The following is a 144,179-nucleotide window of genomic DNA, read 5'->3' on the forward strand; positions in this document are numbered from 1 at the left end:
AGGAAGAGACTACTGAAGAGAATTTGCTACTTTGTGCTTGAACATTCTCCAAGGGCTTGATCTGAGCTTGCCCCCTGAACTGAACCCCAGGAACAGTGGGTTCTCTGTGCTTCTTGCTCGTCCTCCAATTCGAGCCGTGTGTGCATCCCGCTGGAAAAGAGACTGCGCCCCTCATCGCCCCTCCTAGGGCCGTGACACTCAGGAGCTCGCCTGCCGCAACCCCGTGAGAGCCCCGCTCCGTCCGGAGCCGCTCTCTGTCCCCGGGCTAGGCCGCCTGCACCCCTGTCACCGCCTGTCATTGGAGCGCGCTGAACGTGCTATCACCCCTCCCGCCGGAAGCCGTCCGACGACTGTGATCTACGCCGGGTCATCCAGCTGCACTGACTGTGCCCTGTGACCCCGCTTCGCTATCCCCGGACATCTCAGGCCGCGCCGCCCCCGCTGTGGAGACCCCCCTGCACCGCCGTGCTAAAGGGTCGCTGGCCGCGCCTGCCTACTTGCCCACACCTGCTGATTGAGGACCCAAGAACACTTCCCAAGCTGAGAGTCGCACCGACCTGTGCCGACTCTCCACATCACGGAAGAAGTTCCAGTATCGGGCTCGGGGCCCGCAACGCCTTATTTCCCCGTTCGCAGGAGCCGATCTCTGTGAGTACTGGAACCACAAGTAACATTTGCAAGAGACTACAAAGTATCCATTTGGAACTACGAACCAAGAACATTTGCCTGCTGTATAACCTGGTGGCCTAGCGAAAACGTTATTGGTCTTGTGATAAGTCTGCTGAGATATATATACCTATTTTTACATAAAGAATCGTATTTTTATATATATCCAGGTCTGGTGTCCGTTTCTGGGGGGATTGATGTATTTACTGTGTGTACGATTGTAAGTGCTTAACCAACAACGCCTGAGGAATCGCCTTGGCTGCTCACGCCACGCACCTAGAGGGTGAGCACGGGTCATTCGCAAGGGGTTATCCTGCGCCCTGACGTGGAGGAGAGGGTTCCTGCTTGACACAAGGGCAACCTTGCGCCAACCAGAGATCCCCGACTCTAACAAAGGGTGTTAATGCTATTATCGATAACAGCTAGGACTTTTTCCAAATTGGCTTGATCAATGGCTCTCAACCTGGAAGCAGGCTCAATTTGTGATAATTTCTAGGCTTCGTTATAAATAGCATATACCAACCTTTTGGACCTGCCACCCACAGGAACCTTAACAAAATCATTCAAATCTATTTTGTCATGTAATTTTGATAAATGAAGTTTAACAGATGACAAGGTGGAATGTTGCAGCTAGGTCTGGCATAACTTCCCTACAGAGTAGGTAGTAACCGAATGGGAAGATTCAATGCGGGGTTCCACTCAAACCTGGGTATATCCAGGGTGTAGACCCAGATACCGATGTTGACAGGAATCTGAGCTCTTCTGCCATATCAACCATCCTTCACGATTTAAATCGGAAATGTTGAAGGAAGTATTAGTAATGTACGACTGCAACTCTTCAAGGGGCAGATCTGTATGATTACCCCAATTAGGATAAGCACCCAGATCAGGAATAGAGGGGGAATTCATATTTTTAGTAGTAGCTAATCCAAAACAGGTGGTTTGAAAAATAGTAGAATTCAAAAATAACATGTGGTTTGGGCTAAGACAAGCACGATGCAGAGCCTCAGTCCCTTGCACCTGCCAATTCTTAGAACCCCAAACAGATTTAAGATCAACAGTATCTTTCCACAGCTCATAACCCCCGATAGCCAATTCATCCATAAAGGATTTGGAATACAATAATTTAGTGTGGGTCAGCCTAACCTTCGAAGCTGACTCTGCCGCCACTTTAAAATAAAAGGCCTCAGGCTTAGAAACACTAAAATATGTAAAATATGTAAATTTGTTCACTAATGTACTGGAGCTGCCTTCCCTTGGTGCCGGACAGTGTTCCCATTGCGTATAATTTACAAAATTTCTAAAGGTATTGGCATTATGTAGGAAATGATTGCCATAATGTTGGCAGCAAAATAGTCCCCCATAATTAGCAGTGTCTAAATACAAATCCTCAGCATCAAAGGCAGCATAATATTTTAAATCAGAAAACAGTGCCTCTATGGCCTGAACATCCCAATCATCAGAGGGGATGTTTTGTTTCACAACATCACCCATAGAAGCACGAAGTACATTGGGGACATTAATAACCTCTGTGGGTGCATGAATTTGAAATTTTACAGCATGCCACACAATCCCATCCAACACTGGCCGGGCAGTAATATTCACAAAAGTTTGGTCCCTTTTCATGATGTGTGATGAGGAGTGGGGGGCCAAAGTTCCATCAATTAGTCTAATTGTAGATCTTTCTTTGAGATAGTGTCAATTTACAAGATGGAAAAATACCACCACAAATCCAATGGACATAAACAAAAAAATACTTATGAGCATCAGCCAAATATAAGTCCAGGGGGGAATTAAAAAATGTATTTTAAACCAAACAGCAAAAATAGAAATTTTCAATGGGGCATTCGAAGTCATAGAGTTAGTGTCAAAGGAAAAACGTGAGGTCAACTGCAGTTGATTGTAAACCAGGCAACGACACATCTGTGGGATAAGTATACTCAGTATCTTCAGGTGGACCACCAGCCGGTGGCGGCAACAAAGGATTAGTAACTGTATGCATCTCGATGGCAATATCAGGCCTGGTGGTAGAAGCTGGAGCCAAAACAGAGTTTCTCAGCATCGCAGGACAAAAAACCGCTGGAGTCATACTAAGAAGAATCGGCCACTCGCTGTAGTTTGACATTGTCAATGGAGATGATACCGGTTATCCTTGCGACCAGGAAGTGGAGGTAAAATGACTGTTCTCGTATCCTGCACGCCAAGCACTGGTACCGGTGCACGATAAGAAGGGCCGAACTCCTTCTTGTTCTCCACCTTCTCACGGACCAGGTCACCAACTCGTGGTAGCCAGCCGACTACCAGAATCTGAAGCGCAGCATCAGTTGTGGAGGGCAAGTGTTTCTTTGCAAGACTGTCTCTGGTCTCTTGTAGATTTTGTAATACAGCACAGTGATCATCTACGTCAAAGGGTGCGGCTGACGCCACCATGTCTAGACCATCAAGGTCCGGGACAGACATTTTTATGCCAAAGAGCATCTCGTATGGGGTCCGCCCTCCCAGAGACCTTCTAGGGAGATTATTAAGTGCACGTTGTACGTTATACAGATGAGCTAACCAACTCCAGCCAGTGCCTAAAACTCTAGCTTGTTTGTTGTAACGCTTTTCGCCCTAAGTGGGATGGGTATTCCCAGACGTGGGACCCGTGCTCACTACGCCACTGGAGTCAAGCTATCCTGGCTGATGACGGCTGATAGCCAGAAACCGGTCCTAGGATGCTTGATTCCGGTCCAGGGAAGACATGGCTTGGCAGTTCGGGCTGGACTGTTCCCATGAGGCACAGGGTCAAGACTGATTTGCATATGGCCATGTCTAAACTGAGGTTGTGTAGTGGGCAAAAGAACGATGGATTTAACCCAGATCTCTTGACTGGGGGAGAATGTATGCATTGTCAGCATCCGTCCATCATTTGTTTGTTGTAAGGCTTTTCGCCCTAAGTGGGATGGGTATTCCCAGACGTGGGACCCGTGCTCACTACGCCACTGGAGTCAAGCTATCCTGGCTGATGACGGCTGATAGCCAGAAACCGGTCCTAGGATGCTTGATTCCGGTCCAGGGAAGACATGGCTTGGCAGTTCGGGCTGGACTGTTCCCATGAGGCACAGGGTCAAGACTGATTTGCATATGGCCATGTCTAAACTGGGGTGGTGTAGTGGGCAAAAGAACGATGGATTTAACCCAGATCTCTTGACTGGGGGAGAATGTATGCATTGTCAGCATTTCGTCCATCATTTGTTTGTTGTAACGCTTTTCGCCCTAAGTGGGATGGGTATTCCCAGACGTGGGACCCGTGCTCACTACGCCACTGGAGTCAAGCTATACTGGCTGATGACGGCTGATAGCAAGAAACCGGTCCTAGGATGCTTGATTCTGGTCCAGGGAAGACATGGCTTGGCAGTTCGGGCTGGACTGTTCCCATGAGGCACAGGGTCAAGACTGATTTGCATATAGCCATGTCTAAACTGGGGTGGTGTAGTGGGCAAAAGAACGATGGATTTAACCCAGATCTCTTGACTGGGGGAGAATGTATGCATTGTCAGCATTCCGTCCATCATTTGTTTGTTGTAACGCTTTTCGCCCTAAGTGGGATGGGTATTCCCAGGCGTGGGACCCGTGCTCACTACGCCGCTGGAGTCAAGCTATCCTGGCTGATGACGGCTGATAGCCAGAAACCAGTCCTAGGATGCTTGATTCCGGTCCAGGGAAGACATGGCTTGGCAGTTCGGGCTGGACTGTTCCCATGAGGCACAGGGTCAAGACTGATTTGCATATGGCCATGTCTAAACTGGGGTGGTGTAGTGGGCAAAAGAACGATGGATTTAACCCAGATCTCTTGACTGGGGGAGAATGTATGCATTGTCAGCATTCCGTCCATCATTTGTTTGTTGTAACGCTTTTCGCCCTAAGTGGGATGGGTATTCCCAGACGTGGGACCCGTGCTCACTACGCCACTGGAGTCAAGCTATCCTGGCAGATGATGGCTGATAGCCAGAAACCGGTCCTAGGATGCTTGATTCCGGTCCAGGGAAGACATGGCTTGGCAGTTCGGGCTGGACTGTTCCCATGAGGCACAGGGTCAAGACTGATTTGCATATGGCCATGTCTAAACTGGGGTGGTGTAGTGGGCAAAAGAACGATGGATTTAACCCAGATCTCTTGACTGGGGGAGAATGTATGCATTGTCAGCATTCCGTCCATCATTTGTTTTTTGTAACGCTTTTCGCCCTAAGTGGGATGGGTATTCTCAGACGTGGGACCCGTGCTCACTACGCCACTGGAGTCAAGCTATCCTGGCTGATAGCCAGAAACCGGTCCTAGGATGCTTGATTCCGGTCCAGGGAAGACATGGCTTGGCAGTTCGGGCTGGACTGTTCCCATGAGGCACAGGGTCAAGACTGATTTGCATATGGCCATGTCTAAACTGGGGTGGTGTAGTGGGCAAAAGAACGATGGATTTAACTCAGATCTCTTGACTGGGGGAGAATGTATGCATTGTCAGCATTCCGTCCATCATTTGTTTGTTGTAAAACTCTAGCTGTCAGGGATTGCTTTAAGACACGGTTCATTCGTTCCACAACACTATTGCCCTCAGGCTGGTATGGAGACGAAAATTTGACTTGGACCCCCAAAGATCTCATGGCTTCTTTGTACGCCTTAGAGACGAACGCAGGACCTTGGTCAGAATGAAGGGTACCACATGCGAAAATTCCCACAAAGACACGCAAATCCCTGATGACAGTTCGAGCATCAGCACTCCTTTGTGGCCACACCCAAAGAAAACATGTGCATGAATCCACTGCAACTAAGATGTACTTGTACGCAGTATCAGAGGAGAAAGGACCGCAGTGATCTAGATAAACACACCCAAGTGGTTTATTAGATATGTACAACTGAGTTTGTGGCGGACGCGCAGCAGTCGAAGCTTTAATCTGCTGGCAAATGTCACAATCAAGAACATAAGCACGAGTCTTTTTATACAACCCGTGCTACCAGTAACGTTGTTGTAAGAGAGTAACAGTCGCTGAAACGCCGGCATGGGCAGAGGCCATACCTTCGTGAGCCGCTGTTATCAAGGAAGGTCCGCAGTCCGCTTTGGGAATCAATCTGTCACCAACGTCGTTAATTCTCACATAGGGAACTTTATCAGGACTTAAATGATAAGAGTACCGAGAAGGGAAACCTCTAGGGTAATTAGCACCCTTCTCTGTCGCAGCAATAGCTGCCAAGATGTCATCATCAATCTTACTTTTGGATCTTGTAACCGCTGCCACTAGATATGTTGCCACTGCCGTTTTCGCTGCTTCGTCAGCTAAGCTGTTCCCGATAGCGTGGACACCAACTCGCTGGTGCCCAAGAGTGTGAATTACATTCATGAGAGGCAGATTCTGTTTAAGTTCTGCCACCCAAACCCAAAGCATTTTATGCTTGATTGTGCTACCTTTGAAATCGCGATATTCATTCTGAGACCAAAAGAATAAATTATCGTTAAAAGACACAGTAAAACGAGTCACTCACTATAAGATTAGTAACACGTGGATCAGCAAACTCCAGTGCAAGCACTAGAGCACGTAGCTCTGCCAACTGTGCGGTACAATCACCCAATGACTGCGTATGCTCGACATCAGACTTGAATTCACCATTCACGAAAGTACCCGCTACAATTGCGCATGCCGCTGAATAAGCGTGCTTCAATCCAATCGCCGGTTGCGCCGAACCGTCTGTATAAATGACATAATGGTAATCTTCAAGCGGGCGCAAAGAAAGAGGAGTTGGATGAACAAATTCATACTGCAAGTACTCCTGAGTCTGTAATGAGGCATCAAAGATATAGGTGACATCTGGTGATGTCAAGGAAGTGGCCCATTGTATCCAACGTGGATGCAAAGCTTTAGAATTAGGTACACTGGCTTTCGTCACTGCTTCTAGAGCAGGATACGGTGTAACAACCAACATGCGTTTCCCTTGCGTCAGCGCTCGCTCTTTAAGAATTGCCATCTGCACTGCAGTCAAAACTGTTTCGACCGTGGAAAAGCGCATTTCAGCCGAAGTGTACAGGTGTGACTTGTAGGCAATGGGGACTGTGTCGCCCTCATTGAACGTCAAGTACGTGAAACCCACTGCGCCAGGCACAATTCTTATCACCAAGTTAGTGTGGTTATCACGTGTCAGTAAGTATTTCGAAGCAAGAAGATCAGCCTGCAAAGATTGCAAGACAGCTGAATGCTCTGGCAGCCAGCTCGATTTGGAAAAAGTAGGTTGTACCAAGGCATATAGCGGCTTGATACGCTGGGCATAATCGGGAACGTAAGTACACCCGAAATTCAGAAAACCCAGCAAAGACTGTAATTTTTTCAGCGTTGTCGGAGCACGCAAACACGCGCACTTCTACAAGAAGTGAGGGGCTAATCCTCGACCTTCATTGTTGAGCTCGTAGCCCAAAAACAACAATGTATAATCTGCAATGTGCGACTTTGCAAAGTTGAATTTGTAACCGAAATCTGCAAACATAACAATGATGCGATCAACGCGACACAGATGCGGCCATAATTCGTCGTCTGTGAGATAGATATCGTCAACATACGAGTACGCATCAGGGTCAATGCCCTCTAACAGAGGGACTACTCTTGTGGCAAAGAAGCCAGGGCTGTTCTTATAACCCATGGCTAATCTCTTAAACAGTTTTTGTTAACCGCCAGAAGTAAACGCTGTCCACTGACTACTAGTAGAGGACAGATTATGGCTGAAAAATCCATTTGATATGTCAAGCGTGGTCTTAAACCTTTTTCTCACGAGACTATCAATGAGGGCAGAACTGTGGGTATTCTGTACAGCACAAGTCCGACAATAGGAGTTCAAATGCCAGTAATCTAAAACTATGCGGTACGACCCATCAGGTTTAGTTACAGTGAATAGAGGATTATTCATTGGTGACACACAAGTTTCAATAACACCTTGATATTCCAATTGCTCAAGGATTTCTGCGACGTGTGATCTAGCCTCGCGGCGCATGGGATATTGGGGCTGCGGCTGGGGCATAGACCGTAAAGGAATCTCATGGCTTGGCGACAATTTATCACACCCAACCTGAGCACGGAACAAAGCCGGAGCAAGCACCTGGGCCCACTCTTCTGCAAATCTTTGTGCGTGATCCTTTGGCACTGTGTACACGAAGGACGGGAGGATTACTTCCTCCCCTCTAGGAGCAGCCAAAATGAAAGCTGGGGGCCAGTCCGCCTCTGCTAATAGAATATCATATGTAGAGGTCAGTTTATCCCAAAAAATCCCTTGTATTGTACGTTGTATGTCACCTTCTATTAAAAGGACTATGTCATATAGTCTGTCAGGGGGTGCCACTCTAGTATCTGCAGTCTCTACAGTAATGAACGTGTCAGTTGCCCCCAGATATGGACGCAGTGCTTGCCGCACTACTGTAACCTCCACTGCGCTGTAGAGCAGCATAGTGCCCATGTCAGGTTTCGAAGCTGCATTCTCACTATCTGTGGCATACCTCGCTGTCAGCGCAGCAACCTACTTTTTCTGAAACGGGTGACGTTGTTGTGCAAACTTGTCCTGCTTGCTCTTACCGTCAGGCTGACGCGGTTGTTACGTCCTTGTTGGGCACCCCGACCTTTGCCACGTTCTCCACCACCGGACTGTGAGGCCGATGTTTCCTGTGAAGAACGAGGAGAACGTTGATCAGTAACCTGAAATCTGTCAGGTGACCTAATGCTAGTGCGATCGCGCAAATCATATGTGCGTTCACTAGTCGCCTGTACCGGTGACGCAGGACGAGACCCCTGTTTCTGTTGCTGCTTTCCTTGTTTCTTAGTTCTCCAATTCTGTTTAGGAAAAGCTGGACGATCGTCTTTGAAAGACGTACTTGCCTTAGTTTGCTGTTGTACATCTGGAATGACAATAGTAGGCTTAATCCCCAAACAACTGCGGCCAATAGTTCTATAAGCCTCCGCAATAATTTTAGGCAACTCTCGGGGCTTATCGAGTTAGTAAACGAGGGCTAAACCATTCGCAACTTGAAAGTGAACCGCATCTCCCTTGAGGTTACCAAGGATGAGAGTGGCAACTACGTCGAACACTCCGACAAGCCTCATTCCCAACTCGACTGCCGCCTCCTGACCGTGTTGATCTTGAACATGTTTGATGATGGAGGGAAGCACCGCCATAGATGGGGTGCCGAAGCACTTCGAGTAGACCGCTGCAAAAACTTTACCCCAGTTGTCACAATCGGCCACCTCTGGGACTAAGTCTTTCTGCAAACTAATGGTGAGTATCCTGTGTTTCTCCACAGGAGTAGAGTGCGGAAATACTGCTTCCAGCTGGTCAAATTTCTCAGCAAGCCAATAAGGTAAATTGTCCTTATTCTGGGGGCGCTTGCCCATTACCGAATTAACCATGACGGGACTAATGACAATCCCGGCCGGGCCAGCTGGCTGCCCCGCAACAACAGGTGCCCCCACTTGCACGTTACGTGAAACGTATTGCACTAAAGCCCGATGTACTGTAATCAGGGCTGTATGGAGAACACGTAACTCATCCACCGTAGCATTCAAATAACGAGGATGAGGTGTAAATCCGGCCAATACCGGCCAAGTGGCCCCTGGAATTGACAAAGGGCCCAAACGAACCGGTGTAACCCTATGGCGAAGGGCGCCATTAAACCAAATGCGATGCTGCCAAGCCGAAATAGGAATCTCCTGCGTCCTATATGGCGTAAAATTTGCTGGGACTCGCGTGGGAGTATAGGAGTGAAACGTACTTTCGTCCGCATTCACCGCCGGCATAGTAACCCAAGAGTAAAACAATTCGTAGGGATACGATGCATCGGCGCTCACCACAAAAATAAGAGCCATCCCATCGTCCGGTACCCCGCAGAGGTGACGCCGCAGAGGTGCGCGGCTATGCGCCGCAATATCGACCGCAGCCATAAGGACACAGAGAAGAAAAACAATCTATAATATAGTAGCACAAGGGTTCAAAAATATAAAAACCTTTTTAATTGACAAGCTTGATTGAACTAATAGGTAGGTTAAAACCGTCACTCCCGCTATCCGGAAACAAGAGTGAGGGCGTCGTGGACTAATATAAGCACTACTAAGGCGTCTCAAATCATAAGACCAAACGTTAGGTGCGCCATGTTGCAGGGATTCTGCTCATGCACAGAACTATTCGCAGGAAACCAGGACCTCAGTAAATTGCGGTGTACCAAAAACTCACCTCAGTACCCAGAACCCCTTATCCGACTAGCATCAGTGTCTCATTCGCTCTTCGTATCCTCTCGAAGCTACCAATGATTAGACAACCCAGAACATGAGACTTAGAGTACTCTCAGGAATGGTGGGAATCAGAAATACCTGTTCGTCATTATTCTCATATCAGTCCACAACAAGAGTAATCAGAGACACAGTAAAGTTTAAAACGTTTATTTTATAAACTACGTGTCTTAAGATGCCGTACCTTGGCTAACATAAGCAGACAAATGATTAAAAATAAAACCATCAGAATTGTTACAATACCATAGAAAATGAAGGGAGAAATCATATTACAAATGATAGTGGAATACAACCACCCTCCCGTCGCTAGTAAGCTAGTATCATTAAACTAATAAGGGTCTCTAGGTTTGAAGGGGGAGCCCCATACCGTAAATATCAGCTTAGGTGAATCACATCACAGGATCAGCTTTGCTCTGTGCCTTTGAAAAGTTCTTCTCCAGAATGTGTGTCTAATGCATGCAAACTGCAATATTAAAGGCACTCGAGTTTCAGATATTTGCAGCTGTGTGCGTGTTATGGCTAGAGCGATCAACCTGAATTCAAAGGCATACATTGTTTGTTGGCCCAGACTGTTTCTGCACACAGTGTTCAGACCAAGGTCGCGGTGCACGTCTAGGGATGTGAACAACAGACCGTTCTCATGCGAAGAAAAGGCAGGCAAGCATTTTTCAAATAATAACATCTATCTGCAGTGTCGTGTGCAAAAAGTGGCAAGATGGCTTTTCTAACTTCTAAGACACTTATGCTAACATAGCAATGTGTGCATCTAAAACTCCGTCTCCACTACATTTCCAGTCATGAAACCCGATAATACTTATTGTCAAGTTTTAGATCACAGACATTTAAACACATGCAGCCCACATCACAAAGATGCAAAATTATTTTTACGTGTACAATTATTTTTACATGGAAAATTATTTTTACATGTAGAGTAAGTTGGGTGGGCTGGAGACCAAAAGATGTCCTAGGGGATTGCATCGTGATAAATTTTAGAGATCCTTGGACCGTGCAAACCCTTCTAGAGTGTGGCTACCTGAGGGAGAATGGAGGTATAGTTTCCCTCCCTCTGGGATACTTTTTTCCCCCAGGGTCAAATCCTCATAACTTGAGAAGGATGGGCATTGATATGGAGATGAGGAAACAGAATAGGCCCCACCCTCAGACAGAATCTGGATCCCACTCGACCACCATTTTATAATATCCCCGTTGCTAATAGATATAACCCTTAGACTCAATTGATTGACTAACTCATACTGGGCCTTTACACCTAAGTCCCAGTTGTCAAATAGAGAATAGAGTGAAATCACCGCTCCAGGACGTCTTCTTATACCAGGGTGATCCTAGGAAGCACAAAGGAGACCTTGGACGTCTTCTTACACCAGGGTGATCCTAGGAAGCACAAAGGAGACCTAGAGATGGGATGTGGGGGGATCACAACCGATGTCACAAGTACAAATTTGGAACTGTCATCTATGGGCCACTTATCGCCCAATCAATCCCAACACAAGTTACAGCCAAATCATTCTATCTCATCCCCCATCGCAAAGCATTTTTCAGCTGTAGCTAGTATTTGCAACCTGGGTAATGACCAAAGGGCGTTAGCTAGGATGGGGACTAATAACCCGCAATGGGCCCACTCAAGGGCCAGTTCTCTACTCCCCACCCATGCAGCCAATGAAACAGACCTAGCAGGTCTGCGATTATTATCCTGGAACATAGCAGTTCTCATCCCCAAACTGGACATTCCACATTGGAAAATCTTCATAGACCAACATGAGTTATGCATGTTTCAGGAAACGTGGGCCAGGGCGGCTATACACAGAGTGGGCTATGCGTCATATACCGTTCCAGCTGATCAGGGGGATAGGGGCAGGCCTTTTGGGGGTTTAGGTATTTGGGTTGGCGTCCACCTCGGCTGCAAGGTCAATCAGATAGAGACACAATCTTGTGATATCCTCTGCATTTTTTTAAGCTTCACCTTAAAAGTCGGAATTGCCCTGATTAATGTCTACTCACACCCGGTCTGCCATGGTCAAACCTCTAATACTCTTGAATTACTGTCCAACTTTCTTTTAACAATACCAGAAAATTATTGGGTAATTCTAGGAGGGGATTTCAACTGTCAGTTTGAACCCCTGAATGGTCTTCTCACAAGTATTTCAAATGAGGACTCAGTCTGGGCTATTCCAGAGCCTAGTATTCCGCCCATATGGGCCTGGACTCCGCTGGCCCTACAGATGCGCGCACTCACACTAAGTTCTTTATTAAGGGCATGTAATGGCCGTTCAGCTTCAGATAGCCCTGGGAAGCATACTTTCAATAGGCCAGGGGAGTCATCAATTATAGACTACATTGTAGTGGACATCAAATCGTGGCATAAGGTTCTAGACTTTAAGATCACTCCCGCCATGAGAGTGACCACAATGCCCTTGTACTAGATGTAACTCCACCATATGATACTGGCGCTCTCGGCGATCCCTCACAATCTGCTCCCAGTCTTATTCAGGCCAATGGAGGTAGGAGAGTACGCTGGGGGGAATTTTTCCAATCACAGGTTAAGCTTGCTTCCTTATACCAGCAAATCATTCCCTTATTACTGTAGCATACCAACACTCTGCGATCACTGGTACCTTAACCTCCCAGACCGCACTCTCCAATAACCACCAAGATATGTTAACCATTCTGGCTTCCTTCTTTTTTACCAACAGAAAGACTAAGTTGAATAGAAAACCACAACATCTTTGGTATAATGAACACTGTAGAGCGCTCCTAGCTGCCATTAAATTAAACAACAGACCGTAAATCAAGGAAACCAGGGCAATCTATAAACCAACCATAGCCAAGGCTAAAAACAGTTGGGAGTGTGAAAAATGGATGAACCTTAGAATTGCGCTGGAAAATCATGATATGCGGGCATTCTGGAACCTGATTAATACAGGAACGATCAAAGGTAATTCGGCGGTTTCAGCAAACATAGGGGAGGAAGTTTGGAGAGCCCACTTTAAATCCCTATATGAAATGACTGAGAAGGATGCTGGGCTGGCGGCAACGACTTCCACTTATTTGAAGCCACCCCAACGAGATACGCCCCTGTTCTCCCTAAAGGAGATTATGGAAGCATTGGGTAAGATTCTTCCAGCAAAGGCGCCAGGACTGGATACGATTCCTGGCAACCTTTTTTGCTCAGAACCCTCTGTTTGGGCTCCTTATTTATGGTCCCTGTTCAATGCTATCCTTCAGGGCATGGCGATCCCTACTACCTGGGCCGAGGCGGAAATCATTCCAATTTTTAAAAAGGGCTCTCCACTTAGTCCTGCTAATTATCGCCCTATTAGCCTATTAGATGTAAGCCAGAAAATGTATGCACATGCACTCCTGGGCCGATTACAGTCCTGGATAGAAGAGTGTAATGTACTCACTCCCCTACAAGCTGGGTTTAGGGCCAAGATTTCTACCATCGACCAAATCTTTAGATTACTGCTCCTATACTGGAAAACTGTGACTATAGAGGGTGGCAGCCTCTATCTTATATTTGTGGACCTTAAATCCACTTTTGATTTAGTTCCGAGGGATAAACTGTGGGGAACATTATTGGAACTAGGGTCTCCAGACTACCTTTGCCATGAAATGAAACATCTCCACCAAGGCAATTTTGCTCAAATAAGGTATGGCAAAAATGGAGAGCTCTCAGCCCCCTTCCCAGTAGAGAAAGGTGTATGGCAAAACTGCGTCTTGGCTCGGACTCTTTTTTCCCTCTTTATAAATGGCCTAATAGAGTTCCTAATGGCAGGAAAAGACATTGATGCCCCTAGTTTAGCGAACCGCAAGATACCCGCCCTGATGTTCACAGACGACACTCTCTTGCTTTCAAAGTCTCCCATGGGCATGCAAAGGGTCCTTGATGTATTCACTGCCTTTTGCAAAAACAGGGGTTTGGAGATTAACCTTCAGAAAACTAAATATATGGTGTTTAACGCAAAAAACAGCATTTGCCCAATCCCCTGTTTAGATGGAAGGGCCCTAGAGAGGGTGTCGATCTTTAAGAACCTGGGGATCACATTTAACAAGAAAATTAACTAGGGGGCCCAAATAAAGAGAGCTAGCCTAAAACTGGTTCAGTCCTTGGGGGGCATTCTAAAGGCTTATAATAAGTGCACCCATAAAGTAATAGGCCCTGCGGTCGAACTTTATAAGGTACAGGCTAGTGGTGCCACTTTGTACGGTACAGAACTAAGGGGCTACTTTTCCACCACCCCCTATCGCTTACAGAGAACACCTTTGTCAGGCAACTCCTGTGTCTCCCTGCTAGTTCCCATCTAATTCCGCTTATAATGGACCGTGGGATTAGCCTCATTGCGGATGAAACAGCATTAATATCTCTCCTATTCTGGCGACGATTGTGGAGTACCCCCGAGCTTGCCCCTTTACAGGGACGAGCTGAGAGAAGTTATGAGCTTGCAAGGTGCAGGAAAACTGCTCCGGCTGGTGCACATAAGGAACACATGTCAGGCTTTGGGGAGGGTAAACCTGTGGATTTCAGCTGAAGGATCAAGTATCGTGACCCCATGAAAGATACTTATTGAGAATTACAGAGAACTAAAACTGATTCAGTTATGGAGGAATTCCCCAGGGCGCCTAACACAGGGGTTTATGGAAGTAAATACAGCAATACAGGCTAGAACCGGCGCTAGATGACATCCAGCTGCTCCTTGCAAAGAAGCTATTCCTCCAGTTCAGACACGGGGTACTCCTGCTCGGTTCGTTCACCATCAACTGGTCGGGAGACTGCAGTCGAGACTGCCCCGTGTGTCAGAACGCGGAGGAAAGTGAAATGCATGTACTTTTTCTCTGCCCTGCTTACTGGAGGCCAAGGACCCGCTGGCTGGAACAACTGTGCAGGAATCTGGGCCTCAGACATTGCTCTGAAGCCCTTAGGATACTCAAGTATGACCCCAAAATGCCCATTGTGTTTTCAATCTCACGCTTTTTGCACTCCATGTGGCATACCCGTAGAGCTATTTTTAAAAAAGAGTTAAAGAGTTTATAGGCCAATTAGTGCTCAGCATCACTTTTTAATACCTCCCAGAATATGCATCTCTCCTCCTTACTTTTGTATTTGATAGTTGATGTTTCGACCATCACTATTTTGTATATAACTAGTTTTATAGGACTATTTTAATAATTTTTAAAGGAGGTACTGTCGTTGCTTTTTTTTAGCACATGGTCATTTCTTGCTACTTGGTCTTTTTTTTTTTTTAAGATACTCTGTTTAAATGAAATAACTCTGTGGCTAACACTGACTACTTGATAATGCACACGTACTTTATTGTCCTGCACCCCATGGGAAAAAAAAGTGGCGGTTCTTTGGAATAAGTATATTGTCTACCCTTTGCCTGGGGATGCCCAGACGAGAAGTTTCCTGCAAATTATGATTTTCGAGAGACTATCATACTTATTTTAAACTGTGTTACTTATTTATAGATACAATATATACAATTTATGACGGCGTACGTTAGGGTATAATGTTATGTGCTTTTATGGCCCTATCGGCCGAAATAAAGTTTGTTTGACTGACTGACAATAACATTGAGAGGAAAAATACCAAAACTACACTTGATATCTCAAATGGAATTTTCTGCCAAAATATAGCGCCTGAAAGCAGGTATCTGACTGCATTCTCAGCGTTGGGATCCCAGCGGCAATTTTGTCATCTCTCCCAGGGGTATAAGAACAGCCTGGGGTTGTTTTCCATCTGACATGTCACGTTTGTCATCTGCTGTTGTGTGCATGTCATGTGTCAGAGAGATGTTGTGTACATGGTGATGGAGAGTGGTGCTGTGAGGTGTGGATCTGATGAGTGCATGTGATGAGTGCAGCACCCATGTGAGTTTGTATATCTTGTGTATATCTTGTGTATATCTTGTGTTGTGATGGTATGTGTACTGGGCTTGAGCTCATGAGGCTGACATGCTTCTCTGTCTAGATGCACCAGAGGGGGATTATGGCATGCTTGTGTGTTTGTAAGTGATGAGAGATGGGAATGTGGTGTGACATAGGTGTTGGAGGGAACATTCCTGCATGCTTTGAGTTGATGCAGAACTTGTGGTGAAGGTGACATGTGCATATGTGTAGATCATGTGTATCTGAGTGTTACAACAAACAAATGATGGACGGAATGCTGACAATGCAGACATTCTCCCCCAGTCAAGAGATCTGGGTTAAATCCATCGTTCTTTTGCCCACTACACCACCCCAGTTTAGACATGGCCATATGCAAATCAGTCTTGACCCTGTGCCTCATGGGAACAGTCCAGCCCGAACTGCCAAGCCATGTCTTCCCTGGACCAGAATCAAGCATCCTAGGACCGGTTTCTGGCTATCAGCCGTCATCAGCCAGGATAGCTTGACTCCAGTGGCGTAGTGAGCACGGGTCCCACGTCTGGGAATACCCATCCCACTTAGGGCGAAAAGCGTTACAACAAACAAATGATGGACGGAATGCTGACAATGCAGACATTCTCCCCCAGTCAAGAGATCTGGGTTAAATCCATCGTTTTTTTGCCCACTACACCACCCCAGTTTAGACATGGCCATATGCAAATCAGTCTTGACCCTGTGCCTCATGGAAACAGTCCAGCCCGAACTACCAACTGTATCTGAGTGGGCAGTGAGAGTTGCCTTAGTGAATCTGTGGGTGTGTTATGTGTTTGCTGAAGCTTCCTGTCTGCCAATGTATGTACATGTATGCTTTTTGGATTGGTCACCATCAGGACACTGGTGTGTGCAGTACCTATTGGCGGAGGAGGAGTCACTTCAACCTTGCCTTGACTTGTGTGAGTGGTGTGTGGGCATGAGTGAAAAGTTGCCCTTTGTACTCAGTAGTGGACACTGATTGGTCATCAATGCCCTGGGATGGTGCCCTTAGATGGAGGTGGTGCTTGCTTCTGATGTTAAGTCATGATGCAGGAACATTGGCTGGCAGACCATTGCTTTGGGGATATTGTCCCCTCAAGTGTATGGGCAGGTAAGTGTGTTGATATGCCACCTGTGTTCCAACTAGTCCAGAGACGCATCGCTGCGCTTCCGAGTATCAGTATCAAAACCACTTTATTCGATAATTTAAAATCATAAAAGTGTACAATACATGATTAAACAGATTCAAAACAATCCAACATTTTCATAGTTAAAAAAATCAATTACTCGGTGAATCAGATTTGTAAAAACTAATTAATTTCCTCCAATGCAGCCAGTCTAATCCTCCTTGACCTGATGGAAGCAACGAGGAAGCTGACTACACAAAACATAGTTGTAGGGGATTCCATTAATTGTAAAAACAATAATGCGGGTTTAACTTGTACGAAAGCTTCCTCTCTCAGAATATGGAAAATAAACCTTTTCCTAGCTTCACGGTACAAAGGGCAAAAAAACATAAAATGCATTGTATCTTGAGCAGAAAAATCGTCACATTTACAAGGGACCCCATCATCCGGCCTAAACCAACCCTGTGGAACACTTAGTACTAAGTGGATCTGATTAAAACGGAATTTAGTCAAAAGCCATCTGTGATAAAAATTCGTGACTGTTGACAGATATGGATGCATGGCCATAGATAAATTAAGCAAGAGGTGAGCCCTTACTGTAGATTTACAGAGCTCATGGGATTCACGCTCAACCTCGCAGTGCTTAATATAATATGTTTTAACCCACGTTAGATCAGCTTTACATAAACCTTCAGGATTGGTAAAAAGCTCGGGGCGTCCTATTTCCTTAGAGATCAAATTAATATAGGACAGCCACTGGATTTCCTTCCAGTTGTCTAATTTAGTGCAATCTTTCAAGATACTGTGATTCAGCGTAAGGTCCGGGTTCAGCCAGGTTCTGATCCATAACAGAATTGGAGCAATTTTTATAATGTCAGAAATATATCCTAACCCCAGTTCAAGGTGGACCGAGTGTGTCGCTGTGGATTGGGGAAGACCAAGAAGAGCCCGTAAAAATTTGTTCTCTTCTGTTTGAATGGGTTCAGGGTTAGTGTACCCCCACATTGCAGCTCCATACCTAGCTATTGAGACAGATTTTGCTTGATATATTTTTATGATGGCCTCACAGGGTTTCCCTCCCAGCCTTTTCGCAAAGCCCAAAATTGCAGCTGAGGAGCTACGTACCGCATTCACCTTAGTAGCTAGTTGAGATGCCCAGGTACCCTTATCGTCGAAAACGACTCCTAGGTAGGTGAATACTTTCACTCTAGAAATAACATCTCCATTACAATAAAACGTTTTATGATTGTTTTTTCCCTTGCCCAGTGCCATAGTATGGGATTTACCATTGTTGACCACAAGGTCCAAGGATTTCATAAAATCCCCAAAGGAATTCAATAATCTTTGCAGACCAAGCGGGGTCCTGGCCAATAAAACTGTGTCATCCGCATAGAGAAGTACGGGTATGGGAGTACTATCTATCCGTGGTATATCAGGGGATGCAGCTAGCAAACTATCTTCAAGGGAATTTATGTACAATGTAAATAACATAGGGGCAAGGATACAGCCCTGACGTACCCCTCTACCAGATTTAAAACTGGCAGTACATTTCCGCTCCTGAGACATCCTTATTGAGGCTTTCAAGTCTTTATGTAATTCTGCCAAAAAATACACAAGGGGCCTATCCAGACCCAATTCCAGGAGTTTTGACCACAGCTTAGACCTGTTGACCAGGTCAAAAGCAGTGGACAGGTCCATAAAGCCTAAAAAAAGCGAGCCCCCTGCAGCTTTTGTGTACTTTGCAATGATTAAGTGTAAATTAAGACATTGATCCTCTGTACCCCTCCCCGGTCTAAAACCATACTGCGCGTTGGAGATTACACCTTTCGCTGTGGCCCAATTTGTTATCCTAGCCAGAATAACCTTTCCTAAGATTTTAAACGAGGAATCCAGCAGGGATATGGGCCTATAACATCTAGGGTCACCCCTTTGGCCCTTCTTAAACACTGGGATTATGATCGAATGGGACCACGACTTCGGGGGGACTGTTACGGTCGCTGAGTTAAAAACATTTAACAAAATTTTGGCCCAGTACCTAGGGCTAGCCTTATACATATCCGAAGGCACCCCGTCTGGGCCAGGCGCCTTACGCCCGGCCGTACCCTCGATGGCTTTCTCCACCTCTTCTAAGGTAAAATTAATAGGGGGGAGGGGAGAACTGGAAATTGGTGTCGCAAAAGCTTCCATCACGAGTTTACTCCCATATATTATTTCAAAGTGACCTAACCAGTCCTCCTCAGAGATATTCAATTCTAGCACAGAATTCTGGGAACCGGATAGCAGAGGGGAATTAATAATTTCCCAGAATTTGGAGCTATCTTTCAGAATGGCATTATCCATTAGAGCTACCCATGCATCTTGTTTGATTTCCCTTTTCCGTGCCTGTGTTACTTGCGAATACTCTTTCCTTAGCTGTGTGACTAGCCCTTTGTTTCTAGGTTTATCATTAAGGGCTTTTTTAAGTTGATTTAGGGCTAAGGTGCAACTATGATTGAACCAACCACAGGCAGATTTACTTTTAACAGCTCTGCCTTTCGTGGTGAGTTTGTTAGCCACTTGTAAGCAAATAGCTTCAAAAGCCAATATTACATCCCTGCCATAAGAGGATGGATCGGCGCAAGTGCTTAAATGTGGGCCAACCTTTAAGGTGATTAAATTAAAAAGGTCTTCAGGGATTACCCTACCCTTGGTCTTTAACTTTCACGGTAACCGACGCAGTTGTCAAGGCTGATTTGTCCATAAGGGGGAAGACATTAGCTAAAAACAGTACCACCGGATTATGGTCACTAAAACAAGAACGTAGGGCGTTATAAAAAAAGACATACCTTAAAAGCCCTGCAGATAAAAATATGAAATCAATTATAGATTCACTATCCCTAGCAGCATAAGTGGGGACACGGGTATTCTTGTCCGGGAACCCTACTTCATACAAATCGTTGTTAGACAGAAGGGACTCCAAGGCTACCCCCTTCGAGCTATGTTCAAAATGTTGAGGGTTTGTGAATTGTGGGCCATCCTTGTCTCTGTAATGGCAATTTAATTTACATAGATGTACATTAAAATCACCCATCAGGATGTAGTAGCAAAAAGTGGTTTGATTGTCCTTATAGGATTCTAAAAATTTTGACAGCCAGTGAATGTGCTCATTAGGGGACTCTTCTTGCTGTGAATTATAACAATTAATTAGAATAAGCTTGGTATTATTTGACAGGCTTACTTCCAGTATAAGGCAATTATGGGAGGTACATACAACCTTCTTGACACTTCCCATAATATTTACTGAGATCAGAAACATGAGACCACCCCTGTCTCTTCCTGCTATAGAGCTCTGGGCAGGCACGAAATAGGAGGTGAAACCATCCATCCAAAAATCACAGTCCTTATCCCAAGTCTCTTGCGCTTCTGAGTAAACCGCACACACGTGGGTAATCATGGCATTCTGACTTTTACTGGCCAAGATGTGAGGGCAACAGGGAGTAGACTCATTGTGATGACATCCCTGGTTGTGCTGAGAACAGCAGCCTGCACTGTGAGCCAACTCACATGCGACACAGAAACAATTCACCCCATTCCATTGTTGTTTGCATTGTCAGCAGTTTTGTAATCTGTCATCTGGTTTGTAAAGGGTGGGCCTTGTAGGTGTCCATGAGTGCTCCCAATCAGTGCATCGTACCCTGCCCTGGAGCCTGAGGTCAATATGTCTTGGTTGTAGGTCTCCTTGACAGATTTCAGGATTTAGAGACAGTGTTCAGGGGCCAAATGTGGCCAATGTAGATTCCATTCAGCACATGTCCTCCATCTTCACAGGATGTACACATTTCCCATGGCTTGCAGCTAGCTTTGTGGATTGTGTTTGTGAGCCACAGATTGAGCTCCCGGTGTTCTCACCAGCGCAGGCAGATTCTTCTACAATTTTAGCTATGCATTGGAGCCTCCAGACCCTGTTGTTGTAGCCTCTGTCCGGTTACTAATGTGTCATCCAACTCTTCTGCAGTACACAATCTGCCTAGGCATAATGGCATTAGACATACTGCAGCTTTTGTAGCTAGATGCAGAGTTGCTGTGAAGGACATGAAAGCAAGTTGACAGTGTACATGTATTGATCTAGAGTTGTCTGCAACGCTACCAGGCGACACATGGGTGACTGTCTCCTACATTGTTGTTGGTCCATGCTTTTCTCCATTGCAAGTGGGAATCTGGTCTAAAAATGTAGCTCAGACAACTGTGACATAACCACTTCCGTTTTGTTGTATTGAGATGCTCATGATTCTATTTTGTGTGTCTGTGTTCTTGTGTGGTTTTGGGGCCAGTCTCCTCTGTGCTTCAGTGTACACATACTCATCACATTGTCATCCTTCTGTGAGTAGGTGTACTCCTGTTGCCCTGCAGGTATTGAGTATGTGTTGTGGTGGATGGATGCTGTGACTTTGTGTCACACACATATGTGTGTCTGGCACCCCCTGTTCCACCATCAAATGTGTGTTTGGCCTAGCATGTGGTGTGCTGGTTATCCCTACCTGATGCTGAAATTCCCCCATTGGTCATACACAACATTACATGGACCCATGGTTGTATTGGGATACAATGATGGCTGGGCAATCATGGAGTCATACATCGTGATCCTCGCTGTCATGGTGGCCTCTGTGATGTCACCTGTCGAGGCAGGTTTTGATGAGGGACGATGCTGCTGATTAAGGGGGTTGAGGTTTGGACTGGCCAAATGCGACTTGGCTCCCGGAAATCCCCAACCTCCAATGCAGCCTGGGAGTCATGGTTGGGTATGTGAGATGACAGTGAGTCTGCTTCAAAGTCTGGCCGCAATCTTCAATTGCAGCACAGCAGCTCAGCAGACAGTATACTGGCAACACAGTGCTTATTCCTGGTGGTTACAGTGGAAGTGAGTCAGTCTCTTGGTGTAGTTTTAGGTGATCCCCCTGCTTGGTCCGCATGTGACTCTGGTGCCCCCGCTCATCACCCAATGCCTGATTGCCCACATTGCCAATAGAAGCCCTATATGGAATACTTCCCAATTGGACTCAACATGCATGTGGTTCTCTAGAGTTCATCTCCTCGTCGTGTGGTCGGCCCAGGCTGAGCCAGCGTCCACCCTCACACACAATTTGTGTTTTTTTCTGCAGTGGGTGGCTGGTTGGTTGCCTTTGTGCATCTTCCCCTGTGTATTTCACTCGTCTTTGATGGGCATTGAGTGGATGCCGTGCTTTGTTACTTTCTCTACTGGCCCTGGGCCTACTACAACTCCACTCTACCAATTCCTTTGGTTTGCCAGTTAACGTTGCTGCCACAGTGTGGGACAGGATCTCATTCAGGATGGTCTTTGTGATTTAATATTTAGTATTTGCCGCGGTCCATACCCCAGATGTGTGTGGTCACATGTCACATTGTACGATTACACATTCCTGGGAGTGTCAGCCCCCCAAAGCCCAGATTGGCTACACATGGCTGAGGGTATGTTACCTCCCTCAAACAGTGGTTGCCTCAACAGTGCTGTGGCTGTTTCCTCCCCAACCCCCAAACTAATGTACAATGCTGTGTGCTAAGACCCCCCTACCCCCTAATAGCTGTACCATGCTAGGGGGGGTGTTGACCCCCAAACTGCAATTTGTCACTACAGTGCTGGGGGGATTAGAACCCCAAACCCCTAATTGCTGTACCATGCTGGGGGGTTGACCCCCAAACCCTAATTGATGTACCATGCTGGGGGATTTGACCCCCAAACTCCTATTTGCTGTACCATGCTGGGGGGATAGACCCCAAAACGCCAATTTGTCACTACAGTGCAGAGGGGTTACCACACCAAACCAAAATTAGTTCAAAATGCTGGGCTTTGCACCACACACACCTATTTGGACTAACAATGCTGGGAGTGATAGGCATCCACCTCCCATAGGGTGAACATTGCTGAGAGTGATAGGCATCCACCTCCCTATGGGGTGGACATTGCTGGGAGTGATAGGCAGATAGGCATCCCCCCCACCCCCCCAATGAGGTGGACATTGCTGGGAGTGATAGCCCTCCACCTCCTTTTGGGGTGGACATTTCTGAGAGTGATATGCATCCACCTCCCTAAGGGGGGTGGACATTGCTGGGAGTGATAGGCCTCCACCTCCCTATGGGGTGGACATTGCTGGGAGTGATAGGCCTTCACCTCCCTATGGGGGTGGACATTGCTGGGAGTGATAGGCCTTCACCTCCCTATGGGGTGGACATTGCTGGGAGTGATAGGCATCCACCTCCCTATGGGGGGTGGACAATGCTGGGAGTGATAGGCATCCACCTCCCATAGGGTGAACATTGCTGAGTGTGATAGGCATCCACCTCCCTATGGGGTAGACATTGCTGGGAGTGATAGGCATCCACCTCCCATAGGGTGAACATTGCTGAGAGTGATAGGCATCCACCCCCTATGGGGTAGACATTGCTGGGAGTGATAGGCATCCACCTCCCATAGGGTGAACATTGCTGATTGTGATAGGCATCCACCACCTATGGGGTAGACATTGCTGGGAGTGATAGGCATCCACCTCCCATAGGGTGAACATTGCTGAGAGTGATAGGCATCCACCTCCCTATGGGGTAGACATTGCTGGGAGTGATGGGCAACCACCCCCCTATAGGGTAGACATTGCCGGGAATGATTGGCAGACCCCTCCCTATGGGGTGCACAATGCTGTGAGGATTCCCCCACCTCAAATGTGACGGTGGTTTCTCACGAGCTGTATATTATGTTGCATTCCGCAGGGTAGTGGAGTTTTTGAGCGAGGGTAGGTGCCGGACTTACCATCTGCGAAGACCGCGTCAGTTGGGGTTGTAGTGTCAGCCCTAGATGTAAAGTATAGGGATGACATGCGCGATAGGATACATGGCTGCACCGTCTCGTTCGCAGGAATCATGTGGTGGTGCGAATCGGACCTGAAATACTCCCCTTCCTGATGCTCTGACGTGCTGTTAGTGGCAACCGATTCGGCGCATGGGAAGTACACATCGTACTTGGTCGGCCGGAATCGGACTGATAATCTACCTACGGATGACTCCATTCAGCATGTAGAGAGGCTTCTCGTTGGGAAACTGGAGATGGAATCGAAGTGACTGAGTCGGTCGTAAAATGTGGACATTTGCACATCGTACTTCGTCGTTTGGATGGCCCGACTCCCAGTCCGAGTCGGTCGGAAGGTAAGTCTCCGAATGGCTCTGGGAAGGCCTTCCTGGCGAGATCGTAATTGGGCCATTAGTGTGAAAGGGGCGTGTAATGGCTGCTGCAGTGGGCATTGCTTTTTGACGCTGCCCCCTATTTACAAGGCTGATGTAAATATGGGGCAGTCAAAAAAATTAGACCAGGGAAAACCTGGTCTTAAACTGGCGCAATGAGGAGAAATTATTAATTTCTCCTCATTTTGTTGTTTCTATGTGTGCTGCATTCTGCATTCACATAGAAAGAGCAAATCACCATCATTGATTGCTCATGTGCAGGAAGGTGTCCCTTCCTGCACATGAACAATCATTCCCTGCAACACAGGCCCCCTTGCACTATGGTGCTACATTTAGCGCCAGCGCTAGAGGAAATGCAGGGGTGCATCCTATTATTGTAAATACGGCACATCCTTGAGTTTTCAGAATGTCGGAGCACAGAGTTACCAATTGTGGCGTAACACCCCGCTCCACCCATTCTGTTGTAATTATGCCTCTTGGTGTTTTGTCACTGTCTCCCAGCAGAAGTGATGGTGTAAGCAGAATGTGCCTTAATGCTGTTCACCAGACATGTGTTTGTGCAGAGGGTATTGTGGTAATGAATCCTTTTTTGAGGTGGTCTGCATGGATAGGGGGGCACAGTCTTCACGTTGATCATTTAGTTGTTGTGCCAGAGAGCGATTTCACAAGCAACGCAAAGCCACCTTGCTTGGCCCAAGTTGCTGCCTTGTGTTACTCGGCCCTGGGAAGGTGTTCCATGGGTGAAGTGTGTGTGTTACCACGCATTCAAGTATTAATTTTGTCGCATTCCCAGATTCACCAACACTGGCAAACCTGGGAAAGCATCAAAATGATACACCTTCCAGGGGGAGTGCAACGAGGATAAATATCATAATATCTACTCCCTTTTCCTCTTTCTAACTGTGCTGCATTCTGCATTCTGCAGCACACTTAAAAGAGGAAAAAGCCTCAGAGGTGTACCTTCCTGAGCACAGACCATCATGCCTGCAACCACGCACCTTGGTGCAAGGTTGCCTGTGTTGGTGCTAGGCAGCAGATTGTGCACCTGGGCAGGCAGAGAATAGAAATGCACCATATATTGGTAAATATGGAGCGTTCCAGCCCTCTCCCTTTCACACACCACAGTAAGTTGTCTTGCTGCGTTGCAGTGAATGAAAAAGTGATAAATCTAGCCACTAAGTTCTTATGAACAATGTATTAAGTAAACCTAAATACAAGTACACTGTTTGGTGGCTTGCCCATGCATCACTGCAACCTCCGTGGAAACTAATGTTCAGAATAATCCTCAAAATACATGAACTTTCACTGGCGCACATTTCCCATTTAAGCGAAGTACCTAGTACTGATCTGGCTTTAGATATTTGCGTTGTACAAGGTCGCATCTTAGTGCAGTAAAATGGTTAAAAACACATTAAAAAACTGTTAGTGATTTTTGCACGGACTTATTGAGCATTGTCATTAAGCCCCTGTGTGTTTATTGTCAGCAGTGTCGCTTTATGGTGGTGCCTTGTGTCTGTTGCTTATCTGCCGGCTTTAGGAAACAGAAGAGCTTTTTTGTCAACCTGTGTCATTGTCATATGACTAAGTAACCTTAAGGTGTCTTTCTGTCGTAGTTGTTAAACCTGTCAGCCTTAGGGTGGTCTTTCCCAGACTTGTTGCCTTCCTCCTCTTGTTTTTACTGACCTAATAATTTTTGCTGCCTTAGTACTCTGCACTCTTTCCCACTGCTCACCAGGGCTAAAGTGCATGTGCTCACTCCTTAAAACATGGCAACACTGACATCCCCATTTGGCACTTTTAATGTACTTGTAAGTCCCTTGTAAAGTGGCATACCATAAACCCAGGGCCTGTAAATTAAATGCTACTAGTGGGCCTGGAGCACTGATTGTACCACCACCTTGAGTAGCCCTTTAAAAATGTCTCAGGTCTCCCATTGCAGCCTGTGTGTGCAGTTTTAAACTGGCATTTCAACATGGCAAAATAAACCTTTTGCCAGGTCCAAACCCTGCTTCCTTTTTTAGTACATATAAGACATCCATAGGGTAGGCCCTGGACAGCCTGGAGGATGGGATGCAGCGTACTCAAAAGGTAAGACATATACAATTTAAGTTTTACGTGTCCTGGTAGAAAAGAGCTCTAAAATGTGTTTATCCTACTGTAAGGCCTAGCTCTCTCATATGCCAACCTTGGAGTTACCTTGCTACATTTAATAAATGATAGTTTCCATATGGGAGCAGGTAGCTAATTCCTGTTTGGTGTCTTTGGAATGTAATGAAAAATCCTCTCTCATGGTAAAGCCGGATTTAAAATTGCAATTTGGAAAGTTGCCATTTTCCTTCCTTAGCCATTTAGTGCCTGTAACCTGTCTCTGGGACACATGACTGGGTATAGCCTACAGTTGATCTTTGTGCATTCCTCTTAGACAGGCACTCACAATAGAGAGCGTTGGTGTGCTTGGGCAAGTTGGATGGCCTCCTGCCTAAAGCCACAGGGACAGAAGGCTTCAAGAACCTTGAACCCAGCACCTGGACTCTGTCTTCTGTGAGTCCTACCCTGCCAAGTGGTCCCACCCCATTCCTGGACCCTTGGAAGTGGGTCTGAAGGTGCACTGCCAGCTCATCTGTGGACCCAGCAGAATCAATGTATCTACTCTGCTGCGCTGCACAATCCCAAGCAGAACCGACCCATTGCCTTGACTATGCAACGCATCTTCCATGACAGACTTTGCATCGCAAACTATCATCAACGGGATCCTTGACGACAACGACGGACCTCACAATGCAGCTCTGCAGCACCTTGGAACCGACACATCCCCTTAGCTGTATGACACACTGCAACGCTCCAGAAACAGAACATAAGTCACATGCTTCAGCGGGCATAGCTGGGTCCCTGTAGCCCGCCTGCACTCTTTTGCAGTCGGCATGAACTTGTGGCTTTGGCCCGGTCCAGCGCGACCAGATGTCCACAGTCCGCACTTTGTGCTGTTAGGCACTATTTTTATTGAACTATTAAAACATGCATATCTCCGGTTCTAATGACTGGATTTATTTTTGTTTTGGTCTTGTTTTATTTATTAAAAATAACTCTATTTTCCTAAATTGGTGTGAGATCCTTTTGTGGTGCGTTTTTACTTTGTTACTGCTTGAAGTTTTGCACAAATACTTTATACACTACCTCTAAGTTAAGCCTGACTGCTCTGTGCCAAGCTACCATGAGGTTGAGTACAGGTTGATTTAGGGTTGTCTTGTGCCTCACCCTGATTGTGGTTGCCGCTTGACCATGGCCCACACCCCAGTCAACCAACAACCCAATTTCCTACAGTAATTAATGTAATGAAACAAAATTACACAGGTGGGCCCACCGCAGTGAACCGACGAGGTCTGAAGGCCTGCAAAAGTAGTGAGCAGTGGTTAAGGTGAGAAACAAAAGAAAGCAGTAAAAGAGGTGAAAGGAATGTCAACAGTAGAAAAGAAAATTGAAAGAGAGCGGGGAGAAGGGAGAGAGGAGGACAAACTAAATACAACGGGAGAGAAAAGGCAGATCAGGCGTGAAGGAAAGAGAGATGGGACAATAGAGGAACAAAAGCAGGAATGGAGAGGAGGGAAACAAAACAGGTGAGAAAGGGTAGATAGAAAAAAAGAACAGAGTCGGTCTATACTATAGAGAGGGCACGGATAGGTTTCAGGAGTGGATAGGATGAAGATGAGGTACAAAGCAAATTATAATTGTTGGAACAGGGGTGACAACCCAGATAGGCACAAAGTACATAGGAGTGAGGCGCGACAGTGGAAATAAGGTAAACGTAGAGACTCATAGGCGGCAGCTGTGGCCACTAGACCCCAACGCCTCTGTGAATTAACAAACAATGGTCTGAACAGCAGGCAATGCCCTGGTGGCCTTTGGAGACGTAGAGATGTGGTCACTTTGCCAAACTTAGCATGCTTCGAGGATCTCAGTGGAAAAGGGTTAGGATGAAAGGTACATCAAGAGCGCCAAACATGGGCACTGCCAGCAGGAAGAGGTATCTATCACTGGGATGTGAGCTTAGTATGAGGGACCCATGCTTGTCTTCTGCTGGCCTCCGCCTCTCTTGAGTAGCCAAAAGGCTGAAACAGATAATAAAACTATTGAAAGTAACTGTAGCCAGAAAGTATCGCGCATAAATGTAAGTTTCTACTGAGATCTTAATTGTTCTTAAGGCAGTGCATGCTTTGTGAGTGGTTATGTCTAAGGGAAAATACAGCACAATATGCTGTTGCTCGGTGTGTTGCGCTGCTCTGTGCATTGCGCTGAAACGCAAAGTGTGCCTGATTGACACTAGGCTGTAAAATGCACCATTTTAATCATTGTTTTCCAAAATATTCTGTTGTGTGGAGTACTCCCTGCATCCCCCTTTTCAGATTGGGCTCGTTTGCTCGCACATGTTCACAGATCTACAATGTCCTCCGTACCACGTTTAAAATTCACCAGCTGCCACTTCACTGTTGAGTAAAGGCACACCCAAGTTAAGTGTAGTGTCCTGCAGGACACATTCTAGAGGTCAGAGTGTGATGTAATACACTGTACACCCAGCCTGCACAGGTGACACTGGTCAGGTGACCCTGTTAATAAAAGAGGCCATGCACACATGCCCTGGGCCAGGTTCTAGTACCATGTACAAGTGTCCGTGTCATCTTTACTGCTGTATGTAGTCCTAGGGCCCACACCATTACACCTGGAATGAGCGGGTCTGACCCTGTGTATATGCCAGCTGACGCTGCCTCGTGGGGGTAGTCTAGACCTAGGCACCCCCACACCTACTGCTTGCATGGCAGCATCAGTGGCAGAACAGGGCTAGACTACGGCCACCCTATAAGTGAGGATGAAGGGGATTGCCTGTTGACGCCCATGCAGCAGCCCGCCTGCAGTGAGCTGCGCCAGTACTCTTGTACTTGAGAACCAGCCTCCTGTCCGACTGTCACCACTCCAGAAAGGCAGTGGCGGACCAGGAAAAGTGCCCGCTTACCCGCTGGGCATGAGGTGAGCCCTGCACGTGGCAGCATTAAAATATGAGTGGACAATTTTGTGAGCTGGGGGTGAAGTGTTGCTACCAGCGCGTGTTGGATGTGCTTGCAGGCTGTGGACCAGCGCTGTGACAGAAGGCCCCCACTGAGGACTAGTCTACTGGCAGGGCATGCCCCCCACACTGAACTCCTGAGCCTACCTCCTTCGTGCTTGCATTGGTGACAAGCCTGAAGTCAGCCGAAAGCTACCTGCGCAGAGGGCCAAGACCTCACCTGATGCCGTAAGCCGGGGGGACAAAGAGACTGTCTCCCGTGATAGGCAAGCAGCACTAACCAAGGAGGAAGCCCCGTTTTGGAATTCCAAGCCCTGTGCAGCAGGTAATTACAGGCTGAAATGAGTAGTGGCTGCAGTGCCCCCTGCGGTCACTCTGCCGCACCGCACCAGACCCAGGTGACTACAGCCTCAATACGTGGACGGAGACTGAAAATGAAGCCCTGCAGCACATAGTCCACACTGTCTGCATTTAGGCTCCTGCGTGGCCCGCTGTCATAGAACAACTACCAAGGCCTGTGAAGGAAAGCGCGGCAGCCCAGTAAATCACAAACTACCTGTGCAGTAGAGCTTCTCCTGCACAGGTATCTGCGACGCCTGGAGCATCCAGCTAGCTGCCGCGGCCTGAACAAACAAGAGACAATGCTACAGAGACAGACTGGTTGCCTGCATGGTGTGCAAAGCTAAGCGCCACCATCATTCCCTGGAGAAAAGGAACGAGTGAAGGCCTAGCGTGGCCTGAACGCAGGAAGAGTCACTATATCTCAACTGCACAAGCACCGCCCCACATTGGGTCAAAGATGGCACAGAGTGTCCTCCCCAACACGGCCTCAAGATGGAGTCACCAGTGAGAAACGACGGGCAAGAGGAGAGTTGCACACTCCAAGTGGCAAGCTGCCACTACAGCATGTACACCGAAGACATGCGGCCTGTGGCTGGACGCCACACCACACTACAAGTAGAGAAGAGCATGGCAAGACATCACATCATGAAGAAGAAGAGAGTGGCACGATGTCACAGGGTGAACAACCACCACAGGTGCACAAGAGACAAGAATGAGGACTCATACCACTACAAGACAAGAATGTAATCCCGCGGAGATAAGACCGCCACCAAGGTGGAGCAACATCCCTGGAGATAGATCAATGGGAGAACCACATGTAAGCTGCCAGCAAACGCAAACTGTGTCTCTCCCCCTACACTTCCCAGAGTGATAGTTCCAGAGTGTCAGCAGTTTGAGCCAAATGGCATTTCCTGCTCATGAACGCAGATGTCACAGGTGAAGAACGGCACCAGCAAAGATATGTGGCCATGAAGTACCTCTAGTCTTCCTCACTCCAAGATATCGCCACCTGTAACCCAAGTATAAGAAGGTAACCGTCATCATTACCCAGGTGCACCACCCGGAACCCCTAAGGAGAATTGCACCACCATAGTGGATTCAAATGCCTGCAATGTCCAGAGACCAACCAGACGTTCCTGGTGCCGTTCGGAGGCTGGCCTCCCAGAAACCTTCTGTGTGCCCTCGTGAACCTGAAGCCTGCCAAAAGGAGCATACTCGATCATTGGACCATTCACCCTGTTGGGCATTGTGCAGCAACCCCTTGGCACAGCCTAAGACAGGTCACGCACAGCCCACACCATCACGTTGCAATCCAGGGGCAAGGGCCTCAAAGGAAGTACAGTGAGAGGAGATTCCCGAAAAGAGAGATGCATCTGCAGCAGCTCCACCACAGGCGCCGGGAAGCATGGAGGTCGCAGACGGAGACTGGCCATGCAAAGACTGTCTGATGATGGCATGTGAACCTGAGTCCTGACGCCTGAGTACACAGACCCTGAGACACCACCCTTTACACCTGCAAGAGTGACTTGGTTGTGGTCCTGTTGGCAGTTCCTTAGCGATGCCTTTGCGTGGCCCTCAAAAGCCCGCACAGTCCACACAGTCCCGTGACAGCCCGGAAGAAAGGGCCTCAAGGAGAGTCCTGTGAGAGGGGAGTCCTAGCACGAGAGGGAAGCCTGAAGGTGCTCCACCAGTGGACACCTGTAGACATCATCACCTTCAAAGACCAACGTTTCATCAATGTCGTCCTCAGTCTTTGTAGGTTGGCCATCCATTGGGGCCTGAGAGCCTTCAAGATGATCTCCGAAGTAGATTTCACCACTGTAAGAAAGCGCCCCTTTTTTGCATGGTTACCACCCACCTTTTGCCTGAAGTTGATACTCATCGACTGAAGTGTGCCCTGAGTTCCTGCTAACCAGGTACCCATGGCCTGTGTTTCTTTCCCTGTAAAACTGTGGCACACCTCTGGCCTATATATACGTCCCCTTTAAAATGTACCATGAGTACCAGGGGCCTTGTAGCCAGGGAGAGTCCCTGAGGGCTGCATCATGTGTTATACCACCCTCAGAGACTCCTCCCCTGACCCATATACACTGCCAGTGCAGTCTGTGTGCCAGGGGGAGACCCTAAAACTACAAGTCAACATGGCACCAAAACATTGCCTGTGGCATAGGTCAGTCACCCCTCTAGCAGGCCTTATAGCCCAAAGGCAGGGTGCACTATACCACAGGTGATGGTCCAATGGCATGAGCCCTGGGCCTCTATAGCACCTGTGCCATTCACAGGCATTGTAAGTACAGTGAAGCCATTTTGAAACCATGGGCTGGGAGTGTGTGACACAAACTCCCCAGCTCCATGATGGCTTTACTGACGACCCAGAAGTTTGGCATCAAACTTCTCAGCCCAATAAACCCATGCTGATGCCAGTAATGGATTTAATGCCTCAGAGGGCATCTTAGAGATGCCCCCTGAAAAACGACCTAAACTCCAGTGCCCTGGGTGAGTGGCTGCTCGCCACCTGCCACCCCCAGACATGCTTCTGAACCCCTGGGTAGAGAGCCTCCCACTCTTGGGGTCCTGCAACAAAGCACATCCTGGGTAGAGGTGTCATTCCTCCTCCCCCAGGATGGGCAGGGTCGACGAAGGGGAAGCTTCAAAGGCTTGCCGCCTTTGTAAGCTAACCCTGCCTTTCGCTGCTCCCAGCAAATGGCACCCACTGGTTCTGACCCCCACTTTGGGAGAGAAAATTGGCGGGAAAACCAAAATAGGAGAAGAGGTGTGTCCACCCCTCAGGTGAAGGAGGTGAGGTGAAGCACACATCTCAGTCCCCACCATCTTGAAGATGGGGGACCCAGTTAACCAAAGAGAAGGTTCTGCCCCCCTCCCACTGGAGGGTGGCGCAATAGGCGGTGTACCCACCCCAGTGCTAGTCTTTTCACGATATCCCCCAGGCCTACATAAGGCGAGGAAGGGAGCGGACGCGCGGTGGACTCTCTGCCGAGCCCTGGCATTAGGGTGCGCTCATTAGATATCTTTATGCCACATTTGCCTTATATCTAATAATTAATCGCTCTGGACAGTTTTTAAAACTTTAAAAATTAACTTTTATGTAAAATTGTATTGTTACTTTTATTATTTCTGCTCGTGTCGTATTGTGTACAACACTCTCTATACTTACTCCTACCTGCTGCCAGCTGCCCTCGGTCCGCCACGACTTGTGCCATTTGTGCGGAAGGGCAAACTTCCTCTGGCTGAATTTTCCTGTGCATGACCGAAATTGAGGTCAGCATGCTAGTCTTTTCACGATATCCCCCCAGGCCTACATAAGGCGAGGAAGGGAGCGGACGCGCCAGACCACGGCCAGCGCCAGGACCCCTGCCCGTTTTTCGGTCTGGCTCTGCTTTTACGGGGTGAAACGGTGAGTGGCAAGCCATGGAAACATTGTACTACTCTAGTGAAGAGCTCAAAACCCTAAACAATAATCAGGGGGAAAAACCAACTATACCGGGTGATATATAGGAATCGCCAGTACATCAGGGAATCTTAGTTTAAAAAACTCTGCTTCTTCATGTGATTTTATAGCAAATTCTGACTTGGAAAAAACCAACAATTCCAAACTGTTAAATAGTATCTATTTAAACGCCCGCTCTATTCCAAAGCATGCCATTGAAACATGGAGCCTTCTGCGCATGGAAAGGCCCGACATCTGTTTGATAACGGAATTTTGGCTCCACGAATATGCTTCCTCTGATGTGGTTAACGCCTTCCCTCCCAAATATAACATAACCAGAGTAGATAGGAATGCTAGAAGAAGGGGAGGTCTTCTCATAGCCACAGTTTCAGGCCTAGAAATCACCCCCTTGAAATCTATGAGCTCAGAGGAACTGGAACTCTGTACTTTTAGAATAGATGGGCTACGCAAGGGCACCTGGAGAGGACTGCTAGTATACAGAGCTCCTGGGCCGAGAAAGGATTTTACACATATTCTGCTCGAGATAATCGCCCCTCATGTCCTTGGCGCAAAGAATTTCCTTTTAATAGGAGATTTGAATCACCATGCAGAAATTCTATCAGACCCAGACACCAATAAATTGATCACTAGTATGGCTACTCTGGGGTTAGTCCAAATGGTGACTGGCTCCACACACTCTGCGGGACATACTTTGGACCTTTTGTTTTCCAACTTCAAAGACATCTTGGTTGAACGTCCGCTTCCACTCTTGTGGACAGATCACGGTCTATTGAAATTTACCATCCCAGTGCACATTATTAAAAATGAGATTGGTAAGGAGACTTTATGGAGAAGGTCTTGGCGGAAAGTCACTCCCTCTTCCTTCTCGGCACACTTGAAGTTTCCTCTGGGGGAGCCTCCTCTCACAGGCCACATGGTCAGTATAGAGCAGGCAGCCACCTCCTTCGAGGATGCAATAACTACAACATTAAACAAGGTTGCGCCCTCACTAAGGTTATACTCAAACTTAGATCTGCACCTTGGTTTAATGAACAACTAAAAACAGAAAAACTGTTATGTAGGATTGCAGAACGGAAATGGGGGAAAAAGTAAAAAGCCGATGGATCATGAAAAATATAAATGTATCCATCGTAGCTATATGGCAAATATCAGCCAAACCAAAAAACTGTTTCTCCTACATCAGATTGAAAAGGCAGCCAATTCCAATAAGAAACTTTATAAAATCCTAAAATAATTTTTTGACTCTCCCTGTCCAGACTGGTGCTCCTGTCTCACAGGACTGGATGGACTCCCTTTCTGAATTTTTTGAGGACTAGATCTCTGTAATCCATTGCTCTTTTCCGTCTTTCGAATCTTTAAACACTCTGGGAGAGGACGTTATAGATTCTACTAGCCCTCTTCCTCTACTGGTACATTTTTCCCAGTTTAATTCGGAGGATGTGGCAATGGCCATGTCGAAAATGAAATCTGGCTCACCAGTGGATCAGATGCCGCCCCACTTCCTCTCCACTATTGCCCCTTTGCTTCTTGATAACCTTACGGACCTATTTAATAGGTCACTGATACAATCAACAGTTCCTGTGATATGGAAGGCTGCTAGAGTCAGGCCAATCCAAAAAAAACCTTCTGCAGACCCTGATATTCTGACCAACTATCGGCCGATTTCACTTCTTCCCTATTTTGGGAAGGTGCTTGAGTCTTTAATCAACAGACAACTTGTAATCGATCTTGAAAGTAATGGATGATTGGATCCATCACAGTCGGGGTTTAGGGCTGCGCACAGCACTGAAACAGCGCTGGTGGAAGCCGTGGGCAATATCAGACTGGCACTGGATAAGGGACAATCATCTATCCTTGTACTGCTAGATCTGTTGGCTGCCTTCGACACCATATCCCACAGCATTCTGGAACAACGGCTCTGGGAGATCGGTGTCAGTGGGAGGGCCTTGAAGTGGCTCAAGAGTTATTTAACCGATCGAGCCACCGCAGTCCAGATCGGTAACGTGGTTTCATGCAGTCGACCAGTAAGGACGGGAGTACCTCAGGGCTCTATTTTGAGCCCAACGCTCTTCAATCTCTATGTACCGCCACTGGCCAGGGTGATCAGATCAGATGGTTTTGATGTAGTGTCATACGCCGATGACACTAAGATTCTGATCACACTTGGTCCTGATCCCATGGACACAAAAACACGCTTTATTAGCTGCATGTTTCACGTTGACAGATGGATGAGCACTAACCATCTGCAAATTAACGGTAATAAGATGAGATGATACTCTTTGGGAAGGCAAATGAGCACTGGTCAAAAGACTGGTGGCCTCCCAAACTGGGCCCCTGTCCAATTCCTAGCCCGGCAGTGCGTAATCTTGGTATTGTAATTGATGACTAACTATCAATGAAGAACCAGGTCAACCAAACGATAGGCACCTGCTTTGGCATCATGCGCAGCTTGCGCAAAAGCTTTAAATGGATCCCAATAGACGCTAGGAAACCTCTAGTACAGGGACTGATCATCAGCCGGATGGATTACGGGAATGCCTCGCTGACACCAATAAATGAAGGTCTGCTGTCCCGGGCTACACGTCCTGCAAAATACCGCGGCCAGGCTGGTGTTGGATCTCCAGTCTAGATCACCCTCAGCACCAAGCTTAAAACTCCTTCACTGGCTTCCTGTAAGGAAGAGAACCAGGTTTAAAACTCTCTGCCTGGCTCACAAGATTATGTACGGTAGGTGCCCCAGCTACTTGGCAGAGACTCAGCTGGTACCAGCCTCGCAGGCCATTAAGGTCCAGTAATACATTTCTCCTCACCCCTCTCAGAGTCCGTACTGCCAAAAATGGTGGAAAATCATTTTCCTTCTTGGTGCCCACACTCTGGAACAAATTGCCCCCCCACCTATGCATTGTCACCGATCACAACTGCTTCCGTAGGGAGTTAAAAACACGGCTGTTCGATCATTAAACCAGCAAGATCTTCTCTCTAGCCGGAAAGTCAGAGTTGTCCATCAGCGCCATGAGACATTTGGGTGACATGTGCGCCCAATAAATATCCCTGATTTGATTTGATTTGAGGGAAAGGACCCATTGGTCCCAACCTGTACCTACCTGAAACGCCCCTAAATTTAGTATTTAGGGGTGACCCCGAACCTTGCTTCCTCAGACAAGCAAAAAAGAAGGACAGAAGAGCCATGCTGAAGGAAGAAGAGGAAAGAGGAGTACACCAACTGCTTTGGCCCCAGTCCGACCGGCCTGCCCCGATATCGACCTGCTCCAGGGGAAACCCTCGCGTGTCCAGCAGCCCCCCAGAACCCAGAAGACCTGCCCTGCCTTCCCTGCAAGGACTTTGTCTCCCGTAAGCACCGGACTTGCTCAAAGAAACAGACTCTGGCTCTGGCCGAATCTGTGGGTCTGCACCCCTCTGCACCGGATGCCCACGGCCCGAGTTCGAGTGGCCCAACACCATGAGGAGGTCCCCCCAGAAAACATGATCAGGGACCTGGTGAATGCGGAACTACCTCGAGCCTCCCGACTACGCCTGCAGCCTCTATCTGGACCCGACTGCGACTGGAGTTGGTAAGAAGATTCCCAATGCCTAAAGACACCCCTGCACCCGACGCCCCACGGCCTTGGGTGGCCAAACCAATAGTGTCCATGTATCTCCCTACACTCTAACTTACATCTCCAGCCAGTGGTAACCTCCAGAAAGCCTCCCAGCCCGAGCCTGCAGTCTTCGTTCTGACCGGAGACTTCCCATTGAAAGCAAGAGAGCACCCAATGCCAAATCAGAAGTCTGCGTCCGGCCGCCCCTGTGCCGCAGTGGGTGCACCTTGTGTGCTAACTCCGATAACCATTTGCCCTGAGTTTAACCCTTGGAGCTTTGCTCCCACAAACCAGTGGCCTGCTCGTGAGCAGCCACCAACAGATGACCCCCCCAGCCCCATAGGCTAACATTGGGCCTCAGCACTCAGCACCCGGCCGCTCTAGTGCTGCTGAGGGAGCTCTTTGAGTGCATCCTTGACCCTGGGGGAACCCTTGTTCTAACCCCAGAAACTCAAACCCTAAAACCATTTACTTAACTGCAAACCGATAATCTCAATTTTCTCCATAGGACTGCATTGACGGTTTTCCTCGGAAAAAGTTATTTCGAGTTGTGTTTTGTATGGAAACCAAAGTAAGTGGGTTTTATATTGAAAGTGGTTTAGATACCTTTGTCTAGGAAAGGTCCCAGTCAGTGTGATATCTAGGCATATCACAGAGTAGAACAAGTAATCCAAAAGTAATCTCAAAGTAATCATAAACTAATTACCCAGTAATTTCAACAGGTTTTAAACATTGTACAAACCTGTGACTAAGCTAGTTTCATTCAGCTTGCATATTCTGGTTGACTTGCTCTTGAAAGTATTATTTAACTTACCAGTACCAATGCCTGCTTGGTTCTAGAAATAAAGTACAACTAAAGTAATACTTTTTATACAAACAATCGGTCTGAGTTCAGTCTTTAAGTGCTTGTAATCATTTCTTGCCTGAGTGTGTACAATAAATGCCTAACACTACCCTCTGACAAAGCCTTACTGCTCGCTCACACTACCACCAAAATAGAGTAGAGTGACATCTACTTTTACCTCTGCCTACCTTTGGGGATCCACTGGATTCTGCGCACACTATACCTTACTGTGGTATAGTATATACAGAGCCAGCTTCCTACAACCACCACTCCCGATGCACCCCACTGAACTGTATAAATAGTCTCCAACATCGTGAGACCAGGCCAGACTGAACCACCTCACCAAGGAGGACTAAAACCTTGTGGCCAGGCTGTCCAGAGATCCAGCACTGCCCGGCAGATGGCCAGAAGAGAGTCAGTGATGCTGTGGTTTGTTGTTTGTTTTTCCCCATAGGTCGGACTTTTGTTTGTTTCTTTTCCAATAAAGTTGGGCAGGAATGTAGTGTCCTGCAGGACACGTTCTAGTGCTAAAGAGTGTGATGTAACACACTGTACACCCGTCCAGCACAGGCGTCACAGGTCAGGTGACTCTGATAATAAAAGGGGCCGGGCACATGAGCAATGGGCGAGTGTCTAGTACCGTATACAAGTGCCCGTGCCCTCCTTACTGCAGTGTGAGGGCCTGGTGCCCTCAACGCTATATTAAGGAAGGAGAAAGGGAACGCTTTTCACTTCGAGACCAGAAGAACCAATTTAGGGGTAGATTTAGAGGTAGTGTTTGCAAACATTGATTAAAGATGCGTGTTTCAGAAGGGGACATAGCCAGTGGGACTCCACGAGGCACATCTAGACCCCTTATTATGCAGTCTATGCTTCAGTGTAAAAAACATGTACAGCCCGACCCGGCTTCTCCTCGCAGAAGGGGCCTGAGTCTGAAGGCTTCTTTTGCGTCACTCGTCGCTCGTTCTCTCGCTCCCTCGTTGTAGGTAAGACCAGGTGTGACGCGCCAGGGTTCTCACTGCTGATTGGCTCAGGCTGAAGGCTTCTTTTCTTTTCTTTTGCGTCACTCGTCGCTGTTCTCTCGCTCCCTCACTGTAGGTAAGACCAGGTGTGACGCGCCAGGGTTCTCACTGCTGATTGGCTCAGGCTGAAGGCTTCTTTTCTTTTCTTTTGCGTCACTCGTCGCTCGTTCTCTCGCTCCCTCGCTGTAGGTAAGACCAGGTGTGACGCGCCAGGGTTCTCACTGCTGATTGGCTCAGGCTGAAGGCTTCTTTTCTTTTGCTTCACTCGTCGCTGTTCTCTCGCTCCCTCGTTGTAGGTAAGACCAGGTGTGACGCGCCAGGGTTCTCACTGCTGATTGGCTCAGGCTGAAGGCTTCTTTTCTTTTCTTTTGCGTCACTCGTCGCTGTTCTCTCGCTCCCTCGCTGTAGGTAAGACCAGGTGTGACGCGCCAGGGTTCTCACTGCTGATTGGCTCAGGCTGAAGGCTTCTTTTCTTTTGCTTCACTCGTCGCTGTTCTCTCGCTCCCTCGTTGTAGGTAAGACCAGGTGTGACGCGCCAGGGTTCTCACTGCTGATTGGCTCAGGCTGAAGGCTTCTTTTCTTTTCTTTTGCGTCACTCGTCGCTGTTCTCTCGCTCCCTCGCTGTAGGTAAGACCAGGTGTGACGCGCCAGGGTTCTCACTGCTGATTGGCTCAGGCTGAAGGCTTCTTTTCTTTTCTTTTGCGTCACTCGTCGCTGTTCTCTCGCTTCCTCGTTGTAGGTAAGACCAGGTGTGACGCGCCAGGGTTCTCACTGCTGATTGGCTCAGCCTAAAGGCTTGTTTTTAGCTTCCAACGTGCCACATTCCTGAAATTGCTCAAGGGTCACTCTGCTGTTATAGATTAAAAAAAAATGTTTTTCTTTCGGATACGATAGGTTCAAGGGTAGCTTAATCCTATCATAGATGACAAAACTGTGGTTTTGGAAGTATTTGAATCCGTTTTAAGCTAAAACACACAGGTGAATAACAGCTCGTAGGGTTGCCAGCTGGATGGCTCTAGGCCAGCATGAGAATTATGTTTAATATCCCTGCGGGTAAAACAATTAGGAGAACCACCTAAAGCCCAGATTTTATTCCTCTATCGCTTACATACTTAAAACGGAAAATATAAGAGGAAAACACTTTAAAAATGTGTGGTACAGCTGCCATAATGATCCTGATTGATAATTAAAGTAAACAAAGACAGGAGGGCCAAGTTAAGAATGACAACAAACAATTTCATGCCAAATTCTGTTTAACAATAAATACTGTGCAGGCCTTTGCGAAATCTTAAAATGGCACAGTTGGCGGTATCTTTCAATGGGAAAAGTAGTAATCCGGTCAGCCTGCTGGGGCTCAGACGAGGGTGACGACAGGTGTGTGAGAGGCCGATCCCATCAGAAAGTGAGAGGCAGGTTTGCAAACATGGTGAGATTCTCGAATTCTGGAAGGCACGCTGCTTTTAAGCGGGTGAATATCATTAAAAGAGGGTGGCACCTGCCTTCTGAGAGTACCTTGACCATCATGTGGGTCCGTGGTAATCATGGGGCCATCCTCGTATGAATGTTGCTTTGTTTGTAATTACCACTCAACATGATGATATACAGAAAGGGTTTTCTTTTGTCATTCTGCAACAGGTAGCCCTGATCTTAAAATGGGATAAATAGGCTCTGTCTGTCCGAAAGTGCAAAGCAGAACCTGGGCAGGGCCAGCTTCTCCTGCATGGACCTGTGAACCTCGGGACTTAAGCAAATGTAATCCAGAGAACCCTTCGAAGGAATTCTGGCCAGGAAGCTGGTTGCAAGATATCATGGCTAAACCGCGTGCAAGAAACGTTTGATACAACTTAAAAGACAAGGGTTTGTGACCATCACTTTCCTTCTCCATCTTGTCAAGGAGGGTAGGGTTTCCATAGTTTCCTGACACAAATACTGGTCCTTTGTTTATGTTTTGAGATTTCCGAAGGGTCACAAGCAGGTACTTGAATGAAATCTTGTTTACAATCCACTGTATTATTGTTAAACATGGCAACTTTGCTTCAACTCGCTTCAGTAATCGTGGACGACTAGTTTAGACATCAGTAAAATATTTCTGATGTTATTTCTTCAAGTATTCGCTATTTTAGGTTTTATGTTTGAGGGGGAATGCATACTTTTGCTGAATTTCTGAATATTTTAACAAGCTGTGACATAAAATTACTATTTTCTGATTCCCAAAAAATAAGTCTCTCTTTTTGCCCACACGTTAACATTTCCTTGTAAGAAGGGCTTCCTACCTTATGAACGACAGTTCTATAAACAGGGTCTCTAACAGCCTTGTGAGTTTACCATCAGATCCATGAGTCAGTCACAGAATGTGAGTTTACAACAAAAATCAGAGCAGACGGGACTTTACACCTTCCTCTGGGGCTCTGGGTAGAATCTGAGGAATCACCACCGGCTCATCCCTTAAAGTGTTTCCAAACGCTCTACCTCCTGCTGTAAATGAAGAATAGCTGTCACTTCGAAGGTCGTGCAAGTCTTGGACCTTGGGAGTAAGGACTCCCTTTGCTTCTGCGTTTGAGATCCTAGGCCATAAATTCCTGCTCCAAGCCTTGCACCTCGGAAGGCCTGTATGCTAGATCACCACAGCCTCCCTTTGCTTCTACATTTGAGATCCTAGGCCATAAATTTCTGCTCCAAGCCTTGCACCTCGAAGGCCTCCCTTTGCTTCTACATTTGAGATCCTAGGCCATAAATTCCTGCTCCAAACCTTGGACCTCGGAAGGCCTCCCTTTGCTTCTGCGTTTGAGATCCTAGGCCATACATTCCTGCTCCAAGCCTTGCATCTCGAAGGCCTCCCTTTGCTTCTGCATTTGAGATCCTAGGCATAAATTCCTGCTCCAAGCCTTGCACCTCGAAGGCCTCCCTTTGCTTCTGCGTTTGAGATCCTAGGCATAAATTCCTGCTCCAAGCCTTGCACCTCGAAGGCCTCCCTTTGCTTCTGCGTTTGAGATCCTAGGCCATAAATTCCTGCTCCAAATCTTGCACCTCGAAAGGCCTCCCTTTGCTTCTACATTTGAGATCCTAGGCCATAAATTCCTGCTCCAAGCCTTGCACCTCGAAGGCCTCCCTTTGCTTCTGCATTTGAGATCCTAAGCCATACATTCCTGCTCCAAACTGAGAGAGCGTCACTGATGTTAAAAATTGTAGGGGTGCACCATATTCACTGTTAGTCAGCACCCGTATATAATCCAATAGTGTTTAGAAATATATCGAAACATATTCGTTGATATATCGAAGTAGAAATGTAAACAGGCCTCGAGAGGAGAAAAGGCCATCAGCTATCAAGAAATGTAATTGTGTATGTCAATGCTTAGCTTCGCAAAGATGTGATGTATTTAGTAACTGTAGGTTGTTCATTTATACGTATAAAATGATTAACCCCTTCGCTGCCAGGCCTTTTCCCCTCCTGTGCCACGCCCTTTTTTGGCTATTTGGGGTAGTGCGCACTTAGACCCCTGTAACTTTTTGACCACATAAGGTATCCACGCCAAATTTGCGTCCTTTTCTTCCAACATCATGGGGATTTTAAAGGTACTCAGGGTTTGTGGATTCTCCCAGAGGGGTCACAGAAATGAGCCAAAATACAGCAAAATGTTGGTTTTTTTCGGAAAAATTGGAAAAACGGGCTGCAAATGAAAGCATCTTGGTTCTTCCCTGCAAATGTTATCAAAAAAGGGTTTGTGGGGTTGGAATCACCATTTTCCCAGCTTTTCAGGGATACCAGACTTTTGTCAGAAACCCAACATTTTTTACACAGTTTTGGCATTTTTCTGGGACATAGCCTAATTTTGCTATTTTTTGTGCTTTTGACCTCCTTCCAGTTAATGGCAGAAATGGGTACAAAAGCAATAATGGATCCTGGAAAGCTATACATTTTCGAGAAGAAGACAAAATTCTGAATTCAGCAAGGGGTCATTTGTGTAGATCCATCAAGGCTTTTTTATAGAAACTAACAGTTAAATATAGGATAAATTAAAAATTAGTTGAAAAAAAAGCCTTTTGTGTCAACGTTTTCACCTGTAACTTCTTCTAATTATGAAAGTTCTGTAAAAGCAATATACCATTACATCCGCTAGACATTACTGGTTGTGGGGATATATAGGACTTGTAGGTTCACCAAGAACCCGACGAACCCAGAGCCAAAAACTGAGCAGCAACTTGCAATGGTTTTTTATTATGTACCGGGTATATAGTAATTATTCTGTAAAAATGTGTACATGGAAAAATCGGTATGAAAGACACCTATGTATTTCTGAAATGGGAACAAAATATAGAGTTTAGAAACAGTAGATATTTGCACATTTCTGAAATTGGGGATACTCATACTAGCATGAGAACTATCAGTCATTTTTTAGAATGACTTCTTTTTTACACAATATCTTTCATGTGGAAGGCAGAAATGCATCGAAAGTCAATAGATAATAACAGTTCCTTTACAAAACTGAATTACCCTAAGTCTCCCGATAAAAATGGTACCTCACTTGTGTGGGTAGGCATAGTGCCCGCGACAGGAAACGGCGCAAAACGCAACGTGGTCACAACTCAATATCACAGTGAAAATTTACCCTTTTTTGGCAAAGTGCCTAGCTCTAGTTTTTGAACCCTAGCTCTGCGGGCACCATGGGAAACCTAGCAAACCTATACATTTTTGAAAACTAGACACCCAGGGGAATCCAGGATGGGGTGACTTGACTGCCTCCCACCAGGGTCTGTTACCCAGAATCCCTTGCAAACCTAAAAAATTGTCAAAAAACCCACATTTTCCACACATTTCTGTGGTGGAAAGTTTCGGAATCTGCATGGATCCACAAATTTCCACGCACGCCGCGTTCCCCAAAGTCTTACGAGAAAAACGGTACCTCACTTGTGTGGGTCGGCTTAGTGCCCGCGACAGGAAACAGCGCAAAATGCAACGTGGTCACACCTCAATTTCGCACTGAAAAATGACCCTTTTTTGGCAAAGTGCCTAGCTCTAGTTTTTGAACCCTAGCTCTACGGGCACCTTGGGAAACCTAGCAAACCTATACATTTTTGAAAACTAGACACCCAGGGGAATCCAGGATGGGTTGACTTGACTGCCTCCCACCAGGGTCTGTTACCCAGAATCCCTTGCAAACCTAAACAATTGACAAAAAAAACACATTTTCCACACATTTCTGTGGTGGAAAGTTCCGGAATCTGCGTGGATCCACAAATTTCCACCCACCCCGCGTTCCCCAAAGTCTTACGAAAAAAACGGTATCTCACTTGTGTGGGTCGGCCTAGTGCCCGCAACAGGAAACGGTGCAAAACGCAACGTGGTCACACCTCAATTTCGCCGTGAAAATTGACCTTTTTTTGGCAAAATGTCTAGCTGTAGTTTTTGAACCCTAGCTCTGCGGGCACCTTGGGAAACCTAGCAACGCTATATATTTTTGAAAACTAGACACCCGTGTGCTTCCAGGGAGGCATGGCTTGCGTGGATCCCCCAACGTTTCCTTACCCAGAATCCCCTGCAAACCTCAAATTTAGCTGAAAAAATCACATATTTCACACATTTTTGTGTGGGAAAGTTGAGGCATCACCGGGCTGACACAAATTTCCTACCACCCAGCGTTCCCCCGGGTCTCCCGATAAAAACGGTGCCTCACTCTTGTGGGAGGCCCATGTACCCGCGACAGGCAAGGGCCCACAACGTATTGAGGCGACATGAAAATTGCATACCTCAAAACGACCTGGTTTTGCAAGGGGGTCAACTGGGTTTTTGGCCCGTTGCTCAGCGGCCACCTAGGGGAACCTACCAAACCCACACATTTCTGAAAACTAGACATCCGGGGGATTCCAGGGAGGTATGGTTTGCGTGGATCCCCCAACGTTTCCTTACCCAGAATGCCCTGCAAACCTCAAATTTAGCTGAAAAAATCACCTTTTTCACACATTTTTGTGTGGGAAAGTTGTGGCATCACCGGGCTGACACAAATTTCCTACCACCCAGTGTTCCCCCGGGTCTCCCGATAAAAACGGTTCCTCACTCGTGTGGGAGGCCCAAGTACCCGCGACAGGCAAGGCCCCAAAACGTATTGAGGCGACATGAAAATTGCCTACTTCAAAACGACCTGGTTTTGCAAGGGGGGTCACCTGGGTTTTTGGCCCCGTGCTCGGCGGCCACCTAGGGGAACCTACCAAACCCACACATTTCTGAAAACTAGACACCCGGGGGATTCCAGGGAGGTATGGTTTGCGTGGATCCCCCAACGTTTCCTTACCCAGAATGCCCTGCAAACCTCAAATTTGGCTAAATAAAACACCTTTTGCACACATTTTTGTGTGGGAAAGTTGTGGCATCACCGGGCTGACAAGAATTTCTTACTACCCAGCGTTCCCCCGGGTCTCCCGATAAAAAATGTGCCTCACTCGTGTGGGAGGCCCAAGTACCCGCGACAGGCAAGGTCCCAAAACATATTGAGGCGACATGAAAATTGCCTAACTCAAAACAAACTGGTTTTGCAAGGGGGGTCACCTGGGTTTTTGGCCCAGTGCTCGGTGGCCACCTAGGGGAACCTACCAAACCCACACATTTCTGAAAACTAGACACCCGGGGGATTCCAGGGAGGTATGGCTTGCGTGGATCCCCCAACGTTTCCTTACCCAGAATGCCCTGCAAACCTCAAATTTAGCTGAAAAAATCACCTTTTTCACACATTTTTGTGTGGGAAAGTTGTGGCATCACCGGGCTGACACAAATGTCCTACCACCCAGCGTTCCCCCGGGTCTCCCGATAAAAACGGTGCCTCACTCGTGTGGGAGGCCCAAGTACCCGCGACAGGCAAGGGCCCACAACGTATTGAGGCGACATGAAAATTGCATACCTCAAAACTACCTGGTTTTGCAAGGGGGGTCATCTGGGTTTTTGGCCCGGTGCTCAGCGGCCACCTAGGGGAACCTACCAAACCCACACATTTCTAAAAACTAGACATCCGGGGGATTCCAGGGAGGTATGGTTTGCGTGGATCCCCCAACGTTTCCTTACCCAGAATGCCCTGCAAACCTCAAATTTAGCTGAAAAAATCACCTTTTTCACACATTTTTGTGTGGGAAAGTTGTGGCATCACCGGGCTGACACAAATTTCCTACCACCCAGTGTTCCCCGGGTCTCTTGATAAAAACGGTGCCTCACTCGTGTGGGAGGCCCAAGTACCCGCGACAGGCAAGGCCCCAAAACGTATTGAGGCGACATGAAAATTGCATACCTCAAAACGACCTGGTTTTGCAAGGTTGGTCACCTGGGTTTTTGGCCCCGTGCTCGGCGGCCACCTAGGGAAACCTACCAAACCCACACATTTCTGAAAACTAGACACCCGGGGGATTCCAGGGAGGTATGGTTTGCGTGGATACCCCAACGTTTCCTTACCCAGAATGCCCTGCAAACCTCAAATTTGGCTAAAAAAATCACCTTTTTCACACATTTTTGTGTGGGAAAGTTGTGGCATCACCGGGCTGACACAAATTTCCTACCACCCAGCGTTCCCCCCGGTCTCCCGATAAAAATGGTGCCTCACTCGTGTGGGAGGCCCAAGTACCCGCGACAGGCAAGGGCCCACAACGTATTGAGGCGACATGAAAATTGCCTACCTCAAAACTACCTGGTTTTGCAAGGGGGGTCACCTGGGTTTTTGGCCCAGTGCTCGGCGGCCACCTAGGCGAACCTACCAAACCCACACATTTCTGAAAACTAGACACCCGGGGGATTCCAGGGAGGTATGGCTTGCGTGGATCCCCCAACGTTTCCTTACCCAGAATGCTCTGCAAACCTCAAATTTAGCTGAAAAAATCACCTTTTTCACACATTTTTGTGTGGGAAAGTTGAGGCATCACCGGGCTGACACAAATTTCCTTCCACCCAGCGTTCCCCCGGGTCTCCCGAAAAAAACGGTGCCTCACTCGTGTGGGAGGCCCAAGTACCCGCGACAGGCAAGGGCCCACAACGTATTGAGGCAACATGAAAATTGCCTACCTCAAAACTACCTGGTTTTGCAAGGGGGGTCACCTGGGTTTTTGGCCCGGTGCTCGGCGGCCACCTAGGCGAACCTACCAAACCCACACATTTCTGAAAACTAGACATCCGGGGGATTCCAGGGAGGTATGGTTTGCGTGGATCCCCCAACGTTTCCTTACCCAGAATGCTCTGCAAACCTCAAATTTAGCTGAAAAAATCACCTTTTTCACACATTTTTGTGTGGGAAAGTTGTGGCATCACCGGGCTGACACAAATTTCCTACCACCCAGTGTTCCCCGGGTCTCTTGATAAAAACGGTGCCTCACTCGTGTGGGAGGCCCAAGTACCCGCGACAGGCAAGGCCCCAAAACGTATTGAGGCGACATGAAAATTGCCTACCTCAAAACGACCTGGTTTTGCAAGGTTGGTCACCTGGGTTTTTGGCCCCGTGCTCGGTGGCCACCTAGGGGAACCTACCAAACCCACACATTTCTGAAAACTAGACACCCGGGGGATTCCAGGGAGGTATGGTTTGCGTGGATACCTCAACGTTTCCTTACCCAGAATGCCCTGCAAACCTCAAATTTGGCTAAAAAAATCACCTTTTTCACACATTTTTGTGTGGGAAAGTTATGGCATCACCGGGCTGACACAAATTTCCTACCACCCAGCGTTCCCCCGGGTCTCCCTATAAAAATGGTGCCTCACTCGTGTGGGAGGCCCAAGTACCCGCGACAGGCAAGGGCCCACAACGTATTGAGGCGACATGAAAATTGCCTACCTCAAAACTACCTGGTTTTGCAAGGGGGGTCACCTGGGTTTTTGGCCCGGTGCTCGGCGGCCACCTAGGCGAACCTACCAAACCCACACATTTCTGAAAACTAGACACCCGGGGGATTCCAGGGAGGTATGGCTTGCGTGGATCCCCCAACGTTTCCTTACCCAGAATGCTCTGCAAACCTCAAATGTAGCTGAAAAAATCACCTTTTTCACACATTTTTGTGTGGGAAAGTTGAGGCATCACCTGGCTGACACAAATTTTCTTCCACCCAGCGTTCCCCCGGGTCTCCCAAAAAAAACGGTGCCTCACTCGTGTGGGAGGCCCAAGTACCCGCGACAGGCAAGGGCCCACAACGTATTGAGGCGACATGAAAATTGCATACCTCAAAACGGCCTGGTTTTGCAAGGGGGATCACATGGGTTTTTGGCCCGGTGCTCAGCGGCCACCTAGGGGAACCTACCAAACCCACACATTTCTGAAAACTAGACATCCGGGGGATTCCAGGGAGGTATGGTTTGCGTGGATCCCCCAACGTTTCCTTACCCAGAATGCCCTGCAAACCTCAAATTTATCTGAAAAAACAACCTTTTTCACACATTTTTGTGTGGGAAAGTTGTGGCATCACCGGGCTGACACAAATTTCCTACCACCCAGTGTTCCCCCGGGTCTCCCGATAAAAACGGTGCCTCACTCGTGTGGGAGGCCCAAGTACCCGCGACAGGCAAGGCCCCAAAACGTACTGAGGCGACATGAAAATTGCCTACTTCAAAATGACCTGGTTTTGCAAGGGGGGTCACCTGGGTTTTTGGCCCCGTGCTCGGCGGCCACCTAGGGGAACCTACCAAACCCACACATTTCTGAAAACTAGACACCCGGGGGATTCCAGGGAGGTATGGTTTGCGTGGATCCCCCAACGTTTCCTTACCCAGAATGCCCTGCAAACCTCAAATTTGGCTAAAAAAACCCACCTTTTTCACACATTTTTGTGTGGGAAAGTCGTGGCATCACCGGGCTGACAAGAATTTCCTACCACTCAGCGTTCCCCCGGGTCTCCCGATAAAAACGGTGCCTCACTCGTGTGGGAGGCCCAAGTACCCGCGACAGGCAAGGTCCCAAAACGTATTGAGGCGACATGAAAATTGCCTACCTCAAAACGACCTGGTTTTGCAAGGGGGGTCACCTGTGTTTTTGGCCCGGTGCTCGGCGGCCACCTAGGGGAACCTATCAAACCCACACATTTCTGAAAACTAGACACCCGGGGGATTCCAGGGAGGTATGGCTTGCGTGGATCCCTCAACGTTTCCTTACCCAGAATGCCCTGCAAACCTCAAATTTAGCTGAAAAAATCACCTTTTTCACACATTTTTGTGTGGGAAAGTTGTGGCATCACCGGGCTGACACAAATTTCCTACCACCCAGCGTTCCCCCGGGTCTCCCGATAAAAACGGTGCCTCACTCGTGTGGGAGGCCCAAGTACCCGCGACAGGCAAGGGCCCACAACGTATTGAGGCGACATGAAAATTGCATACCTCAAAACTACCTGGTTTTGCAAGGGGGGGTCACCTGGGTTTTTGGCCCGGTGCTCAGCGGCCACCTAGGGGAACCTACCAAACCCACACATTTCTGAAAACTAGACATCCGGGGGATTCCAGGGAGGTATGGTTTGCGTGGATCCCCCAACGTTTCCTTACCCAGAATGCCCTGCAAACCTCAAATTTAGCTGAAAAAATCACCTTTTTCACACATTTTTGTGTGGGAAAGTTGTGGCATCACCGGGCTGACACAAATTTCCTACCACCCAGTGTTCCCCCGGGTCTCTTGATAAAAATGGTGCCTCACTCGTGTGGGAGGCCCAAGTACCCGTGACAGGCAAGGCCCCAAAACGTATTGAGGCGACATGAAAATTGCCTACCTCAAAACGACCTGGTTTTGCAAGATTGGTCACCTGGGTTTTTGGCCCCGTGCTTGGCGGCCACCTAGGGGAACCTACCAAACCCACACATTTCTGAAAACTAGACACCCGGGGGATTCCAGGGAGGTATGGTTTGCGTGGATCCCCCAACGTTTCCTTACCCAGAATGCCCTGCAAACCTCAAATTTGGCTAAAAAAACCCACCTTTTTCACACATTTTTGTGTGGGAAAGTTGTGGCATCACCGGGCTGACAAGAATTTCCTACCACCCAGCGTTCCCCCGGGTCTCCCGATAAAAACGGTGCCTCACTCGTGTGGGAGGCCCAAGTACCCGCGACAGGCAAGGTCCCAAAACGTATTGAGGCGACATGAAAATTGCCTACCTCAAAACGACCTGGTTTTGCAAGGGGGGTCACCTGGGTTTTTGGCCCGGTGCTCAGCGGCCACCTAGGGGAACCTACCAAACCCACACATTTCTAAAAACTAGACATCCGGGGGATTCCAGGGAGGTATGGTTTGCGTGGATCCCCCAACGTTTCCTTATCCAGAATGCCCTGCAAACCTCAAATTTCGCTGAAAAAATCACCTTTTTCACACATTTTTGTGTGGGAAAGTTGTGGCATCACCGGGCTGACACAAATTTCCTACCACCCAGTGTTCTCCGGGACTCTTGATAAAAACGGTGCCTCACTCGTGTGGGAGGCCCAAGTACCCGTGACAGGCAAGGCCCCAAAACGTATTGAGGCGACATAAAAATTGCCTACCTCAAAACGACCTGGTTTTGCAAGGTTGGTCACCTGGGTTTTTGGCCCCGTGCTCGGCGGCCACCTAGGGGAACCTACCAAAACCACACATTTCTGAAAACTAGACACCCGGGGGATTCCAGGGAGGTACGGTTTGCGTGGATCCCCCAACGTTTCCTTACCCAGAATGCCCTGCAAACCTCAAATTTGGCTAAAAAAACCCACCTTTTTCACACATTTTTGTGTGGGAAAGTTGTGGCATCACCGGGCTGACAAGAATTTCCTACCACCCAGCGTTCCCCCGGGTCTCCCGATAAAAACGGTGCCTCACTCGTGTGGGAGGCCCAAGTACCCGCGACAGGCAAGGTCCCAAAACGTATTGAGGCGACATGAAAATTGCCTACCTCAAAACGACCTGGTTTTGCAAGGGGGGTCACCTGGGTTTTTGGCCCGGTGCTCAGCGGCCACCTAGGGGAACCTACCAAACCCACACATTTCTGAAAACTAGACACCCGGGGGATTCCAGGGAGGTATGTACCAAGCGTGGATACCCCAACGTTTCCTTACCCAGAATGCCCTGCAAACCTCAAATTTGGCTAAAAAAATCACCTTTTTCACACATTTTTGTGTGTGGGAAAGTTGAGGCATCACCGGGCTGACACAAATTTCCTTCCACCCAGCGTTCCCCCGGGTCTCCCGAAAAAAACGGTGCCTCACTCGTGTGGGAGGCCCAAGTACCCGCGACAGGCAAGGGCCCACAACGTATTGAGGCGACATGAAAATTGCCTACCTCAAAACTACCTGGTTTTGCAAGGGGGGTCACCTGGGTTTTTGGCCCGGTGCTCGGCGGCCACCTAGGCGAACCTACCAAACCCACACATTTCTGAAAACTAGACACCCGGGGGATTCCAGGGAGGTATGGTTTGCGTGGATACCTCAATGTTTCCTTACCCAGAATGCCCTGCAAACCTCAAATTTGGCTAAAAAAATCACCTTTTTCACACATTTTTGTGTGGGAAAGTTATGGCATCACCGGGCTGACACAAATTTCCTACCACCCAGCGTTCCCCCGGGTCTCCCTATAAAAATGGTGCCTCACTCGTGTGGGAGGCCCAAGTACCCGCGACAGGCAAGGGCCCACAACGTATTGAGGCGACATGAAAATTGCCTACCTCAAAACTACCTGGTTTTGCAAGGGGGGTCACCTGGGTTTTTGGCCCGGTGCTCGGCGGCCACCTAGGCGAACCTACCAAACCCACACATTTCTGAAAACTAGACACCCGGGGCATTCCAGGGAGGTATGGCTTGGGTGGATCCCCCAACGTTTCCTTACCCAGAATGCTCTGCAAACCTCAAATTTAGCTGAAAAAATCACCTTTTTCACACATTTTTGTGTGGGAAAGTTGAGGCATCACCGGGCTGACACAAATTTCCTTCCACCCAGCGTTCCCCCGGGTCTCCCGAAAAAAACGGTGCCTTACTCGTGTGGGAGGCCCAAGTACCCGCGACAGGCAAGGGCCCACAACGTATTGAGGCGACATGAAAATTGCCTACCTCAAAACTACCTGGTTTTGCAAGGGGGGTCACCTGGGTTTTTGGCCCGGTGCTCGGCGGCCACCTAGGCGAACCTACCAAACCCACACATTTCTGAAAACTAGACATCCGGGGGATTCCAGGGAGGTATGGTTTGCGTGGATCCCCCAACGTTTCCTTACCCAGAATGCCCTGCAAACCTCAAATTTAGCTGAAAAAATCACCTTTTTCACACATTTTTGTGTGGGAAAGTTGTGGCATCACCGGGCTGACACAAATTTCCTACCACCCAGCGTTCCCCCGGGTCTCCCGATAAAAACGGTGCCTCACTCGAGTGGGAGGCCCAAGTACCCGCGACAGGCAAGGGCCCACAACGTATTGAGGCGACATGAAAATTGCATACCTCAAAACTACCTGGTTTTGCAAGGGGGGGGTCACCTGGGTTTTTGGCCCGGTGCTCAGCGGCCACCTAGGGGAACCTACCAAACCCACACATTTCTGAAAACTAGACATCCGGGGGATCCCAGGGAGGTATGGTTTGCGTGCATCCCCCAACGTTTCCTTACCCAGAATGCCCTGCAAACCTCAAATTTAGCTGAAAAAATCACCTTTTTCACACATTTTTGTGTGGGAAAGTTGTGGCATCACCGGGCTGACACAAATTTCCTACCACCCAGTGTTCCCCCGGGTCTCTTGATAAAAATGGTGCCTCACTCGTGTGGGAGGCCCAAGTACCCGCGACAGGCAAGGGCCCACAACGTATTGAGGCGACATGAAAATTGCCTACCTCAAAACTACCTGGTTTTGCAAGGGGGGTCACCTGGGTTTTTGGCCCAGTGCTCGGCGGCCACCTAGGCGAACCTACCAAACCCACACATTTCTGAAAACTAGACACCCGGGGGATTCCAGGGAGGTATGGCTTGCGTGGATCCCCCAACGTTTCCTTACCCAGAATGCTCTGCAAACCTCAAATTTAGCTGAAAAAATCACCTTTTTCACACATTTTTGTGTGGGAAAGTTGAGGCATCACCGGGCTGACACAAATTTCCTTCCACCCAGCGTTCCCCCGGGTCTCCCGAAAAAAACGGTGCCTCACTCGTGTGGGAGGCCCAAGTACCCGCGACAGGCAAGGGCCCACAACGTATTGAGGCGACATGAAAATTGCCTACCTCAAAACTACCTGGTTTTGCAAGGGGGGTCACCAGGGTTTTTGGCCCGGTGCTCGGCGGCCACCTAGGCGAACCTACCAAACCCACACATTTCTGAAAACTAGACATCCGGGGGATTCCAGGGAGGTATGGTTTGCGTGGATCCCCCAACGTTTCCTTACCCAGAATGCTCTGCAAACCTCAAATTTAGCTGAAAAAATCACCTTTTTCACACATTTTTGTGTGGGAAAGTTGTGGCATCACCGGGCTGACACAAATTTCCTACCACCCAGTGTTCCCCGGGTCTCTTGATAAAAACGGTGCCCCACTCGTGTGGGAGGCCCAAGTACCCGCGACAGGCAAGGCCCCAAAACGTATTGAGGCGACATGAAAATTGCCTACCTCAAAACGACCTGGTTTCGCAAGGTTGGTCACCTGGGTTTTTGGCCCCGTGCTCGGTGGCCACCTAGGGGAACCTACCAAACCCACACATTTCTGAAAACTAGACACCCGGGGGATTCCAGGGAGGTATGGTTTGCGTGGATACCTCAACGTTTCCTTACCCAGAATGCCCTGCAAACCTCAAATTTGGCTAAAAAAATCACCTTTTTCACACATTTTTGTGTGGGAAAGTTATGGCATCACCGGGCTGACACAAATTTCCTACCACCCAGCGTTCCCCCGGGTCTCCCTATAAAAATGGTGCCTCACTCGTGTGGGAGGCCCAAGTACCCGCGACAGGCAAGGGCCCACAACGTATTGAGGCGACATGAAAATTGCCTACCTCAAAACTACCTGGTTTTGCAAGGGGGGTCACCTGGGTTTTTGGCCCGGTGCTCGGCGGCCACCTAGGCGAACCTACCAAACCCACACATTTCTGAAAACTAGACACCCGGGGGACTCCAGGGAGGTATGGCTTGCGTGGATCCCCCAACGTTTCCTTACCCAGAATGCTCTGCAAACCTCAAATGTAGCTGAAAAAATCACCTTTTTCTCACATTTTTGTGTGGGAAAGTTGAGGCATCACCGGGCTGACACAAATTTTCTTCCACCCAGCGTTCCCCCGGGTCTCCCAAAAAAAACGGTGCCTCACTCGTGTGGGAGGCCCAAGTACCCGCGACAGGCAAGGGCCCACAACGTATTGAGGCGACATGAAAATTGCATACCTCAAAACGGCCTGGTTTTGCAAGGGGGATCACCTGGGTTTTTGGCCCGGTGCTCAGCGGCCACCTAGGGGAACCTACCAAACCCACACATTTCTGAAAACTAGACATCCGGGGGATTCCAGGGAGGTATGGTTTGCGTGGATCCCCCAACGTTTCCTTACCCAGAATGCCCTGCAAACCTCAAATTTATCTGAAAAAACAACCTTTTTCACACATTTTTGTGTGGGAAAGTTGTGGCATCACCGGGCTGACACAAATTTCCTACCACCCAGTGTTCCCCCGGGTCTCCCGATAAAAACGGTGCCTCACTCGTGTGGGAGGCCCAAGTACCCGCGACAGGCAAGGCCCCAAAACGTACTGAGGCGACATGAAAATTGCCTACTTCAAAACGACCTGGTTTTGCAAGGGGGGTCACCTGGGTTTTTGGCCCCGTGCTCGGCGGCCACCTAGGGGAACCTACCAAACCCACACATTTCTGAAAACTAGACACCCGGGGGATTCCAGGGAGGTATGGTTTGCGTGGATCCCCCAACGTTTCCTTACCCAGAATGCCCTGCAAACCTCAAATTTGGCTAAAAAAAACCACCTTTTTCACACATTTTTGTGTGGGAAAGTTGTGGCATCACCGGGCTGACAAGAATTTCCTACCACTCAGCGTTCCCCCGGGTCTCCCGATAAAAACGGTGCCTCACTCGTGTGGGAGGCCCAAGTACCCGCGACAGGCAAGGTCCCAAAACGTATTGAGGCGACATGAAAATTGCCTACCTCAAAACGACCTGGTTTTGCAAGGGGGGTCACCTGTCTTTTTGGCCCGGTGCTCGGCGGCCACCTAGGGGAACCTATCAAACCCACACATTTCTGAAAACTAGACACCCGGGGGATTCCAGGGAGGTATAGCTTGCGTGGATCCCTCAACGTTTCCTTACCCAGAATGCCCTGCAAACCTCAAATTTAGCTGAAAAAATCACCTTTTTCACACATTTTTGTGTGGGAAAGTTGTGGCATCACCGGGCTGACACAAATTTCCTACCACCCAGCGTTCCCCCGGGTCTCCCGATAAAAACGGTGCCTCACTCGTGTGGGAGGCCCAAGTACCCGCGACAGGCAAGGGCCCACAACGTATTGAGGCGACATGAAAATTGCATACCTCAAAACTACCTGGTTTTGCAAGGGGGGGTCACCTGGGTTTTTGGCCCGGTGCTCAGCGGCCACCTAGGGGAACCTACCAAACCCACACATTTCTGAAAACTAGACATCCGGGGGATTCCAGGGAGGTATGGTTTGCGTGTATCCCCCAACGTTTCCTTACCCAGAATGCCCTGCAAACCTCAAATTTAGCTGAAAAAATCACCTTTTTCACACATTTTTGTGTGGGAAAGTTGTCGCATCACCGGGCTGACACAAATTTCCTACCACCCAGTGTTCCCCCGGGTCTCTTGATAAAAATGGTGCCTCACTCGTGTGGGAGGCCCAAGTACCCGTGACAGGCAAGGCCCCAAAACGTATTGAGGCGACATGAAAATTGCCTACCTCAAAACGACCTGGTTTTGCAAGATTGGTCACCTGGGTTTTTGGCCCCGTGCTTGGCGGCCACCTAGGGGAACCTACCAAACCCACACATTTCTGAAAACTAGACACCCGGGGGATTCCAGGGAGGTATGGTTTGCGTGGATCCCCCAACGTTTCCTTACCCAGAATGCCCTGCAAACCTCAAATTTGGCTAAAAAAAACCACCTTTTTCACACATTTTTGTGTGGGAAAGTTGTGGCATCACCGGGCTGACAAGAATTTCCTACCACCCAGCGTTCCCCCGGGTCTCCCGATAAAAACGGTGCCTCACTCGTGTGGGAGGCCCAAGTACCCGCGACAGGCAAGGTCCCAAAACGTATTGAGGCGACATGAAAATTGCCTACCTCAAAACGACCTGGTTTTGCAAGGGGGGTCACCTGGGTTTTTGGCCCGGTGCTCAGCGGCCACCTAGGGGAACCTACCAAACCCACACATTTCTAAAAACTAGACATCCGGGGGATTCCAGGGAGGTATGGTTTGCGTGGATCCCCCAACGTTTCCTTATCCAGAATGCCCTGCAAACCTCAAATTTCGCTGAAAAAATCACCCTTTTCACACATTTTTGTGTGGGAAAGTTGTGGCATCACCGGGCTGACACAAATTTCCTACCACCCAGTGTTCTCCGGGACTCTTGATAAAAACGGTGCCTCACTCGTGTGGGAGGCCCAAGTACCCGTGACAGGCAAGGCCCCAAAACGTATTGAGGCGACATAAAAATTGCCTACCTCAAAACGACCTGGTTTTGCAAGGTTGGTCACCTGGGTTTTTGGCCCCGTGCTCGGCGGCCACCTAGGGGAACCTACCAAAACCACACATTTCTGAAAACTAGACACCCGGGGGATTCCAGAGAGGTACGGTTTGCGTGGATCCCCCAACGTTTCCTTACCCAGAATGCCCTGCAAACCTCAAATTTGGCTAAAAAAAACCACCTTTTTCACACATTTTTGTGTGGGAAAGTTGTGGCATCACCGGGCTGACAAGAATTTCCTACCACCCAGCGTTCCCCCGGGTCTCCCGATAAAAACGGTGCCTCACTCGTGTGGGAGGCCCAAGTACCCGCGACAGGCAAGGTCCCAAAACGTATTGAGGCGACATGAAAATTGCCTACCTCAAAACGACCTGGTTTTGCAAGGGGGTCACCTGGGTTTTTGGCCCGGTGCTCAGCGGCCACCTAGGGGAACCTACCAAACCCACACATTTCTGAAAACTAGACACCCGGGGGATTCCAGGGAGGTACGGTTTGCGTGGATACCCCAACGTTTCCTTACCCAGAATGCCCTGCAAACCTCAAATTTGGCTAAAAAAATCACCTTTTTCACACATTTTTGTGTGGGAAAGTTGTGGCATCACCGGGCTGACACAAATTTCCTACCACCCAGAGTTCCCCCGGGTCTCCCGATAAAAATGGTGCCTCACTCGTGTGGGAGGCCCAAGTACCCGCTACAGGCAAGGGCCCACAACGTATTGAGGCGACATGAAAATTGCCTACCTCAAAACTACCTGGTTTTGCAAGGGGGGTCACCTGGGTTTTTGGCCCGGTGCTCAGCGGCCACCTATGGGAACCTACCAAACCCACACATTTCTGAAAACTAGACATCCGGGGGATTCCAGGGAGGTATGGTTTGCGTGCATCCCCCAACGTTTCCTTACCCAGAATGCCCTGCAAACCTCAAATTTAGCTGAAAAAATCACCTTTTTCACACATTTTTGTGTGGGAAAGTTGTGGCATCACCGGGCTGACACAAATTTCCTACCACCCAGTGTTCCCCCGGGTCTCTTGATAAAAACGGTGCCTCACTCGTGTGGGAGGCCCAAGTACCCGCGACAGGCAAGGCCCCAAAACGTATTGAGGCGACATGAAAATTGCCTACCTCGAAACGACCTGGTTTTGCAAGGTTGGTCACCTGGGTTTTTGGCCCCGTGCTCGGCGGCCACCTAGGGGAACCTACCAAACCCACACATTTCTGAAAACTAGACACCCGGGGGATTCAAGGGAGGTATGGTTTGCGTGGATAGCTCAACGTTTCCTTACCCAGAATGCCCTGCAAACCTCAAATTTGGCTAAAAAATCACCTTTTTCACACATTTTTGTGTGGGAAAGTTGTGGCATCACCGGGCTGACACAAATTTCCTACCACCCAGCGTTCCCCCGGGTCTCCCGATAAAAATGGTGCCTCACTCGTGTGGGAGGCCCAAGTACCCGCGACAGGCAAGGGCCCACAACGTATTGAGGCGACATGAAAATTGCCTACCTCAAAACTACCTGGTTTTGCAAGGGGGGTCACCTGGGTTTTTGGCCCGGTGCTCGACGGCCACCTAGGCGAACCTACCAAACCCACACATTTCTGAAAACTAGACACCCGGGGGATTCCAGGGAGGTATGGCTTGCGTGGATTCCCCAACGTTTCCTTACCCAGAATGCTCTGCAAACCTCAAATTTAGCTGAAAAAATCACCTTTTTCACACATTTTTGTGTGGGAAAGTTGAGGCATCACCGGGCTGACACAAATTTCCTTCCACCCAGCGTTCCCCCGGGTCTCCCAAAAAAAACGGTGCCTCACTCGTGTGGGAGGCCCAAGTACCCGCGACAGGCAAGGGCCCACAATGTATTGAGGCGACATGAAAATTGCATACCTCAAAACGGCCTGGTTTTGCAAGGGGGATCACCTGGGTTTTTGGCCCGGTGCTCAGCGGCCACCTAGGGGAACCTACCAAACCCACACATTTCTGAAAACTAGACATCCGGGGGATTCCAGGGAGGTATGGTTTGCGTGGATCCCCCAACGTTTCCTTACCCAGAATGCCCTGCAAACCTCAAATTTGGCTAAAAAAACCCACCTTTTTCACACATTTTTGTGTGGGAAAGTTGTGGCATCACCGGGCTGACAAGAATTTCCTACCACTCAGCGTTCCCCCGGGTCTCCCGATAAAAACGGTGCCTCACTCGTGTGGGAGGCCCAAGTACCCGCGACAGGCAAGGTCCCAAAACGTATTGAGGCGACATGAAAATTGCCTACCTCAAAACGACCTGGTTTTGCAAGGGGGGTCACCTGGGTTTTTGGCCCGGTGCTCGGCGGCCACCTAGGGGAACCTATCAAACCCACACATTTCTGAAAACTAGACACCCGGGGGATTCCAGGGAGGTATGGCTTGCGTGGATCCCTCAACGTTTCCTTACCCAGAATGCCCTGCAAACCTCAAATTTAGCTGAAAAAATCACCTTTTTCACACATTTTTGTGTGGGAAAGTTGTGGCATCACCGGGCTGACACAAATTTCCTACCACCCAGCGTTCCCCCGGGTCTCCCGATAAAAACGGTGCCTCACTCGTGTGGGAGGCCCAAGTACCCGCGACAGGCAAGGGCCCACAACGTATTGAGGCGACATGAAAATTGCATACCTCAAAACTACCTGGTTTTGCAAGGGGGGGTCACCTGGGTTTTTGGCCCGGTGCTCAGCGGCCACCTAGGGGAACCTACCAAACCCACACATTTCTGAAAACTAGACATCCGGGGGATTCCAGGGAGGTATGGTTTGCGTGGATCCCCCAACGTTTCCTTACCCAGAATGCCCTGCAAACCTCAAATTTAGCTGAAAAAATCACCTTTTTCACACATTTTTGTGTGGGAAAGTTGTGGCATCACCGGGCTGACACAAATTTCCTACCACCCAGCGTTCCCCCGGGTCTCCCAATAAAAACGGTGCCTCACTCGTGTGGGAGGACCAAGTACCCGCGACAGGCAAGGCCCCAAAACGTATTGAGGCGACATGAAAATTGCCTACCTTAAAACGACCTGGTTTTGCAAGGGGGGTCACCTGGGTTTTTGGCCCGGTGCTCGGCGGCCACCTAGGGGAACCTACCAAACCCACACATTTCTGAAAACTAGACACCCAGGGGATTCCAGGGAGGTATGGTTTGCGTGGATCCCCCAACGTTTCCTTACCCAGAATGCCCTGCAAACTTCAAATTTAGCTGAAAAAAACACCCTTTTCACACATTTTTGTGTGGGAAAGTTGTGGCATCACCGGGCTGACACAAATGTCCTACCACCCAGTGTTCCCACGGGTCTCCTGATAAAAACGGTGCCTCACTCGTGTGGGAGGCCCAAGTACCCGCGACAGGCAAGGTCCCAAAACATATTGAGGCGACATGAAAATTGCCTACCTCAAAACAACCTGGTTTTGCAAGGGGGGTCACCTGGGTTTTTGGCCCAGTGCTCGGTGGCCACCTAGGGGAACCTACCAAACCCACACATTTCTGAAAACTAGACACCCGGGGGATTCCAGGGAGGTATGGCTTGCGTGGATCCCCCAACGTTTCCTTACCCAGAATGCCCTGCAAACCTCAAATTTAGCTGAAAAAATCACCTTTTTCACATATTTTTGTGTGGGAAAGTTGTGGCATCACCGGGCTGACACAAATGTCCTACCACCCAGCGTTCCCCCGGGTCTCCCGATAAAAACGGTGCCTCACTCGTGTGGGAGGCCCAAGTACCCGCGACAGGCAAGGGCCCACAACGTATTGAGGCGACATGAAAATTGCATACCTCAAAACTACCTGGTTTTGCAAGGGGGGTCACCTGGGTTTTTGGCCCGGTGCTCAGCGGCCACCTAGGGGAACCTACCAAACCCACACATTTCTAAAAACTAGACATCCGGGGGATTCCAGGGAGGTATGGTTTGCGTGGATCCCCCAACGTTTCCTTACCCAGAATGCCCTGCAAACCTCAAATTTAGCTGAAAAAATCACCTTTTTCACACATTTTTGTGTGGGAAAGTTGTGGCATCACCGGGCTGACACAAATTTCCTACCACCCAGTGTTCCCCGGGTCTCTTGATAAAAACGGTGCCTCACTCGTGTGGGAGGCCCAAGTACCCGCGACAGGCAAGGCCCCAAAACGTATTGAGGCGACATGAAAATTGCATACCTCAAAACGACCTGGTTTTGCAAGGTTGGTCACCTGGGTTTTTGGCCCCGTGCTCGGCGGCCACCTAGGGAAACCTACCAAACCCACACATTTCTGAAAACTAGACACCCGGGGGATTCCAGGGAGGTATGGTTTGCGTGGATACCCCAACGTTTCCTTACCCAGAATGCCCTGCAAACCTCAAATTTGGCTAAATAAATCACATTTTTCACACATTTTTGTGTGGGAAAGTTGTGGCATCACCGGGCTGACACAAATTTCCTACCACCCAGCGTTCCCCCGGGTCTCCCGATAAAAATGGTGCCTCACTCGTGTGGGAGGCCCAAGTACCCGCGACAGGCAAGGGCCCACAACGTATTGAGGCGACATGAAAATTGCTTACCTCAAAACTACCTGGTTTTGCAAGGGGGGTCACCTGGGTTTTTGGCCCGGTGCTCGGCGGCCACCTAGGCGAACCTACCAAACCCACACATTTCTGAAAACTAGACACCCGGGGGATTCCAGGGAGGTATGGCTTGCGTGGATCCCCCAACGTTTCCTTACCCAGAATGCTCTGCAAACCTCAAATTTAGCTGAAAAAATCACCTTTTTCACACATTTTTGTGTGGGAAAGTTGAGGCATCACCGGGCTGACACAAATTTCCTTCCACCCAGCGTTCCCCCGGGTCTCCCGAAAAAAACGGTGCCTCACTCGTGTGGGAGGCCCAAGTACCCGCGACAGGCAAGGGCCCACAACGTATTGAGGCGACATGAAAATTGCCTACCTCAAAACGACCTGGTTTTGCAAGGTTGGTCACCTGGGTTTTTGGCCCCGTGCTCGGCGGCCACCTAGGGGAACCTACCAAACCCACACATTTCTGAAAACTAGACACCCGGGGGATTCCAGGGAGGTACGGTTTGCGTGGATACCCCAACGTTTCCTTACCCAGAATGCCCTGCAAACCTCAAATTTGGCTAAAAAAATCACCTTTTTCACACATTTTTGTGTGGGAAAGTTGTGGCATCACCGGGCTGACACAAATTTCCTACCACCCAGAGTTCCCCCGGGTCTCCCGATAAAAATGGTGCCTCACTCGTGTGGGAGGCCCAAGTACCCGCTACAGGCAAGGGCCCACAACGTATTGAGGCGACATGAAAATTGCCTACCTCAAAACTACCTGGTTTTGCAAGGGGGGTCACCTGGGTTTTTGGCCCAGTGCTCGGCGGCCACCTAGGCGAACCTACCAAACCCACACATTTCTGAAAACTAGACACCCGGGGGATTCCAGGGAGGTATGGCTTGGGTGGATCCCCCAACGTTTCCTTACCCAGAATGCTCTGCAAACCTCAAATTTAGCTGAAAAAATCACCTTTTTCACACATTTTTGTGTGGGAAAGTTGAGGCATCACCGGGCTGACACAAATTTCCTTCCACCCAGCGTTCCCCCGGGTCTCCCGAAAAAAACGGTGCCTTACTCGTGTGGGAGGCCCAAGTACCCGCGACAGGCAAGGGCCCACAACGTATTGAGGCGACATGAAAATTGCCTACCTCAAAACTACCTGGTTTTGCAAGGGGGGTCACCTGGGTTTTTGGCCCGGTGCTCGGCGGCCACCTAGGCGAACCTACCAAACCCACACATTTCTGAAAACTAGACATCCGGGGGATTCCAGGGAGGTATGGTTTGCGTGGATCCCCCAACGTTTCCTTACCCAGAATGCCCTGCAAACCTCAAATTTAGCTGAAAAAATCACCTTTTTCACACATTTTTGTGTGGGAAAGTTGTGGCATCACCGGGCTGACACAAATTTCCTACCACCCAGCGTTCCCCCGGGTCTCCCGATAAAAACGGTGCCTCACTCGAGTGGGAGGCCCAAGTACCTGCGACAGGCAAGGGCCCACAACGTATTGAGGCGACATGAAAATTGCATACCTCAAAACTACCTGGTTTTGCAAGGGGGGGTCACCTGGGTTTTTGGCCCGGTGCTCAGCGGCCACCTAGGGGAACCTACCAAACCCACACATTTCTGAAAACTAGACATCCGGGGGATCCCAGGGAGGTATGGTTTGCGTGCATCCCCCAACGTTTCCTTACCCAGAATGCCCTGCAAACCTCAAATTTAGCTGAAAAAATCACCTTTTTCACACATTTTTGTGTGGGAAAGTTGTGGCATCACCGGGCTGACACAAATTTCCTACCACCCAGTGTTCCCCCGGGTCTCTTGATAAAAACGGTGCCTCACTCGTGTGGGAGGCCCAAGTACCCGCGACAGGCAAGGCCCCAAAACGTATTGAGGCGACATGAAAATTGCCTACCTCGAAACGACCTGGTTTTGCAAGGTTGGTCACCTGGGTTTTTGGCCCCGTGCTCGGCGGCCACCTAGGGGAACCTACCAAACCCACACATTTCTGAAAACTAGACACCCGGGGGATTCAAGGGAGGTATGGTTTGCGTGGATAGCTCAACGTTTCCTTACCCAGAATGCCCTGCAAACCTCAAATTTGGCTAAAAAATCACCTTTTTCACACATTTTTGTGTGGGAAAGTTGTGGCATCACCGGGCTGACACAAATTTCCTACCACCCAGCGTTCCCCCGGGTCTCCCGATAAAAATGGTGCCTCACTCGTGTGGGAGGCCCAAGTACCCGCGACAGGCAAGGGCCCACAACGTATTGAGGCGACATGAAAATTGCCTACCTCAAAACTACCTGGTTTTGCAAGGGGGGTCACCTGGGTTTTTGGCCCGGTGCTCGACGGCCACCTAGGCGAACCTACCAAACCCACACATTTCTGAAAACTAGACACCCGGGGGATTCCAGGGAGGTATGGCTTGCGTGGATTCCCCAACGTTTCCTTACCCAGAATGCTCTGCAAACCTCAAATTTAGCTGAAAAAATCACCTTTTTCACACATTTTTGTGTGGGAAAGTTGAGGCATCACCGGGCTGACACAAATTTCCTTCCACCCAGCGTTCCCCCGGGTCTCCCAAAAAAAACGGTGCCTCACTCGTGTGGGAGGCCCAAGTACCCGCGACAGGCAAGGGCCCACAATGTATTGAGGCGACATGAAAATTGCATACCTCAAAACGGCCTGGTTTTGCAAGGGGGATCACCTGGGTTTTTGGCCCGGTGCTCAGCGGCCACCTAGGGGAACCTACCAAACCCACACATTTCTGAAAACTAGACATCCGGGGGATTCCAGGGAGGTATGGTTTGCGTGGATCCCCCAACGTTTCCTTACCCAGAATGCCCTGCAAACCTCAAATTTGGCTAAAAAAACCCACCTTTTTCACACATTTTTGTGTGGGAAAGTTGTGGCATCACCGGGCTGACAAGAATTTCCTACCACTCAGCGTTCCCCCGGGTCTCCCGATAAAAACGGTGCCTCACTCGTGTGGGAGGCCCAAGTACCCGCGACAGGCAAGGTCCCAAAACGTATTGAGGCGACATGAAAATTGCCTACCTCAAAACGACCTGGTTTTGCAAGGGGGGTCACCTGGGTTTTTGGCCCGGTGCTCGGCGGCCACCTAGGGGAACCTATCAAACCCACACATTTCTGAAAACTAGACACCCGGGGGATTCCAGGGAGGTATGGCTTGCGTGGATCCCTCAACGTTTCCTTACCCAGAATGCCCTGCAAACCTCAAATTTAGCTGAAAAAATCACCTTTTTCACACATTTTTGTGTGGGAAAGTTGTGGCATCACCGGGCTGACACAAATTTCCTACCACCCAGCGTTCCCCCAGGTCTCCCGATAAAAACGGTGCCTCACTCGTGTGGGAGGCCCAAGTACCCGCGACAGGCAAGGGCCCACAACGTATTGAGGCGACATGAAAATTGCATACCTCAAAACTACCTGGTTTTGCAAGGGGGGGTCACCTGGGTTTTTGGCCCGGTGCTCAGCGGCCACCTAGGGGAACCTACCAAACCCACACATTTCTGAAAACTAGACATCCGGGGGATTCCAGGGAGGTATGGTTTGCGTGGATCCCCCAACGTTTCCTTACCCAGAATGCCCTGCAAACCTCAAATTTAGCTGAAAAAATCACCTTTTTCACACATTTTTGTGTGGGAAAGTTGTGGCATCACCGGGCTGACACAAATTTCCTACCACCCAGCGTTCCCCCGGGTCTCCCAATAAAAACGGTGCCTCACTCGTGTGGGAGGACCAAGTACCCGCGACAGGCAAGGCCCCAAAACGTATTGAGGCGACATGAAAATTGCCTACCTTAAAACGACCTGGTTTTGCAAGGGGGGTCACCTGGGTTTTTGGCCCGGTGCTCGGCGGCCACCTAGGGGAACCTACCAAACCCACACATTTCTGAAAACTAGACACCCAGGGGATTCCAGGGAGGTATGGTTTGCGTGGATCCCCCAACGTTTCCTTACCCAGAATGCCCTGCAAACTTCAAATTTAGCTGAAAAAAACACCCTTTTCACACATTTTTGTGTGGGAAAGTTGTGGCATCACCGGGCTGACACAAATGTCCTACCACCCAGTGTTCCCACGGGTCTCCTGATAAAAACGGTGCCTCACTCGTGTGGGAGGCCCAAGTACCCGCGACAGGCAAGGTCCCAAAACATATTGAGGCGACATGAAAATTGCCTACCTCAAAACAACCTGGTTTTGCAAGGGGGGTCACCTGGGTTTTTGGCCCAGTGCTCGGTGGCCACCTAGGGGAACCTACCAAACCCACACATTTCTGAAAACTAGACACCCGGGGGATTCCAGGGAGGTATGGCTTGCGTGGATCCCCCAACGTTTCCTTACCCAGAATGCCCTGCAAACCTCAAATTTAGCTGAAAAAATCACCTTTTTCACATATTTTTGTGTGGGAAAGTTGTGGCATCACCGGGCTGACACAAATGTCCTACCACCCAGCGTTCCCCCGGGTCTCCCGATAAAAACGGTGCCTCACTCGTGTGGGAGGCCCAAGTACCCGCGACAGGCAAGGGCCCACAACGTATTGAGGCGACATGAAAATTGCATACCTCAAAACTACCTGGTTTTGCAAGGGGGGTCACCTGGGTTTTTGGCCCGGTGCTCAGCGGCCACCTAGGGGAACCTACCAAACCCACACATTTCTAAAAACTAGACATCCGGGGGATTCCAGGGAGGTATGGTTTGCGTGGATCCCCCAACGTTTCCTTACCCAGAATGCCCTGCAAACCTCAAATTTAGCTGAAAAAATCACCTTTTTCACACATTTTTGTGTGGGAAAGTTGTGGCATCACCGGGCTGACACAAATTTCCTACCACCCAGTGTTCCCCGGGTCTCTTGATAAAAACGGTGCCTCACTCGTGTGGGAGGCCCAAGTACCCGCGACAGGCAAGGCCCCAAAACGTATTGAGGCGACATGAAAATTGCATACCTCAAAACGACCTGGTTTTGCAAGGTTGGTCACCTGGGTTTTTGGCCCCGTGCTCGGCGGCCACCTAGGGAAACCTACCAAACCCACACATTTCTGAAAACTAGACACCCGGGGGATTCCAGGGAGGTATGGTTTGCGTGGATACCCCAACGTTTCCTTACCCAGAATGCCCTGCAAACCTCAAATTTGGCTAAATAAATCACATTTTTCACACATTTTTGTGTGGGAAAGTTGTGGCATCACCGGGATGACACAAATTTCCTACCACCCAGCGTTCCCCCGGGTCTCCCGATAAAAATGGTGCCTCACTCGTGTGGGAGGCCCAAGTACCCGCGACAGGCAAGGGCCCACAACGTATTGAGGCGACATGAAAATTGCTTACCTCAAAACTACCTGGTTTTGCAAGGGGGGTCACCTGGGTTTTTGGCCCGGTGCTCGGCGGCCACCTAGGCGAACCTACCAAACCCACACATTTCTGAAAACTAGACACCCGGGGGATTCCAGGGAGGTATGGCTTGCGTGGATCCCCCAACGTTTCCTTACCCAGAATGCTCTGCAAACCTCAAATTTAGCTGAAAAAATCACCTTTTTCACACATTTTTGTGTGGGAAAGTTGAGGCATCACCGGGCTGACACAAATTTCCTTCCACCCAGCGTTCCCCCGGGTCTCCCGAAAAAAACGGTGCCTCACTCGTGTGGGAGGCCCAAGTACCCGCGACAGGCAAGGGCCCACAACGTATTGAGGCGACATGAAAATTGCCTACCTCAAAACTACCTGGTTTTGCAAGGGGGGTCACCTGGGTTTTTGGCCCGGTGCTCGGCGGCCACCTAGGCGAACCTACCAAACCCACACATTTCTGAAAACTAGACATCCGGGGGATTCCAGGGAGGTATGGTTTGCGTGGATCCCCCAACGTTTCCTTACCCAGAATGCCCTGCAAACCTCAAATTTAGCTGAAAAAATCACCTTTTTCACACATTTTTGTGTGGGAAAGTTGTGGCATCACCGGGCTGACACAAATTTCCTACCACCCAGTGTTCCCCGGGTCTCTTGATAAAAACGGTGCCTCACTCGTGTGGGAGGCCCAAGTACCCGCGACAGGCAAGGGCCCACAACGTATTGAGGCGACATGAAAATTGCCTACCTCAAAACTACCTGGTGTTGCAAGGGGGGTCACCTGGGTTTTTGGCCCGGTGCTCGGCGGCCACCTAGGCGAACCTACCAAACCCACACATTTCTGAAAACTAGACACCCGGGGGATTCCAGGGAGGTATGGCTTGCGTGGATCCCCCAACGTTTCCTTACCCAGAATGCTCTGCAAACCTCAAATGTAGCTGAAAAAATCACCTTTTTCACACATTTTTGTGTGGGAAAGTTGAGGCATCACCGGGCTGACACAAATTTTCTTCCACCCAGCGTTCCCCCGGGTCTCCCAAAAAAAACGGTGCCTCACTCGTGTGGGAGGCCCAAGTACCCGCGACAGGCAAGGGCCCACAACGTATTGAGGCGACATGAAAATTGCATACCTCAAAACGGCCTGGTTTTGCAAGGGGGATCACCTGGGTTTTTGGCCCGGTGCTCAGCGGCCACCTACGGGAACCTACCAAACCCACACATTTCTGAAAACTAGACATCCGGGGGATTCCAGGGAGGTATGGTTTGCGTGGATCCCCTAACGTTTCCTTACCCAGAATGCCCTGCAAACCTCAAATTTATCTGAAAAAACAACCTTTTTCACACATTTTTGTGTGGGAAAGTTGTGGCATCACCGGGCTGACACAAATTTCCTACCACCCAGTGTTCCCCCGGGTCTCCCGATAAAAACGGTGCCTCACTCGTGTGGGAGGCCCAAGTACCCGCGACAGGCAAGGCCCCAAAACGTACTGAGGCGACATGAAAATTGCCTACTTCAAAACGACCTGGTTTTGCAAGGGGGGTCACCTGGGTTTTTGGCCCCGTGCTCGGCGGCCACCTAGGGGAACCTACCAAACCCACACATTTCTGAAAACTAGACACCCGGGGGATTCCAGGGAGGTATGGTTTGGATGGATCCCCCAACGTTTCCTTACCCAGAATGCCCTGCAAACCTCAAATTTGGCTAAAAAAACCCACCTTTTTCACACATTTTTGTGTGGGAAAGTTGTGGCATCACCGGGCTGACAAGAATTTCCTACCACTCAGCGTTCCCCCGGGTCTCCCGATAAAAACGGTGCCTCACTCGTGTGGGAGGCCCAAGTACCCGCGACAGGCAAGGTCCCAAAACGTATTGAGGCGACATGAAAATTGCCTACCTCAAAACGACCTGGTTTTGCAAGGGGGGTCACCTGGGTTTTTGGCCCGGTGCTCGGCGGCCACCTAGGGGAACCTATCAAACCCACACATTTCTGAAAACTAGACACCCGGGGGATTCCAGGGAGGTATGGCTTGCGTGGATCCCTCAACGTTTCCTTACCCAGAATGCCCTGCAAACCTCAAATTTAGCTGAAAAAATCACCTTTTTCACACATTTTTGTGTGGGAAAGTTGTGGCATCACCGGGCTGACACAAATTTCCTACCACCCAGCGTTCCCCCGGGTCTCCCGATAAAAACGGTGCCTCACTCGTGTGGGAGGCCCAAGTACCCGCGACAGGCAAGGGCCCACAACGTATTGAGGCGACATGAAAATTGCATACCTCAAAACTACCTGGTTTTGCAAGGGGGGGTCACCTGGGTTTTTGGCCCGGTGCTCAGCGGCCACCTAGGGGAACCTACCAAACCCACACATTTCTGAAAACTAGACATCCGGGGGATTCCAGGGAGGTATGGTTTGCGTGGATCCCCCAACGTTTCCTTACCCAGAATGCCCTGCAAACCTCAAATTTAGCTGAAAAAATCACCTTTTTCACACATTTTTGTGTGGGAAAGTTGTGGCATCACCGGGCTGACACAAATTTCCTACCACCCAGTGTTCCCCCGGGTCTCTTGATAAAAATGGTGCCTCACTCGTGTGGGAGGCCCAAGTACCCGTGACAGGCAAGGCCCCAAAACGTATTGAGGCGACATGAAAATTGCCTACCTCAAAACGACCTGGTTTTGCAAGATTGGTCACCTGGGTTTTTGGCCCCGTGCTTGGCGGCCACCTAGGGGAACCTACCAAACCCACACATTTCTGAAAACTAGACACCCGGGGGATTCCAGGGAGGTATGGTTTGCGTGGATCCCCCAACGTTTCCTTACCCAGAATGCCCTGCAAACCTCAAATTTGGCTAAAAAAACCCACCTTTTTCACACATTTTTGTGTGGGAAAGTTGTGGCATCACCAGGCTGACAAGAATTTCCTACCACCCAGCGTTCCCCCGGGTCTCCCGATAAAAACGGTGCCTCACTCGTGTGGGAGGCCCAAGTACCCGCGACAGGCAAGGTCCCAAAACGTATTGAGGCGACATGAAAATTGCCTACCTCAAAACGACCTGGTTTTGCAAGGGGGGTCACCTGGGTTTTTGGCCCGGTGCTCAGCGGCCACCTAGGCGAACCTACCAAACCCACACATTTCTAAAAACTAGACATCCGGGGGATTCCAGGGAGGTATGGTTTGCGTGGATCCCCCAACGTTTCCTTATCCAGAATGCCCTGAAAACCTCAAATTTCGCTGAAAAAATCACCTTTTTCATAGATTTTTGTGTGGGAAAGTTGTGGCATCACCGGGCTGACACAAATTTCCTACCACCCAGTGTTCCCCGGGTCTCTTGATAAAAACGGTGCCTCACTCGTGTGGGAGGCCCAAGTACCCGTGACAGGCAAGGCCCCAAAACGTATTGAGGCGACATAAAAATTGCCTACCTCAAAACGACCTGGTTTTGCAAGGTTGGTCACCTGGGTTTTTGGCCCCGTGCTCGGCGGCCACCTAGGGGAACCTACCAAAACCACACATTTCTGAAAACTAGACACCCGGGGGATTCCAGGGAGGTACGGTTTGCGTGGATCCCCCAACGTTTCCTTACCCAGAACGCCCTGCAAACCTCAAATTTGGCTAAAAAAACCCACCTTTTTCACACATTTTTGTGTGGGAAAGTTGTGGCATCACCGGGCTGACAAGAATTTCCTACCACCCAGCGTTCCCCCGGGTCTCCCGATAAAAACGGTGCCTCACTCGTGTGGGAGGCCCAAGTACCCGCGACAGGCAAGGTCCCAAAACGTATTGAGGCGACATGAAAATTGCCTACCTCAAAACGACCTGGTTTTGCAAGGGGGGTCACCTGGGTTTTTGGCCCGGTGCTCAGCGGCCACCTAGGGGAACCTACCAAACCCACACATTTCTGAAAACTAGACACCCGGGGGATTCCAGGGAGGTACGGTTTGCGTGGATACCCCAACGTTTCCTTACCCAGAATGCCCTGCAAACCTCAAATTTGGCTAAAAAAATCACCTTTTTCACACATTTTTGTGTGGGAAAGTTGTGGCATCACCGGGCTGACACAAATTTCCTACCACCCAGAGTTCCCCCGGGTCTCCCGATAAAAATGGTGCCTCACTCGTGTGGGAGGCCCAAGTACCCGCGACAGGCAAGGGCCCACAACGTATTGAGGCGACATGAAAATTGCCTGCCTCAAAACTACCTGGTTTTGCAAGGGGGGTCACCTGGGTTTTTGGCCCGGTGCTCGGCGGCCACCTAGGCGAACCTACCAAACCCACACATTTCTGAAAACTAGACACCCGGGGGATTCCAGGGAGGTATGGCTTGGGTGGATCCCCCAACGTTTCCTTACCCAGAATGCTCTGCAAACCTCAAATTTAGCTGAAAAAATCACCTTTTTCACACATTTTTGTGTGGGAAAGTTGAGGCATCACCGGGCTGACACAAATTTCCTTCCACCCAGTGTTCCCCCGGGTCTCCCGAAAAAAACGGTGCCTTACTCGTGTGGGAGGCCCAAGTACCCGCGACAGGCAAGGGCCCACAACGTATTGAGGCGACATGAAAATTGCCTACCTCAAAACTACCTGGTTTTGCAAGGGGGGTCACCTGGGTTTTTGGCCCGGTGCTCGGCGGCCACCTAGGCGAACCTACCAAACCCACACATTTCTGAAAACTAGACATCCAGGGGATTCCAGGGAGGTATGGTTTGCGTGGATCCCCCAACGTTTCCTTACCCAGAATGCCCTGCAAACCTCAAATTTAGCTGAAAAAATCACCTTTTTCACACATTTTTGTGTGGGAAAGTTGTGGCATCACCGGGCTGACACAAATTTCCTACCACCCAGCATTCCCCCGGGTCTCCCGATAAAAACGGTGCCTCACTCGAGTGGGAGGCCCAAGTACCCGCGACAGGCAAGGCCCCAAAACGTATTGAGGCGACATGAAAATTGCCTACCTCTAAACGACCTGGTTTTGCAAGGTTGGTCACCTGGGTTTTTGGCCCCGTGCTCGGCGGCCACCTAGGGGAACCTACCAAACCCACACATTTCTGAAAACTAGACACCCGGGGGATTCCAGGGAGGTATGGTTTGCGTGGATAGCTCAACGTTTCCTTACCCAGAATGCCCTGCAAACCTCAAATTTGGCTAAAAAATCACCTTTTTCACACATTTTTGTGTGGGAAAGTTGTGGCATCACCGGGCTGACACAAATTTCCTACCACCCAGCGTTCCCCCGGGTCTCCCGATAAAAATGGTGCCTCACTAGTGTGGGAGGCCCAAGTACCCGCGACAGGCAAGGGCCCACAACGTATTGAGGCGACATGAAAATTGCCTACCTGAAAACTACCTGGTTTTGCAAGGGGGGTCACCTGGGTTTTTGGCCCGGTGCTCGACGGCCACCTAGGCGAACCTACCAAACCCACACATTTCTGAAAACTAGACACCCGGGGGATTCCAGGGAGGTATGGCTTGCGTGGATCCCCCAACGTTTCCTTACCCAGAATGCTCTGCAAACCTCAAATTTAGCTGAAAAAATCACCTTTTTCACACATTTTTGTGTGGGAAAGTTGAGGCATCACCGGGCTGACACAAATTTCCTTCCACCCAGCGTTCCCCCGGGTCTCCCAAAAAAAACGGTGCCTCACTCGTGTGGGAGGCCCAAGTACCCGCGACAGGCAAGGGCCCACAACGTATTGAGGCGACATGAAAATTGCATACCTCAAAACGACCTGGTTTTGCAAGGGGGGTCACCTGGGTTTTTGGCCCGGTGCTCAGCGGCCACCTAGGGGAACCTACCAAACCCACACATTTCTGAAAACTAGACACCCGGGGGATTCCAGGGAGGTACGGTTTGCGTGGATACCCCAACGTTTCCTTACCCCGAATGCCCTGCAAACCTCAAATTTGGCTAAAAAAATCACCTTTTTCACACATTTTTGTGTGGGAAAGTTGTGGCATCACCGGGCTGACACAAATTTCCTACCACCCAGAGTTCCCCCGGGTCTCCCGATAAAAATGGTGCCTCACTCGTGTGGGAGGCCCAAGTACCCGCGACAGGCAAGGGCCCACAACGTATTGAGGCGACATGAAAATTGCCTACCTCAAAACTACCTGGTTTTGCAAGGGGGGTCACCTGGGTTTTTGGCCCGGTGCTCGGCGGCCACCTAGGCGAACCTACCAAACCCACACATTTCTGAAAACTAGACACCCGGGGGATTCCAGGGAGGTATGGCTTGGGTGGATCCCCCAACGTTTCCTTACCCAGAATGCTCTGCAAACCTCAAATTTAGCTGAAAAAATCACCTTTTTCACACATTTTTGTGTGGGAAAGTTGAGGCATCACCGGGCTGACACAAATTTCCTTCCACCCAGCGTTCCCCCGGGTCTCCCTAAAAAAACGGTGCCTTACTCGTGTGGGAGGCCCAAGTACCCGCGACAGGCAAGGGCCCACAACGTATTGAGGCGACATGAAAATTGCCTACCTCAAAACTACCTGGTTTTGCAAGGGGGGTCACCTGGGTTTTTGGCCCGGTGCTCGGCGGCCACCTAGGCGAACCTACCAAACCCACACATTTCTGAAAACTAGACATCCGGGGGATTCCAGGGAGGTATGGTTTGCGTGGATAGCTCAACGTTTCCTTACCCAGAATGCCCTGCAAACCTCAAATTTGGCTAAAAAATCACCTTTTTCACACATTTTTGTGTGGGAAAGTTGTGGCATCACCGGGCTGACACAAATTTCCTACCACCCAGCGTTCCCCCGGGTCTCCCGATAAAAACGGTGCCTCACTCGTGTGGGAGGCCCAAGTACCCGCGACAGGCAAGGGCCCACAACGTATTGAGGCGACATGAAAATTGCATACCTCAAAACTACCTGGTTTTGCAAGGGGGGGTCACCTGGGTTTTTGGCCCGGTGCTCAGCGGCCACCTAGGGGAACCTACCAAACCCACACATTTCTGAAAACTAGACATCCGGGGGATTCCAGGGAGGTATGGTTTGCATGGATCCCCCAACGTTTCCTTACCCAGAATGCCCTGCAAACCTCAAATTTAGCTGAAAAAATCACCTTTTTCACACATTTTTGTGTGGGAAAGTTGTGGCATCACCGGGCTGACACAAATTTCCTACCACCCAGTGTTCCCCCGGGTCTCTTGATAAAAACGGTGCCTCACTCATGTGGGAGGCCCAAGTACCCGTGACAGGCAAGGCCCCAAAACGTATTGAGGCGACATGAAAATTGCCTACCTCAAAACGACCTGGTTTTGCAATATTGGTCACCTGGGTTTTTGGCCCCGTGCTCGGCGGCCACCTAGGGGAACCTACCAAACCCACACATTTCTGAAAACTAGACACCCGGGGGATTCCAGGGAGGTATGGTTTGCGTGGATCCCCCAACGTTTCCTTACCCAGAATGCCCTGCAAACCTCTAATTTGGTTGAAAAAACCCACCTTTTTCACACATTTTTGTGTGGGAAAGTTGTGGCATCACCGGGCTGACAAGAATTTCCTACCACCCAGCGTTCCCCCGGGTCTCCCGATAAAAACGGTGCCTCACTCGTGTGGGAGGCCCAAGTACCCGCGACAGGCAAGGTCCCAAAACGTATTGAGGCGACATGAAAATTGCCTACCTCAAAACGACCTGGTTTTGCAAGGGGGGTCACCTGGGTTTTTGGCCCGGTGCTCGGCGGCCACCTAGGGGAACCTACCAAACCCACACATTTCTGAAAACTAGACACCCGGGGGATTCCAGGGAGGTATGGCTCGCGTGGATCCCCTAACGTTTCCTTACCCAGAATGCCCTGCAAACCTCAAATTTAGCTGGAAAAAATCACCTTTTTCACACATTTTTGTGTGGGAAAGTTGTGGCATCACCGGGCTGACACAAATTTCCTACCACCCAGCGTTCCCCCGGGTCTCCCAATAAAAACGGTGCCTCACTCGTGTGAGAGGACCAAGTACCCGTGACAGGCAAGGCCCCAAAACGTATTGAGGCGACATGAAAATTGCCTACCTCAAAACGACCTGGTTTTGCAAGGGGGGTCACCTGGGTTTTTGGCCCGGTGCTCGGCGGCCACCTAGGGGAACCTACCAAACCCACACATTTCTGAAAACTACACACCCAGGGGATTCCAGGGAGGTATGGGTTGCATGGATCCCCCAACGTTTCCTTACCCAGAATGCCCTGCAAACTTCAAATTTAGCTGAAAAAAACACCCTTTTCACACATTTTTGTGTGGGAAAGTTGTGGCATCACCGGGCTGACACAAATGTCCTACCACCCAGTGTTCCCACGGGTCTCCTGATAAAAACGGTGCCTCACTCGTGTGGGAGGCCCAAGTACCCGCGACAGGCAAGGCCCCAAAACGTATTGAGGCGACATGAAAATTGCCTACCTCAAAACGAACTGGTTTTGCAAGGGGGGTCACCTGGGTTTTTGGCCCCGTGCTCGGTGGCCACCTAGGGGAACCTACCAAACCCACACATTTCTGAAAACTAGACACCCAGGGGATTCCAGGGAGGTATGGCTTACGTGGATCCCCCAACGTTTCCTTACCCAGAATGCCCTGCAAACCTCAAATTTAGCTGAAAACATCACCTTTTTCACACATTTTTGTGTGGGAAAGTTGAGGCATCACCGGGCTGACACAAATTTCCTACCACCCAGCGTTTCCCCGGGTCTCCCGATAAAAACGGTACCTCACTCGTGTGGGAGGCCCAAGTACCCGCGACAGGCAAGGGCCCAAAACGTATTGAGGCAACATTAAAATTGCCTACCTCAAAACGACCTGGTTTGCAAGGGGGGTCACCTGGATTTTTGGCCCGGTGCTCAGCGGTCACCTAGGGGAACGTACCAAACCCACACATTTCTGAAAACTAGACACCCGGGGGATTCCAGGGAGGTATGGCTTGCGTGGATCCCCCCACGTTTCCTTACCCAGAATGCCCTGCAAACCTCAAATATAGCTGAAAACATCACCTTTTTCACACATTTTTGTGTGGGAAATTTGAGGCATCACCGGGCTGACACAAATTTCCTACCACCCAGCGTTCCCCCGGGTCTCCCGATAAAAACGGTGCCTCACTTGTGTGGGAGGCCCAAGTACCCGCGACAGGCAAGGCCCCAAAACGTATTGAGGCGACATGAAAATTGCCTACCTCAAAACGACCTGGTTTTGCAAGGGGGGTCACCTGGGTTTTTGGCCCGGTGCTCAGCGGCCACCTAGGGGAACCTACCAAACCCACACATTTCTGAAAACTAGACCCCCGGGGGATTCCAGGGAGGTATGGCTTGCGTGGATCCCCCCACGTTTCCTTACCCAGAATGCCCTGCAAACCTCAAATAAGCTGAAAACATCACCTTTTTCACACATTTTTGTGTGGGAAAGTTGAGGCATCACCGGGCTGACACAAATTTCCTACCACCCAGCGTTCCCCCGGGTCTCCCGATAAAAACGGTGCCTCACTCGTGTGGGAGGCCCAAGTACCCGCGACAGGCAAGGGCCCACAACGTATTGAGGCGACATGAAAATTGCATACCTCAAAACTACCTGGTTTTGCAAGGGGGGTCACCTGGGTTTTTGGCCCGGTGCTCAGCGGCCACCTAGGGAAATCTACCAAACCCACACATTTCTGAAAACTAGACATCCGGGGGATTCCAGGGAGGTATGGTTTGCGTGGATCCCCCAACGTTTCCTTACCCAGAATGCTCTGCAAACCTCAAATTTAGCTGAAAAAATCACCTTTTTCACACATTTTTGTGTGGTAAAGTTGTGGCATCACTGGGCTGACACAAATTTCCTTCCACCCAGCGTTCCCCCGGGTCTCCCAAAAAAAACAGTGCCTCACTCGTGTGGGAGGCCCAAGTACCCGCGACAGGCAAGGGCCCACAACGTATTGAGGCGACATGAAAATTGCATACCTCAAAACGGCCTGGTTTTGCAAGGGGGGTCACCTGGGTTTTTGGCCCGGTGCTCAGCGGCCACCTTGGGGAACCTACCAAACCCACACATTTCTGAAAACTAGACACCCAGGGGATTCCAGGGAGGTATGGTTTGCGTGGATCCCCCAACGTTTCCTTACCCAGAATGCCCTGCAAACCTCAAATGTAGCTGAAAAAATAACCTTTTTCACACATTTTTGTGTGGGAAAGTTGAGGCATCACCGGGCTGACACAAATGTCCTACCACCCAGTGTTCCCACGGGTCTCCCGATAAAAACGGTGCCTCACTCGTGTGGGAGGCCCAAGTACCCGCGACAGGCAAATCCCCAAAACGTATTGAGGCGACATGAAAGTTGCCTACCTCAAAACGAACTGGTTTTGCAAGGGGGGTCACCTGGGTTTTTGGCCCCGTGCTCGGCGGCCACCTAGGGGAACCTACCAAACCCACACATTTCTGAAAACTAGACACCCGGGGGATTCCAGGGAGGTACGGTTTGCGTGGATACCCCAACGTTTCCTTACCCAGAATGCCCTGCAAACCTCAAATTTGGCTAAAAAAATCACCTTTTTCACACATTTTTGTGTGGGAAAGTTGTGGCATCACCGGGCTGACACAAATTTCCTACCACCCAGAGTTCCCCCGGGTCTCCCGATAAAAATGGTGCCTCACTCGTGTGGGAGGCCCAAGTACCCGCGACAGGCAAGGGCCCACAACGTATTGAGGCGACATGAAAATTGCCTGCCTCAAAACTACCTGGTTTTGCAAGGGGGGTCACCTGGGTTTTTGGCCCGGTGCTCGGCGGCCACCTAGGCGAACCTACCAAACCCACACATTTCTGAAAACTAGACACCCGGGGGATTCCAGGGAGGTATTGCTTGGGTGGATCCCCCAACGTTTCCTTACCCAGAATGCTCTGCAAACCTCAAATTTAGCTGAAAAAATCACCTTTTTCACACATTTTTGTGTGGGAAAGTTGAGGCATCACCGGGCTGACACAAATTTCCTTCCACCCAGTGTTCCCCCGGGTCTCCCGAAAAAAACGGTGCCTTACTCGTGTGGGAGGCCCAAGTACCCGCGACAGGCAAGGGCCCACAACGTATTGAGGCGACATGAAAATTGCCTACCTCAAAACTACCTGGTTTTGCAAGGGGGGTCACCTGGGTTTTTGGCCCGGTGCTCGGCGGCCACCTAGGCGAACCTACCAAACCCACACATTTCTGAAAACTAGACATCCAGGGGATTCCAGGGAGGTATGGTTTGCGTGGATCCCCCAACGTTTCCTTACCCAGAATGCCCTGCAAACCTCAAATTTAGCTGAAAAAATCACCTTTTTCACACATTTTTGTGTGGGAAAGTTGTGGCATCACCGGGCTGACACAAATTTCCTACCACCCAGCATTCCCCCGGGTCTCCCGATAAAAACGGTGCCTCACTCGAGTGGGAGGCCCAAGTACCCGCGACAGGCAAGGCCCCAAAACGTATTGAGGCGACATGAAAATTGCCTACCTCTAAACGACCTGGTTTTGCAAGGTTGGTCACCTGGGTTTTTGGCCCCGTGCTCGGCGGCCACCTAGGGGAACCTACCAAACCCACACATTTCTGAAAACTAGACACCCGGGGGATTCCAGGGAGGTATGGTTTGCGTGGATAGCTCAACGTTTCCTTACCCAGAATGCCCTGCAAACCTCAAATTTGGCTAAAAAATCACCTTTTTCACACATTTTTGTGTGGGAAAGTTGTGGCATCACCGGGCTGACACAAATTTCCTACCACCCAGCGTTCCCCCGGGTCTCCCGATAAAAATGGTGCCTCACTAGTGTGGGAGGCCCAAGTACCCGCGACAGGCAAGGGCCCACAACGTATTGAGGCGACATGAAAATTGCCTACCTGAAAACTACCTGGTTTTGCAAGGGGGGTCACCTGGGTTTTTGGCCCGGTGCTCGACGGCCACCTAGGCGAACCTACCAAACCCACACATTTCTGAAAACTAGACACCCGGGGGATTCCAGGGAGGTATGGCTTGCGTGGATCCCCCAACGTTTCCTTACCCAGAATGCTCTGCAAACCTCAAATTTAGCTGAAAAAATCACCTTTTTCACACATTTTTGTGTGGGAAAGTTGAGGCATCACCGGGCTGACACAAATTTCCTTCCACCCAGCGTTCCCCCGGGTCTCCCAAAAAAAACGGTGCCTCACTCGTGTGGGAGGCCCAAGTACCCGCGACAGGCAAGGGCCCACAACGTATTGAGGCGACATGAAAATTGCATACCTCAAAACGACCTGGTTTTGCAAGGGGGGTCACCTGGGTTTTTGGCCCGGTGCTCAGCGGCCACCTAGGGGAACCTACCAAACCCACACATTTCTGAAAACTAGACACCCGGGGGATTCCAGGGAGGTACGGTTTGCGTGGATACCCCAACGTTTCCTTACCCCGAATGCCCTGCAAACCTCAAATTTGGCTAAAAAAATCACCTTTTTCACACATTTTTGTGTGGGAAAGTTGTGGCATCACCGGGCTGACACAAATTTCCTACCACCCAGAGTTCCCCCGGGTCTCCCGATAAAAATGGTGCCTCACTCGTGTGGGAGGCCCAAGTACCCGCGACAGGCAAGGGCCCACAACGTATTGAGGCGACATGAAAATTGCCTACCTCAAAACTACCTGGTTTTGCAAGGGGGGTCACCTGGGTTTTTGGCCCGGTGCTCGGCGGCCACCTAGGCGAACCTACCAAACCCACACATTTCTGAAAACTAGACACCCGGGGGATTCCAGGGAGGTATGGCTTGGGTGGATCCCCCAACGTTTCCTTACCCAGAATGCTCTGCAAACCTCAAATTTAGCTGAAAAAATCACCTTTTTCACACATTTTTGTGTGGGAAAGTTGAGGCATCACCGGGCTGACACAAATTTCCTTCCACCCAGCGTTCCCCCGGGTCTCCCTAAAAAAACGGTGCCTTACTCGTGTGGGAGGCCCAAGTACCCGCGACAGGCAAGGGCCCACAACGTATTGAGGCGACATGAAAATTGCCTACCTCAAAACTACCTGGTTTTGCAAGGGGGGTCACCTGGGTTTTTGGCCCGGTGCTCGGCGGCCACCTAGGCGAACCTACCAAACCCACACATTTCTGAAAACTAGACATCCGGGGGATTCCAGGGAGGTATGGTTTGCGTGGATAGCTCAACGTTTCCTTACCCAGAATGCCCTGCAAACCTCAAATTTGGCTAAAAAATCACCTTTTTCACACATTTTTGTGTGGGAAAGTTGTGGCATCACCGGGCTGACACAAATTTCCTACCACCCAGCGTTCCCCCGGGTCTCCCGATAAAAACGGTGCCTCACTCGTGTGGGAGGCCCAAGTACCCGCGACAGGCAAGGGCCCACAACGTATTGAGGCGACATGAAAATTGCATACCTCAAAACTACCTGGTTTTGCAAGGGGGGGTCACCTGGGTTTTTGGCCCGGTGCTCAGCGGCCACCTAGGGGAACCTACCAAACCCACACATTTCTGAAAACTAAACATCCGGGGGATTCCAGGGAGGTATGGTTTGCATGGATCCCCCAACGTTTCCTTACCCAGAATGCCCTGCAAACCTCAAATTTAGCTGAAAAAATCACCTTTTTCACACATTTTTGTGTGGGAAAGTTGTGGCATCACCGGGCTGACACAAATTTCCTACCACCCAGTGTTCCCCCGGGTCTCTTGATAAAAACGGTGCCTCACTCATGTGGGAGGCCCAAGTACCCGTGACAGGCAAGGCCCCAAAACGTATTGAGGCGACATGAAAATTGCCTACCTCAAAACGACCTGGTTTTGCAATATTGGTCACCTGGGTTTTTGGCCCCGTGCTCGGCGGCCACCTAGGGGAACCTACCAAACCCACACATTTCTGAAAACTAGACACCCGGGGGATTCCAGGGAGGTATGGTTTGCGTGGATCCCCCAACGTTTCCTTACCCAGAATGCCCTGCAAACCTCTAATTTGGTTGAAAAAACCCACCTTTTTCACACATTTTTGTGTGGGAAAGTTGTGGCATCACCGGGCTGACAAGAATTTCCTACCACCCAGCGTTCCCCCGGGTCTCCCGATAAAAACGGTGCCTCACTCGTGTGGGAGGCCCAAGTACCCGCGACAGGCAAGGTCCCAAAACGTATTGAGGCGACATGAAAATTGCCTACCTCAAAACGACCTGGTTTTGCAAGGGGGGTCACCTGGGTTTTTGGCCCGGTGCTCGGCGGCCACCTAGGGGAACCTACCAAACCCACACATTTCTGAAAACTAGACACCCGGGGGATTCCAGGGAGGTATGGCTCGCGTGGATCCCCTAACGTTTCCTTACCCAGAATGCCCTGCAAACCTCAAATTTAGCTGGAAAAAATCACCTTTTTCACACATTTTTGTGTGGGAAAGTTGTGGCATCACCGGGCTGACACAAATTTCCTACCACCCAGCGTTCCCCCGGGTCTCCCAATAAAAACGGTGCCTCACTCGTGTGAGAGGACCAAGTACCCGTGACAGGCAAGGCCCCAAAACGTATTGAGGCGACATGAAAATTGCCTACCTCAAAACGACCTGGTTTTGCAAGGGGGGTCACCTGGGTTTTTGGCCCGGTGCTCGGCGGCCACCTAGGGGAACCTACCAAACCCACACATTTCTGAAAACTACACACCCAGGGGATTCCAGGGAGGTATGGGTTGCATGGATCCCCCAACGTTTCCTTACCCAGAATGCCCTGCAAACTTCAAATTTAGCTGAAAAAAACACCCTTTTCACACATTTTTGTGTGGGAAAGTTGTGGCATCACCGGGCTGACACAAATGTCCTACCACCCAGTGTTCCCACGGGTCTCCTGATAAAAACGGTGCCTCACTCGTGTGGGAGGCCCAAGTACCCGCGACAGGCAAGGCCCCAAAACGTATTGAGGCGACATGAAAATTGCCTACCTCAAAACGAACTGGTTTTGCAAGGGGGGTCACCTGGGTTTTTGGCCCCGTGCTCGGTGGCCACCTAGGGGAACCTACCAAACCCACACATTTCTGAAAACTAGACACCCAGGGGATTCCAGGGAGGTATGGCTTACGTGGATCCCCCAACGTTTCCTTACCCAGAATGCCCTGCAAACCTCAAATTTAGCTGAAAACATCACCTTTTTCACACATTTTTGTGTGGGAAAGTTGAGGCATCACCGGGCTGACACAAATTTCCTACCACCCAGCGTTTCCCCGGGTCTCCCGATAAAAACGGTACCTCACTCGTGTGGGAGGCCCAAGTACCCGCGACAGGCAAGGGCCCAAAACGTATTGAGGCAACATTAAAATTGCCTACCTCAAAACGACCTGGTTTGCAAGGGGGGTCACCTGGATTTTTGGCCCGGTGCTCAGCGGTCACCTAGGGGAACGTACCAAACCCACACATTTCTGAAAACTAGACACCCGGGGGATTCCAGGGAGGTATGGCTTGCGTGGATCCCCCCACGTTTCCTTACCCAGAATGCCCTGCAAACCTCAAATATAGCTGAAAACATCACCTTTTTCACACATTTTTGTGTGGGAAATTTGAGGCATCACCGGGCTGACACAAATTTCCTACCACCCAGCGTTCCCCCGGGTCTCCCGATAAAAACGGTGCCTCACTTGTGTGGGAGGCCCAAGTACCCGCGACAGGCAAGGCCCCAAAACGTATTGAGGCGACATGAAAATTGCCTACCTCAAAACGACCTGGTTTTGCAAGGGGGGTCACCTGGGTTTTTGGCCCGGTGCTCAGCGGCCACCTAGGGGAACCTACCAAACCCACACATTTCTGAAAACTAGACCCCCGGGGGATTCCAGGGAGGTATGGCTTGCGTGGATCCCCCCACGTTTCCTTACCCAGAATGCCCTGCAAACCTCAAATAAGCTGAAAACATCACCTTTTTCACACATTTTTGTGTGGGAAAGTTGAGGCATCACCGGGCTGACACAAATTTCCTACCACCCAGCGTTCCCCCGGGTCTCCCGATAAAAACGGTGCCTCACTCGTGTGGGAGGCCCAAGTACCCGCGACAGGCAAGGGCCCACAACGTATTGAGGCGACATGAAAATTGCATACCTCAAAACTACCTGGTTTTGCAAGGGGGGTCACCTGGGTTTTTGGCCCGGTGCTCAGCGGCCACCTAGGGAAATCTACCAAACCCACACATTTCTGAAAACTAGACATCCGGGGGATTCCAGGGAGGTATGGTTTGCGTGGATCCCCCAACGTTTCCTTACCCAGAATGCTCTGCAAACCTCAAATTTAGCTGAAAAAATCACCTTTTTCACACATTTTTGTGTGGTAAAGTTGTGGCATCACTGGGCTGACACAAATTTCCTTCCACCCAGCGTTCCCCCGGGTCTCCCAAAAAAAACAGTGCCTCACTCGTGTGGGAGGCCCAAGTACCCGCGACAGGCAAGGGCCCACAACGTATTGAGGCGACATGAAAATTGCATACCTCAAAACGGCCTGGTTTTGCAAGGGGGGTCACCTGGGTTTTTGGCCCGGTGCTCAGCGGCCACCTTGGGGAACCTACCAAACCCACACATTTCTGAAAACTAGACACCCAGGGGATTCCAGGGAGGTATGGTTTGCGTGGATCCCCCAACGTTTCCTTACCCAGAATGCCCTGCAAACCTCAAATGTAGCTGAAAAAATAACCTTTTTCACACATTTTTGTGTGGGAAAGTTGAGGCATCACCGGGCTGACACAAATGTCCTACCACCCAGTGTTCCCACGGGTCTCCCGATAAAAACGGTGCCTCACTCGTGTGGGAGGCCCAAGTACCCGCGACAGGCAAATCCCCAAAACGTATTGAGGCGACATGAAAGTTGCCTACCTCAAAACGAACTGGTTTTGCAAGGGGGGTCACCTGGGTTTTTGGCCCCGTGCTCGGCGGCCACCTAGGGGAACCTACCAAACCCACACATTTCTGAAAACTAGACACCCAGGGGATTCCAGGGAGGTATGGCTTACGTGGATCCCCCAACGTTTCCTTACCCAGAATGCCCTGCAAACCTCAAATTTAGCTGAAAACATCACCTTTTTCACACATTTTTGTGTGGGAAAGTTGAGGCATCACCGGGCTGACACAAATTTCCTACCACCCAGCGTTCCCCCGGGTCTCCCGATAAAAACGGTGCCTCACTCGTGTGGGAGGCCCAAGTACCCGCGACAGGCAAGGGCCCAAAACGTATTGAGGCAACATTAAAATTGCCTACCTCAAAACGACCTGGTTTTGCAAGGGGGTCACCTGGGTTTTTGGCCCGGTGCTCAGCGGTCACCTAGGGGAACCTACCAAACCCACACATTTCTGAAAACTAGACACCCGGGGGATTCCAGGGAGGTATGGCTTGCGTGGATCCCCCCACGTTTCCTTACCCAGAATGCCCTGCAAACCTCAAATATAGCTGAAAACATCACCTTTTTCACACATTTTTGTGTGGGAAAGTTGAGGCATCACCGGGCTGACACAAATTTCTTACCACCCAGCGTTCCCCCGGGTCTCCCGATAAAAACGGTGCCTCACTCGTGTGGGAGGCCCAAGTACCCGCGACAGGCAAGGCCCCAAAACGTATTGAGGCGACATGAAAATTGCCTACCTCAAAACGACCTGGTTTTGCAAGGGGGGTCACCTGGGTTTTTGGCCCGGCGCTCAGCGGCCACCTAGGGGAACCTACCAAACCCACACATTTCTGAAAACTAGACCCCCGGCGGATTCCAGGGAGGTATGGCTTGCGTGGATCCCCCAACGTTTCCTTACCCAGAATGCCCTGCAAACCTCAAATTTGGCTAAAAAAATCACCATTTTCACACATTTTTGTGTGGGAAAGTTGTGGCATCACCGGGCTGACACAAATGTCCTACCACCCAGCGTTCCCCCGGGTCTCCCGATAAAAATGGTGCCTCACTCGTGTGGGAGGCCCAAGTACCCGCGACAGGCAAGGGCCCACAACGTATTGAGGCGACATGAAAATTGCCTACCTCAAAACTACCTGGTTTTGCAAGGGGGGTCACCTGGGTTTTTGGCCCGGTGCTCGGCGGCCACCTAGGCTAACCTACCAAACCCACACATTTCTGAAAACTAGACACCCGGGGGATTCCAGGGAGGTATGGCTTGCGTGGATCCCCCAACGTTTCCTTACCCAGAATGCTCTGCAAACCTCAAATTTAGCTGAAAAAATCACCTTTTTCACACATTTTTGTGTGGGAAAGTTGAGGCATCACCGGGCTGACACAAATTTCCTTCCACCCAGCGTTCCCCCAGGTCTCCCGAAAAAAACGGTGCCTCACTCGTGTGGGAGGCCCAAGTACCCGCGACAGGCAAGGGCCCACAACGTATTGAGGCGACATGAAAATTGCATACCTCAAAACGGCCTGGTTTTGCAAGGGGGATCACCTGGGTTTTTGGCCCGGTGCTCAGCTGCCACCTAGGGGAACCTACCAAACCCACACATTTCTGAAAACTAGACATCCGGGGGATTCCAGGGAGGTATGGTTTGCATGGATCCCCCAACGTTTCCTTACCCAGAATGCCCTGCAAACCTGAAATTTAGCTGAAAAAATAACCTTTTTCACACATTTTTGTGTGGGAAAGTTGTGGCATCACCGGGCTGACACAAATTTCCTACCACCCAGTGTTCCCCCGAGTCTCCCGATAAAAACGGTGCCTCACTCGTGTGGGAGGCCCAAGTACCCGCGACAGGCAAGGCCCCAAAACGTATTGAGGCGACATGAAAATTACCTACTTCAAAACGACCTGGTTTTGCAAAGGGGTCACCTGGGTTTTTGGCCCCGTGCTCGGCGGCCACCTAGGGGAACCTACCAAACCCACACATTTCTGAAAACTAGACACCCAGGGGATTCCAGGGAGGTATGGTTTGCGTGGATCCCCCAACGTTTCCTTACCCAGAATGCCCTGCAAACCTCAAATTTGGCTAAAAAAACCCACCTTTTTCACACATTTTTGTGTGGGAAAGTTGTGGCATCACCGGGCTGACAAGAATTTCCTACCACCCAGCGTTCCCCCGGGTCTCCCGATAAAAACGGTGCCTCACTCGTGTGGGAGGCCGAAGTACCCGCGACAGGCAAGGTCCCAAAACGTATTGAGGCGACATGAAAATTGCCTACCTCAAAACGACCTGGTTTTGCAAGTGGGGTCACCTGGGTTTTTGGCCCGGTGCTCCGCAGCCACCTAGGGGAACCTATCAAACCCACCCATTTCTGAAAACTAGACACCCGGGGGATTCCAGGGAGGTATGGCTTGCGTGGATCCCTCAACGTTTCCTTACCCAGAATGCCCTGCAAACCTCAAATTTAGCTGAAAAAATCACCTTTTTCACACATTTTTGTGTGGGAAAGTTGTGGCATCACCGGGCTGACACAAATTTCCTACCACCCAGCGTTCCCCCGGGTCTACCGATAAAAACGGTGCCTCACTCGTGTGGGAGGCCCAAGTACCCGCGACAGGCAAGGGCCCACAACGTATTGAGGCGACATGAAAATTGCATACCTCAAAACTACCTGGTTTTGCAAGGGGGGTCACCTGGGTTTTTGGCCCGGTGCTCAGCGGCCACCTATGGGAACCTACCAAACCCACACATTTCTGAAAACTAGACATCCGGGGGATTCCAGGGAGGTATGGTTTGCGTGCATCCCCCAACGTTTCCTTACCCAGAATGCCCTGCAAACCTCAAATTTAGCTGAAAAAATCACCTTTTTCACACATTTTTGTGTGGGAAAGTGTTGGCATCACCAGGCTGACACAAATTTCCTACCACCCAGTGTTCCCCCGGGTCTCTTGATAAAAACGGTGCCTCACTCGTGTGGGAGGCCCAAGTACCCGTGACAGGCAAGGCCCCAAAACGTATTGAGGCGACATGAAAATGGCCTACCTCAAAACGACCTGGTTTTGCAAGGTTGGTCACCTGGGTTTTTGGCCCCGTGCTCGGCGGCCACCTAGGGGAACCTACCAAACCCACACATTTCTGAAAACTAGACACCCGGGGGATTCCAGGGAGGTATGGTTTGCGTGGATACCCCAACGTTTCCTTACCCAGAATGCCCTGCAAACCTCAAATTTGGCTAAAAAAATCACCTTTTTCACACATTTTTGTGTGGGAAAGTTGTGGCATCACCGGGCTGACACAAATTTCCTACCACCCAGCGTTCCCCCGGGTCTCCCGATAAAAACGTGGCCTCACTCGTGTGGGAGGCCCAAGTACCCGCGACAGGCAAGGTCCCAAAACGTATTGAGGCGACATGAAAATTGCCTACCTCAAAACGACCTGGTTTTGCAAGGGGGGTCACCTGGGTTTTTGGCCCGGTGCTCGGCGGCCACCTAGGCGAACCTATCAAACCCACACATTTCTGAAAACTAGACACCCGGGGGATTCCAGGGAGGTATGGCTTGCGTGGATCCCCCAACGTTTCCTTACCCAGAATGCTCTGCAAACCTCAAATTTAGCTGAAAAAAATCACCTTTTTCACACATTTTTGTGTGGGAAAGTTGTGGCATCACTGGGCTGACACAAATTTCCTTCCACCCAGCGTTCCCCCGGGTCTCCCGAAAAAAACGGTGCCTCACTCGTGTGGGAGGCCCAAGTACCCGCAACAGGCAAGGGCCCACAACGTATTGAGGCGACATGAAAATTGCATACCTCAAAACGGCCTGGTTTTGCAAGGGGGGTCACCTGGGTTTTTGGCCCGGTGCTCAGCGGCCACCTAGGGGAACCTACCAAACCCACACATTTCTGAAAACTAGACATCCAGGGGATTCCAGGGAGGTATGGTTTGCATGGATCCCCCAACGTTTCCTTAACCAGAATGCCCTGCAAACCTCAAATTTGGCTAAAAAAATCACCTTTTTCACACATTTTTGTGTGGGAAAGTTGTGGCATCACCGGGCTGACACAAATTTCCTACCACCTAGCGTTCCCCCGGGTCTCCCGATAAAAACGGTGCCTCACTCGTGTGGGAGGCCCAAGTACCCGCGACAGGCAATGTCCCAAAACGTATTGAGGCGACATGAAAAGGATGTATGACGTTACAACAAACACTTTTACAACGCATGCACTTACAACGCATTTTTTACAACGCACAATCCATTACAACGCATGACATTACAACGCAGGACACTACAACGCATTTTTAAAAACTACCTTTACAACGCATTTCCATTACAACGCATACTACCTTTACAACGCATACCATTACAACGCATAATATTAAATTCCATTTAAGGTAAGTATTAGATAGTATAGGGGTAAAAATTACTATTCTAACTCCAGGGGGTGCAACAGTAGGGTAAGTGTTGGATAGTATAGGGGGAAAAATTACTATTCTAACTCCAGGGGGTGCAACAGTAGGGTAAGTGTTGGATAGTTTAGGGGTAAAAATTACTATTCTAACTCCATGGGGTGCAACAGTAGGGTAAGTGTTGGATAGTATAGGGGTAAAAATTACTATTCTAACTCCAGGGGGTGCAACAGTAGGGTAAGTGTTGGATAGTATAGGGGTAAAAATTACTATTCTAACTCCAGGGGGTGCAACAGTAGGGTAAGTGTTGGATAGTATAGGGGTAAAAATTACTATTCTAACTCCAGGGGGTGCAACAGTAGGGTAAGTGTTGGATAGTGTAGGGGTAAAAATTACTATTCTAACTCCAGGGGGTGCAACAGTAGGGTAAGTGTTGGATAGTATAGGGGTAAAAATTACTATTCTAACTCCAGGGGGTGCAACAGTAGGGTAAGTGTTGGATAGTATAGGGTAAAAATTACTATTCTAACTCCAGGGGGTGCAACAGTAGGGTAAGTGTTGGATAGTATAGGGGTAAAAATTACTATTCTAACTCCAGGGGGTGCAACAGTAGGGAAAGTGTTGGATAGTATAGGGGTAAAAAATACTATATTATGCATTGTAATGGTATGCGTTTTAATGGTAGTATGCGTTGTAATGGAATGCGTTGTAAAGGTAGTTTTTAAAAATGCGTTGTAGTGTCCTACGTTGTAATGTCATGCGTTGTAATGGATTGTGCGTTGTAAAAAATGCGTTGTAAGTGTAGTGCGTTGTAAAAGTTGCGTTGTAAAGGTTGTTCCCCACATGAACATTGCCTACCTCAAAACGACCTGGTTTTGCAAGGGGGGTCACCTGGGTTTTTGGCCCGGTGCTCGACGGCCACCTAGGGGAACCTATCAAACCCACACATTTCTGAAAACTAGACACCCGGGGGATTCCAGGGAGGTATGGCTTGCGTGGATCCCCTAAAGTTTCCTTACCCAGAATGCCCTGCAAACCTCAAATTTAGCTGGAAAAATCACCTTTTTCACACATTTTTGTGTGGGAAAGTTGTGGCATCACCGGGCTGACACAAATTTCCTACCACCCAGCGCTCCCCCGGGTCTCCCGATAAAAACGGTGCCTCACTCGTGTGGGAGGCCCAAGTACCCGCGACAGGCAATGTCCCAAAACGTATTGAGGCGACATGAAAATTGCCTACCTCAAAACGACCTGGTTTTGCAAGGGGGGTCACCTGGGTTTTTGGCCCGGTGCTCGACGGCCACCTAGGGGATCCTATCAAACCCACACATTTCTGAAAACTAGACACCCGGGGGATTCCAGGGAGGTATGGCTCGCGTGGATCCCCTAAAGTTTCCTTACCCAGAATGCCCTGCAAACCTCAAATTTAGCTGGAAAAAATCACCTTTTTCACACATTTTTGTGTGGGAAAGTTGTGGCATCACTGGGCTGACACATATTTCCTTCCACCCAGCGTTCCCCCGGGTCTCCCAAAAAAAACGGTGCCTCACTCGTGTGGGAGGCCCAAGTACCCGCGACAGGCAAGGGCCCACAACGTATTGAGGCGACATGAAAATTGCATACCTCAAAACGGCCTGGTTTTGCAAGGGGGGTCACCTGGGTTTTTGGCCCGGTGCTCAGCGGCCACCTAGGGGAACCTACCAAACCCACACATTTCTGAAAACTAGACATCCGGGGGATTCCAGGGAGGTATGGTTTGCATGGATCCCCAACGTTTCCTTACCCAGAATGCCCTGCAAACCTCAAATTTGGCTAAAAAAATCACCTTTTTCACACATTTTTGTGTGGGAAAGTTGTGGCATCACCGGGCTGACACAAATTTCCTACCACCCAGCGTTCCCCCGGGTCTCCCGATAAAAACGGTGCCTCACTCGTGTGGGAGGCCCAAGTACCCGTGACAGGCAATGTCCCAAAACGTATTGAGGCGACATGAAAATTGCCTACCTCAAAACGACCTGGTTTTGCAAGGGGGGTCACCTGGGTTTTTGGCCCGGTGCTCGACGGCCACCTAGGGGAACCTATCAAACCCACACATTTCTGAAAACTAGACACCCGGGGGATTCCAGGGAGGTATGGCTCGGGTGGATCCCCTAACGTTTCCTTACCCAGAATGCCCTGCAAACCTCAAATTTAGCTGGAAAAAATCACCTTTTTCACACATTTTTGTGTGGGAAAGTTGTGGCATCACCGGGCTGACACAAATTTCCTACCACCCAGCGTTCCTCCGGGTCTCCCAATAAAAACGGTGCCTCACTCGTGTGGAAGGCCCAAGTACCCGCGACAGGCAAGGCCCCAAAACGTATTGAGGCGACATAAAAAATTGCCTACCTCAAAACGACCTGGTTTTGCAAGGGGGGTCACCTGGGTTTTTGGCCCGGTGCTCGGCGGCCACCTAGGGGAACCTACCAAACCCACACATTTCTGAAAACTAGACACCCTGGGGATTCCAGGGAGGTATGGTTTGCGTGGATACCCCAACGTTTCCTTACCCAGAATGCCCTGCAAACCTCAAATTTAGCTGAAAAAACACCTTTTTCACACATTTTTGTGTGGGAAAGTTGTGGCATCACCGGGCTGACACAAATGTCCTACCACCCAGTGTTCCCACGGGTCTCCCGATAAAAACGGTGCCTCACTCGTGTGGGAGGCCCAAGTACCCGCGACAGGCAAGGCCCCAAAACGTATTGAGGCGACATGAAAATTGCCTACCTTAAAACGAACTGGTTTTGCAAGGGGGGTCACCTGGGTTTTTGGCCCCGTGCTCGGCGGCCACCTAGGGGAACCTACCAAACCCACACATTTCTGAAAACTAGACACCCAGGGGATTCCAGGGAGGTATGGCTTACGTGGATCCCCCAACGTTTCCTTACCCAGAACGCCCTGCAAACCTCAAATTTAGCTGAAAACATCACCTTTTTCACACATTTTTGTGTGGGAAAGTTGAGGCATCACCGGGCTGACACAAATTTCCTACCACCCAGCGTTCCCCCGGGTCTCCCGATAAAAACGGTGCCTCACTCGTGTGGGAGGCCCAAGTACCCGCGACAGGCAAGGGCCCAAAACGTATTGAGGCAACATTAAAATTGCCTACCTCAAAACGACCTGGTTTTGCAAGGGGGGTCACCTGGGTTTTTGGCCCGGTGCTCAGCGGTCACCTAGGGGAACCTACCAAACCCACACATTTCTGAAAACTAGACACCCGGGGGATTCCAGGGAGGTATGGCTTGCGTGGATCCCCCCACGTTTCCCTACCCAGAATGCCCTGCAAACCTCAAATATAGCTGAAAACATCACCTTTTTCACACATTTTTGTGTGGGAAAGTTGAGGCATCACCGGGCTGACACAAATTTCCTACCACCCAGCGTTCCCCCGGGTCTCCCGATAAAAACGGTGCCTCACTCGTGTGGGAGGCCCAAGTACCCGCGACAGGCAAGGCCCCAAAACGTATTGAGGCGACATGAAAATTGCCTACCTCAAAACGACCTGGTTTTGCAAGGGGGGTCACCTAGGTTTTTGGCCCGGTGCTCAGCGGCCACCTAGGGGAACCTACCAAACCCACACATTTCTGAAAACTAGACACCCGGGGGATTCCAGGGAGGTATGGCTTGCGTGGATCCACCCATGATTCCTTACCCAGAATGCCCTGCAAACCTCAAATATAGCTGAAAAAATAACCTTTTTCACACATTTTTGTGTGGGAAAGTTGAGGCATCACCGGGCTGACACAAATTTCCTACCACCCAGCGTTCCCGCGGGTCTCCCGATAAAAACGGTGCCTTACTCGTGTGGGAGGCCCAAGTACCCGCGAGAGTCACCCCATCCAGGATTCCCCTCGGTGTCTAGTTTTAAAGAATATACAGTTTTGCTAGGTTTGCCTACGTGCCAACTGCCCTAGGGCCCAAAATCCACAGGTATGCACATTGCTAAAAAAAAACAAATCTGAGCCCAGTGGGCTTTCTGCCGCCCTGGGGGGAATCGGGGAAGGAGGTTTCATCCTGATATGCCACTAAAGGGGCAGAAATACTGTGGCTATTTTTTGTGGGGGTGGGGGCATTGGTATGACCATTTTGGGTAGCCCCCACCCCCACGCATAAAAAAAGCCTGCATACTCGCTGGCGCCTACTGGGCTTTCTGCCCCCCCAGGGGGCAGATCAGGGGCCACTGCCACCATCTGCCCTCCTGGGGGGGCAGAAAGACTGGAATTTCTCTGGGGGTGGGGTGGGGTATTGTCATGCCCATTTTGGGGAGCCCCTACCCCTACACTAATAAAACAAAAAAATCCATGGTTTCTAGTCGGCATTCTGCGCCCCCAGGGGGGGCCAGATTGGGGGCTACAGCTCCCATCTGCCTCCTGGGGGGCAGAAAGACTGACATTTTTGTGGGGGGGAGAGAGGGGGCATTGGCGTGCCCGTTTCAGGCAGCCCACACCCTAAAAACAATTGCGCCAAAAAAATCCCTGGTGTTTAGTGGGATTTCTGCCCCCCCCCGAAGGGGCAGATTAGGGGCCAATTCCCCATCTGCCACCCAGGGGGGGGGCAGAAAGACTGTAATAATTGGGGGGTGGGGTCGGGTTTGGGCAGCCCCCACCCCTATTTTTTTTTAACAAATCCCTGGTGTCTAGTGGGATTTTTGTCCCCCCCCCGGGGGGGCAGATTGGGGGCCGATGCCCCATCTGCCCCCAGGGGGGGCAGAAAGGCTGTAATGGTGGCGGGTGGGTGGGGGCATTGGCGTGCCCGTTGAGGGCAGCCCCCACCCTAAAAATAAAACTAAAAACGAATCCCTGGTGTTCAGTGGGCTTTCTGCCACCCCCGAAGGGGCAGATTAGGGGCCAATGCCCCATCTGCCCCCCGGGGGGGGGCAGAAAGACTGTAGTAATTGGGGGGGTGGGGTTGCCTGGGCCTGCCCGTTTTGGGCAGCCCCCCACCCCTATTTTTTTTTTTACAATTCCCTGGTGTCTAGTGGGCTTTTTGCCCCCCCGGGGGGGCAGATTGGGGGCCGATGCCCCATCTGCCCCCCAGGGGGGGGCAGAAAGGCTGTAATGGTGGGTGGGTGGGGGCATTGGCTTGCCCGTTGCGGGCAGCCCCCACCCTAAAAATAAAACTACAAACTAATCCCTGGTGTTTAGTGGGCTTTCTGCCCCCCCCGGAGGGGCAGATTAGGGGCCAATGCCCCATCTGCCCCCCGGGGCGGGCAGAAAGACTGTAGTAATTGGGGGGGGCATGGTCCTGCCCGTTTTGGGCAGCCCCCATCCCTATTTATTTATTTATGTAACTTCCCTGGTGTCTAGTGGGCTTTTTACCCCCTGGGGGGCAGATTGGGGGCTAATGCCCCCATCTGCCCCCCAGGGGGGGGTAAAAAGACTAAAATGGCCAAAATATACAGGGGGGAGCAAAGGCCCTTGCCCAAGGGGCCGCTCCCCCCTCCCTGGTGTCTAGTGGGTGGATCCCTGCTTGAGGATCGCCCTCCTGTGGCGATCCCCTAGCAGGGATCCACTGGGGAGGGGTACCATTGGAAAAGGGAGATTTTCCCCTTTCCAACGATACCTCTCCCGTGTTTGTACGTGCTCAGGGGGCTGAGATAGCCCCCTGAGCACGTACAAAGTGAAACCTGAAATGAGCCTCTTAGCTCATTTCAGTTTCACTTTCACTGTAATGACGTCGGTGCGACGTGCGCGCCGATCGTCATTGCAGTGAAAGGCGGGGGGGCCTCGGGTGCTGGGGAAGCTCTTCCCCAGCTCCCGAGGCTATTTTGCATGAAAGGGAATCCCTCTGGTGCCCGCACCAGAGGGATTCCCGAGGGTATGCCTCATGACGAGCTGGACTCTGACATGGGCACAGCGCGACTGTGCTCCATGACGAGTCCAGCTCGTCATGGGCATACAAGGGGTTAAGCTGAAATAGTGACTGTAATATGTTTAGTTTGCAAGGCCTATCCATATATGTAAAGGAAAAGCCTTTCGTTATATTTTAGCCATGTTTATTAGGCTGACAGGGCTTTTGGTAAAGCTTAAATTGCAGTGAAATGTAAAACTTCATGATGCAAGGGTTTTCCGTTCCTTATTTTTGTTGCAGGTGCAAGGTCATGTAGCTCGTTAGTTAGAATAAGTATTTGTTCTAGGAATCGAGATAGAAGGAGTAGACTGGAAGGGAGTGAATTGGAATGTGAAATCGCAACTTCTGGTACAGAAGAACCCTGGGACCCAAGGTCGAATTAATGAAAAGGAAGATAAAAGGGTCCGAATGGAAATCTACTGGAGAAAGACCAGTCTGGAGGGGTGTGCTGAAGGGCGTGTACACGATTTTGGGGTTTTGTATTAGGGATAGTGCCCCGTGGGTTGAGCAGACGAGACTTAGGAGAGAGACTGAAAGGAGCACCAAAGATCGAGCTCTCATTTAGTGAAGACTTCTTAGGAAGTTTCACTGCTGACACCTTTTTATGCTTTTCTAAATTAAAAGGGAATGTCATGTAGGGATGCAATTTTAGAATAGAGTAGGGACAGAAATGTTCTGATCTATGACATTGAAGTTTGACATAACGGTAGCTATATTATACCTGATGCTTTTAGAAGCAGTAATTCTTTTCATTTTTAGTCGAATGCGAATACTTCGTAGAGTAGCTTTTGTGCTAGTTCCCATTTATCTTTTATGCCTTGTATTGAGGTGCCTATATATTCAGATGTTTTTGCTGATAATAAAAGGTCAACCTCCCAGATTTTGAGTCTTCTTTTATGAAATGTCATATTTCGGTAATTATGTTCTGATAATTGTGTTCCGTCCCTCTACGCTATTGGGCAAATAAAAAGATCCTGGCGACCTGAGTGGGTTCTTGTAGATAATTGGGTAGAGACAAGAATCCGGCCTTTTCAGTTGGTAACAGAAACGGATGGTTTATTTCCGATAGCGAGGGAAGATTGAGATTAGGATAAGTGATCCTTGAGGCCCATAAATGTCAAGTGAGGTTGACTCATCAGAAGGTGAGCAGCAGACGACCTGGCGGGCGGACATAGATGGCGAGTAGCAGTGCGGCAGCAAGCAGCAGTTCGAAGAGTGAGTATGAACAGGATGCGATGTTGTAGATTGCGGTGTTGTATTGTGTGAGATGTCTTGCGGAGATTGGTGTGAATGTTGAGTGATTGTGAGATCAGGCTGTGAGCGCGCGTAGCCCGGGAAAGTCTTAGGCGATGAGAAGCCTAAGCGATTGGGTGTAGAATACACCCGTGGTGGATTTTGTTGACCACCCGAAGGGGATCGTGAGGTACCATTGATCACCTGGACCGAGATAGGGGGAGCGAATGTGTGAGTGCATGACAATCTGACGCTGGTCGTGGGTTGTTGTATTTGTAACCTATCAGAGGCGATCTGTCTGCCCGGCGGGGACAGATAGTTGCCAACCGAGGTCGACAAGTTCGAGAGACTGTGGACGGACAGTCAGAGGCTGTGGACGGACAGCCAGAGAAGTAACTTGTTTGGGACAAACGGTTATTTCAGTGTATGAATGGGACGAATGCAAGGGTGAGACGTGTGTTGTGAAGGAGGGGAACTGCTGCAAGTGGAGGAAAGTGACGTCAGAAGGTGTCGCGCTGCGATAGGCTGGTTGGCGTAGTTCGCTCTGTTATTGGTGGACAGTTACCAGGAAGTAAACAGAAAGTGTATATGCTTAGAATTTGGTCATTATGAAATGTTTTAAAGTTTTTCGAGAATTGTGTCGAGGTGACAAACATGTGGTTACTCGAGAGGGAGAAGAAGCCCCTCCCGAGGATACGCCAGCACACTACATGGCAAGAAATGTGGGGTTGCATACTATAATTTGGCTTGAGAATTGGCACAAATTAACTCAAGGTGAAGGAGAATTAGCGTTCCCAAGGTATGGCTCATTCAGGTTAGCGGTGTTGTACCAGTTAAAGACTGTGATGGCGGCTTTACGACCTCTGCCAAGGCCAACACAATTTGAAGCACTACATGCGAGGATTAGAGCAGCGCATGATAGAGACAGAGGAAGAAATCAGGAAAGGGTGAAAAAGTCGATCAAGGCTTTTCAGGATGCCAGATGGGATGCAGCAGAGAAAAGATGGAGGGTACAGGCAATAGAAGGACATAAACTGTACCCTTTATTGGTAACGACAGAAAAATCAAAGGAAATGGCTGCAGATGAGGGGGAAGACAGTGACACGGATAATAGCCTAGTAGAGAGGTTGTTATCTGAGAGACCACCTCCATATAACCCAGATGCCTCAGAGGGAAATGAGACAAAGGAAGAAGAGAGTAGGGGAGTATTACCCCGATCCGAGGTGGGGGTGGAAGGAAAGATTTCGATAGGAACCGAAAATACAAGGAATAAGTCCGTAACCAGCTCAGAGGTGGAGAGAGGTGTGAGGTTACCGGATGCTTTGAAAATACCGGTTATTATCGGACCTATTGAGTCGATGTACGAACCTGAGCCAGAGAAGGGGGGAAGCTTAGAGCAGTCAGAGGTAGGGGTGAGGAATGTGGTCGAAGCGAGTGGCTCGGTGAGGAGAATGCAACAGACTCCGAAGCCTATAGAGTGGGGTACGCCGCTGCCAGCTACAGCCGACTCCTCAGGAGGACAAGGAGAATCGAGACCTGGTAGACCAAGGTCTTTAGCTGAGTCAAGATCAGATTTAAGAATGTGGACACCACCAGTGAGAACCCAAAGTCAAGGTGTGTTAGAAGCAGAGAGGGAACGAAGGACGACTGTAAATCGTTCTGTTCCCATGGGCATGTCAGGAGAGAGTAGGCCACCGGAAAGAGAATGTGGGTATGACGAAAAAGATGGTGCGGGATGTCGAGAAGTCTTGAGGGGAGCCCTGAGAGGGAGGATGCTGGATGTCGTAAGACTGAAGGCAGAATTGGATGAGATAATATGCAGAAATTTACCCCTCGAGAGAATGTTAACGTACGAACAGGATGAACTGCTCTTTGTAGCGAAGGATGTGACTCGTAAAGCGCGCACAGCTCACGAGAAATTGTCAGAGCTGGCAAAGAGGTATGGGGTGGATTTGTCAAAGACTAGAGCATTGCAAGGAAATCATCGGTTACAGTATAGTGATCAGGAACTGGAAGAGAAAAGAGTCATGGGATTGAGAACCCATGTCAAAGACCTAATCATAGCAATGCGGGCATGGATCATGCTTGATAAATGGGAAGAAAGGTGGTCCAAGAAGAAAAGCTCTAGAGGAGTAGTAGGAGAGACGCCACCTCCGGGTGGAGGCGGGATGGAGATAGGGAATTTCCCTTTACGGGAGGTACAGAATGGAGGATACGTTCATGTACCTTGGAGTAGGGGTGATTTGGCTGCCTTTACAAATGATTTTCCCCGATTGAGGGAAAAGCCTGTGGAGTGGTATAAGCAAGTTGATCGCTTTGTCAAAATTCCGAAGGTACTGTGGATTGATTTGAATACTTTGTTTGACATAGTGGTTCCCGGGGGATCTGTGGTCGGCATGTAAAATTGCGATTGAGTGGCCGGCCTCGGAGCCCGACAGGGACCCGATTACAAATGGTCCGTCGCCGATAGTGATGAAAAAGTTCGAACAGGTAATCACATGGTTGAAGTCAAAGGTTTCACCCCAAGACACTGACTGGGTGAAGATAGACAGGACAGTACAAGAGCCTAAGGAGACAGTGCATGAGTTTTATGAGAGACTTTTGCAGGCTTTTAAACAGTACAGTGGTTTGGAGGCGTTGGATACCAAAGACATGGGACAGTTTGTTTCTAAATTTGTGTTGGGATTAAGGCCAGAGGTTAGTCTCATGATACAGCAGCACTTGATTTGTTGGCAGAATAAGCCCGTGGATGAGATTCTACGGTACACTAGATATTGAAGCGATGAAATAGACTCTAAGCACAGGAAATTGAAAGACAATTTGCTACTAGTACAGATGCAGACCGTTCAGGAACAGTCTACAGGAGGAACTTTGGGAAGGAGGCAGGGAAATTATCAAGGAGGAGCACAGAACGCCCAAGGACAGGGAAGGCCAAGGGGAGTAGACCCTAGGACAGGAATAGATGTGGCAACATTGAAAAAGACCACAGCTTGTCATCTTTGTTATCAGATTGGACACTGGAGACGCGAGTGTCCTTTGAACCCGTTGAACCAAATACAGCAAGAAGGGGAGATAGTACAGGTCCCGGTGGAGGACACACTCCCCACAGTGACGAGACCTAGGATGACAAAAGGGGGGACAAGTGTTCCGGAGGTGCAGGTTCCCCAACCGCCTAGGATACCGAATATGCAGCAGGGAGCTCGGACCTATGTACAGATGCCCCTATTCGAAGTGAATGGGGAAGATGACTCCGATCCAGCAGCGAGACCCTGCTGGGGAAAAGAGGATGATTGTACGCTTAGAGCGGTCCTAGAAGTAGATCAGAAGGGGCCCTTTGTGGAAGCTGAGATTGATGGACACCCTATGACCTTTTTGGTTGATACGGGTGCTACAAGATCGACTGTAAGGTCCGCATTGATTCTGGATCTACCCCTTTCTGGACAAATGATCCAAGTTATTGGTGTGGCAAATAAGAAACTGACTAGCCCACTGACAGAACCCATACCTATCAGGATAGGAAATTTCAAGGATCGACACCAGTTCGTGGTGTGTGATTCTAGTCCGGTTTGCTTGTTAGGAAGAGATCTATTGTGCAAGCTTAACTGTACTATCTACTGTACCCCGAACGGAGTGGAGGTGCAGACGAGAGACGATGATGCGACCTTTAAGGTTGCGAACCAACGTTGGTGCGTGGAAATGTATCCGGCACTAACGGTAGAGGAACTCCCATTTGATCTGAGGGATTCCGTGTCAGTTGATGTATGGGACCTCAGTGGTGAAGAGATTGGATTAGTAAAAGGAGTAGAGCCTGTAAAAATCCAGGTCAAACCAAATGTAGAGTACCCGAGAACCCCCCCAGTACAAGTTATCACCTGAAACTATTGAGGGAATTAGACCTCTAATCGAGTCTATGATTAAGCAGGGAATCTTGAGAGAGATCATGGGTAGCCCATGTAATTCGCCCATCATGGGATTACAGAAACCGAGCGGGAAATTCAGGATAGTGCAAGATTTGCGAAAAATTTATGATATAGTAGTCCCATGTTGTCCCGTGGTACCGAATCCATCTGTGATCCTGTTCCAAATCCCATGTGACGCGGAATGGTTCACAGTGGTTGACTTGTGTCAAGCCTTTTCCTCGATCCCTTTGCATAAGGAGAGCCAATTTCTTTTTGCGTTTCGGATGGAAAATCGTGTGTTAACATGGTGTCGTATGCCACATGGATATACTGAGAGCCCGTCTATTTTCAATCAGATTTTGAAAAAGAACCTTGAAGGTTTGGTGCTTCCACAGGAGTCTGTCCTCGTCCAGTACATTGATGATCTGCTTGTGGCGTCAAAAACTGAAGACGCCTGCAGGATTGATACGGTAGCCTTGTTGAACTACCTAGCGGAGAATGGGCATAAGGTGTCTCCGAATAAATTACAGTACTGTCTGAGTGAAGTGCAGTATCTGGGTCACTGGATTGAGAAAGGTAAAAGGAAAGTGTCACCAGATCGCATAGAGGCGATTTTAAAAATGCCTGTTCCGACTACCCAGAGGGCAGTTCGAATGTTTTTGGGAATGGTTGGTTATTGTCGCCAATGGATCCCAAACTTTTCCTTTGAAGCGAAGCCCTTACAACGGCTGACGCACAAGGATGTGAGTGATCCGGTACCATGGGATGAAGACTGTTTAAGGTCATTTTTGAGATTGAGAGAGGCTTTGTGTTGTGCTCCAGCTTTGGGGATGCCTGATTATGCCAAGGCCTTCGCATTGTTCTGTTGCGAAAGGGAAGGTTGCGCATTGGCAGTGTTAACTCAAGTTCATGGGAATGTCCGTAGACCAGTTGCATACTTTTCAGCTACTTTAGATCCAGTAGCCTCTGCGTTGCCCGGATGTCTCAGATCCGTTGCTGCAACAGGTGTCAGTATCGAAAGATGTGAGAGCATTGTAATGCGTCACCCGCTTACTGTGCATGTGCCACATTCTGTTGAACTATTGATGACCAGGACCAAAACACAGCACCTCACGAACAATAGGTTGACGCATTATGAACAAGTCATCCTTGCAGCAGAAAATGTGACTTTGAAGAGGTGTTCTGTTTTGAATCCTGCCACATTGTTACCTGTCCCAAATATAGATGATGAAGATTGTGAGGATCATGACTGTCTCGATGTGACTGAATTGTGCACCAAACCCAGATCTGATATTGTTGATGAACCACTTCCAGAGTCCGGTGAAATATTCTTTGTGGATGGTTCATGTTTGAGAGACAATACTGTTCAGTTGAGAGCAGCGTTTGCTGTCTGTACCATCACTGGAGTGGTTGAAGCCGCTTGTCTAGAAGGAGTATACTCCGCACAGGTGGACGAGCATATTGCCTTGATCCGTGCCTGTTTGGCAGCTAACCAGATCCGTATAACGATTTATACGGATAGCCAGTATGGGTTTGGTGTCGTTCACGACTTCGGACAGCTATGGTCCCAGAGAGGGTTCATGACATCATCTGGGTCACCCATCAGAAATGGGGATTATGTGAGGCAATTGTTGGAAGCATTGCAATGTCCAGAGGAAATTGCAGTTGTAAAGTGTTCTGCTCACACGAAAGGAAATGATTTTGTGTCTCTAGGAAATATTTATGCAGATGAGGTTGCTCGATTTTGTGCAGAACAGGGATGCAATTTCACGGAACGACATATGGAGGAAAGCCGAGAGAGCACAGATTTCAGCGTGATGTTAGCCATGGCTGATACATGGGAAGAGCTAAAACAGTTGCAGGACGATGTGTCTGACCAGGAACGGGATAGTTGGGTACCAAATTTTCAAATTTATTTATTATGTTTTGGCTCTCAAAGAGGGCCACATAAACATGTACAGACAAAGCAACACAGTCATCAAAAGTACAAGAATTATAAAAACATAGTATTCGAACCGTGATAGGTACACTGCAAGCCATCAGTCCCACAAGCCCGGGCCGGCACAATCTTCCAGAAAATTTAATAAATAGCTAAAAATCCTTTAAAAAAGTTAAAAACATAAGCACAGAACATTTCATTTGGTGGGCAATAAAGTGCATGAAGAAAATCTTGTAAAGTGACAATGCTGAGGCGTAGACAGATTACTTTAAGCCATCGCTTGCGCAAGCTACGTAACATAGGACAAATCAAAAGTACATGCATACAGTCCTGGTTATTTAATTTACATAGAATGCACAACGGTGAAGTGCCATGCCATTTGGACAGCAACACGTTAAGAGGGATTAAGTCATAACGTAATAAAAACCAAAACCTACGTATCCCATGTGGCAAGTTCCACAGGGCATACGGTTGGGGCTGTTTCAACCTATAGGAGGAGATCAGCGGCTCCACATTCCTTTTATCTCCAACTGTTTTTTTGTCGGATAGAAAACAATACTCCCACGAAGCCTCCTTAAGGACCTGCTTTAACTGCGTGGGAGAGTAGGAGAAAAGAGCGCTTTCATCCAGTCTAAGGATTTTCACAGCCCCTCTAAAATTACTAACAAGTTTAGAGAACTCCTTAAAATTGCCCAAAAGTTCATTTTTGAGTAAAACTCGCAGGGTTCCTTCTCCCGCTCTGGCTAAGCTGGCTACCCACCTTATTAAGGCGCACAGCCCCTGAACCCAGGCACTCCTGAGTCCGAAATCCAGCCTGCAGGCAGCCAGTGGACAGGCATTGTTAAGAGTCGAGAGGGATCTTAGGAGTTTTCCCTCAGTCTTGTGGCAAAAGTCCCAATATTTTATCTCTATTATTTCTATACCATACAAGATGGTTGCGGGGATTTTAGCTCTAAATACTTCTAGAAGGCTAGAAAAATGTCTTTTCCCCGTTGCCAGGTATAGGGACTTTAACCCATTGCCATGGGCAAGAGCTTTGCGAGAGCAATGCTCTATATGAAGATTCTCGCTCATATTGGCCGAGAATATTTTCCCTAAAAAGGTATAACAAGTTACGACCTCCAATCTAAGCCCTCCAATAGCCCAACCAAAATTTGTCGAGCGGCATTTCTTCCTACCAGCAATACACATCACTTTACTTTTATTAATATTGATCTTCATATGATGCTCCCCTGCAAAGTCCTGAAGAGCCTGAAGCCGATTTGCCAGACCCACGGGAGTTAAGTCAAGCAGTAACACATCATCGGCATACATCAGACAGGCTATTGGCACCCCTCCTATCAACGGTGCGATCCCCTCACTATGGGACACAGCAGCAGGGAGGTCAGTTGTGTATAGGGAAAACAACAGGGGCGCCAATAAGCAGCCCTGTTTAAGGCCATTCTGAGATGGTATTTTGGCCGACAGCCCCCTTTCGCCCCCCATTAAGACCCTGCACCAGGTCTCAGTGTGCAGAGCCCGCACCAATTCCAGCAGGGGAGTAGGGACACCCAGCGTCGCCAATTTTCTCCACAGCGTTCCCCGATCTACTTTATCGAACGCTGTGGAGAAATCAATGAAGGCGGCGTATACAACACCCCCTCTCACCTGGACATATTTATCAGTAATAACCTGAAGGGCAGTCAGGTTGTCCAGAGTGCCATGTTCCCTTCGGAAGCCAGTCTGTTCCAACGGCAAGATGTTGCGCTCCTCGACCCAATCAGAAAGAGATCTCAGGAGGCATTTCGCAAAGACCTTTCCGATGGAGTCGAGGAGCGCAATCATGCGATAGTTACTGGGGCTGTCCCTTGCTCCCTTTTTGAAGATAGGGACCAGAATGCTTCCTCTCCACGATGCAGGGACACGTTTGGAAAGATGGCATGCCCTAAACAGGGGGTACAAGATTTTACTCCAGGTTAAAGGGTCTTGTTTTAGGACCGTCATCGGAAGCTCATCCGGTCCCATGGCCCCAGAGGATCGCATATTTTTTATAGCCAACTCGATTTCCTTCTCAGAGGGAAAGAAGACCGAGTCATCAGGGGCAGCGTCCATGAAGTTATCCACACCTGTGGTCCCGTTCCCTGCATATAATTCTCGGATATGAGAGGACCATAGATCTTCTGGTATAGCTATGGGAGTAGGGGAGTGGCGTGTACCACATCCTTTCCCGATTATTGCCCAAAAATCTTTAATGTTGCCATAAGCAGCAGATTCCCTTAATTTAATCCATACTTCATCCTCCCTGTCCCTTTTAATTTTTAGCTTGAGTCTGCTTCTCTTTCTTCTTAACCTAGCGATATCTTTCCCACGTTCCGGTACCCTTTCAACGTACTGTGCACGGATTAGTTTGTTTAATTCCCTATTCAGATTACGGAGAGTCAGAGGAACTACCTCTCCTTTTTTCCTAGGGGGGACAGTTTTTTTAGCCTTCAATAGAATCTTTACCATGAATTCCTCAAAACAAACTATTTCATTTCCGTTCCACTCTTCTATTTCCCTAAGGGTATCGGTCAGTAGCTCCTGCACCCCATTAATGGCAGCATTATTCCAGAAGCATCTTCCAGATGTCGAGTGGAAGGTAGCCTCCCTGCCATTTAGCGACCAGGATGCCGTATTCATAGAATTTAGCGAAATTGATAGTAACAATATACTGTGGTCGCTCAGAGTCGTGGGTGTGATCTTTAAGTCAAGAATCTGGGGAAACAGACTGTAGCTGGCGATAGCATAGTCCAAAATTGATGACCCAAAGGGGGATTTGTGGGTATAATTTGCGGGGACGTCAGATGGAAATCTTCCATTTAAGATAATACCATCCCCGATCGCTAGTTCTTTTAACAAGATCTTCCCCCTTTTATTTGTCCTTAAGTTTTCAGGGAAGAGCGTCTGGGGGATAGTTGGGTACCAGCTGGATGTGAGAAAGGAGATGTGAATGTTTGGGTTTCGAATGATGGGAGAGCTGTGTTACCGGAATGTCTGTTGAATCCAATGGCAAGATTAGTACATCTTGGGAGAGATGCGATGGAATGAGTGTTTCGCCAAACATGGTATAATATGAAGTTTCGGGCGGTGGCCGAAGCTGTGTGTCACAGGTGTGTCACTTGTCAGCAAATTAAAGTGGGGAAGAGAACCGCTGTGACATTGAGTCACATAGGGAAGTCAGGTGGGCCTTTCAGCAGGATGCAGTTGGACTTCATTGAGATACCAAAGTGTAATGGGTTGAGGTACATATTAGTCATAGTATGTATCTTTTCTAGATGGGTGGAGGCTTACCCAACACGTAGATGTGACACACTAACTGTGGCTAAGTTACGGTTGAGGGAGCTCATTCCGAGGTTCGGGTTCCCGACCTCTCTTGAATCGGACAGAGGAACGCATTTCCGTAGTGAAATCATGAAATTGCTCTGTGCTGCCTTAAATGTAGACCAAAGGTTGCACTGCAGTTATCGACCAGAGGCTTCTGGGATTGTGGAACAAGTTAATGGGACATTGAAGGCCCGGATGGCAAAAGTGTGCTCTTCGACTTCTCTGAAGTGGCCAGACGCATTGCCTTTAGTTCTTATGAGTCTCAGGAGTGTGCCTGATAGGAGAACTGGATTTTCTCCCCATGAGATCCTCATGGGGACAGCGATGCGTGTTCCAGAAATACCTGCCTCTGCTTTGATTAACATCACTGATGATGTAATTCTCGACTGCTGTAAAGGCCTGGCTGACGTGGTCCGTTCTGTGTCCCAGCAGGTGCAGGCAGTAGCTGTTCCAGCCGCAAGTGACCTGTGCCACGATCTGTGCCCAGGAGATTGGGTACTGGTGCGCAAACACGTGAGGAAGAGTTGCTTGGATGTTCGTTGGCGTGGGCCGTACCAAGTCATCCTAGTCACAAACACGGCAGTGAAGTGTGGGGGATTACCGAACTGGGTGCATGCCTCCTGTTGGACTTGGCCCTTCTGGCAGGTTCACCCCTGAACTTTTTTGCTTGTTACTGGTGACTTGGTGTGGTGATTTTTTGGGTTCGGCGCACTTTCCCTGTGTCCCAGGGTAAAGTGCGTGCGCGCTGAGTGCATGTGGTGAGATAGGCCTGCCCTCCCATAGGAATGCATGGGGAATGTATGTGTCCCTAGTAGTTCCTGATGCGTGGGGTGTGCAGGCCCGAGTTTGGTATGTGCGGACTTGTGTGAGTGAATGCTGCGCGATGATGTGTGCGGCGTGCATGTACCTAGTGTGGAAGTGCCACTTCTAGAAGTGGGCACTTCTGTGTGCAGTGTGTCTGTCGCGTGATTGGCTGGTCATGTCATGTGACGGGCTAGGGATTCCCCAGAGTCAGGATGAGTCACCCAGTGGTGAATGGGGAGATCAGCAGCTAGATGGGTGGGAGGAGTACACCTGGGTCCTGAATAGGACAGGGTTTTCCACACACAATGCTGGCCCCGCCCCCTGTGGTGCGACTGACGACCCTAGCCCTGCCAATGAATAGAGTGAGGGGCTGAGCACATCAAGGGTGCTCCCCAACCAGCTGCGACTGGTTTTTCCCCTCACCCTGAACCCAGAACAAAGGGGTTTGCTGTATAAAAATGGGGCTGTGTCCCCACAGAAACTGTTCTCTGCCAGGATCTTACCTGAGGGGGGCTGCTGCTGCTGCTGGACCAGAGGACCGCCACTTGGACTACCTCCCTGCCTGGAGGCCCAGTGCGCTGGCTCTGGGTCCAGCCTTGCCCCCCACCCCTGCCCTGCTGCATGCAGGGAAGAACTTTGCTGGACTTTGTGGTGCTTTTCATCCTACAGCGCTGGAAGCGCTTTATTTGTGTCCCCAAAGCGCCTGGAAGCGCTCCTTATTTGCCTTAGCGCTAGGAGCGCTTTATTTGGTGCCCCCAGCGCTTCTAGAGCGCTTTTACGTTGGCCGTAGCGCTAGGAGCGCTTTATTCTGGAGGCCGGTGCCCACCCGGCATTGTGGTGCGCTTGCGGGTGCCTACCCCGCCTTATTGAAGGATACGTATCCCTGGCGGGTGCCCACCCCGCCAGGGACCTGGCCGCAGTCTGTTGCTGAATTCTCGGGTGCCCACCCCGTGTTTCCCGCAGCCGCCGGGAACACTGGGCCGCCGCGCTGCCCGCGGCAACCCGGAAGGGAATCCCGGCAGCCTTAGGAGGCGGGGCCTGACCCTGAAGACCAATCCAGGCGGGAGCCCACCCCGCGCTGGACGGCACCCGGAAAGAGTGAGAGAGCCCCGAGGAGCGGGAGCTTTCTGGCGCCGCCTCGCCCTGCGGAGGAAGAGTCCAGAGTGACGGGAGCTCCAGAGGCTCCCTACGCGAAGCACCGACGGTCCGAGGGAAGAACGGAGTCCCCCCTGTGAACGGCCCGGTGAGTAGGGGACGCTCTGAACGAACGGGGGGGCACTTTGTTTAAAAGAGCCCACGAGGTCGCTCCAGCGAAGGAGCAGTGTCTGTGTAGAGCGCGAGGTCGCTCTAACGTCGTGGGCATTACTCTGCTCTTCCACGAGTCCCCCGTGGGGGACTCCAACGAAAGGGGGCATTTCTCTTCAGAGCCGTGAAGGCTCCAACGTCGGGGGCATTCCTTTTGCACACAGAGCGGCCCCGGAAGGCAGCTGGCCGCTCCCACGACCGGGGGCATTTTGATAGAGTCTGTGAGACTCCAACAAGGGGCACATTGTTTCTTGAGCCTAGAAGGCTCCAAGGGGACATATTGGTTGCTCAGAGCGCCCTGAGCGCTCCAACGAAGGGGAGCATTATTGTTTAGAGCCTGCGAGGCTCGAGGGGACATTTTGGGTGGACAGAGCCCAGAGAGGGCTCCAGAGGCACGCCGGTGCCGGAGTTCGTTCCACAGCTGCCCAGCACTTAGTGGGCAGCTGCCACGTTTAGGTTGTGGCCCTCTGAGTTTTGGACTGTGCCTCCTGCGCAGTCTGGCCCCTGACTTTGCTGAACATAGGGCATCCTAGCCCCGACCAGGCCAGTTGGCCTAGGGACTGCCACAGGTGGTGGCTGATGTGAGTTTTGGCACTATTGTTCCTTTCCTGCCCCTCTGAATGTGTTTATGCGTCATGTGTTTCCCTTGTTCTACACCTCTGAATGTGATGCATCATGTGTAAAGTGCGTTTACCCCTACAGGTATTGTGATACTTAGGTGGTTGTTTTCTCCCTAGTACAGGTGGTGCTAGTGAGGTCCTGATTCCCTGCGCAATATTGTCCTAAGGTGGTTAGGGTTGCGTAGGTGGTACTTACCTGATACCAGTAGTTACTGGTTGTGTGCTACATATGTTATTTTGTACTACAGTATTATTCCTATGTTCTAAAAAGTGCTACTTCCTGACAGTGGTCCAGGTGGCCCTGTCCCCTGTATATATAATCCCTTGTAAATTCTGCCCGTGCCTGTTGGCACATTGTAGAGTGTGTGTTTTTATCTAATGTGTTGTGTATAATACAAAGGTTATTTTTATAGAATACCTTGTGTGGAGTTTCCTTTGTGGTGGGCCTTGGGTGTTGTTGCTGGGTGCGCGCGCAAACGCTTTACACATCGCCTCAGGGATAAGCCTGTCTGCTCGTGCCAAGCTACCAAGGGGGTGAGCAGGGGTTATCTTTGGCGTGTAACTCCCCAGCCCTGACTAGAGTGGTGGTTTCTGCCTGGCTTTGGCGCAAGCCTCAGCCAACCAGAAATCCCATTTCTAACACCTCCCATACCCGTAGAGTCCCAGCACCCTTGGAAGATACAGCCCCTCTCGTGAACGAAAACCCAGCTGAGGTGGCAGGGCCATCTGAGAGGGCAAGTCAAGCTGTAAGGGTGACTGACGCAGCTGGTTGTGCACTGAATCGAGCTGAAAGGGGAAGTGAGAGAGATCCTGAATCGGAAACGGAAGAAGAAGATACGGTGGGCAGGAGTGAGACAAATTCTGCCGAAGAAGAGAGCAGTGCACAGGGTACCAGAAGGGAGAGCAGAGGTGTCACAGAAGCAGAAAGAGTTTGGCCCGCAAGTCAGAAATGGGTAAACTTGAAATTGACACCAAGAAGAGATCTTGCCCCAGTATCTGAAGTGACAGAGTCAGAGCAGAGTGACGAAGATCAAGTCCCAGAGGCTTTGAGAAGATCGAGGAGAGCGAGAATGCCGTGTCACAGGTACGCCTCGCCAGAGTGGACATACGTAGTGACCGATGCCAGGTCTGATGAGTACAGGGAGGCTGAGATCGATCACACTGGTCAGCGGTTATCCGACTCCGAAGGTGGAAGTGCTGCTGAGGATTCCCGGATTGGAGATCGAAGGAATATTGACCCTCAATATTCCAGATCCACCGCTTCTGAGTAACGTCCGTGGTCTGATCTTGGATACATTGGCTCTCCCGACCTTTGCCGTTATACCCGCTCCCCAAGAACTGAAAAATCTCAAACTTGAAATCTTACAGGGGGTCCTAGAGCTGTTGGGACCGGTAGTTATTTCGGACTAATGATGAACTTTGTTGAGTATAAGGTCGAAAAGAAGATAACCTAGGCCAGAGTGAAAGAAGAATACATTTAGGGACTTTTCCGTTGGAGATATCGGAGAGGGTAAGGAAGCCTTTGCTGAACGGAGTAAAAGAGGAACTGAAAATGTTATTAGAGAACATTAGCTACAAAGAACGATTGCCCTGCGCCGAGACACGACTCTGAATGAGGAAGATACTCTTACCCATTGTCATTGAACTGGACTTTGAGCAAAGTGGGAAGATGGCTGAAGCTGGAAAGTCTCATCGTAGAGCCAAATTAGTGATAGGTACACTTTTAGGGTTAGTGATAGTTGTTATATTTGCAGTAGTTATAGAGTCTTATGTAGTGGCACTCAGGCAGGCGGGGGCGGTTCAGGGGACACCTACACCCACCACTTCAGGTAAAAAGGGCGATACCTTAGGGGATCAAAGAGCTTTGATGTTAGAAGAAAGTCGTATGTTTCATATAGATTTGTCCAGAGGTGATTTCAAACTCAATGCTTATGCAAAGTTGTTGTATGAGTACGTTGAGGCGATGGATGCAAAGGATTGCTATGTGTGCATGCAGTTGCCTGCTTCTGTAGATGAGGGTATTAGATACCATCACCTTCCATTGACATATGGAATCTCGTGCAGTCTATTGCTTAGCCTGTTTTACGAAAGGAAACAGTTCGAGTATTATTTCTCTAATTATGACACAGTGCTTCCTGACGTACCGGCATTTAAGCATTTGAATAAGTATGATTATTATAAGTCAGGAGAGAGACTTCGGACTTACTTCATACCGACTACAAGTTTAGATACAGCTTATGCACATAGACATAATCTGACGTGTTTGTTATCAGACACTGAAAAGAAATTTATTGGTCAAGTTGAAGATAGGTATAGAAAATTAACCGAGAACAAGGATGAGGGAAAGAAGTCATTAGACTGGACTGATGAGGAAAATCTACATAAGTCAAAGGGAAGTAATGGACCCATAGCTTTAGATCATGTACAGAGGGGAAATTTGTGTGTTGCTCGTCCTCAGTCAGATAAGGACAAAACCTGGGTTGGACATAGCACATGTGCTCATACCTTTACTGTGGAGGATTCAGCTAGGAATTTCTTGCAAGGTTCAGTACAAGTTATTCCGACAGTGTATTATGTGTGCGGAAGGAATGCTTATGTGAGATTGCCTGCGCAGTGGTATGGGACTTGTTATTTGGCTGTTATTTTCCCGAAGATATATCACGCAGAGGATTTAAATCTGCTGGAAACTGGACGTCATTCTAGAGTGCAGAGAGCTGCAAGTGTAGGAGTTGTGATTGGTGATATTTTTGGAGCAATAATACCCAGCTTGGGCGTGGTCCTGAATGATGTGAAAATACGAAAGTTAGCAACCGTGGTTGATGAGTTGTCAATGAACACAGCAAAGTCATTGCTGTTGGTGGATGGAGAGATGTTATCGATAAGAACTATGGTTTTGCAAAATCGCCTTGCATTAGACGTATTATTGGCAAAAGAGGGCGGAGTCTGTAAATTGTTGAAAGGTTAGGAATGTTGCACGTATATTCCAGACAATAACAAGGAGCTGAGGAAATATATAGTTAACATTACTACAATTCACCAAGAGATTGCAAGTTTGGCTGAAGAAAATGTGTGGGAAAAGATTGGCAAGGGATTTGGGCACGTAGGAAACTGGTTTGCAGATTTAGGGAAAGGAGTTCTTGGATACATGCTGAAACCCATAATCATTGTGGTGGTCTGCGTGATTTGTTTGTGGGGACTTGTAAGAGCGTTTAAGTGGTACAGAGGAAATAGGGCTGAGAGGACTCTCAGAGCGCATGAAAGACGGATGGCGCATATGCAGGACAGTCAATGTCAGGATCTTAAAAGAATGGAGGGTTTCCGACAGAGCAGGATGGCTACCACTTCTGTGTAGATGAATTTACGTGATGAAAAGTTGTCATCAAAGGGGGGAACTGAGAGAGCGTCACTGATGTTAAAAATTGTAGGGGTGAACCATATTCACTGTTAGTCAGCACCCATATATAATCCAATAGTGTTTAGAAATATATCGAAACATATTCGTTGATATATCGAAGTAGAAATGTAAACAGGCCTCGAGAGGAGAAAAGGCCATCAGCGTGAGGACGTGTGTACGGTCCGTATCACTATATTTGAGTTGCCGTTGGAGTACGCGTGTGTGTACGGACTGTACACACATACGTGTACTACCGTAGTACACGTACGTGTACGACCAGTGTGTACACGTATTACTACAGTAGTAAACGTACGTGTACACACTGGTCGTACACGTACGTGTACTACAGTAGTAAACGTACGTGTACACACCGGTCGTACACGTACATGTACACACTGTACTACCATAGTACACGTACGTGTACGACCAGTGTGTACATGTACGTGTACACACTGGTTTTACACGTACGTGTACTACTGTACGTGTACTACTGTAGTACACGTACGTGTACTACCAGTGTACATGCTGATCGTACACGTACGTGTACACACTGGTCGTACACGTACGTGTACTACCGTAGTACACGTACGTGTCAAACGCACTGTGCAACTGGTGCAGTAGGGGTACGTGTGAAACGCACCGTACCTGTGTGTGGATTTCAAAATTACATGTGGACACATGAGGGACAAGTATTAGGGCCTAAATGCATGCTGGTTGTCATGGATACAGAGTTTCCAGTTCAAATTTTTCCATCAGGTGGCCTGGAAAAGTCAGTTGGCCACAAAATACAATGTTGCAAAGTGGTTGTTGACTTGACATGATGCTCAAAATTTGAACCATGCAAAGGCACTCACTGGTGTATGTTTAAAGGGATTGGAGGAAACGTAGGATGCAAATGAGTCTGACCAATCACTCTGTACTCCTGTAAATGAAACAGCCCAGCAAGGCAGATATAAGTCAGCCAGAACCCATGAGAGGGCACTTGCCTGCACAACCTTTCAGTCGACACCACTGCTGCTGTCTGTGCTTCCTCTGGCACCATGTCAAGGTCAGTGGAGAGGGCCCAGCCTTTCACACAAGAGGAGAATGAGGCATTGCTAGATGTCATCCTCCCACAGTACCCCAGCCTGTATGGGAGACCAGGGGAGCAGGTGAGTGCTGACTCCACTAACTTTGACCGTGCACCTTTTTTGTGACTGTCACTTCTGGCATTGTGTCCAGGTGTGACAGACATGCAATGTTGTTTAGAGTGGGTCCCAGGGGGGAATGGATTATGTCTCTCATGCAGAGCATGATGTAGTTCATGTGTGCACTCCTCACTTGCATTGTGCTTACTGTGACATTCACTGCATAGTGCATGGCACATTCAGCCTGGCCAATCCTTTGGGCCATTTTTGTTCTATAGTCCTCAGGTGATTCAGTGGTCCCCCCGTTGTGACAGGTGACTGTATCCACAGATGTGTGTGAGTTGAGTGGAGCTGTGGTGAGAGTGGTGAGAGTGTCCAAATGATGTGTACGCCCCCTGGACATTGATGTGTGTGAATGTTCCTTGTCATGTGGGTGAGTGTCTATGTGGAGGGGATTCTGCTCATACACAGAACTATGCGCAGGAAACCAGGACCTCAGTGAATTGTGGTGTACAAGAAACTCACCTCAGAACCCAGAACCACTTATCCGGCCAGCATCAGTGTCCCATTCGTTATCCGTATTATCACGGAGGTCCCAATGTATAGACGATCCAGAACAAGCGACTTTGATCACTCTCAGGAATGGTGGGAATCAGAAATACCTGTTCGTAAATTATTCTCATATCAGTCCACAACAAGAGTAAATAGAGACACGGTAAGGTTTAAAGAGTTTATTTTATAAACCTCGTGTCCTAAGATGCAGTACTTTGGCTAACACAAGCAGACAAATGATTAAAACCAAAACCATCAGCATTGTTACAATACCATAGAAAATAAAGGGAGAAATCATATTATAAATGACAGTGGGTTACAGCCACCTTCCATTCACTAATAAGCTAATATTATTAGACTACTAAAAGGTCTCTAGGCTTGAATGGGGAACCCCATACCATAAATATCAGCTTAGTAGAATTACATCACAGGATCAGGAGTGGTCTTTGTAGGAGAGTAGGATCTGCACTTGTGTTGCCCCCACGTTTCTTCTGATGTATACACTGGTTTCTGGCCATAGTCTGGCTGGGTCCCTGCTAATCAGGGCCCCAGTCTAACTGATCTCTCTAAACGACTTGGTGTGCATATTAGATGCACTAGTGATTGGATACTGTGGTACCTTATGAGCCCCTAGTATATGGTACCTTAGGTACCTAGGGCATTGGTACTTCACAGGCCTACCAGGGGCTGCAGCATATATTATGCCACCCCTGGGAAGCATTCACAATCTGACACCACAGGCCTGCTACTGTAGCCTGTGTGAGGTAGTGTTAGCACTCCTCACTGAGGTATAGGTTCCTATATCTCACCATACAAAAACATATAAACCTATCAGTCACCCCTATGGTAGGCCCTATCAATCCCAAGGGCAGGGTGCTTGGTTTACAATGTGAGGGGGTGCTTCTGCCTGAGCAGGATCCCTCTGCAGCTGGCAGAGTCTATTCTCTGCTGCTGTTTGTGGATGCGGTTAAACCATATACTCTTAAGTGCATTATAACCTTGCGGTAAATGCTAACTTTGGAATGACTGCATCAAAACATGTCGTGTTTGGTGTCAAACAACTTGGAATCCTACCCCCACACCAGTAACTGGTGTGGGAGTAGGATCCCACCCTTCTAGAGGGGACGACATGTACACTCTATACTAAACGGTAGAAATCTTCTAAGGCCCTGGCATCACAAAATGGATGCCACCAGCACAGACACCAGGCTGTCCTCCTGCTGCTGACCGAAACTCGCAGTGGAGGGAGCCCAACAAAAGGGTTCCTGTCACAGGGAGGTGTTACCACCTCCCAGACAGGATTTAGTTTATTAGAGCTGGGTGGGTGCACTCTTAGAGTGCTTTGAAGTCCTGCACTGGGGGAGCAAAAGGCTCCTCTGTGCATATGCCAGCTCAAACCGGTTCAGGGGCTGCTTGCCCCTGTCCTGGTGCGAAACTGGACAAAGGGAAGTGGGTGTAACCACCCACTACCCTGGCCCTCCTAGAGGAGTGGCCATAGAGCTAGTCCCTCCCATCTTATCAGTCTATGATACCACACATTGCCAATGCAATTCAGATTACCCCTGGACGACGCTCAACGAAGAAGAATCCTGGCCCTTCAACTTTCTACTATCTTTAGAAGACCGAAGTATCTCCCTTGGAGTCAAGGAGTGACTCCCCTGCTTGGCAGGCACCAAAACTACTGAACTACGGTTGCAAACTTTACCGCTCCTGCCGGAGCCCGAAGTCCCTGCGTCTCCTGAAGCAGATTTCCTGACCTCTCGTCGGCCATTTTGAGTCCCCAGCGAAGCTGTGGCATCTGGACCCCACGAGTGACGAGGAACAGCAATACCAGGGAACCGTGCACTGATTTCGAGTGCAAGCCCTAATCTACGTGCTACAACTTTGTGCTTTGGACCACTTAATGTCCAAGTCCCTAGCAGGTCTGGAACCAAAGATCAGCGGCCTACCTCGTCCCGAGTGACCGTGGGCTGTTGGTGAAGTTTCCCTGCAAAGGCGTCTTCGCGGTTGCTTGCCCGTTGGCTAGCAGCCCTCCAGAAGACTTCCACACCAACTTCAAGGGCGCGCCTGGTTGCTCTGGGCCTGCCCTCACTTACCCTCGCTGGGTAAGTCCATCAGACCTTGCTGGACCGATCCACAGACATTCTTCTATCCACACGAGACTTGCAGTTGCCAAGGTTTGTTGACTCCGATTCGAGTGCCGACACGGCCAACAGCTGCAGACGTCGAGGGACCTCCAGAATCCAGCTGCTGGTCTTCATCGATCTCTCCTGGACCTCGTGAGCGAAGAGACAAAACAACATCATTGACCTGAAGCGACGCGACAGCTGTGGTCATCTATCCTGGTGGCCACCAGTCACTGGCAAGTGACTTTGAACTCTGTCCCCTCAATGTCTAGGTCTCCTGCAACTCCAATCCATCATTGGATTCCAGCGGACACTTCACCCGACGACAAAAGCACCAAGTCAACAACGATTCCCATTGAAAACAGCATCGCGACCCGACACCAAAGGACACCTATGCACCCGGCTTCCCTGGGTGAGGTAACTCTGGCATTACGGTGCCCAAGTGTACATTGGCTATCGAAGTACTTACCCTGTAAGTTGTTTGCTTGTGGTCCACTCCGAAGTACCCTAGAACTGTAAATTACAAACCGCGACATTTGCCATTGAAACGCATTGAAACCCGCGTGTGTGTTTAGACACTGCACGCGTCTCCTGTGGGCTGAGTACTTACCTGCTAACACTGCAGAAGTGAAGCCCCAGCGATTCCCAAGGCCCTAGGCCTCTTCATATTGCAAGTCGAGTTTGTTAACCCACTATTTTAGTATATGGTCTGGTACGCCCCTAGGGCTACGGCCATAATTGTGCTTAATTTATTGAGAACTGTTGATCTTTTGAATGTTTACCTGGCTCTAATCTCATAAAGAGATTAGTGGAGTATATTTAGTAATAAATACATATATATTTGATATATATACCTGTGTGGTGTCTTTTCATTTGGTAATTCAAGAGATTATAAGGTAAAACAAGCTGCTTTACATTCCTCAGAGACTTAGCCTGAAGGCTGCTCTCCACAACTACCACTAGGATAGCTTTCTTTAAAAGGTTGTCTTTAAACTTATCTACCAAGAGTCGAATTGGACTGGTGCAAGGTGGCCACTATAACTAGTGACCAGCATATGCCAGGCCAACTTCTCACATTGGTAGGCAGTGTGTGGGATTCCAGCTTGCCATTGTTTTACCAGAAAATCTCTATTTGAATTACTAACTGAAAACCATTGAAGGTACTCAAGGTACATATAAAGTCAAGCTAGTATCAATAAGTTCTACTGAACTTAGAGCTATTTGTGAAGGGATAAGCACACCCTTGCTACAGCTCAAGCTAGGTTTAGTAGGCCACAACTAGTGTAGGTAGTACAACACTGCACAACACTAGTATGCCTCACCAGGGTGGAGCCAGTGGGTCCACCCCATCTCAGTACAAAGATATAGCCTACACTGAACTGAAGGCCTTATGCTATGAAAGAAATCTGAGGGTGGGCAGGAGTCCCTCATCACAACACCTGATAGATCTGCTAGTAGCAGATGACCTGAAACAAGCTCTAGGAGCAAGTGGGTCTGCATCAGGGAGTGGGTCAACCATAGTCTCTGGGTCTGATGATGAACATCAAGATGACCTGGAGTCTGTGATTGAAGGGCCAGACCCAGAAGGGTCTGAAGGGAACAGAGGAATTCTCCTTAAGAGAACTGACAGAGTGGGAGAGAGGCCTAGGTCCCCCTCAAGGGACTCTGACCATTCATACCACTCTGGAAGAGAATCTGTTCCACAGAGGAACTCCAACTTTCCCAGGGAGACCTCCTCTGAAAGAAGGTTCAAGATGCTCCAGTATGAGGAAGCTAGGCTTGCCCTCAGAACCAAGCAATTGGCCTTAGATTGGGAAGCCTTCGAGCTCCAAAGAGCTTCAAAGAAGGAGGGGTTAGATACCCCTGGTGGCAGCAACAGTGTCCCTAGAGGCAGAGATTACATGCCAGATCATAGGAACCTGTCCAAGGTTGTTCCTCCCTACCAGAGTGGGGATGATATCCACAAATGGATAACTGCTATGGAGAGGGCCTGTAGAGTTCAACAGGTCCCCCAGAAACAGTGGGCAGCAATCCTGTGGCTCTCCTTTTCAGACAAAGGGAGAGACAAGCTCCTCACTGTTAGAGAAGAGGATGCTAATGATTATGAAGCCCTGAAGAGTGCTTTGATAGATGGGTTTGGCTTAACCACTGAACAGTACAGGTTGAAGTTCAGAGACACCCAGAAAGCACAGACTCAGGATTGGACTGACTTTGTTGATTGTGCAACCAAGGCTCTAGAAGGTTGGCTGGTGGGTAGTAGAGTAACTGATTTTAAGGGATTGTATAATCTTATAATGAGAGAACAGATCCTTAATAACTGCCAGAACCAGTTGTTGCATCAGTACCTGGTGGACTCTGATCTGACCTCTCCCCAAGAATTGGGTAAGAAGGCAGACAAATGGGTCAGAACCAGGGTGAGGCAGAAAAACCTGAACCAAGGTGGTGACACTAAGAAGCAAGATCCTAAAGGCTCAGATAAGGGTGGGGATAAATCAAAAGATCAGAAGTCTTCACAAGGGCCCCAAAAATCTGCAACTGGTGGGGAGTCACAATCCAACAAGGGAAAAGGCCAAAAGAAGCCCTGGTGCAAGTACTGTAAACAGAAAGGGCACTGGACTTCTGACTGTACAAAGTCCAAAGACCAAACCACCACCACTCCAGCCCGTAAGGAAACTGTTCCCCCTAGTACAGCAAGTGGTGGAGGTAATACTCAGAATAAGGGTGTAGTAGGGTTGACCCTGGGTTCTGATGTGGACTCTGGCCTAGTCAGAGTACCAACACAGGCAATGCTAGTTTGTGAGGGAGACCTTGATATGTCCTTCCTAGTGAGCCCCAGTAACCTGGGCAAATACAAACAGCAGCCTATCATAAATGGCAAACAGGCTTTGGCATTTAGGGACACAGGTGCTAGTGTCACCATGGTGGCAGAGGATCTAGTGGACCCTACACAGATCATCCTGGGTGAAATGTACCAGGTAACCAATGCTAGCAACACCAGGACCAACCATAGCCTGGCAGTTGTTAATTTCTCCTGGGGAGGGGTAACTGGCCTCAAAAAGGTAGTAGTCAGTGCAGACCTCCCTGTTGAATGTTTGTTGGGCAATGATCTAGAGACTTCAGCCTGGTCTGAAGTAGAATTATGGACTCATGCTGAGATGTTGGGCATACCTGCAGAGGTATTTGCTGTGACCAGGTCACAAGCCAAAATGCATAAAGCTGAACCAGCTCTGGATCCTGAAATTATGGACCAGGTGCTACCCAAGAGGAGGAGCAGTAGGGTTAAGGCTGGGCCTTCCCCTCTGTCTCAGATCTCAGATTCCCCCCCTGAGGGAGGAGAAGCAGAGCCTGAAGAAGGAACTGCACCAGAGGAACTTGAGCCTGGTCAGGTTGAGTTCTTGGGGGCAGGGGGCCCTTCCAGGGAAGATCTGAGCAAAGAGCAAGAGTGCTGCTCCACTCTTGAACCCCTCAGACAGCTGGCTGCTGCTGAGGCTGCTGGGAGTGCTAGTGGGTCCCATAAGGTTTATTGGGGTGAGGGGCTCCTATATTCTGAGGCTAGAGATCCTACCCCTGGAGCCACCAGGAGGCTGGTAATTCCTCAGAAGTTTAGGGGGTTCCTCTTGACCCTAGCACATGATATCCCATTGGCAGGTCACTTGGGCCAAAACAAGACCTGGGACAGGCTTGTACCACATTGTCATTGGCCACACATGTCTGAAGACACAAAGGAGTTTTGTCGCTCCTGTGTCACTTGTCAAGCCAGTGGCAAGACAGGTGGCACCACAAAGGCCCCCCTGATACCACTACCTGTGGTGGGGGTTCCCTTTGAAAGGGTAGGGATTGACATTGTTTGTCCCCTTGACCTACCAACAGCATCTGGGCACAGATTTATACTGGTGGTAGTGGATCATGCCACCAGGTATCCAGAAGCTATACCCCTAAGGACTACCACAGCTCCAGTGGTAGCAAGAGCCCTCAATGGAGTCTTCTCCAGAGTGGGTTTTCCAAAGGAGGTCATCTCTGACAGAGGTTCTAACTTTATGTCAGGATATCTGACTGCAATGTGGAAGGAGTGTGGTGTAAACTACAAATTCACCACTCCCTATCACCCACAATGCAATGGGTTAGTTGAGAGATTCAACAAAACCCTAAAGGGAATGATTAAAGGACTCCCAGAGAAGCTTAGGCAAAAATGGGACCTTTTACTTCCCTGCCTTCAGTTTGCATACAGGGAGGTTCCTCAGAAGGGGGTTGGCTACAGCCCTTTTGAACTTCTGTTTGGGCACCCTGTTAGAGGACCATTATGTCTAGTGAAAGAGGGATGGGAGTTACCTCTCAAACCTCCCAAACAAGATGTAGTGGACTATGTACTTGGTCTCCGCTCCAGGATGGCTGAGTACATGAAGAAGGCCAGTAAAAACCTTGAGGCAAGCCAAGAACTCCAAAACGCTTGGCATGACCAAAAGGCTGTCTTGACTGTTTATCAGCCAGGCCAGAAAGTGTGGGTGTTGGAGCCTGTGGCCCCAGAAGCTCTCCAAGACAAATGGAGTGGCCCCCATACAATTGTTGAAAAGAAGGGAGAGGTCACCTACTTGGTAGATCTTGGCACTCCCAGGAGCCCCCTTAGGGTGTTCCATGTCAACAGACTAAAAGCATATGTGGACAGGGCTGACATGAGCTTGCTCATGGCAACTGATGAGGACCAGGAAGAGGAGAGTGACCCTCTCCCTTACCTGCTCTCACAGAACCCTGAAGATGGGTCAGTTGATGGCGTTGCTTTGGCAAGCAGCCTCACTGAACATCAGCAAACTGAATGTAGACAAGTGCTACATCAGTTTAGACATATGTTTAGCCTGACCCCAAGTCAGACTTCCTGGTGCACCCATGAGGTGGACACTGGAGACAGTCTGCCTGTAAAGAGTAAAATCTACAGGCAACCTGACCATGTCAGGGACTGTATCAGGACTGAAGTCCAGAAAATGTTGGAGCTAGGTGTTATTGAGCCCTCAGATAGCCCTTGGGCTAGCCCAGTAGTCCTTGTCCCAAAACCTCACACCCAGGGCGGTAAGAAAGAGATGAGGTTTTGTGTTGACTACAGGGGCCTCAATGCAGTCACCAGGACTGATGCCTACCCAATCCCAAGGGCAGATGAACTAATAGATACTTTGGCCTCAGCCAAGTATCTCAGTACATTTGACCTTACAGCAGGCTATTGGCAAATCAAGTTAGCTGATGATGCCAAGGCAAAAACAGCATTTTCGACCCCTGGTGGGCATTATCACTTTGTGGTAATGCCCTTTGGTTTGAAAAATGCACCTGCCACATTTCAGAGGTTGGTGAATAAAGTTCTGACTGGTATGGAAACCTATTGCTCAGCATATCTTGATGACATTGCTGTCTATAGTTCCACCTGGCAGGATCACCTGGTCCACCTCAGAAATGTACTGGAGGCCCTGCAGAAAGCAGGCCTCACTATCAAGGTCACTAAGTGCCAGATAGGGCAGAGTCAGGTTGTGTACCTGGGCCACCTTGTAGGTGGAGGCCAGGTTCAACCATTGCAGAGCAAGATCCAGACCATAATGGACTGGGTAGCTCCAACCACCCAGACACAGGTGAGAGCCTTCTTGGGCCTGACTGGGTATTACAGGAGGTTTGTTAAGGGATATGGATCTATAGTGACCCCCTTAAATGATCTTACCTCCAAGAAAATGCCAAAAAAGGTTCAGTGGACAGCTAGCTGTCAAAAGGCATTTGATGACCTCAAGCAGGCAATGTGCACTGCCCCCATCTTACAGAGTCCAGATTACAAAAAGAAGTTCATTGTCCAAACAGATGCTTCAGAGCTGGGTGTGGGAGCTGTACTGTCTCAACTTAATAATGAAGGTCAAGACCAGCCAGTAGCTTTCATAAGCAGAAGGCTGACCCCTAGAGAGAAACGTTGGTCAGCCATTGAGAGGGAGGCCTTTGCTGTGGTGTGGGCCCTGAAGAAGCTGAGGCCATACTTGTTTGGCACTCACTTCAAAGTTCAGACCGACCATAAGCCCCTCCTGTGGCTCAAACAGATGAAAGGTGAAAATCCTAAACTGCTCAGGTGGTCCATTTCCCTACAGGGGATGGACTATACAGTGGAACATAGACCTGGGACCCAACATGCCAATGCAGATGGACTCTCAAGGTATTTCCACTTAGAACATGAAGACTCAACTGGTCAAGGTTAGTTTAATGTCCCTGCGTTTGGGGGGGGGGGGGGTTGTGTAGGAGAGTAGGATCTGCACTTGTGTTGCCCCCACGATTTTTCTGATGTATACACTGGTTTCTGGCCATAGTCTCGCTGGGTCCCTGCTAATCAGGGCCCCAGTCTAACTGATCTCTCTAAACGACTTGGTGTGCATATTAGATGCACTAGTGATTGGATACTGTGGTACCTTATGAGCCCCTAGTATATGGTACCTTAGGTACCTAGGGCATTGGTACTTCACAGGCCTACCAGGGGCTGCAGCATGTATTATGCCACCCCTGGGAAGCATTCACAATCTGACACCACAGGCCTGCTACTGCAGCCTGTGTGAGGTAGTGTTAGCACTCCTCACTGAGGTATAGGTTCCTATATCTCACCATACACACACATTGTTAGACCTGGCACCTTGGCGTGAGTCTCCCTCCCTCTTTTTGTCGCTGTGCCTCATGTGATTTTATGGTGTTGGCCGCTCAGCACGCTGTGCCACTGCCAACCAGTGTCGCGGTGCGAGTGCTCCCTTTGTAAATTGTATATGTTGGTTGGATTCCATGATTGGATTGTTTGATTTACTATCAGACCCCAGTAAAGTGCGCCAGGAGCGCCAGGGCATGTAAAGGCAAACGCCGCTGGTGGGCTTGCAGCACGGGTTGTGCCACCCACAGAAGCGGCCGGTAAAATACGTCTAAGGTCTGCCATCGCAGAACCTGCGTGCAGTCTGGTACTGACACGCCGACCGACAAGTGCCGACACTTGCCGGTCCCTGAAACCTTCCCTTAGCTGCATGTTAGTCACCCCTCTGGTAGGCCCACGGGCAGGGTGCGTTGTGAGCCTGAGGTAGAACAAGCCTTGATGCATGGCATGTCCTGGTAGTGAATGACCGCCATTTTGTTGTTCACTGCTGTAAGGCTACCCTGTTCTCATAGGCCAGTATGGGCGGCCAGGATTATTACACCCTATGATCCTAACCGACCCAGGGAACATGGTAGGAGATCGAGTTTAGTATGCCTGAACTCGGAATGATAAGGTACATCTTTTCGCAAGGTTTATTTTAATATTCCGGGTTTGCAAATGTCACTTTTAAGTTGGCCTTTGCTTGCCTAACCATTTCAGCCGCTTCTGCGTAATGTGTATCTGATGTCTGGCTGGTGTGAGTGACAGGGCTGGGGGAACCCAGATGGGCAGGGCTAGGTAGCCTGGTATGAATAGGACGATCAACAGGTAGATGGGTGGGAGGAGTGCTCCTAGGCTCTGAATAGGACAGTGCTCCGCTACCTCAATGCCGGCTCCACCCCCTGTGGAGCGTCTGATGACTCTGCCCTGCACTCTGAAAGAAGAAGCCTGCATCACGTAAACCAAGTGCTCAGAAACCGGACTGAACTAGGCAAGGGCCCCCCTGGCCTGGGAGAACAAAAGATTTGTGGTATAAATGGAGGAGCCCTGCTCCTAAGAAACTAGATCCGCTTTTGACCAAGAAGAATCTCTGCCTGAGGAGGAGGCACCGGGAAAGCTGTAGGAGGAAGACTGTCCCTATCCTGGGGGATTGGCCTGCAGTGGTGACCTCGCTGCCAAAGGGGAGAAGAGAAACTGTTGCTGAAGACTTTGCTTTATTTTTTACTTTCAAGACTTGTGCTTTTCCAAAACGATCTCCAAGGGCTTGGAACTGAGCTTGCCCCCTGACCTGAGCCCCAGGACCATTGGGCTCTACCTGATCTTCACTCGCCTGCTGCTAGACCGTGGTGTCCTTTCCCTCGCCGGAGCTGTGACCCTCGTGCCGCAGTCCCTCCCTGAGCCGTGACCAGGACTGCTTAGCCTCCCCTGCCTTGGGAAGAGCCTCGCTCGATCGGAGCCGCTCCCCCTACGCTGTGCTGGGCTGCCCCTGTCCCCTCGCTCGCTGGAGGCTCGCTGTGCACCTTCACCCTCCCGCCGGAATCGGCGTTTGTGAGCATCTCCAAGCCTCGGACGGCCCGGACGTATCTGCGTGCCCGGCTGCCCCGCTTTGTTCACCCGCCACCTGCAACACCCCGCTCTGGTCGTGAGCCTGAAGATCAGACACCCATCGTGAAGTGTGGGAGCCCCGGACGCCGCCTCGCTCTTCGGTCGAAGAGCCGCTGACATCCCGCACCCACCTTCGCGTCAAGAAACAAGGTACTGTACTTACAACCTCGACCACGAGCTCGCATCGGATCCAGGGTCCGCAACGTTCTGATTTCCCTGTCATCTGCCGTGTGCTTCCCGGTCGCCGCTTCAGCACGGAGTGTGCTGAGGCCTACAGTCACCTTGTGCCCGCCTAAAGAACTTTCCGTACAAAGAGAACTTTACCGTATTCCTAAGAATTGTGGCCCCATCAGTTCATCGTTACTGGGCCTTGTATTTAACTCTGCTGAAACTACATAAAAGCTTATTTTTATATACTACCGGATTGGTGTCCATTTGTGGTGCATGCAAGGGGTTTACTGTATGTGTAATTGCATTTGCTTAACCGTGTACGCCTGAGACTTAGCCTAGACTGCTCGCGCCACGCACCTAGAGGGTGAGCAGGGGTTATTCTGGGGAGTCATCCTTCGCCCTGACAAGAAGTAAAGGGTCCCTGCTTGTTGTGGGTTCACACCTGCGTCAACCAGAGCCCCCTCATTTCTAACATTGGTGGCAGCGGTGAGGATTTACGGATTTGCATTTGTGGTTTGCGTATAGTGAATCACTGATCACCACGTAGTGAGAGCAGACCAGTAACACAGCCACAAGGCTAGCATTTGTTTTTGTTTTACCAAGAATCTCCGTTGTTGGAGCCATGCCTGGTTCACTTTCCGCCGGAAGGGCGGCTTCCATAATCTCTGGATTTGAAGACGTAGATTGGGAAGAAGGCGCACTTCAGAATCGTACCAATGAAGAATTGAAAGGTTTGTGCTCCAAGTTCAGGATTGCCCAAACTGGATTAAAAAACAAGGCCCAATTTGTGAAGGCGCTGAGGGCCTGGTATGAGTCAAAGGCACCAGAGAATCAGGTGGAAGTGATTCCCCCAGAAAGTGTCCATGAGTTTGGCAGATGCCTGTCGCCAGAAGAGTTGGCGGACAGGGCAGCAACCCGGGCACACGAGGTGGAAATGGCAAAACTTCATGGGCAGATGGATATGGAAAAACAAAGATTAGCCATGGAAGAAAAGAAACTACAATTAGAGCATGACATGAAGCTGAGGGAGCTGGAGCTGAAAGCAAAAAGTTTGGAGCTTAATCCCTCTGGTGGCAGCACACCGCCAGGACCGGCGGAACCAAGAGTTTATATTCCCAAGGATGTAGTGAAGGAGTTCTTCAGGAATGACGACATCGGGCAGTGGTTCAGAGCCTACGAGGTAGCCATGTCTTCCCACCGGGTCCCTGAGAAAGATTGGGGAGCGGGGTTGTGGGGAAGGTTTCTGAGTGAAGGGCGGGACACACTGTTAGATTTACCTGTTGATGTTCGTAATTCTTATTCCCATATGAAGGAAGCATTGATTGCTAGGTATGGGTTGACCCCTGAGTTATATAGACAGAGGTTCAGGGGTTGCACTAAGATTCCCAATAGTACGTATGTGGAGAATGTGACTTTCTTTTGCAGAACGCTGGATGGTTGGGTGAAGGGTAGTAAGGTGAATGATTATCGAGGGCTTCTTGATCTAATGGCATGGGAGCACTTGTCCAGTAATTGTTTTCCTGAGCTACGCCAGCACCTGATCGATAGTAAGCTGACTAACCCGAGGAAGCTTGCTGAGGAGGCGGACCGCTGGGTCAGTACCAGGGTCCACAAGGGTACCGTGGGAGATTCCGCCAAAGGTGGGCAGGGTCCCCAGCAGAAGAGTGGGGGGGACAGGGGTAAACAGAAGCAGTTCCAAAAAGGGCCCCAAAATAATCCCCAAGGGAACCAAGGGAAGGGTTCTCAGCCTCCCCCACCCCAGAAACCGACCGGGGCCCCGACAGGTCCTCCTGTTCAGAAGGGGCCCGTGAGATGTTACAGGTGTAACAATTTGGGGCATTTTGCCTCTGATGTAAAGTGTCCATTGTTTGGTAAACCAGCACCCACTGGTGCTCCACCCCGGCAGGTGACTAGTGTAGCCTTGGGGGAGGAGAGGGATGTCCAAGGTGGGTGGGGTCCCACAGAGATGTCCCTGGTCTCGCTAGGAGACCGTGAAGTGGTCCCTCCAACCCAGCTGCCTGAGAACACTAAGAAGTACAGGCAGTGGGTGACCATAAATGGCCATAGGGTGGAAGCTCTTAGAGATACAGGAGCCAGTGTGACAGCTGTCAGGTGTCACCTGGTGTCTCAGGAGCAGGTGGTCCCCAATGCATTCTATCCCGTTGTTGCCGCTGACAACACAGAGAGACACTGCAAGGTGGCTCAGGTTCCCTTCGAGTGGGGGGGGGTCTCTGGTACTCTTCAGGTAGCTGTGAGGCCCGCCATGCCTGTAGACTGTTTGTTAGGGAACGATTTGGAGAGCTCAACTTGGGCTCAGGTGGAGCGGAGTGCTCACCTGGAGATGTTGGGTATGCCGGATTGGGCGTGTGTCACCACACGGTCCATGGCAGCCAGTAGAGGTACTCGAGAGGTCCTGGAGCCTGAGAGGGAGGCCCAGGAGCCGGCCTCAGAGAGAAGGGGCAAGGGGCGCGGGAAGCCGGCCCCTGAAGTTCCCACGGTCCAGGAGGAAGCAGACCTTGAGGGGGATGCCCTGGAGCCTACAGGGGAACAAATAGCTGAACTGGGAGACCTACCGGAGCTGACCCATTGGCAGCAGGAAGGGGGTCCCACCAGGGAGGACTTTTGTAAGGCACAGAAGGAGTGCCCTTCTCTCATGGGTATGCGGCAGCAGGCTGCAGCCCAGGCCGCAGGTGATCAGTCAGGATCGCATTTCATTTACTGGGAGAACGACCTCCTGTATACAGAGCCTAAGGTTGCTGAGCCTGGGTCAGCCCGTGCGCTGGTGGTACCCCAGGACTTCAGAGCCTTCCTACTGGGGCTGGCTCACGATGTGCCATTGGCAGGGCATTTGGGGCAGGACAAGACCTTTGAAAGGCTTGCCACCCACTTTTATTGGCCTCAAATGCGCAGGAGTTCGGATACTCACTGCAGGACATGCCAGACTTGCCAGGCAAGTGGAAAGAGTGGGAGGAAGCAGAAGGCTCCACTCCAGCCATTCCCTGTGGTCGGTACTCCATTCCAGCGAGTGGGGATTGACATTGTAGGGCCACTGGACCCCAAGACAGCGATGGGCAATAGGTTCATCCTGGTCCTGGTGGACCATGCCACCCGGTACCCGGAAGCCATTCCTCTGAGGACAGTGACGGCCCCCGTGGTGGGACGTGCACTGATGGGAATTTTCTCCCGAGTGGGATTCCCTCTAGAGGTGGTGTCTGACCGAGGTACCAATTTCATGTCCAAGTACATGAAATCTCTTTGGCAAGAGTGTGGTGTAACCTACAAATTCACCACCCCTTACCACCCCCAAGGAAACGGGTTGGTTGAGAGATTCAACCGAACCCTCAAAGGCATGATAATGGGCCTAGAAGGACCCATGAGGCGCAAGTGGGACGTCCTCTTACCATGCCTTCTCTTCGCTTACCGCGAGGTGCCACAGAAGTCTCTGGGGTTCAGTCCCTTTGAGCTTCTGTATGGTCACCCCGTCAGAGGACCTCTAAGTCTGGTCAAAGAAGGCTGGGAGCAATCTCCCAGGAAACCTCCCCAGAATGTATATAGCTACATGCTGGCCTTCAGGAATCAGACTAGGCGTTTCAGGCAACTTGCTGAGGCAAATCTGGAAGCCAGCCAGGAGGAGATGAAGCGGTGGTACGACCAGAATGCCACTCTGGGAGAGCTTCAGCCTGGGCAGAAAGTATGGGTCTTGGCCCCCGTGGAGCCATGTGCGCTCCAGGATAAGTGGACCGGTCCCTTTGAGGTGGTGGAGCGCAAGAGTCCTGTTACCTACGTGGTGGACCTGAAGACTCCCAGGAACCCCTTACGGGTCCTACATGTCAACCGCCTCAAGCCCCACTTGGAGAGGTCCCAAGTGGGCATGCTCTTGGCAACAGATGCGGGGATGGAAGAGGAGACAGAACCTCTTCCTGACCTCCTGTCAGCCAAGGAGCAAGATGGGTCAGTGGATGGTGTCATCCTCTCTTCCACCCTGACCCCTGAGCAACAGAATGATTGTCGCCAGTTGCTGGGACAATTTTCTGATCTGTTTTCCCTGGTCCCTGGTGTCACTGATTGGTGCGTCCATGATGTGGACACTGGGGATAGCCCTCCTGTACGGCACAAGGCCTACAGGGTGACTGACAGGGTGAGGACATGCATCAAGGAGGAGGTCTCCAAGATGTTTGCGCTCGGGGTCATTGAGTCTTCTAGCAGTCCTTGGGCCAGCCCCGTGGTCTTGGTCCCAAAGGCTGCAGCGCCGGGAGCCACACCCGAACTCCGGTTCTGTGTGGACTACAGAGGACTCAATTCAGTCACTAGGACTGACGCACACCCCATCCCCAGAGCTGATGAGCTCATCGATCGGCTAGGGGCTGCCAACTACCTCAGCACGTTTGATCTAACGTCTGGGTATTGGCAGATCGCCTTGACCGAGGGGGCCAAAGAGAGGTCAGCATTTTCCACCCCAGATGGGCACTACCAGTTCCGGGTTATGCCATTTGGGATGAAGAATGCCCCTGCCACCTTCCAGAGATTGGTCAACCAGGTGTTGGCTGGGCTGGATTCGTTCAGTGCAGCCTACCTGGATGACATCGCCGTGTTCAGCTCCACGTGGGAGGAACACTTGCGTCACCTCTGGGAAGTGTTGATGGCGCTGCGGAAGGCAGGCCTCACGATCAAGGCGAGTAAGTGCCAGATCGGGCAGGGTTCCGTGGTGTACTTGGGACACCAAGTTGGGAGTGGCCAGGTGGCACCCCTTCAGCCCAAGATAGAAACCATCCTGAATTGGGAGGCGCCCAAAACCCAGACAGAGGTGAGAGCCTTCCTAGGTCTCACCGGGTACTACAGGAGGTTTGTCAAGGGGTATGGCAACATGGTTGCCCCCTTGACAGCGCTGACTTCGAAGAAGCAGCCCAGGAAGGTGATCTGGACTGACACCTGTCAGAGAGCTTTTGAGGCCTTGAAGACTGCTATGTGCACGGCGCCCGTGCTCTTGGCTCCCAACTTCTCCAAAGAGTTTATCGTTCAGACAGACGCTTCAGAGCATGGTGTGGGGGCTGTTCTTTCACAGATTAATGAGGAGGGCCTAGATCAACCCGTAGCCTTTCTTAGCAGGAGGTTACTTCCACGGGAACAGAGGTGGAGTGCTATTGAGCGTGAGGCATTTGCTGTGGTCTGGGCGCTGAAGAAGCTAAGACCCTACTTGTTTCGGGTTCAGACGGACCACAGGCCCCTCAGATGGTTGATGCATATGAGGGGTGAGAATCCAAAGCTGTTGAGGTGGTCCATTTCCCTACAGGGGATGGATTTCACGGTGGAACATCGCCCTGGTACGGATCACGCCAATGCTGACGGTCTGTCCAGATTTTTCCGCCTTAGTGATGAGGAACTCCCTGGGGTAGGGTAGTTCCCCCCACTTTTCAGCTGGAGGGGACACGTGTTAGACCTGGCACCTTGGCGTGAGTCTCCCTCCCTCTTTTTGTCGCTGTGCCTCATGTGATTTTATGGTGTTAGCCGCTCAGCGCGCTGTGCCACTGCCAACCAGTGTCGCGGTGCGAGTGCTCCCTTTGTAAATTGTATATGTTGGTTGGATTCCATGATTGGATTGCTTGATTTACTATCAGACCCCAGTAAAGTGCGCCAGGAGCGCCAGGGCATGTAAAGGCAAACGCCGCTGGTGGGCTTGCAGCACGGGTTGTGCCACCCACAGAAGCGGCCGGTAAAATACGTCTAAGGTCTGCCATCGCAGAACCTGCGTGCAGTCTGGTACTGACACGCCGACCGACAAGTGCCCACACTTGCCGGTCCCTGAAACCTTCCCTTAGCTGCATGTTAGTCACCCCTCTGGTAGGCCCACGGGCAGGGTGCGTTGTGAGCCTGAGGTAGGACAAGCCTTGATGCATGGCATGTCCTGATAGTGAATGACCGCCATTTTGTTGTTCACTGCTGTAAGGCTACCCTGTTCTCATAGGCCAGTATGGGCGGCCGGGATTATTACACCCTATGATCCTAACCGACCCAGGGAACATGGTAGGAGATCGAGTTTAGTATGCCTGAACTCGGAATGATAAGGTACATCTTTTCGCAAGGTTTATTTTATTATTCCGGGTTTGCAAATGTCACTTTTAAGCCTTTGCTTGCTTAACCATTTCAGCCGCTTCTGCGTAATGTGTATCTGATGTCTGGCTGGTGTGAGTGACAGGGCTGGGGGAACCCAGATGGGCAGGGCTAGGTAGCCTGGTATGAATAGGACGATCAACAGGTAGATGGGTGGGAGGAGTGCTCCTAGGCTCTGAATAGGACAGTGCTCCGCTACCTCAATGCCGGCTCCACCCCCTGTGGAGCGTCTGATGACTCTGCCCTGCACTCTGAAAGAAGAAGCCTGCATCACGTAAACCAAGTGCTCAGAAACCGGACTGAACTAGGCAAGGGCCCCCCTGGCCTGGGAGAACAAAAGATTTGTGGTATAAATGGAGGAGCCCTGCTCCTAAGAAACTAGATCCGCTTTTGACCAAGAAGAATCTCTGCCTGAGGAGGAGGCACCGGGAAAGCTGTAGGAGGAAGACTGTCCCTATCCTGGGGGATTGGCCTGCAGTGGTGACCTCGCTGCCAAAGGGGAGAAGAGAAACTGTTGCTGAAGACTTTGCTTTTTTTTTTACTTTCAAGACTTGTGCTTTTCCAAAACAATCTCCAAGGGCTTGGAACTGAGCTTGCCCCCTGAGCTGAGCCCCAGGACCATTGGGCTCTACCTGATCTTCACTCGCCTGCTGCTAGACCGTGGTGTCCTTTCCCTCGCCGGAGCTGTGACCCTCGTGCCGCAGTCCCTCCCTGAGCCGTGACCAGGACTGCTTAGCCGCCCCCGCCTTGGGAAGAGCCTCGCTCGATCGGAGCCGCTCCCCCTACGCTGTGCTGGGCTGCCCCTGTCACCTCGCTCGCTGAAGGCTCGCTGTGCACCTTCACCCTCCCACCGGAATCGGCGTTTGTGAGCATCTCCAAGCCTCGGACGGCCCGGACGTATCTGCGTGCCCGGCTGCCCCGCTTTGTTCACCCGCCACCTGCAACACCCCGCTCTGGTCGTGAGCCTGAAGATCAGACACCCATCGTGAAGTGTGGGAGCCCCGGACGCCGCCTCGCTCTTCGGTCGAAGAGCCGCTGACATCCCGCACCCACCTTCGCGTCAAGAAACAAGGTACTGTACTTACAACCTCGACCACGAGCTCGCATCGGATCCAGGGTCCGCAACGTTCTGATTTCCCTGTCATCTGCCGTGTGCTTCCCGGTCGCCGCTTCAGCACGGAGTGTGCTGAGGCCTACAGTCACCTTGTGCCCGCCTAAAGAACTTTCCGTACAAAGAGAACTTTACCGTATTCCTAAGAATTGTGGCCCCATCAGTTCATCGTTACTGGGCCTTGTATTTAACTCTGCTGAAACTACATAAAAGCTTATTTTTATATACTACCGGATTGGTGTCCATTTGTGGTGCATGCAAGGGGTTTACTGTATGTGTAATTGCATTTGCTTAACCGTGTACGCCTGAGACTTAGCCTAGACTGCTCGCGCCACGCACCTAGAGGGTGAGCAGGGGTTATTCTGGGGAGTCATCCTTCGCCCTGACAAGAAGTAAAGGGTCCCTGCTTGTTGTGGGTTCACACCTGCGTCAACCAGAGCCCCCTCATTTCTAACACACATATAAACCTATCAGTCACCCCTATGGTAGGCCCTATCAATCCCAAGGGCAGGGTGCTTGGTTTACTATGTGAGGGGGTGCTTCTGCCTGAGCAGGACCCCTCTGCAGCTGGCAGAGTCTATTCTCTGCTGCTGTTTGTGGATGCGGTTAAACCATATACTCTTAAGTGCATTATAACCTTGCGGTAATGCTAACTTTGGAATGACTGCATCAAAACATGTCGTGTTTGGTGTCAAACAGCTTGGAATCCTACCCCCACACCAGTAACTGGTGTGGGAGTAGGATCCCACCCTTCTAGAGGGGACGACATGTACACTCTATACTAAACGGTAGAAATCTTCTAAGGCCCTGGCATCACAAAATGGATGCCACCAGCACAGACACCAGGCTGCCCTCCTGCTGCTCACCGAAACTCGCAGTGGAGGGAGCCCAACAAAAGGGTTCCTGTCACAGGGAGGTGTTACCACCTCCCAGACAGGATTTAGTCTATTGGAGCTGGGTGGGTGCACTATTAGAGTGCTTTGAAGTCCTGCACTGGGGGAGCAAAAGGCTCCTCTGTGCATATGCCAGCTCAAACCGGTTCAGGGGCTGCTTGCCCCTGTCCTGGCGCGAAACTGGACAAAGGGAAGTGGGTGTAACCACCCACTACCCTGGCCCTCCTAGAGGAGTGGCCATAGAGCTAGTCCCTCCCATCTTATCAGTATAAGATACCACACATTGCCAATGCAATTCAGATTACACCTGGACGACGCTCAACGAAGAAGAATCCTGGCCCTTCAACTTTCTACTATCTTTAGAAGACCGAAGGATCTCCCTTGGAGTCAAGGAGTGACTCCCCTGCTTGGCAGGCACCAAAACTACTGAACTACGGTTGCAAACCTTACCGCTCCCGCCGGAGCCCGAAGTCCCTGCGTCCCCTGAAGTGGATTTCCTGACCTCTCGTCGGCCATTTTGAGTCCCCAGCGAAGCAGTGGCATCTGGACCCCACGAGTGATGAGGAATAGCAATACCAGGGAACCGTGCACTGATTTCGAGTGCAAGCCCTAATCTACGTGCTACAACTTTGTGCTTTGAGCCACTTAATGTCCAAGTCCCTAGAGTGACCGTGGGCTGTTGGTGAAGTTTCCCTGCAAAGGCATCTTCGCGGTTGCTTGCCCGTTGGCTAGCAGCCCTCCAGAAGACTTCCACACTGACTTCAAGGGCTCGCCTGGTTGCTCTGGGCCAGCCCTCACTTACCCTTGCTGGGTAAGTCCATCCGATCTTGCTGGACCAATCCACAGACATTCTTCCATCCACACGAGACTTGCAGTTGCCAAGGTTTGTTGACTCCGATTCGAGTGCCAACACTGCCAACAGCTGCATACGTCGTGGGACCTCCAGAATCCAGCTGCTGGTCTTCATCGATCTCTCCTGAACCTCGTGAGCGAAGAGACAAAACGACATCATTGACCTGAAGCGACGCGACAGCTGTGGTCATCTATCCTGCTGGCCACCAGTCACTGGCAAGTGACTCTGAACTCTGTCCCCTCAATTTCTAGGTCTCCTGCAACTCCAATCCATCGTTGGATTCCAGCGGACACTTCACCCGACGACACAAGCAGCAAGTTGACGACGATTCCCATTGAAAACAGCATCGCGACCCGACACCAAAGGACACCTATGCACCCGGCTTCCCTGGGTGAGGTAACTCTGGCATTATGGTGCCCAAGTGTACATTGGCTATCGAAGTACTTACCCTGTAAGTTGTTTGCTTGTGGTCCACTCCGAAGTACCCTAGAACTGTAAATTACAAACCGCAACATTTGCCATTGAAACGCATTGAAACCCGCGTGTGTGTTTAGACACTGCACGCGTCTCCTGTGGGCTGAGTACTTACCTGCTAACACTGCAGAAGTGAAGCCCCAGCGATTCCCAAGGCCCTAGGCCTCTTCATATTGCAAGTCGGGTTTGTTAACCCACTATTTTAGTATATGGTCTGGTACGCCCCTAGGGCTACAGCCATAATTGTGCTTAATTTATTGAGAACTGTTGATCTTTTGAATGTTTACCTGGCTCTAATCTCATAAAGAGATTAGTGGAGTATATTTAGTAATAAATACATATATATTTTATATATATACCTGTGTGGTGTCCTATCATTTGGTAATTCAAGAGATTATAAGGTAAAACAAGCTGCTTTACATTCCTCAGAGACTTAGCCTGAAGGCTGCTCTCCACAGCTACCACTAGGATAGCTTTCTTTAAAAGGTTGTCTTTAAACCTATCTACCAAGAGTCGAATTGGACTGGTGCAAGGTGGCCACTATAACTAGTGACCAGCATATGCCAGGCCAACTTCTCACAGTCTTCTCCTAGGAAAGCTCTTCTTCAGAATGTGTGTTAAGCATGCAGCCTGCAATATTAAAAGCCCTCGACTTTCAGGTATTTGCAGCTGCGTGCGTGATATGGCTAAATAGTGGGCCGATCAACCTGAACTCAAAAACATGCATTGTCTAGCAACCCAGACTGTTTCTTTTACACAATGTTCAGACCAAGGTCGCAGCGCATGGCTAGGGATGTGAACCACAGACAGTTCTCATGTGAAGAAAAAGTCGAGCAAGCAGTTTTCAAATAATAACATGTAACTGCAGTGTCGTGTGCAAAAGCAGCACATGCGGCAAGATGGCTTTCAGGCTTCTAACGTGGTTATGCTAACTTAGCAACGTATGTATGTATTAGGGTATTCTTCACTACATCCCCCCTTGATCGAACCGCTAGCCAATAAGGATTCAGTCAGAGAACGCAGAGTTCAAGTTTGATAGAGCGGAACTAAGTGCAAGAATCTGAAATCCACATTACGGTGCAGTGAGAGTTCGAAGACAAAAAAAAACCAAAAAAGGAAAATAATTCAAATCGATAAACACATGTCTAGGCTCTTAGAGCCCCAGCAAATTAAAAAAGAAAAAATATAAATTGAAAACCCTGTTTAAAAATTCTGTGCAAAGAAAAGTCGGACAATCAGTCAGTCAATCCATGAACTTATATGCACAGTAAGTAGCAACAGCTTCCAACAGGAAATCGTTGGCACGTCCTCTAAAAGTCTCTGCTATCCAGTTTAATAAGGGAAAGGAACATACATGTTCTTCGACAATCGGAGCCTCTAGCACCATCAGAGGGCAACCGATGTGTTCTTCAAGATAACTCCTTGCCAGAAAGTCATATGCAGCCGTTCCGATGTCCCAATTCCCTAGGACTCCATGTGCTGCTCCACAGGCCATAATCCTGACACCAGAACAGTCCAACTCATGAGCCACTAAGGGACTCATTAGCCGATCATAATCCGGGGCGGAAGACACCGTGTTAGATAAGCACAAATCCAGAGCCCATTGGAAGGGACAATCTAGGCAGTGAAAGACAGGTTGCACGCATGTAAAGTAGGAGAACCGGAAGGACAATCCATAGGCCAAATTCAGAGTTGCCAGTGGTAATGTTCCATAGTACTCAAACATCCGGTTACGAAGATGGAGCAGCCGGGCCAGGCTGACGTGTGGCACAAAGTTTGCAGCCATTGCGCAGAATGCAGATTAATAATGGCACTCCTGCTACCAGGGCCAGAAACAACGGGAGACCGCCAAAGACGCAGGAAAAAATAGAATGAAAAAAGGCCGGGATCACACCAAAAATAGTTTGGAAGGAGGTCAAGAGGCCGGAGCCCACAATTTTGAAAAAATGAGCCAAGCCACTTGTTGACGAGGTGTTAAAGATTGTGTGAATCAGAGCCCCAAAATGAAGTGGGAGGTCAGTATTCAAAAGCGCCTGCACCTCGGTGCGCGTATTTGCTACATGAAGGACAAATGTTTCCCTGGAAGAAGTCAGGGCGACTTCTTTTTGAGACAATAGAGCCCTTATTCTGCTCATCTTAATGAACTCTGCTTTCAAGGTTGGAATAGAAGGCCAGATGGAAACATCCAGCCGCCCCTGCAGGGGAGGGAAAATGACATTTTTACAGCAAACTACTCTTTGTGATACAGTCACGATGTAGGGGATTCCCACTAGTATCCCGCAGCAAGCTTCATTATTTAAAAGCAAATAACTACCGTTTGCAAGCAGCGTGAAAGATGGCGTAATCGCTGGCACTGGAATCCCTTTCAGGACGCATGCTAAATTAGGAGCGTTCACATTGCACGCGCCATGCAATTGAATGTGCCTACATACTACTGAGTGATCAGGTGTGGAAGTACATTCCTCACCCTTTAAGTAGACCTCTTTACCATCTCTCGTACATCTATATGTAAAGGGGAGTGACCAGACTTCATGTAGAAACGCAGTTCCCAGTTGTTCATATCTACCCAGTGCATAATGTTTCATGCATGAACTAAATTTAAACAGTGGAAAAGGTAATGTGATCAGCCCGTGTATAAGCCACACGGCCGAATTTAATTCCGCCACGGAAAAAGGTAACGGTTCTAATTTTTCAATATGCAGTAATGAATATGTTGCATCCTTCATGGACATAAATTCTTGTTTTGCGGTAAGGTTAAAGGGAAGAAACAAAGATGACGTATTCATGTAGTCCCATGGGACCTTCCCTGCCTTTAACGTTTGCAATGTCCATGCAAACTGCATAACAGAACGCAATTGATTTTGACCATGATACAACACAGATATATCATCCTGTATAATATCAAAAACAGAAGAAACAATGTTGTCTAACGTATAAATTCTGGAAGAAAGGGTGTTAATGCTATTATCTATAACGGCTAGTACTTTTTCCATATTGGCTTGATCAATAGCTCTCAATCTTGACGCAGCCTCAATTTGTGACAATTACCATACTTCGTTGTAAATAGCGTACACCCATCTCTTGGACCTGCCACCCACAGGACCCTTAACAAAATCATTCAAATCTATTTTGTCATGTAATTTTGATAAATGAAGGTTAACAGATGCCAAGGTGGAATGTTGCAGCCAGGATTGACATAACTTCCCTACAGAGTAGGTAGTCACTGTATGTGAGGATTCAAAACGAGGGTCTACGCGTAGCTGCGTATACCCAGGTTGCAGACCCAGAAATCGATGTTGACAGGAATCTGAACTCCTCTGCCATATTACCCATCCTTCTGTACTGAATTTAGAAATATTGAAAGATGTATTAGAGATAGATGACTGCAACGCATCAAGCGACCGATCTGTTTGGTTATCCCAATTCGGATAAGCACCCAGCTCCGGAATAGAGGGAAAATTTAGTTTTTTCAAAGTAGCCAATCCAAGACAGGTGGTTTGGAAGATAGTCGCATTTAAAAACAACATGTGATTCGGTATAAGGCAGGCACGATGCAAAGCTTCTGTTCCTTAAACCTGCCACGGTTTGGAACCCCAAACCGATTTAAGATCAATAGTAGCCTTCCACAGATCATAACCTCTGATTGACAACTCATCCATAAAGGATTTAGAATATAATAATTTGGTGTGTGTCAGCCTAACCTTTGAGGCAGGCTCAGCTGCCACTTTAAAATAAAAGGAGGCAGGATCTGAAACACTGAAACCAGAAAAATATGTGTATTTCCCTACCAATATAGTTGAGCTACCTAAAATTGGTGTTGGACAATGTTCCCATTGGGTATAATTTACAAAATTTCGAAACGTATTTGCTTTATGTAGGAAATGATTTCCATAATGTTGAAAACAAAACTGTTACCCATAATTTGCAGTGTCTGAATACAAGTCTTCAGCATCAAATGCGGCATAATATTTCAAATCAGAAAACAGTGGTTCTATGGCATGAACGTCCCAATCATCAGAACGAATATTTTGTTTAACCACATCACCCATAGAAACTCGAAATACATTAGGTACATTGATAACCTAAGTAGGACCATGAATTTGAAATTTAACAGCATCCCACGCAATACCATCTAACACAGGCCAGGCAGTAATGTTCACAAAAGTCTGGTCCCTTTTCATGATGTGTGAAGAGGAGTGGGGGGCCAAAGTTCCCTCAATGAGTCTAATTGTAGACCTTTCTTTAAGGTAGTGTCCATTCACAAGGCAAAAAAATACCACCACGAATCCAATGGACAAAAACAAAAATATACTTATGAGCACCAGCCAAATGTAAGTCCAAGGGGCAATCAAAAAATGTCTTTTAAACCAGACAGCAAAAATAGAAATCTTTGAGGGGAATTGGAAGTCATTGAGTTAGTGTCAAAGGAGAAACATGACTGGGCAACTGCCGTTGACCGTAAAACTGGCAATGTTACATCTGCAGGATAAGCATACTCAGAATCTTCAGGCAGACCACCAACGGGTGGTAGTATCAAGGGATCAGTTACTGTATGCATCTCGATGGCAACATCAGACAAGGTGGTAGATGCTGGACCCAAAACTGAATTTCTCAGCATCGCAGGGCAAGAAACCGCTGGAGTCATGCTAAGAAGTATCGGCCACTCGCTGTAGTTTGACATTGTCAATAAAGATGTACCTATTATCCTTGCGACCAGGAAGAGGAGGTAAAATGACTGTTCTTGTACCCTGCACGCCAAGCACTGGAACCGGTGCACGATAAGAGGGGCCGAACTCCTTCTTGTTCTCCACCTTCTCACGGACCAGGTCACCAACTCGAGGTAGCCAGCCGACTACCGGAATCTGAAGTGCAGCATCAGATGTTGAGGGCAAGTGTTCCTTCGATAGACTGTCTCTGGCTTCTTGTAGATTCTGCAATACAGCACAGTGATCATCTACGTCAAAGGGTGCGGCAGACGCCGACATGTCTAGACCATCAAGGTCTGGGACAAACATTCTTATTCCGAAGAGCATCATGTATGGGGTCCTTCTAGGGAGATTATTAAGTGCACGTTGGACGTTATACAAATGGGCGAGCCAGTTCTGGCCAGTGCCCAAAACACGTGCTGTCAAAGATTGCTTTAAGTCACGGTTCATTCGCTCCACCACACTATTACCCTCAGGCCGGTAGGGAGACGAAAATTTTACTTGGAACCCCAAATTTCTCATGGCCTCCTGTAAGCCTTAGAGGCGAATGCAAGGCCCTGATCAGAATGAAAGGTACCACACGCAAAACTTCCAACAAAGACACGCAATTCTCTGATGACAGTCCGTGAATCAGCACTCCTTTGTGGCCATACCCAGAGAAAACGTGTGCACAAATCGACTGCAACCAAGATGTACTTGTACGCAGTATCAGAGGAAAAAGGACCGCAGTGATCTAAATAAACACACCCAAGTGGTTTATTAGATATGTACAACGCAGTTTGAGGTGGACGCGCAACAGTTGAAGGTTTAATCTGTTGGCAAATGTCACAATCAAGAACATAAGCACGCGCTTGTTTATATAAACCAAACCACCAGTAACGTTGTTGTAGTAAAGATACAGTAGCTGCAACGCCGGCGTGGACAGATGCCAAACCCTCGTGAGCTGCTAGTATCAAAGATGGTCTGTAGTCCGCGTTGGGAATCAATCTGTCACCAACGTTGTTAATCCTTACTAACGGGACGTTATCAGGACTTAAGTGATAAAAGTACTGAGAAGGGAAACCTATCGGGTAATTACTTCCCTTCTCTGTAGCAGCAATAGCTGCCAAGATGTTATCATCAATCTTACTTTTGGATCTTGTAACTGCTGCTACTAAATATGTTGCCACTGCTGTTTTTGCTGCCTCGTCAGCTAAGCTGTTTCTGACAGCATGGACACCAAGTCGTTGGTGACCAAGAGTGTGAATAACATTCACGAGTGGGAGACGTTCTTTAAATTCTGCCACTCGAACCCAAAGCGTTTTATGCTTATTTGTGCTACCTTTGGTATCGCGATATTCATTTTGAGACCAAAAATGTAGATTGTCGTTGTATGACTGGACACAATAAAAAGAGTCATTCACTATAAGAGTAGTGACCCGGGGATCAGCAAACTCCAGTGCAAGCACCAGAGCACGAAGCTCTGCCAATTGTGCGGTACAATCACCCAATGACTGCGTATGCACGACATCAGATTGGAATTCACCATTTACGAATGTACCCACCACAATTGCGCAGGCCGCTGAATAGGCATGCTTCGATCCAATTGCCGGCTGCGCCGAACCGTCAGTGTAAATGACACAATGGTAATCTTCGAGCGGGCGTAAAGACAGAGGAGCCGGATGAACAAATTCATACTGTAAGTACTCCTGAGTCTGTAATGAGGCGTCAAAGATGTAAGTGACATCTGGCGATGTCACAGTTGTGGCCCATTGTATCCACCGTGGATGCAAAGCTTTAGAATTAGGGACACTTGCTTTAGTCACCGCCTCAAGGGCAGGATATGGTGTCACAACCAACATGCGCTTTCTATGGGACAGTGCGCGTTCTTTAAGGATCGCCATCTGCACTGCTGTCAGAACTTTCGCGACTGTGGAAAAGCGCAGTTCAGCAGAGGTGTACAGGTGTGATTTGTATGCAATGGGGACGGTATCGTCCTCATTGAACGTTAAGTACGTGAAACCCACTGCGCCCGGCACAATTCTTATTACCAGGTTAGTGCGGTAATCACGTGTCAGTAAGTATTTTGAAGCAAGAAGATCAGCCTGTAAAGACTGCAAAATAGCTGAAAGCTCTAGCTGCCAGCTAGATTTTGAAAAAGTAGGCTGTACCAAGACGTAAAGCGGCTTGATACGCTGGGCATAATCAGGAATGTACGTTCGACCGAAATTTAGAAAAGCCAGCAAAGACTGCAATTTTTTCAATGTTGTAGGAGCACGCAGGCATGCGCACTTCTCCAGAAAGTGAGGAGCCAATCCTCTACCCTCATTGTTGAGCTCGTAGCCCAAAAACAACACTGTATATTCTGCAATGTGAGACTTCGCAAAATTGAATTTGTAACAGTAGTCTGCAAATCTCACAATAATATTGTCAACGCGACATAGATGCGGTGTCAACTCGTCGTCCGTGAGATAGATATCATCGACATACGAGTACGCATCCGGGTCTATCCTCTCTAAAAGAGAGACCACGCGTGCGGCAAAGATGCCAGGGCTGTTTTTATAGCCCATGGCTAATCTTGTAAACTGTTTTTGTTTGCCGCCTGAGGTAAACGCTGTCCACTGACTACTTAGCGAGGACAGGTTATGGCTGTAAAAGCCATTGGAAATGTCAAGTGTGGTTTTAAACCTCTTCCGCACGAGACTGTTGATGAGAGCCGAACTGTGAGTATTCTGTACCGCGCATATCCGGCAATGCGAATTTAAGTGCCGGTAAACCAAAACTAAATGGTACGACCCGTCAGGCTTCGTCACAGTGAATAAAGGGTTATTCATAGGGGACACACAAGTTTCAATAACACCCTGATATTCCAATTGATCAAGGATTGCTGCGACGTGCAGTCGTGCTTCACGACGCATAGGATATTGGGGTTGGGGCTGGGGCATGGACCGCAATGGAATCTCATAGCAGGGGGACAATTTATCCCATCCCACCTGAGTACGATACAATGCCGGTGCTAGCATCAGTACCCACACCTCAGCGAACTGTTTAGCCTGGTCCTTTGGCACTGTGTGCGCAAAGGACGGGAGGATCACTTCCTCCCCTCTAGGAGCCTCTAAAATGAAAGCTGGGGGCCAATCCGCCTCCGCTAGGAGGATATCATAGGAGGTCGTCAGATTATCCCAAAAAATCCCTTTTATTGTTCGTTGTATGTCACCTTCAATGAGTAGGACTATATCATATAATCTATCAGGGGGAGCCACTCTAGTGTCAGCAGTTTCAACAGTAACAAACGTATCAGTTGCTGTCGCCGCCAGAAATGGACACAGAGCTTGTCGCACTATGGTAACTTCCGCAGCGCTGTCTAGCAGCGTTAAAGCCCATGTCAGGTTCTGAAGCTGTGTCCGCACTATCTGTGGCATACCTCGCTGTTAGTGCAGCAACTTTCTTTTGAAACGGGGGTCGTTGACGTGCAAACTCGTCTTGCTTGCCTTTGCCGTCAGTCAGCCGGGACTGCTCACGTGCTTGTGGGGCACCCCGACCCTTGCCACCGCCTCCGCCACCGGACTGTGAAGCCGATGTTTCCTGTGAAGAAAGAGGAGAACGTTGTTCAGAAACCTGAAATCGATCAGGTGACTTAATAGTAGCACGATCGCGCAGATCATAAGTGCGTTCACTACCTGACTGAACGGGAGAGGCAGGGCGAGACTCCTGTTTCTGTTGCTGCTTCCCCTGTTTCTTTGCCCGCCAATTTTGTTTTGGAAAATGTGGGCGTTCGTCCTTACCAGACGACCAACCTGTCTATAGGCATTCGCGATAATTTTCGCGAACTCCCTCGGCTTGTCTTCGTCGTCCACTTCGGCTAATTTATTAAGCACTTGGAATTGCATAGCATCTCCTTTGAGGTTGCCCAGTATCATGGTAGCAACCACATCGAACACTCCGACAAGCCACATTCCCAATTCAACTGCTGCCTCCGCACCGTGATTCTCCTGAACACATTTAATAACGGAGGGCAGCGCCGACAGAGACGAAGCACTTCGAATATGTCGCAGCAAAGACCTTGCCCCAGTTTTCACAATCTGACATATCTGGGACCAAGTCTTTCGGCAAACTAATGGTAAGTATCCTGTGTTTCTCCACAGGAGTTGTATTCGGATAAACCGCTTCCAGTTGGTCAAATTTCTCAGCAAGCCAATAAGGGTAATCATCCCTATTCTGAGGGCGCGTGCCCATAACCGAATTAACCATAACAGGACTTATAACCACCGCGTGGTGGTCCGTTGGCTGTCCCGCAACAGCAGGTGCCCCTACCTGCACATTGCGTGACACATACTGCACTAAAGCCCTATGAACATTAATAAGAGCTGTGTGTAGTACACGCAACTCAGCCACCGGCACTTGAAGGTAGCGGGGATGAGGCATATATCCGGCTAGTACCGGCCATGTGGCCCCTGCAATAGACAAAGGGCCCATTCTCGCCGGTATAACCGCATGGGGAAGGAAGCCATTAAACCAAATACTATGCTGCCAAGCAGAAATTGGAATTTCTTGTGTCCTATACGGTGTATAGTTGGCTGGTAGCTGCGTGGCAGTGTAGGAGTGAAACGTATTATCGTCCTCACTCACCGCAAGAAGAGTCACCCAAGAGTAAAACAACTCATAAGGATAAGACGCATTGTCGTGGAGTCAGTGGTTACAGCATGCAGATTTGCCACTAACCTCGGAAGGAAGCCTTCGGGAGCGATGGAGCGTGGTTTATCCCCCCTCTACCCTGAGGCGCAGACCCTCACAGAGCAATAACTACACTGCTGCGCGGGAAAGCCCCCCGGGGAAAAGGGAAGTGGATAAAATAATAAAATGTTGCTGCGATATCTTCTGTTCCTGCGGCTAAAGGGATTCTGTCTCTCAACAGGGAACCTCCCGGGCAAGAACTATAGAGGGAAGAGAAGCAACAGAGAGGTCAGTACGCGCTGCCCACCCCTGTCTTCTTAAGCGCTCTGAATTATGATGTTTCCCTAGCAAATGCAACTTACTAAACTTAGCAGCAGCAGCAGTGATACAGAAGTCATCAGTAAGGCAATTCACTGCAGGCGCAAAAGTGAAATGCGAACTAGCATTTTAGGACTGAGCTGTGGCAGAGTATTTCCCCCACTCTGTTCCGTCACAGGTGTAGGGGTTTGCAATAGGGCTTCCAAAAGCACTATCCTGCACAGTACTGAGGAGCAGCAGGCTTCTAGGCAAAAAAGGAGTGTTCACGGGAAAGTCCAAATGTGAAACAAACGAGTGCAGCAAGACCTCATGAGGCAGAGCCGTATCGAAGTTCTCCTGCGTGTCAAAGTGAACAAAAGGAAAACAAACAAGAATCCTGGTAGACGCGCTACTCACTGAACGGCTTTCAGACGGGAGGCACCTCGAACTCCTTGGTGCCGTGCAAGCTAACAGATAACTGGAAAGGTAGCGTCCTTGGAAACGCAACGTGGCGTCTTTGAATAAGGAAGCCGCTCCTGGTTCACTGATGCGGAGTTTCGTCGGCGAGCAGAATCCAGCGGGGAATACCATCCGCTACGAGAATGCTGGGGACTTCATTGGCAAGCACTGAACCCTGGGAGAGGGAAGTGCTTTATCGTATTCCGGCTACACCGCCGGGCACTACTTCCGGTTCGGTGTCTGTGGGCATGCTGGGAGTTGTAGTGCCCTGTGCTGTTGCGAGCCACTACCTCCCCTTACGCGCCCTGCATAATGAAACGTGCGCTGTAATCCTAAAGCGCTGGGGGACAAATGCATGGTGCGCGCCTTGCCCTGGCCTTTCCCTGCAGCAATCGCGACACGCATCAGCACTTACCACAAAAATAACATCCATACCATCGTTCGGCACCCCATATTGCTTCAAATGACGTCGCAGAGGTGTACGACTGTGTGCTGCTATATCTACTGCCATTACTACAAAACTACACTTAGTTTTATGAGTAGCACAAGGGTTCAGAAACCTTTTAAATGATCAAGCTTCAATGAACCTATCACGACAGTAATAGGTAGGTCAGAATCCCTCAATCTCGTTATCCGGAAACAAGAGCGAGGGTATTGTGGACTAATATAAGCACTACTAAGGCGTTTCAAATCAAAAGACCAAACGTTAGGTGCGCCATGTTGCAGGGATTCTGCTCATACACAGAACTATGCGCAGGAAACCAGGACCTCAGTGAATTGTGGTGTACCAGAAACTCACCTCAGAACCCAGAACCCCTTATCCGGCCAGCATCAGTGTCCCATTTGTTATCCGTATTATCACGGAGGTCCCAATGTATAGACAACCCAGAACAAGCGACTTAGATCACTCTCAGGAATGGTGGGAATCAGAAATACCTGTTCAGATATTATTCTCATATCAGTCCACAACAAGAGTAAATGGAGACACGGTAAGGTTTAAAGAGTTTATCTTATAAACCTCGTGTCCTAAGATGCAGTACTTTGGCTAACACAAGCAGACAAATGATTAAAAACAAAACCATTAGCATTGTTACAATACCATAGAAAATAAAGGGAGAAATCATATTATAAATGACAGTGGGTTACAGCCACCTTCCCTTCACTAATAAGCTAATATTATTAGACTAATAAAAGGTCTCTAGGCTTGAATGGGGAACCCCATACCGTAAAGATCAGCTTAGTAGAATTACATCACAGGATCAGGAGTGGTCTTCTCCTAGGAAAGCTCTTCTTCAGAATGTGTGTTAAGCATGCAGCCTGCCATATTAAAAGCCCTCGACTTTCAGGTATTTGCAGCTGCGTGCGTGTTATGGCTAAATAGTGGGCGATCAACCTGAACTCAAAAACATGCATTGTCTAGCAACCCAGACTGTTTCTTTTACACAATGTTCAGACCAAGGTCGCAGCGCACGGCTAGGGATGTGAACCACAGACAGTTCTCATGTGAAGAAAAAGTCGAGCAAGCAGTTTTCAAATAATAACATGTAACTGCAGTGTCGTGTGCAAAAGCAGCAAATGCGGCAAGATGGCTTTCAGGCTTCTAACGTAGTTATGCTAACTTAGTAATGTATGTATGTATTAGGGTACTCTTCACTACAGTGTTGCACCACAGCTGCATGGAGGAGGCAACAGCTCTACCCATCTGATGTGAGAAGTAAGCCGTGCCGTGTGTCTGACTTGCTGAGCTAGCCCCACACCTGTGACACCCCACAGGCAAGTGGCACATGTGCAGAGTGAGGTTTGTCTCCGCTGTTGCCAATGGCAGGTGATTGATCTGTGCCTGTGTGTGTCTGTGTACTCTGCTGAGGTTGCGTCAGTGGCCTGGGGCATGTGACTGCTTGGAGGTGCTGTCCAACAGCCTGGTGTTGCTTGTGATGCACAGTGTGTGCCATGATCAGGGAGTGTGTCGCACCCCTCATGCCACCTGTGTACTTTCAATGCCATCTAGTGCATTGGGGCTTCAACAGAGGCTAATGTCCCTATGACAAAGGTGCTATTCGTTGGCAGCATACTATGCCCTGTTCAACATATCAAAGATGTTCAAATGTGTGTCTCTGTGACATGGAGCAGGTGTAGTGATGTTGTCTCACTTTGTCATCCTCACAGGTAACTGCTTACGAGAAGGGGAAGATATGGAAGCGGGCCGTCAGGGCCGTGAGATCGGTGGAGGGTCGCAGTCGGCGCCTAGCCCAAGTGAGGAACCGCTGGCAGGACATCCGGTGCTGGACCCGGAGGATTGCCCGGGTCCTGCTGAAGGACTCACCTCCAAGCCGGCACGGCGGGCGCCGATGCCTGACCCACCAGATGAAGCGTGTCCTGGCGGTGGTCTTCCCTGACATGGATAGGCGGTTACTGGAGGAACAGCAGCAAGGAGGGGGTAGGTACATGTGTGTTTGTTGTGTGTCACCAGCTTTTGGAAGTGCTCAGTCGCCTGGATACACTGCCAGGGTTTATATGTGCAGTGCATATCCTGTTCCCCCAAGTCAACCGGTGCCCTCCTTGACATGTGTTCCCTGGTCTGTGTGTAATCACTATTGCACATGGTCATCTAGGCTGCCGGTTAATACAAGTGCACATTGCTTTCTGCATCATGCGTGAGGGTGGTCTGTGACATGTGGTGGTACCT

Source organism: Triturus cristatus, chromosome 6 (assembly GCF_964204655.1).
Source record: "Triturus cristatus chromosome 6, aTriCri1.1, whole genome shotgun sequence".
NCBI lineage: Eukaryota > Metazoa > Chordata > Amphibia > Caudata > Salamandridae > Triturus > Triturus cristatus.